A 107,380-nucleotide genomic window follows, 5' to 3' on the forward strand; every position below is an offset into this window, starting at 1 on the left:
TGCAGGAGTGCCAATAAAAAGATGAAGTTTGAGTACACTGAGAAGGAGGAAGTGAATTACATCAAGCAATATCTTTGGAGACCTAGGAACTCAGCTGAAGAGGGGATGGACACATGGACATCTCAGCTTTCCAATGAAAAAAGTGCTGGCAGCACTGGAATCCCTTCAGTAGTGACTCCTGGATTGCAGTCTCAGCACTACCAAATAAGGCACCAAATATGCGGTCAAACAGCCCAACTGATTATTAGGCAGTCTTCAAAGTAGTTTGGGGAAAAGGTGAAGAACAGTGATGGTTTAACACAAATGGCCTAGTATGTACTTCCACAATAATCCAGGACAAGGTAGGCTCAAAATGAAAAAATCGCATGCTCAAACATTTCCATAGATATACACAGAGTATAGATGTTCTATGCAAACAGAGGGAGTGATCTAGAGCTTGCTTCAGACAGGATGAAGGAGGAGGATAAGCTCAGCAAGGGAAGTGGCTGGAGAAAGAAGAAGAAAGAGCTAGAGAAGGTCTTTTCAGTTCCGCTAATTGAAGGAACATCTCTAAATACATCTCTCTGGAAGGGACTCTCTATTTCGGAAAAATACTACTCTCTACTATTTCATAATGTGGAGTCATTAGTCTTCTTGGTGTGTTACAGAGCCTCCTGATCACCAGGCGTGCAGGCAGGTAGCAGATAGATCAACTAGGATATGCTAGGAGAGAGTTATGCTGTAAAAATTTCTTGGGAGGCATAAAGGAGTAATGTAACAGCAGTTTTATGCTAGATATGAGCTCTGCCTAGTTTGTATTACTGGTTGATTTTAATTATGCAAGGAGCCTAGAGTCTGAAATAGATGACAGTAACAGCACGTGCAAAAATTTGAGAGACATAAACCACAAGTCTAGAATGAACAACAGCCCAGGAGAGAAATAATTAGAGAGGTCAACCTCTGAACTGAGAGAAAAAGGGACAAGGAGGGACAGGTTCCCCTAATGCAGGGGTGGGCAAAATATGGCCCACGGGCTGTATCCAACCTGACAGTTGATCCTAATCGGCCTGCCGCTGCCAGAAGCCTGAGGAGGTAGGACTGTGCTCTGGGCTGCTCTGCTCTGCTGCAGCTGGGGCTGGGCCAGGCTGAGCTGACTCCTCCGTCCCCCTTCCCTCCCATACCTGACTTCCTGTTGGCGCTGCAGTTGCAGTCTTGGGACTGTGGCTGCTGGCAGCTGGGCCCACACGGGACGGGGCGTGATGCAGCACAATAAATAGCCATCATGCCTACCTGCCACAATAAGCCATTGCCACTGTGGCATGTGTTAGTCCATGCCAGCCATAGGCTTGACTTGGGGCAGCCGCCCCCAACTTTCCCAGTGCAGCACAATGGTGGCAGTGGCTCGCTGCGGTGAGCAGGACAGCTACTCAGCACAATGTATTGCACCCTGTCCTGTGCAGGCCCAGCTGCCAGGACTGCACAGAGCCAACAGGAAGTCAGGCTGGGGGGAACAGATGCAGTGGAGCAGTGGAGTCTGCATGCTGCCCAGCCTGGCCCCAGCTGCAGCAGAATGGAGTGGTGCAGGATGCAGCCCTTCCTCTTCAGGCTTCTGGCAGTGAGCGGCAGGCCAGATAGGATCAACTGACCTCCCCCCTGGCCCTCAACAGCTCACCAAAACTTTTTAAGTGGTCCTTCAGCCAAAATAATTGCTCACCCCTGCCCTAATGAGAATATTTCTGTTATCAAGAAGACAGCTATAAAATGAGAAGTTTGATGCTGAAGCTCTTTCAGCTAAGATACGAGGAATGAACAGTCACTACGGTAGGTATCTGCTACAGAAGCTCAGGACTGAAAGAAAACTTAAATACTACAGGAGACTTTAGTCATGAGTGATTTTAGCTACTCATATTGTAGTGGAGAAAACACAAAACCACACCAGGAAAAGCTGAACTCCCAAGGTCAAATTAGAGCTGGAACACAGACCAGCTGTTTGATTTCCAGATTGAATAAGCCCTGCTTGCCCATTCTCAGTGCCATGCTAACTAGTGCTGCACTTCTCTTCACTCAGTTTCCCTGTATCAGATTAAAGGAGAACCAAGTCTGGACACCAGCAAATAGATCTCTTTTGCATACAGAAAAATCATTCCAGGTCCTGTCTCAATCTGTGTCATATGAACCAAATACCCAACAGTCTTTAGGCAAAGCAGGTCCTTACATCTTTGAACACATGCTGCTCCCGTTCCTCTTCCTCTTGCTTCACCTGGGGTGAGGCATTCTCAATGGTGTATTTCCACAGCTCTCGCTTCTCACCATCCAGCTCAATCCTGCACAGCCCCAAAATGCAATGAACAAGACTTAGAATAGACAAGGAACAGATCCAGTGCCAACAACAGGTGTGCCAACCCCAACATAGTCCCAGAAGCAGCCGTAACCCTAACATACACCCACCCACCCATGAGGGCCTACCCAGCAGCAGGGGCTCATTAAGAAAACCATCAGGATATATATGTCTGTGCCCTTGTCACCCAAGGATCAAAACTTCCCCTTTTCAAGGGAAAGGGGGAAGCTCTCTCTCAGGACTCCCCAAGAAGCAGCCTTATTCAGTCTGTCTCCTGAGAGACAGCGCTAGTGTGTCTTCACAAAGGGCTTAAAGACCCTGGCTCTTCTCAGCCCCTGGCTTCTGTGATCTGTAGCACTCACGCCTATTGGAGCTCCTTCTTATCAGTCAGCTCCTGGGAAGAAGAGAGAGTGTTTTCTTCTTTTTAAGATGGATATCAGAGTGCCGATTGTCCCATAGCACCACAGACTCTGGTCCAAAACAAATGGTATTTATTGTGCCATTCCAGTTCCCTTTGTCCTCACTTGGACTATTCCTTTACTCTTGGTCCACCCTGGGACCTTATCCCAGTCCACTCTAGACCTTCTTTCCCACCCTGGCTGTCTCACAGCCTGGCTCATTCTCCTCTGGCCCAGTCAGCCACACTTGCAGCAAACCAGTTACAAAACTATAGCCTTAACCTGGGGACAACCTCACTCAATACAACGGATCATGGGAAACCAAACTTAGAGTAGTCTCTGTGGCCTGCTGTCAGGCCTAGACTGCCACATGCCCCTGGAGTGAAAATGACATATGTCCTACTTAAGAAACTATTTACAAGAACTATTTACAGGAGAGGAAGACCAAATAAGCCTGCTTCTTGTGGGAGTCCCAAGGAAGAGCTTTCCCCTTCCCCTTGAAAAGGGACATAATGCCCTATGTGACAGCACTCCATATAAATACATCTTTCTTACCTACCTGGGTAGTGAGCTGCCTATTCAAGAGCCTCAACAAACAGGCACAATGACAAGATGACACCAGGCAGAACCATGATATTATTCTGCAGGCATCTCAGATCATGCTTCCTAGCAAAGTGTTAGGTTGCAGGATCTCCGAACTAGACATCCCCTTTCACAGTATGAAAGGTGACCCATGAAAAGTAATTTCAGTCCCTCGTCATGCAGTTAGTCCTGCCCAGCTCACCTGTAAGCACCTTTGGTGCCTGTGAAATCTGGCTTCACTGTGATCACCCCATTGCTGTCCACCTTGATTGTGCAAAGAACATGTTCATACTCCCTGCGGCCAAGCCTGGGACAGAGACCAAGAAACAGCAATGGAGTCTGAATAGAGCCAGCAGACCTCTGGAATGACAGCTTACATGTGTACATAGGGCAGAGGGGGTTCAGACCCATCTGTATCCCTACTCATCAGAAAGATAGGAGGAGGAGGGAAGGAAAACATGTACAATGCCTCCCACAGAGATAACAAGTAGGAGGAAACAACAGCTGGTATTGCTGAAGCTCTTGGGAGTCCCTCGATCCCCTTCTGCCAACTTGTGTAAGGGGTCGGAGCTTTGATAAAGAGGGGAAGAATAGAGGTTCACATCCAGCAGACCAACTCACTCTGAGCATTTCCTTACTTTCCATACGCTCCCAAGTCTGCCATAATATACATGGTCTGAACAGGGGTGTTGATGACATGGTTATTCTTAATAAATTCTTCCGAGGGCTCCCAGGTGATGATTCGTGACTTCAGAGTGCTCCCCTCCCTGCCAAGGATACCACAAAATGCTATTATGCACACTCGCCAAGCCACTCTATAAAACACATCATGACACCAGTACAAACTAGCTGAGTACAGACAACAGTGTACATGGTGAGATGCACAACCTGGGATCCAGCATGAGAAGGCACAACACCAGGCTCTGGATGGAGAAGCCAGACCCAGATGGGCACCAGTGCTGGAATCCACTCTCAGTTTGTTCTGAGTCATTCTTTGTACTCACATAGGCCTGCGGTCCTGTCTTCTCCTCCTCACATTGGCCATCCTTTCTGCCAGATGTGATGTCACCTCATAGTCTGAGTTGGTCATTTTCTGACAGTGCTAGAAGAGAAGGCAGGAAGTGAAACTGTTATTCCTACACAGGAACAGGTTCTCTTTCCCATGAGAAAGGCAGAACCATTTAATGCCAGAAGATTTGCCCTTCTCCCTTCTGAGCTCCAAAGGCCATAGCAAGAACGCAGGCAATTACATGTAAATACAGACACACATGCATGCTCCTCTCAGCTGCTCTAGGGCACAGAAAGCCTGAAAAGCCTTGGATCTCCCCTGTGAACAGCACAGCACAGAAAATAGCCCAGCTGTCAGCTGTCAGGTGACTGCAGAGTTCATCCTCCATTCTTTTAACTTGGCACATTTGAAGCTCTACCTTGCTAAGTCATCCACCATTTTGACAGCTTCCTCTTGGCTTTCATTGTGCAGCACTCAGAAAGAGGCAGAATTGGGGCAGTAGGTGGGAGTACCTTGCAGAAGCAGTGTGTTCTACTGCCCTAAAAAGCTGTCCTCTCAGAGTCCTTGGGTTCAGTTGATGCAGGACCTGGCCATGTTGAGAGAGATGACTGGCGGCAACAAATTAGGCATGATTAACAACAGGTACCTCCTCCAGGTTGGTGAATCGGTCATGGTCTGTGTAGGTGAAGATGCGGTAGTTTTTCCGGCCTCCTGTCTTCTCCAGCTTCAGGATCTCCTGGTGATACTGCCGATCCAGGGGAGACTGACAGGCTGACTCATTTTGATACAGATCCACCTCAAACTAGGAATGGCACAGTAAAAACAGAGATTTTGGCATAACATGGATAGCAGAGATTAGAACCAGGAAAAGCCTCACGGCTGAGATTTTTTAAAGAAGCCACAGCAAGTTAAGTGCCTTTGTAAAGCCCAGTTTTTAGCCCGGGGTGGACAATTATTTGGGCTGGAGAACCACTGAATGAATTTCAGTGAGCTGTTGAAGGCTGCATGAGCACCTATGTGCACACGCGTGCGCACACACACACGTGAACTCCTCAAAGCCAGGCCAAGTCTGGCACCAGAATAGCAGCAAGAGTGGGAGCATGAGCCCACCTGGGTCTGTAGCATCTTATCTCTGCTCCTCCATGCTCTCTGCCCCTGTGCTGCCCAGCTTGGCTGCCAGCAGGTAGGAAGGGGGCTAAGAGTCAAGCTGTGCGAGGGGCAGGGCTGTGGCATTTGCAGCCCCACAGAGCCCAGCTGCAAGGGGGTGGGGAACACCCCCAACTCTTAGTCTTCCCTCTCCCCCCTCCCCGGCTCGCTGTGCAAACCCCAGCTTGGAGGAAGCCAGGACAGAGACTCAGTTCCCCCCCTCCCCTACCCCCATCACTGCGCGGGCCTCTGGTGTTACAGGAGACACTGAGCAGAAGCAGCCCTGCCCACACAACACCATGGGATTGGACTCCATCTCCTAGCTGCCGTGCAGTGCCAGGCAGGTGGGGCTGCTTCAGCCCAGCATCCCCTGTCACATCAGCAGAAGCCAGAGACCCCCACCCCACCTGTGGGCCTGCCAATTGATTCATTGATTCTATCTGGCCCATGGACAGAGGACAGCTCCGGCTCTGGCCTCTGATGGTGCCACAGGCCAGACAGAATCAATTGGCAGACCAGATACAGGCCATACTGTATTTTTCCCACCCCTGTTTTAGCCCTACCCTTAGTTCTTTAGGTCTCAACTAGGCCATTCCCCAAGGCTTGAGGTACTCCTGCACTGACATCACCCACAGGGTTCCAAGGTGCTTCTAGGTATGGCCCATTTTCTTCTCACAATACCACTGCCTGAAAGTGACTTGAGCCACTTTGTGCCCAAGTTCCCCTACCTGTAAAAGAGGAAGCATGGCTCACCTGAAGTCACACAGAGTTATTGGGACAGATAGAAACAAAACTCTTGGTATCTTTTAACTTGCATTTCTGACCTTTAGCCCAACCACACATTCATTCTTACAAAGCCCATCATGTGATTTCATTTTAAGCAGGTTTCAAGCAACAGGATCTTCACTTCTCTCCTGGGGAGGCAATTCCACAAAATGATAAACCCCTCTGCTGCATGGAAGTGGTGTTCTGTATTCATCTTCCATTTTGTCTGTTGTAGTTTGATCCTGTCATTTCTAATTATTACTGCATTAACTTGTGGCCTGATCCTGGAGACAGATGTCAATACATTTACTCATGCAGGGAGTTCCATTCCTTCTGATGGAATTACTTGGCTGAATAAAGCTGCTCAAATACATGCATGCAGGACTGAGCTAAGGTTGATTTAGTGCTTTAGTGGCTGTAATCAAATGAAGTACACAGATTCTTTGTAGTATTAAATTGGATAGCTCCATCAAAAAAATGGTGAAAATTTAGGTCACAGCCATGTTTCAACTGGAGACAAAAAGCCCCTATCTATAGGAGAACCATATTTGTGAAAAAAAGGCTGATGCATTACCATTTGGTCAACATCTAAGGAAGTTTCATAGAAACTAACTATGCAAAAATTAAGATGGCCAATTCTTGTGAGATTAAGAAGGAAACATTAAGGCTGTGCTTTACACACAGATTCAGACCTCCGCCCTGAAAATATTTCACAGAAATCAAGCTGTACTTTTGTTGTTTACACACACACACTGGGAGAAAATATTATTGAAAAGCCTCCGAGAAGTACATCAGAAACCAGTTCTGCTTGTTCCTGTTCTCTAATTTGGTACTGACCACACAAGAGATCAGAGAGTAGCCACCCCTTCTAAACTGCAGCAGCACAACTGGGAGTCACAGGAACCTCTATTCCTCTTCGCCATTTGAAGAAGATGCCAGAGGCTCCTGCTGGCAAGGTCCTCCCACTCTTCCACTGGCTCACCTGACTGAAGAGTTTCTCCTGCCATCCAATCACTGCCTCTTCTTCCTCATCATCAAGACAGCTACCTAGAAGATAAGAGGTGTCAGACCACTGTTTCATATCTCACTTGACCCTCTGACCCTGCTTCAGAACTGTGAGCAAAGAGAGCCCTTTGAACATTTCTTCTCCATTCTGTTTGGTTTTACGGGCAGCATCTGGAACTCACAAGGTAGCCACACTGCCACATTTTGAATTCCCAAAGCACTTATACCTAGAGAGCAAGAAGCTTACGTTCAGATCCAAGCAAGGCTTCCGGTGCTTCTCTCTATGGTGGCATGGGAAGAGTACTCGCAGCTGAAGCCCCGTCAACCACCAAAGCCTCATGTCCACAGGCTGAATTCAATGGCTCTGCAGGCCCGATTCAGCCTGCAAGTCATAGGTTGCCAACCCCTGATCTAGACAAATTACCAGGCTGGACACTTTTCTGTATATTTTCCAGCTCTAATACCACATTAAAGAAACTACAAATGCATCAAGTCCTTATCATATCATTTTTACATGTAAGCGGTTGTAGCTGCCACTGGCATGTTAGGTGATAGTAAACAGAGTGGACTAAATGCAAGGGAAAGTGTCCAATGGAGGATTAAGACATGGTCCATACTATAGAGGTACTTGGGAACCCTTGACAAATATTCCAAGGAATTTGCTTTTCCCTGTGGACATCATTTGCTTTCTGTGGGTCTCTGAGTTTAGAAATAAAACTAGACGATAGGGAGGAATTGCTTTTCGTTTGCAGGAAAGAAAAAGAGCCCCATGAGTTGAACAGTCCTATGTCTAACAGTAAGTACACGACACCCTCGTTAACACAACTGCTTTTCCTCGTGAAGACAGCCCCAAAGAGACAGCCCCTTAGGCTGGTTGCACTTGCATCACCCTGGCTTGAAAGACTTCAGTTTGAATCTCAAACCCACCTATTGCTCCAGAGGAACCCAAGAGAGGCAAGACCTGCCTTAGTTGGGAGGAAACATTTGATGGCCTGGGGAGGGCGAAACCTTTTCAGGTTGCAAGCCAGACCGACCCAGTTCAGGTCAGAGGTGGGCTTGTGCACCGTGGGCAGGCGTGAGGATCCAGCTGCTGTCACTAGTGCTTTCTGCAGCAGCTAGGCCGGGAAAGCACCCACCACTGCTGCTTTTCTCTGTGGTCTATAGCTGGTGCTCATCCCCATGACAGCACGGGAAAACTTACCTGGCAGCGGAAACGCCATGTATCTGGGTCCAAGAAGGCAGTTTTCCTTAAGCCCTCCCAGGGATAACTGTTCTTCTGGCGCGGTTTAGTACCCACCGAGGTGTTGGGGCTTAATGCCTATTTTATGGAAATGGGAGGCTCCTCCCCAGCTTGCTCCTGTCACCACATGGTTGCAGGCAAGCGAAACTTGGGGGCATCCAAACCCCAAGCCTCCAGGCTGATGCCCGCCAAAAGACATGGGAAGGATCTAAAGCCCCGGCAGGTGGAGGATGTTCGCTGGTTGTAGAGCCACATATGGTTCGGGCCCGACTCATGGATTTGGACGTGATTTGGCTCAGAACACAATTAAAAAAAAAAAAAAGACAGCAGGGGAAAACAGCTGCTGAAGGGCCCACGGCTGCGGGGGAACGTGCTGCGAGCAGAGGGGGAAACAGCAGCGCCAGGTGTTTTCCTTGCGCAGTCACTGGGAAAAGCAGCAGGAGCAGCTGAGTCCTAACATCCCCCCCATACCGGGTCAATCTGGCTGTAGAAACCTGGCTCCTAACATCTGCCCAGCACGGACCCAGTGTGGGGGGGAGAAGTGGGTGCTGCAGCACCACATCCATGGCCAGGACCCGGGTGTCACCGCACTGCTGGACTGCCAGGGGCAAAAGCAGAGGCTAGGACAAGCCGGCAGAGGCCCCGCTCAGCCCGGAGAGGCCCCGGGGGTTGCAGGGCGCCAGGCCCTGAGGCTCCCGGGGAGACGTGGCTGGGGCGGCCGGCTCTGAGGAGGTCTCTGCGGGGGGACGACGCCACCTACTTGCCGCGGTGCTGGGGGTGGCCGGGCCCAGGAGCTGCTTCCCCGGCGGGCCGGCGGAGCGCGGCAGCTGCTGCAGGAGGAGGCCGGTGGACGTGACGCGCTGGAGCCGCACCCTGGCGGGGGCACGAGGGCACGGAGCGGTGAGCCCGCGGCCGGCGGGACGGGGACGGGGACGGGGTCGGGGACGGGGAAGGGGGGCGGGCCCTCACCGGAGGCGCAGGTTGCGCACGGGGTCGCGGGAGCGGTAGACGGCGCCGCCCGTGTCCGTGCTCCAGGCCGGCTCCGCCATGGCCCCGCCGCAACCATGGAGACGGCGGGCGCCGCCCCGTCTGCGGCCCAGCGCCCGCCCCGCCCCGCCCCGCCCCGGGCTCCAGCCTGAGCGCCGCGGGGGAAGGGGCCTCCGCCCCCACAGCGCCGCGGGAGGCGCGCACGGATGTCGCCTGGCTGCACCGGGGTGCCATCCGCACACCCACCAAGGCAAGCGGCAGATTAAAAGCCCAGTCGTGCAGGCGAGCCAACTGCAGCTGGCTACTAGCATCAAGGACGGTAAGTCCTTTTTCAGATCTGCGGGGAGCCGGAGGAACAGCAAGGGCAACACTGGACCCCTGCTGAACCAGATGGGACAACTGACAACCGACGCACGGGAAAAAGCCAGAGACTAGCTGACAGCAGCATCCTGAGGGATCCCCAGCACGGGTTTGCTGCCGGTAGGTCGTGCTTGACCAATCTCATTCCCTTTTACAACCAGGTGACCTATCACCTGGACAAGGGGAAGAGATTGATGTTGTATATCTTGACTTTAAAAAAGCCTTCGATCTGGTATCCCATGATCACCTCTTGGCAAAACTGGCCAACTGTGGCCTTGACCTCACCACGATCCGCTGGCTGGGGAGTTGGCTCCGCGGCAGGACCCAGAGGGTGGTGGTTGACGGAAGTCAATCGTCGTGGTGTGCGGTGATCAGTGAGGTCCCTCAAGGCTCTGTCCTAGGGCCTGTACTTTTTAACATCTTCATCAATGATGTGGACACTGGAGTCAGAAGCAGACTGACCAAGTTCACCGATGGCACCAAACTCTGGGGTAAAGCATCCATACCTGAGGACAGGAGAGTGATCCAGGCAGATCTTGACAGGCTCATGAAACGGGCGGATGAGAACCTGATGGTGTTCAACACCGAAAAATGCAAGGTTCTCCACCTTGGGAGGAAAAACCTGCAGCATCCTTATAGGCTCGGCAGTGCTATGCTGGTTAGCACTACAGATGAAAGGGACTTGGGGATCATGATTGACCACAAGATGAACATGAGCCTTCAATGTGATGCTGCAGCTAGTAAAGCGAGCAAAACGCTGGCTTGCATCCATAGATGCTTCTCAAGCAAATCCCAGGACGTCATTCTCTCGTTGTACTCAGCCTTGGTGAGGCCGCAGCTGGAGTACTGCGTCCAGTTTTGGGCTCCACAATTCAAAAAGGATGTGGAGAAGCTTGAGAGGGTGCAGAGGAGAGCCCCGCGCATGATCAGAGGTTAGGAAAACAGACCTTACGATGAGAGGCTGAGAGCTATGGGACTCTTCAGCCTGGAAAAGCACAGGCTCAGGGGTGATCTGGTGGCCACCTATAAGCTTATCAGGGGTCCTCACCAGGATCTGGGTGAACGTCTGTTCACCAGAGCACCCCAAGGGATGACAAGATCGAATGGTCACAAACTCCTCCATGACCGTTTCAGGCTGAACATAAGGAAGAACTTCTTTACTGTCTGAGCCCCGAAGGTTTGGAATAGACTGCCGCCGGAGGTGGTTCAAGCACCCACTTTGAATGCCTTCAAGACACATTTGGATGTTTATCTTGCTGGGATCCTATGATCCCTGCTGACTTCCTGCCCCTGGGGCAGGGGGCTGGACTCCATGATGCTTCAGGGTCTCTTCCAGCCCTAATGTCTATGACTTGCAGCTGCTGAATGCAGTGCATGACTCCTCGCACTCTTGGCTGGTATCAAATCTTGGCTGGTCAAATCAACATGCAGCATTGATTTGAGTGCATCTTAGTTTCTTCATGGCCAGCCCAATAACAGTTTGCATGTGTATTGTTTTCACAGCCTGTCTGCTTCATAAATGGAGCCCTTAACCCAGCAACCACTAGCGTCCGGACTGGGCTTAATACCTGTAGGTGTAGAAAACAGTTTGCTTTTCTTCTGCATTGGTTCATTATTAGATGAATATATTGATAGTCCTGGGTATGACTGAAAACTGCACCCGATCGGGGTTTGGGGTCACTGCGGTGGGACTGCTCGTGCTGGAGCAGCCCCTAGAAAGTGCTGCCAGGGCCAAGGCCCGAGGAAGGGCAAGTCTGGGGAACTCTAAAACTAGGGCTGCACCGATAAACATTTTTTGGCTGATACTGATAGCTCATTATTAGCCAGCCATATCGGCCGATACCGATCCAATTGCCAATACGCAGCCTGGCAGCTTGGAGAGCAGCGTCCGGCTGGTAAGATTGTGGGGGGGAAGGGACTGAGAGAGAGAAGGAGCGTGGGGGGCAGATCGAGGCCCCCACGGTGAGGGAGGGAGTGGGACTGGGGCAGGAGCAAGGGTAGGCACTGCCCAGCCAAGGCAGGGCGTGGGATGGAGCCAGCAGCACATCCAGGGGGCGCCGAGGGTGGGGAGGGGGAGCAGCTCCTGGCACTGTGTGCACACCGAGAGAGGTATGGGGGGCATGTGTCTCTCCGGATTTGTGCGTGGGGGTGAAGGCAGGCTGCTCACTGTAGGTTTGGGGCTAGGGGCTGCACAAGCGTCTTTATAGCAGGGGCTGGGCAGGTGGCAACAGTAGCACTAGGAGGCGGGTAGCAATGGGGTGGGCTACAGCCACCCCAAAATTCACCATAGCCTCCTCAGTAGCTCTCCCTCCCAGAGCCACAGTCACCCACCCCACCCTCCCCTGCCCCAGGCACAGCCCTGGCTCAGTACCCATTCTGGAAAGAGCCCAGTGCAGCCCCTGGCCCACTTTTGCCCCATGCAAATTGTGGCGGCACATGCCTCCCCCCAGGGGTGCACACAACAGCGGGAGCTCCCCACCCCAGACAAGTTGCCTGTGGCTTCACCCTGTGCCCCACCCCACCCCAGCTGGGCAGCACCTGCCCCAGTCCCACTCCCTCCCTCACTGGTGGCCTCAATTGTCCCCCCGCACACGCACACCCCTACCCACCCCATGCTCCTTCCCCCCCACATACTTACCGGCTGGGTGCTGCTCTCCAAGCTGCCAGGCTGCATTCCTGGCTGCATGCATGCTGTGGCTGTGCACATACACACAGCATTTATTGGTAATATCAGCTGCATCAGCCAAAAAGAGCTGATTGCGGATAATGTCAATTTTCCTTTTATCAGTGCCAATACGGTATGGACCAATGTATCAGTGCACGTCTACCTAAAACCCCAGCCCCCACTGCCTTGTGGGTTACCCCCTGGTGGGTAAAGATTAGAGGAACTGACCCCGAAATAAAAGTAAAGGCAGGGCCAGATTATTAACTAGAGTAGACAGCTATACCTGGCTCCCTCTGGAAAGTCTTTTCTGGTGGATCAGGTGGTCAAGCAGATATGCTCATCTCCCTGTCTGTGAAGGCAGATCTGTCAAGAGCTGTATGGAAAGTGTAGGGCATCAGTTCAGGTGCAATAGGAGCTGATGGCCATCTACTGCATCCAGACTTGTCTCCAGATGTCTTGACTCACCTAATGTCATGCCACTGGATTCAGACAGGCCTGGACAAAAGAGTGTGGGTGACTCTGCACAACTTTCCCTCACTTAAATCCAACTTGCACACAATTCATAACATCATCGTCATCTCCCATAGACACACTCAAGTCCTGTGGCGATGGGCGAGCAGCAAAACAGCAGGTGTGGATACACTGGGAGCTGTAGTTGCAGACCTGTACACAGGCAGTTCAGGGCACATGATCACTTCTCACTGGACCAAAGCAGCAGTGGAATTCAGCAGCCCCCTGGGCGACTGGGCAGCCCTATTTAGGTTCACACTGCTCACCTCTGTAGTATGAAGAAGGGGCTAGAAAAGATGCCCTAAACATTTCATAGACATTAGGGCTGGAAGGGACCTCACAAGATCATCAGGTCCAGCCCCCTGCCCAAGGGGCAGGAAGTCTACTGGGGTCAAATGATCCCAGCAAGACAAGCATGCAAGTGGGTCTTAAAGGTGTCCAGAGTAGGTGCTTTCACCACTTCTGGGGGGGGGTGTCTATTCCAGACTCTGGGGACTTGGATGGTACAGAAGTTTTTTCTTATGTCCAACCTAAAATGGTCTTCCTGGAGTTTGTGACCATTAGACCTTATCTTCTCTTGGGGCACTCTGGTGAACAGATTTTCTCCCAGTTCCTCATGCACACCCCTTATATACTTATAGGCTGCCACCAAGTCCCTCCTGGGCCTTCATTTCTCCAGGCTGAAGAGTCCCGTGCCTCTCAGCCTCTCATCATAAGACTTGTTCTCTTGCCCTCTGATCATGCACATGGCTTTTCTCTGGACACTCTCAAGCTTCTCCACATCCTTCCTAAAGTGAGGAGCCCAGAACTGGATGCAGTATTTCACCTGTGGCCTCACCAAGGCCGAGTATAGCAGGAGGATGACTTCCTGGGTCTTGCTTGAGTTGCATCGATAGATGCAAACCAGGGTTTTGTTTGCCTTGCCAGCTGCGGCATCACATTGGTGGCTTATGTTCATCTTGTGGTCAATCATGACCCCCAAGTCCCTTTTGGTCGTGGTGCTAGTGAGTGTAGCACTGCTGAGCCTATAAGTATGATGTGGATTTTTTTCCCCTGGAATGGAGCACCTTGCACTTCTCAGTGTTGAATGCCATCATGTTTTGATCCGCCCACCTTGCAACCCTGTCCAGGTCAGCCTGAATCGCCAGTCTATCCTCTAGTGTGACCACGCTTCCCCATAGGTTGGTGTCATCAGCGAATTTAGCCAGTCTGCTTCTGATACCTGAACCTAAATCATTTATAAACATGTTAAAGAGTACTGGTCCAAGTACAGAGGCCTGGGGGACACCGTTAGTTACCATGCGCCATGTTGACATGGTTCCATCCACTATCACCCTCTGGGTACAACCACAGAGCCACTTCCCGAGCCATCAGATCATGAGGTTGTCAAGGCTTCAGTTCCCCAGTTTAACCACGAGAACTTCATGGGAGACTGAGTCAAAGACTTTTTTTGAAGTCCAAGTAAATAATATCAAACTCTTCTCTTTTGTCCAGATGATGTGTCACCTGGTCATAGAAGGAAATGAGGTTGGTCAGGCAAGACCTACCTACAGCGAAGCCACGTTGGCTGTCTTTCAGAATGTTGCATTCCATTAGCCTGTTGTTAATGGTTTCTTTGATGATTTTTTTTCCAATATCTTTCCAGGGATTGAGGTCAAACTGATTGGCCTGTCGTTCTCTAGATCTTCCTTCCTCCCTTTCTTGAAGATGGATACCACATTGGCCCTCTTCCAATCCTCAGGAACCTTACCCAAGCGCCACAAATTCTCAGATATCCTTGCCATTGACTGCACTATGATGTCCGCCAGTTCTTTTAGCACTCTTGGGAGCATTCTACCTGGGCCAGTTGATTTGTGGATATCCAGCCTCTCAAGGTGTTCCTTCACAAGATCTTCACCAATGATGGATGTGTGTTCACCCATACCCTGGCAATCCTGCATCTTGTTTGGCAGGGTGATCCACTTGGGCTGGTGGAAAACCAACACACAGTAATCATTAAGGAGATTAGCTTTTTCACGGGTGTCAGATGTCAGCTGCCCCATTTGGTTTAGCGAGGGTCCAGTGTTGCCCTTGTTTTTCTTCTGACTACCCATGTATCTGAAGGAGGTCTTTTTATTGTCCTTGATTCCCATACCCAATCTGAGTTCAGTTTCAGTCTTGGCTTTCCTAGTTTGCTCCCTACAGGTGCGGGCCAGTGCTGAATAATCCTCCTTGGCGATGTTACCTGATTTCCAACCCTTGTAGGCTTCTCTTTTCAGATACAGGAAGTCCATGAGTCCCATATTGAGCCACAGGGGTCACCCAGCCCTTTTGCTACCTTTCCTACGGGCTGGGATGGACTTCCCTTGTGTGTCAAGGATCACATCCTTAAGAAGCGACCACTTATTGTGGACTCCCCTCTGGTTCCTCAGGGCTTCAGCAACCAGCCTCCTGAGCTTATGAAAGTCGGCTTTCCTAAAATCGAGGATTTCTGCACTGCTGACTGATTTTCCAGTTTTGCAATGGATAGAGAAAGTGATCAGCTCACAATCACTGCCTCCCAGCTTCCCTTTGATTCTCAGGTCACTCACTAGCTCATCCCCTTTGCCCAGTACCAGATCCAGGAGTGCCTTACCTCTTGTTGGCCTGTAGACTTCTTGAGACAAGTAGAGTTCATCAATGCAGCTGCTAGCCTTCCGTACTCTTCCCTCATTCTTCAGGCAAAGAGCCTGGTGGTAGGCATCAATCACCTCTTCGCCATCCCTGATGGCACGCAGCCTAGGCACTGCAGCCTGGAGCTCCGCTATCTGGCACTCCAGGGACTCTAATGTGGAGCACACCCCCCAAGGGGAGATGTCATTGCTCCTGATCCATGTGCCAGGCAGCCCCCACAGCCAAGAGCCAGGGGCTCTATCTGGGTGGAGGCTGGAGCCATGGGCTCCGTCTGGGTAGAGGCCTCAGTGGTATGGGGGGGGCTCCAGCTGCAGGGGCAGGGATATTCAGGGTGCAGCATATCACCACCATCGTACAGGTAGCAGCCTGGGCTACTGCTGCACTGACCCTTCTCTTCAGAATCACTGTCTAGAGCCTTGTGCCCCTCCTGCTCACCCTCCTGCACGAACTCTCATGCTAACTTGCGTATCAGGCCCAGAGCATGCCTGTTTGCGTGACTCCCTAGGGACTGGGCTAAGTAGGAGTTGTTGAGCATGGGTGTGACCCTCCTTGGCTCCACTCAGCTGCCTCACTGGCTAGTGCCCATCCACTGTGGGCCTCACTCACTTCCCATCTTGCTCTGGGGTCTGGTTGGGGGTCTACTAGGACCCGAGCTTATGGGGGCATGACAGGCTCTCACTTGTGCATCTCGCTCTGGAGCTGGGTCTTGATTGAGGGTTTTTTTCATTGGCGCGGCCTTTTAAACCCTGCGCATGCGCAATAAGCCTGCTAGCACCATGCTGTTCTCAGGGACAGGGAATGCCTGTCCCGCCAGAGAAGGGGGCAGGTAAGCGCCCCCTCCTCTTCCCCTACTGCTCCCTAGGGGCTGGGCTAAACAGGAGCCCAGGGGTGGGGTGAGTGGTGACCCTCCTCAGCTCCACTCAGCTGCCACATTGTCTGCTTCACCTTAACCTTGGTCAGCATACCGCAATTGATGGGGATCACACTACACTGGTCAAAAAATCACACAAAAAGAAAAAGACAAAGATTACACCACTCACCATCGGTGCTTGGAATGTGCATACACTAATGGACTCTACAACAGCAGATAGACCAGAGAGAACAGCTCTAGTTGGTAGAGAACTGGCCAGATTCAACATTGAGATACCAGCCCTGTGTGAAACTCGCCTAGCTAAAGAAGCTACGTCTTACTGAAAAAAGAACCAGCTACACATTCTTCTGGAGTGGCCATAGTAAAGAAGAGTGATGTCTGATGTGAAGCTGGTGTTGGGTTTTGCCATCAAAACACTACTAGCCAGCAAGCTTACAAATGTCCCAAAGGGAGTGAATGACACACCTATGCGAATGAGACTCCCACTGTCTGGGCAAAGATGTACCACTATCATCAGCACTTCGTACCCACCATGGCCAACCCAGATGTGATTAAGGACAAATTTTATGAGGACCTCATGGGCTGAGGGAAACTGAGATCATCCAGTTTCCTTTCCCTAGTTTTCCTAGACACTCACTGAACACAGAAGCCACCTTATCCCCCACAGGTGTCCTTCCCCCCTCGCCTCCATAGCCCCAAGCATACGCATCTCCTGACCAAGTGAAAAATGCGTGTTGGTGACACACTGTAGTTGAATCATCATAACTTATCACCAGCCTAGATCAAGGACAAAAAGTGCACCCATTGGTTTAAATATAAGGATCCTCTTGGCTTTTCAAACAGACTTTGACTTTCAAGGTTAATTATCACACTACAAAAATGTTATTAGAAAGGGATTCAGTATTAAATAAATGGTACGCATACAACCTTAATTCAGCCTTTTAACCGCTTCTCCCTTCCACCTTGTTAGTTGTAATTAGTACATCAGCTGGTGGCATTTTGGTGAAGGACATCTTGATAAGGGCTTGGAGAATCTCCCAGAGCAAAGCCAGCTTAATGGGGAAGAGGACCAAGTGACAGATAAAACAAAGAAAGCTGAAATAGTCAATACCTACTTTGGTAACGTCGTCACAAAAAAATACCAAATATTTAATGCATTAACCTTAATAAGGAGATACAAGGTCAGACTAGATTAGAAAAATAACAGGTTAAGAATAGAAATTTCAGCAAGGTCTGATGGAATTTATCCTATAGTGCTCGAGAAACTAGATAGAATATTCTCTGAACCATGAACAATTATCTTTGTTTGGCTGAGTCAGTACCCAACTTGGTAAGTCAGGAATGTAACAAATTTAATTCCTCATGCATAAACATATAAACTATAAAACATGGTTCAGATATTGAAAGATACATGATAAATATTTTGATTGATTAGTAAGCATGTGATTAAACAACATACCTATGCAGCTAAATGTATAATAGCTTGTGACTGGATTGTTCAAGAAAGCGTATGCAGAAAAGATGCATGATTTTGAAAGATTTTCTACCTACCTCCTTTGGCAGTTGACTTGATCACCTGGCACAGAATAAAGGCTGTTCTGATTTATGCTTATAGTGCATTTATTCAAACTTGCAGTAGTGGGACTGGAAGCAATGATTCTGGTGCTGTAGTTACTGGCATCTGGACTGGGTATTAGAATCCACAGTGCTGTATAAGCAACCCAGGCAAGGTTCTTTGAGTAGATATATCTTTTATTAGACCGAGTAGTTGGAAAAAAGTTCTTAGCAAGCTTTTGGACAAAATCATCCTTCTTCAAGCATAGGAAGTCTCTGCTGTTCTGAGACTCCAAGGAATGAGAGAAGCTAAAAGTGTGATAGGGATGTCAGTGAAAATGTAAATAGGTAGAAATTAGGAAAGCAAAAAGGGGGAGGTGGGGAAGCAGAGGGGGAAATGCAACCCTGCTTCCTATGCATATTAATGCCTTTTAGCCATATCTGTTTGACTTTGTCGTCTGCACAGAACACCACAGCATGTCATAACCATATTAGTTTATTTTATGCCCTTTTGATAAAATATATGTTAAAGTGATATAAACAGGTCTTTTTGTTGACTCTGCCAGGTTGGTGGTTTGTCCAGCCCTGCAGATTTGAGTTCTGGGCTCTGATCCCTCAATGTCCAGTCCTAGAATTCCCATAATGATGTCTCCCAATCTTGAAGGGCATCACAGACGATTCCACCAGGCTGTCTTCCACTTGCAGTGACAGGGGCTTGAGGGAAGAGCTGGGCATGAGATCTTGTGGAAGATCCTGTGCGAAAAGCCGCTTTGTGATTCTAGTGTTTGGCTGTGCAGAAAACATCAGCAAGTCGCACATGCCCCAAGAGTCGTAAGGGAAGTCCAAGCTTATCAGCCACAACAAATGGGCAGGAGTGGGCTCGCTTTTAGGGAACAGTCATACAGGAGACTCGGTAGAGACATCCCCCTCCAGGGGTACAGAGCAGAATCACTCATGAATAAAATGGGGCAAATGTTTACATCAAATCGTTTTAATCAAAAAACCATGTTCTGATCCCCAACATTTTTGGGAAACAAACTAAAACAAAACCCTTAACAAATTTTTTTCTACAAGAAAGTTGTATGTAAATTGTTGCTCCAAGGGCAACTGCAAAAGATGTAGAGAAATGCCCCGTTTAGCCCATGTCCTAGCGGAGTTGTTTTGTCCTAACTGGTAATGTTATATGGTATAGCTCAAATGGGCTAAACCTGTCCTTTGTGGCAACGAGGTTACCAAATCATGCAGTTAATTTTCTCAAGGGGACTGAATGTGGCTTCTGCATTTTTTGTGAACCAGTCAGGAAAAAACCCTCCTAAGCAGCAGTGAGGAAGTGTCTTCAATACGCAGGGCAAGGCTGAGTATTAACCATCCCCACCCCCCAACTCCCCTCCCCAAAGAACATAACCCAGCTCTGCCTGTTGCTCAGCAAAACACAAGAATGAGAATATGATGTATCCAGTGTTGATTTAAATTGCAAAGCAATGTGGAGATCTAGGACAGACACACCCATCCATCCAAGGGCCATGGCAATGACTGGTGCAGATGCTGCCTTATGCTGTTCTTTCCTCTGCAGTATCCAGCAGGATGAGACTTTCCTAACAAGATACAAGGACTGGACAAAACTAACAGCACCTTCAGTTTCTTGCTGCCAGTATTAGTGCCCTGGGGGCTCCAATGGTGGCATCAGATAATAGATGTGAACAATAGACTCTAACCTGGCTTCCAGGCAAGACTCTTGCCCCGTATCTCCTCTCTTCCAGCCTCCCACAGCTCCCTGGAGAAGAACCCCAGCCCACAGCACTAGTGGAAGTCAACCCCTTGCTAGTCTACTGCATTGAGAAGCTCACATACTGTATTTCAAATAGTTTAATTTTAAAAATATTCTATTCAGTGCTAAAATATCTCTCCACTTCCACGCGCAGCCGATGCCTTCGACTTCAACAGAGACTCAATCACAGACTCAATTTGACATGCAGATCGCAACAAAGAGGAAACAGGTCCATGAAGTTGGAGGAAAGGGACAAGAGCTCCATGGTCAACAAGCCAGGGGCATCTCTCACCAAGAGACGGGGCGGGGAAGATGTGCTGAAAGATCATGGGTGCCAACGCAGAGGGTGCAAGGGTGTGCTAGGAAACGGGTCCCTCAACAGTGCTGAGTGAGGACAAGGAGCCCTGGGGTGAGAGGGGGGGTGAGGAACCCTGTATCCTACCTGTATCCTTCTCTATTCAGGGATCAGAATTGTACCTAGCTTCACTGCAGGAGCTCTCCACCCCCAGGCTAAGGAAGGCAGTTACCTCTGCTCTGTGCCAACCTCTTCCATGGGCATTCACATTAGGCAGAGAGTCCATGCCAGGTGCAGCTAGATGGATAGCAGGGCACAGTCAGCCAGAGACCTGCTTGAATATTCCCTGACTTCGGTGCTAAGTTGGGCTCTGTACCAAGAGCTTGCTCCCTTTCACGGCCCCCCGAGGGGGGTAGCCCACAGCACCTCCATAGTGCCTAGCTGCAAAAGGGCTGTGCCCTGGTGCACTTCTTTGCCTTCCTGACACAGTGGGAGAGCTCCTGTTTCCTCCAATACTAATGGCTTAAACTAACAGCTTATTGCACAGTGTCCCAGCTTGGGATCCCTGCCCTGTGGTATGGAAGGCCTTTGTCAGTATCCCCACAGCTCGAAGGCCCCATGCCTTGACTGTTCCCCGAGCTCCCCATTGCCCTCTGTGAGGCTTGTTTACCACAAGATTCAGGATATGGTCAACAAGAGGGAGCAGAAACCATAGTGCAGGAGGAACAAGACTCTTCCATTCCCAGCAAGTGGAGGGGGAAGGGGGTATATGAGGGATCTGAAAGCAGGCAAACCACATCTGCCAGGTCCTCAAAGGCCACCCAGAGCAGGAAGCCCAGAGGACTCTTCCCCTTACCCATGCAAGCAACACGCCAGAGCCCCTATGCCACTATGGTACAGTTCAGCAGGAAAAGAGGGAGCCAATAAATAGAGTCAAATTTGCAGGTAATGATGGCAGGAGATGCCCTAAAGCCCCTTTTCCCAGGGGAACAGCAGGCTGGCTCTGGGAGGAGGTGGTGGGAGACGCCCAGTTCCCTGGGGAAGGGCAGACTGGCTCTGCAGGGTGCTGACAGGAGGTGCCCCATCCCCAGGGGAAGGGCAGACTGGCTTTGCAGGGGGCTGGCGGGAGGCGCCCCATCTCCAGGGAAGGGCAGGCTAGCTCTCTGAGGCTGTATGGCACACAGAGTTCTGATCGGCACAAAATCTCTTCAGAGGCGGTGCGCCAGAATCTTCTTCCTCTTCAGTTACCTGCAACAGCAAGACAGTACAGATTAATGGTAGCACAAAGAAGGCATCCTGCTCCGTGTACAGCTCAGCATGGTTCCTGGGGTCTGTGCTCACACATGGACACAAAAAACACTGTAGAGAGGGAACTGATCTGACCACGTGGTTCAACGGGTCACCACAGCACCAGCCGTGTAAGCTTCCAGTCATGCCATGCCTGGATGCAAGGTTCTCTGTTAGCTGGACTGGTTATTTCACTGTCTCTACATTTTCTCAATGTGCTACCAATCTTTGCACTGACAGCTCAGAGCCACAGCACAGAAACTGCTGAGGAAGCATGAGATTTTTGGCAGCTCCACAAAGGGCAGTTCAGGATTATGGAACAAACTCATTAGGATTATGGAACAAGCTCATTAGCTGGACGCATCTGTACATGGACAGCAGTGAAAAAATCTGCATTGCTAGATTTCAATGTCAATATGCCACAGGAATGATAGGTGCAGTTCAACTCTATATGCATCTAGTGAAGGCTCTGAGTCCTCCTTCCTTTACCTGAGTCTCAAGAGGTACAGGCTCTTCCTTCGTGAGAGTGGGAGGTTCATCTGCAACTTCTGAAGGAGGCAGAGAAGGCTCTGGAAAGAAACAGGGAAGAGTTATTGATATGGCAGCCTCAAAGTCCTGTGTTAACAGCAAAACACTTTCCTAGCTTACTGAGCGAGCCAGCCAGGTACCACCACCTTGCCTGAAGGCACAACTTGTTCTCAGGAGTCAGAACGGATCCAAAGGAGGAACCATACCTGGAATATATTCCAGTATCTCTGCCCCTGAACTCCAGGGAGTGCCTGAGAAAAGTCAACCCCATCTCAAGCAAATGGAGCTGTTATAAGCGTGTTTTTCCAAGCCCATACATCATAGCATTGATACCTCTGCACAGCCACAAACAGACCTCCACTCAGGCAAGAAGTAGATGCTCTATAGCTCCAATATGAGCAATCCAGAATGGCTGGCTCAACAGTGCTTTCCTAGGTTCTCTCCGGTCTCCACCCTCCCATGATATCCTGTCTCAATACAGCTGGCTACGCCATACCCTCCCCAGCACTCACCTTCCAGGGTCTCCTGCCCCAGTGTAGGTGGCTGCGAATCATCTGTGCGGAAGTCAGACGTTTGCGCAGGACTCATTGATTCACTCTGCTGGGGGCTAGGGCTTGAGTTTGGGCTACTGTCAACCTTGAGCTGATAAACATCTGATAGGGAGCTCTGATTACTGTTCTCATCTGAAAAATTATCAACATGTCACATAGAGGACCTTGCCTTGCTGCTACGGAAGCCTATGCAGCCCAGCATAGATGAGCTCTGAAGGAGAGGACCAATGGAGAAGGGTACCAGGCATGACTTTCTGCTGAGAGAACTCGCATGCAAGCAGAAGAGTTCTGCAGCTACCTAGCACTCTGGGCTTGCAAAATCACGTACACTTGCCCCCTGGATTTCCAGCAAGAATTATAAGTAGGGTTAATCTGCAGGGGAGAGGATATAGGTCCTCAAATAAAAGGAAAGGACAGGACATGAAAACAAAGAAAAGGAAGCAAAATGATCCCTGCAGTTTAGTGAACACACAGCACGTAGCATGGTTGCATGAACAAAGCTCTTCAGTCTACTGGATGCCTGCCTTTCACCAACAGCCAAATCCCTAAGTACACAAATCCACTGCCTATACACAGGGATACCAAAGCCCTTCCTCTTTCCCTGGGGAGGCACGGACCATCCTATGATTTTGGCAACCCACGAGATACCAGGACTCTGGGACTGTACTCACAAGGGCTTGTGTATCAGTTAAGTACTGCACGTGGTAGAAAGGGATGCGGCATCAAAATCAGAACTTCCTAGATCTCTGAACAGTGGAAGCTACAGTGGGAGGAACAGTGTGGAATATGGGGTATGAGGTGGAAACTTCTGAGCATATACTGTTTATTCTCCCCTTCAGCATCCACTGTCTGCCACCAAGCATGACAGTATACTGGGCTGGAGGTGATAATAAGGAGAGTTCCAGAACAGGTTCTGCTGGCAGAACCTCAGTCATTGCAGAAAAATGAAGCACAGATAGGAAAGGGGATGTAGGGAGCTCTCCATCCCTCCAATTATCCAAAACATTCCCTATGATGCCTCTTGCTGGAAAAGAAAGGGAAAACCACAGCTATAATTACTCATTTTATTGCTTTTCCATCAGACGCCAGTAATTAAAAGCTTCACCATAGATAATCCTAGAAGCCTAATGTGTTAAATCAACATGCCTTGTAGAAATTCACACTGCTCCCACAGAGATGTACAATACGCAGAATCTAGCAACCCTTTAGCTCCTGGAAGTCCCTTTCAGTGTGAGTGGTGGAAGTGCCCTTTCCCTGCCTACCAGCACACTAGCAAAGTAATGGGATGAGGCTGAGCAGACTCACCCTGAAACTCCAGGAGGAGGGAGGAGTTGGCAGAGGTGTCAGCTGGGAAGCCATTGGATTCACGTGCCGCGTTGCTACTTGATTTGGATTTCTCTTTCTTGAAGGGAGAAAGAGAGAAAAAAACCCCTGAGGTTAAAGGAGTTTACTGTCAACAGGTACAAGGGAGAGACATGAACCAAAGCTTCAGAGGAAGCTGCCCTCCCTAAGGACACAGCTGCCTTCTCTCTCTCCTCTAGCCCTGGCAGTAGCACTTGCCAGTTCAATTCATTCATCACTTCAATGTACCAACCCAGGCCATAAGCACAGTGATGAAGACTAGCTCATAACAGCCATAAGGAACCCCTGCCAACTACACACTGTTCAGGCATGTTCTTCCCCAGCCACAGTGTGGAAACCTTTAAGCTCTCTCCTTACATAGGCTCAGCACTTACCTCCTTACTGTCTGCTACAGGCACCCACTTGAATATCCGGAGAGAAGTGTCTCCAACTGTCACCCACTTCTTCTCCCTACCACAGGCCAGGAAAAAGATTAAAACTGACGGAACAAGCAACCTCTGGCAGCCACACAGTCAGTGAAGCATTTAAGGGGTTGCTTAGTACACAGCCATGTTCCTCCCCCTCAGAAAGGTAATCCAGTTACCAGGAAGTTCAGGATCATGCCTATACTGCTGCTTTTCCATAAACTTACCAAGGAAGTTTCAGAAAAAGAGTAAAACTGACAGTCCTACCAGTAAAGCAGAGCCTGCCTGCAGTGCCCCCATGGACTTCCATACGGCTATGTAAACACTCGGCTAGGATCAGGGCTATTCAAACCCTGTCTCACTTCTTACATTCTCTGCCCAGTCAGATGAGAGGATACTGGCAGCTTCTCTTTATACTAGCTTTTACATTAATGTATTCCTATCATCAGGGCCCGGGTGGGGGGGGGGGGGATGTAATCAGACCTGCACTCTGTCCCTGGGGCTGGCTAGCAGGGTGAGAAACTAGACCCTCCCCAACACGAGTAGGGGAGTGGTGTCTAACTAGGGAGAAGGGCAGGCAATGGGCAGGGAGGGTTTGCAGGGGTCAGTGAGCCAGCTGCTGCATCTCATGTCCTGCAATCTAAGCTTTTGGTTTTGAAACAAATTCTGCCTCCAGCCCTTAAAGGCAGCACTGACGATCACATGGGCTTTCCCCTCCACAGACTATGCCCGCTAGGGGTCAGACCTCTTCACCTGTCAGAAAGATGCAACTATTCTCTTTTACAGCAGCATGACAGTTAATTGCAATATAATCAGTGCTGCGGGGGCAAGGATGGTTTTTGTCGGAGCACTGTAGGTCCCCCTGAAATACCACAAGAGTCCTCGTTACATAATTGGACGTTAAATTCAATATTCATGCTGCCCTCCCGTGTTCAATGCGGGGCGGGTTCCTGTATCAATCGCTGCGTTATAACAACTACCAGCAGGGAAGAAGCTCGAGGTTTTGGCTGCTGCGGATCGGGACCGTTCACACCGTTTCTCATCCTTGCTGTTTGGGATTGTGGGATAATCTGTAACCAATAACCAGGATGTCCCCAAAATGCTCAGCAAGGCAGCGAGTAGCAGCACGCGTGTGGGCTCTCCATGTGCTAACCGGGTTTCTCACCCAGCTCGGGGAGGCGCCGCGCGCGGTGGCTAGTCCCGAGCTCACGGATTGGCAAGTTCCCTGTACAAGCGCAGCGCGGGGAGCAGCTCGGAGCAGGCGCTCGGGGCCCGTCAGGAAGCGAAGCGGAGCCCAGGGAACCTGCTGCGGCTGCAGCAAGAGAGCCCAGAGGAAGGGGCTGGAGCTCCGCACCAGGGCAGAGGTGACCTGCCACTGGGAGGCGGCTCCAGCCACTGCCTGGGGCCCGAGTGCCTCCCCCGCTCGGGCAGGGGCCGGGGGCCGCCCGGGAGCGCCATCTTGTGCGGCCCCAGGCCGGGGCGGAGGGGGGCGGCGGCGGCTCCACCCCGCAGGAGTTACTCCTGCTGCCCTCGCTTCCGCAGCGCCCCCGAGTCCCGCTGAGCAGCACCAACGACCCGGCGACACCTCCCCCCCTCCACCGACCCCGGAGCCCGGCCCGGCCCCGCCCCCACCGCGGGCAGACGCGGGGTAGAGGTGGGCGGGTTCCTCCTGCCCCATGGTAACAATAGACCCCCCCCTCCCCCGCCCTCAGCTGCGATTGGCCTGGGAAAGTGCCAATCCACAAACGTCTCTAAAGCCACGCCCTCACCGCGTGGGTTGGACGACGATTGGTTCCGGCACCTGCCAATCTGGCCACCCTTCCTGTCCTCACCTTCCGCAAGCCGCAGGTAGCAGCGATTGGGCGCTCCCCATTTAATCCCACCCACCGGCCGGCACAGCTCTCTGATTGGGTGTTCTTCACTGGAGGGCCTCCGCCGAAGCCCGCATGGCACAGTGATTGGTCGCTTGCCTCGAGGCCCCGCCCCCCCGGCCCCGCCTCTCACCATTTGCGGACGCGCTCGATGGCCGCCATCACTTTTTTGATGTCATCCTTGGCGCGGCTGCGGGTCTCGGCTCGCACCGAGCGGCCCGACATGGCGCCCGCAGCCCCGGCAGCCTCGGCTCCGCAGCACCCGCCGCCGCTCCCGGCGCATGCGCGCGACCCGCCCTATCCACGCCCTATGCGTAATACGTCAGCGCGCCCGCTGCGCCCGAGGGGAGGGAAGAGCGGGGTGACGCAGTGCGCCTGCGCGGCGCAGCCGGCGCCTGACTGACGCGCGTGCGGGGAGCGGCGCCAGGGCGGGGGCGCTGCCATGTTGCGCAGCGATCCTCGAGTCCCCGCCCCCAAGCACGCATGCGCGGCACCGCTGCCCCGCCCCGCCCCGCCGGGTCTCAATCCCGGCAGAGCTTCCCTGGGTCGTGAGGAAGCGGCGGCGGCGCTGGCTGCTGCTCGCTGGGGCCACGTGTCCAGACCGTGGCGTGTGGGGCCCGCTCCTGGCCCGAGCCCGGCCTCCAGGTCCTGATCCGACGGGCAGAGCCCCACCGCACTGGTCCGCGGCGCTGGGGGGTCTTGCTGGACTGCAATTGCAGAGGCCGCCCCTCTCCCTTCCTGCTGCGAAGGCCCCACGGGGGCAGTTGGAGAATAATGGTCCACAGCGATTAAGGGCAAAACACGTATTCCACTATCCCAGTCATAAAACCGTCTTAATTTGCTGCCTTCGTCCATATTTAACAATTTTAATGGAGGGTGACAAATCATTAAAATAAGAAGGAAATTGGACATTGGCAGAATCCATGGCATTTTTTATGTAATAAAAAAGTAAGAACTGAGAATCAAAATACAGATATGGATAAATAATCCGAATACAAGATTAAAGTATGCAACTTAAATCAGGGTTTCTTGACTACCCTTTTACAGTAACATTTCACCTTTACGGCTGGGCTGCATCAACAACAATGTTCAGAGCCATGTTTCAGATACTCTCTGAAGTCAGCAAATCGGTCATTAATAGCGCCACCACATTGTGCACAGCAGCACAGAGCACTTGCATCACATGGTATTGGGGGAGATTTGACACACTGCAAAATATTAATAGGAAAGGAAGAGGGGTCAACCCTAAGTTCAGGGGGTGGGGCAGCCTTGTGACAGTCATGCCACAATAGTCCCACCCCCTCCAAGCACCAGTCCAGTCCGCCCCTCTGGACCCTCTGGTGCTCTGCTCTTCATCTACCCTCCCTTCAAGTGCTGCGTGCCCTATAGAGGTTGTCCACATCACTTGTGGCACACAGACCATAGGTTGGCCACCCCTGCATTAGGTCATATCCAGCCTAGGATCCTATTAGTGATATATTTGTCTATGGCAGCAGAACTTTAGTTTTAGTGTCTCCCAAAACACACTCGTGTCAGGTTTCAGGGCTCATTAAAACCTAACCTTAAAACTAGAATTCCATCCCACACAGGATCCCAGCATGAACTGTGCACCACAGGGCTCAGTCACCCTGACATTTAATAGGGGCACACAACCCACAGAAAGTATTTGTTTTCAACACCAAGTGCCTAGGCCCTATTGGCTGATGTATACTACACACCTCTGTACAGAAACACTATTGTACTGCAGAATCCCAGGCTACTTTACTACCTCTGTTTCAAAACCAGGATATTTTAAAATATCCATTAGCTTTTAGCTGCAAGTGCAGATGGCAGGACCTGCCCAGTAGAACTGTTCTGCCATCACTGTAAGTGGGAGTAAAATGTTCTGGTTTGCACATAAGGAACGGAACAGAGATCCCTTATGAGACACTTCCCTGTTCATCCTGCTAGTATTTTAGTAATATACTGTCCTCTCTGTGTCCTGTCACCAAAGTAATCTGCTGCTGCATCTCAAGATGCAGCATGACCAGTAACAAGATACAGAAGACTACACTCAGCCCCAAAGGAATCTCATTTATAGTTCTAGTATTAACATTTAGAAGGAAAAAATAATTCTGTTGCCAAAGATGTTGAATCACTTTCCCAGAGGCGAGTTACACAACCCCAGTAAGCATTAAGAACTGTTTTTTTGTAGTCCAAATTCAGGCAGTCTGCCATCTCAAACTAAATGTTAGGTTTACTGCTCACTGCTGTTTCGCATTTTTAGCATGCCAGCAAGCTTTTGCTACATTCCAGGCCAATAACTTAGATTTTTAGCAACTGTGAGGAGTTCCAAAGTTTGGAGCAAGCCCAGAAAAATCTCTCTCTCTCCCTAGATGCGCTTCACCCCCGCAAAGCCATTTCACAGCTCCTTAAAAGGCATTCATCATCTGTGCTCTAACTACCTCACACAAGAACTACCCTCCCATTTGGTCTGGAACCTCATAACATAGCTCAGGATCAATGAAGTTTTAGGGTAATTACAGGCTTCCTCCCCTTCAATCTTCCCTAGGCAGCTACTTCCCATCATATGGCCTCTTTAAACCATCTCCACCTCTGCCACTCAGCTTTCCAGCTCTCCAACTCTGTTTAGAAATACACAAGGGAACCCCAACGGGTTGAGCAGTCTGTACATTTTTATTAGCACTCAATTCAGTATTAAAATCCCAATAAATGCAAAGTGCAAAGCTCCCCACCTCAGAGAGGTTGCACATACACTGATCCCAGTAGACTGAGGTTAGTCCTTCTTGGCTGAAATACTGTCCAGTGCACTCTGAGCATCTGTGATCTGCTGCTGCAGTCTCTCTCTGGTGGCCATATTAGTAGCTTTTTTCAGCATCCCTTTCATTTCCTCCATCACAGCCCGGTAGCCTGCTGTGTTGTGGAACACCCGAATGGCCCTGTCTCCACACGACACCAAGTAACGACTGTTAATATCAAAGGCCAAGTCCGTGATGTACTCTCCGTGGACGTTGAGAAAGCGCTCCTCCTCCTCTCCCCTTCGGGTGTTGTACATAATGATATTAGTGCCACAAGAGATGGCCATTACCCGGGCATCGGGGGACAAGGCAATATGACAAGGCTCAGACACCTCACATTTCCCTGTCAGCAGCAGATAAGGATCTTGTTGCTTCTTATACTCTATGTCAGTGTCCCACAGCTTCCATGTGCCATCTTTTGAAACTGTTGCCATCCTACAGCAAAAGAGACATGTCCACGTCAGGTGCAAGGAGCAACACAATACCGTTCCCCCTTCTCCAGCCCCTGCAAACTGCAGACCCTACCAGGAAAGAGGAGCCATTCTCCTGGATACTGCATGCCATGATGGCTTGACTGGTGACCTGCTAACTCTGGTACCCAGGGAAATGTTGTATTGAAGGTGGGGGAGAACAACCATGCACCAGCAAGAGGGAAATCTGAACTGGGGAGTAAGAAGGTGGAAACCTTCCTTGGCTTGGCAAGCAGTCTCATCAATGCCAACATGCTGTCACAGATGAGCAGACTAGACAGACATTTGACAGGGATGGTTTAGTAAGGGATGATCCTACCTTCAGCTGGGAGTTGGACTAAATATGACCTCCTGAGGTCTCTTCCAGCCCCTACTTTTCCTAACTTTCTTATCAGTCAGGATGGAGCGATTCAGCACATGGTGCTTAGAGACTTGCAGTGCTGAGGAAGGAATCTCTACTGACTTATTACTCCTTTATGCTGGAAGAGATCACCCAACCAGTCACAGGGAAGATTATACTAGACAGGACATGATCTAGGGCAGCTAAAGGGCATCTTACCGTCTGGAGTCATTAGAGAATGAGAAAGAGTACACGCCAGCACTATGGCCTTTCAACTCAAAAGCCCTGACCACTTCTCGGAAGTCTCCACTCTTGCCAAAGCACACTTCCCAGACCTTCACATCAGGGGTGAAGCCACAGGATGCCACAAACCTGGAAGAAAGCCCAAACAGGACATCAGTCAAATGATGCTAGACCAGGCAGAGTGCTTCACTGGGGACAGGATGCACTGCTGTTGCTCCCTTATTTGTCTGACTGTTCTTTGAACACGCTGGGGAGATTAAAGGTAGTCAGGTGGGGGAACCCAAGCAGATGTGGGTATTGCAAGAGCTCAAGATGCTGGCTGACCCTATCAAGAGATCTGAGTTAACATCCTGGGTTCTCGCTAGGGAAATAAGTACCGTTTGTCACCATTTACACAGTGACAGGTGTATGGCACTCCAGGAAGTCAGTATGGGACAGGAGACTGTAAGAAGACTGCTCCACAAAGGATACCCAGGGCATGGTATGCTTTGAGACCAGCAAGGGACACCCAGACACCTAGAGTTCACATTCCCAAATGCCCTGAGACAGGGTAAGTTCATACAACATCACTGCTGTGACATGTCAGTGAAAGACTGTTACAGACTTATCTTTGCTAAAGGTGCATTACTTGCTAGGAAAAGCTTGTTCTCATCTACTGCAGTTACAATTAACCTGGACTCAAAAGTTCAAAGACATCTGCTTTGCTCTTTTGGTTGCTACATGAGCCTGGATGCAGTGCCAGTGCCCATCATGTGTGCCTTCCAAAGGGCAGTAAACTGGGGCAACAGTATTGCTGAGGCACAAGTCAGTGAACAGGTGCTGATGGTGAAGGTGAGAAGACCCCTAATATGCTAGATACTGCTGCTCTCAAGGTTCCCAAATATCTTTCTAACTAACCAAGCAGAGGAACATAAAACCTTCCATGATTTCTGAAAGGCTTCAGGGCCAGGATCACTGTATAAAAGGTGTATTCATCCAAAAGTTTAATCAAATCAGTGACAAAACTGAAGCTGAGGATGCCCCTTCTAGGGAAAGAGAGAGTCTTCTATCCAACCTTATCCCTTCAACCCTCACCCTGCCATACAGGAGTGGACAGTATCCTAATCCCTGCTACCTCTTGACAGTATCCACACTCTCCTCACCTCCCACAAGGAGATACGGATGCAAAGGCATTGTTCATCTGATTAGTGTTGATGTTGGCCAGGACTTCACCCTTCAGGTCCCAGATAAGTATAGTAGTGTCACTGGAAGCCGTCATGATGAACTTCCCTGAGGAAAAAGGGACTCAAGTTAGAACATCTTCCAGGTCCAGTGTTAATGCTGCCCCACAGGCCCATAAGAGATGTGGGGTGAGAGACAAGCCAACACTTGCACTACATCTTCTTCAAGGCTGTTCCTTCTACTGCCAACAAAGGTAAAATCTTGGCTAGGAAACTCTCTTCACCACACAAGAGGAAGATGATGGAGGAAGCAAAAGGAACCCCTTTATTTTAAAGGGCTAGGAAAAGATACCACTCCCTGAGCACTTTCTTCCTGGCTTGGATGGCACAGACCATTGCAGCACAGCTACTGAGAAGCTGCGCTGTCAGCAGCCTCTGAAATACCACTCTGATGTCTGATTAGGACCCATGCACCTCACTGGGATTCAAGTTCATTTTGGGAGGAGAAACAAGAGATCCTTACATGTTCATTTCCTGACACCTCTCTTTGTGACTTTCTACTGCAGTTACAGTTAACCTGGACTCAAAAGGTGAGGGACATCTGCTTTAATCCTTTGGTTGCCACATGAGTCTGGATGCAGTCCCAGTGCCCATCATGCATGCCCTCTAAAGGGCAGTTAACTGGGGCAGCAGTACTGCTAAGGCACAAGTCGGTCAACAGGTGCTGGAAGTGAAGAGAAGGTGGCTTCTCACCTTCTGCCCAAGGAGGTTTTCCCACAACACAGCACATATTGACCACGTTACTTTTTGAATCTCTAAATCTTGATAGGAAAAATGAGCAAACACTTCCAATGTAATATCAAGCTACTTCGCAGCGTTTGGATTGCCAACATCACAGCTGCATGTTTATTAAAAATAATGCTTGCACAATTAAACATTCATCAAAATACTTGGGCCTGATGAAGCAGCATTTAAACATTTCAAATTTGAGGCTATATTTAGGATTGGCAACACCTTTTTCAATACTATAATCTTTAAGCAAGTACCGCCCACCCCTCTTCTATTCAGAGACCTACATTCTGTATAACTTGCTTTGATCATAAGACACTTAGAACTAAGTGTTTTTTCCATCAGGAACATTTCGAGTGTTAGGGAGTAAGGACCTTCTCTACTGTTCATTAGTCTGTATAGTCCCTTTTTGAACCTAGTTATACTATACTGGTAAGAACTTAAGAAATGCAATACTAGGTCAGATCCAGCTAAGCCAGTATCCTGCCTCTGACAGTGGCAGAAGCAGATGTGTTAGAGCAGTGATGCTCAATCTTCAGTGCCCTGAGGGCTTAATGACTGGTGCAGGGTCAGTCCATAGGCCCAATCCAACTGCATGCTGCCCCAATATGGCATGCAGGGCCACCTTATCCATCCAGTATGGCTCCTCACAGGTCTTGAAATTTGGCAGCAGGGAAAGGGCAATTTAACACTGCTACCACTCGTCCACTGCCAAGTTTCTGGACCCTTGGGGAGACCTACAGGCTTGATGACAGGACTCCACAAGCCAGAACCAGCCACAGACCAGGGGCTGAGTACCCCTACTGTAGGAGAGCACTGAACCAGGTATATCTAAAACAGTGGCTCCCAAACTTTTCAGACTCAAAGCACCCCGATAGACCCCTCAAAAAGTGACAGCTCTTAGTTTTCAGTTATTTTTTAATACAGAAAAACAAGAGAGCAATTCTTCTGCTGCAAATAATTCAAAAGACCACAACAGGTCAGAATATGTTTAACACTGTGGATTCCTATTTGAAATTTCTGAGTTTACCTTGTGAGTCATGTTTGTACACTTAAAAGTGCTAACACTGCCTAGCACCTGGTAGCACCCCTGAAAGGATCTTGAGGCACTCTAGGGTACCATGGCACCCTGGTTAAGAATCAGTGATCTAGAGTAACCTATTCCATGTTCATTATCCTCCCTGGCATGCATCATTATTGGATTAGAGATGCCAAAGGAAACATCTCTGACCATTCTGTTCTTCTATGAGTCCGTGTAGTCAAAAAAATTCTGTCCCAGGGCAAATATGGGCATGAGATGTTACATGGATCACTATCTTCTAAGTCAGTACAAGCTAATCTTTTTGGCAGGCACGCCAGAAATTAGCCCTGCACCTTCCTCAGTGCCATTCTGATGCCTTCCCTGCCCAACCTGCTGCTCTGCATTCTGTCTGACCTGCTGCGGTGCCACCTGTCCCCTCCCCAATCTCCTGCATGCCATACACACAGGCTGCCAGTGCCACAGATTGGCCACCCCTGTTCTGCACATGCATCAGATTCCTGATTCTATGAGTCAACCTATGAGGAGACTGACTGCTTAAGAATAATCTGCATTAGAGACCTGACATTTTTTCAGTATATTCCCTAAAAAAGCAAGATGACATGCATGAGAAAGTGAGTTTAGCTATTTCTCACACTTACAGGAAGAAATTCCTGTGTGACAAAGTATATCCATTCTATCTACGAAGCAGCAGAGGCAGAAACATCAACTGCAAGGTCTTTCAGAAAAGGCCACAGGTGTGTCCAAGGCTGTAACTTTCATACCGGCAGTTACTGTTCTTCAAATAGAGAAAGGCAGATGATTTAAGAGCCCAGGTGAAAGAAGAGAGCTGCCCACCCTGTGTCTGTACCTGTCTCAGCAATTCCAATGTTGATGATGGGGGCTTTGTGTTTCTTTGGAAAGTCCTCAGGGGCAGCAGTGAAAGTGAAACTCCCATCTTCCTTCTTGGTCATTTTATACACACGAATGGTCTCCCCATTAGCCAGCCAGGTGATGAAGGCTCTGAGGGAAAGAGGAGGTTATCTTCTGCAGCAAATATCATGAACCACCCCAAAGTCACATGGCCATGAGCAAAGCCACACCATGGGCAACAGCAAAACAAGTGTCTTGTCTCACCGGGGCCCTGACCTGCAGGGGCCTTCACCCAGACAGGGACAAACAACCCCCTCAACCTTTGGCCTCTCCGATGGAACATCAACAGGGAAAATAAACAGTGCCGACTGCCACGGTGGTCTTGGTCACATAACACACTGAGCTGGTTACTACATCAAGACTCCCACCTCACTCCATGCAAGCCAAGCAGCCAGTAGGTAACGTTTGGTTCCTACCACAGACTGGCTTTAAACCAGGACCTTGAAAGACTACAGCTTTGCATGATAAGGCACAACTGAGGACATGGCTGAGGTAGCCACTGCAGCCAAGGGACTGACCCGCTTCACATGTGAAAGGGCTCCGGGATTGCTCCAAATCTGGACCCTCTAGAGATGCTGTGTGGACACTCAAAGTGCTTCAAAGCGCTGCTACACCTAACCTTCCCACCCCATCCTGCGGCGCTCCCCATGGCTTGCTGCTGCCGGACCCCAGCCCGCGCAAAGCCTAACACGCTGCACCCTAGAGGAGAGAGCGCCTGGACGAATCCGAGTCCAGCCTCAGGGACGGGAGAAGAAACTAGACACCAGTAACAGCAACCACTAAGCGGGGTCCAGGGGAGGGAATCTGCTGCACCCACTGTCCTGCCGGAGCGGGCCGAGCCGCCCCGACGCCGATGGCTGGGCCGCCCCGTGGCGCGGCGCTACCTGCAGTCGGGGCTGAAGCGCACCAGGGCGGCGTGGTCCAGCTCCACGTTGGCGCGCAGGCAGCGGTGCTCCCGCTCCGGGAAGTCACGAGTGCTCCAGACGCGCACGGTGCGGTCGTCCGCGCACGACGCCAGGTACTTGCCGTTGCTGCTGAAGTCGAGGCACGTGACGCTGCCGCTGTGACCCTACGAGAGCAGCAGCGTCGGCGCCAGCCCCGCACGGCCTCGCCCCCCGCCCCGGCCCGCCCCGACCCCCCGGGCGGTACCTTGAGGGCGGCGGCGAGCAGCGGGTGCGCGAAACTGTGCTGCGGCAGCTTCTCCCGGCGGCCGCGCGAGGGCAGCTTGGGCCGCTTCGGCTCCCGCGTCCTGCCCGCGGCGGCACCGTTGGCTACGGCGGCATCTGCAAGGCACAGCGCGGTCAGCGCCGCCCGCCCGGCCCGGCCCCGAGCCCCCTCCCCTGGCCCGGCCCTACCTGGCGGCTGCGCGGCGGGCGCCCCCCGCGCCTTGCCCCGGCCCAGCGCCGCGACCAGCAGCAGCACGAGCGCGCCCAACAGCAGCGACACCCCAATCAGCGCCGCCGCCGCCGCCATCTTCCCAGCCACCTCAGCGCGGGGGTGGGGCCGGCCCTGCCGGAAGTGACGATTGGGGGCGCGGCCAGCCGCCCCGGAAGCGTCCTCCTTGAGCAAGCCCAACGCTAGGCGATGCCATGAGCTGGTGCGCATGCGCCGAGAGGCTAACGCAGCCTCTAGCGGGGGCTCGCGGGCTCCGCCTGGTGGCAGCGGGGCCGGGAGACTGAGCTGGCGCTGGAGCCCCGTGCTGCTGTCGGGGCGCCCAGGGAGCGGGGCTGAGTGAGGGAACAAGTCACCCTCCAGCCCTGCCCTGGGAAGGACCAGGCGGAAGATGCCCGGGTCTCAGCACTGGGACGGCGAAAGGAGCCTGCAGCAAGGGGGAGGTCTCCTGTCAGCTGTTTCTCCCTTGCCCCTAGGCCCAGGTGTCCACCTTGCCGAGACTGCGTGGTTATTGTGTCTGCGCATCAGCTTCTTCCTCGTCGCACGCAGGCTTCCACCGCAGGGATCGGTGCTGTCCTGTGCCGGCCTCCAAAACGGACCAGCGGTGACGGACACAGGCCCAGTGAGTCTGACAGTTTCTGGCCGCAAATCTGCACGTAGGCGGCGGTAGCTTGATGGTCGTCTTGCGCTGGGGTTGAGAAAGGTGCAGTTCAGTAGCTGTTACCATGATTGAGCAGTCTTAGTCAGCAACCCCTGTGCTCACTTGACACGATGAAGGAGTTAGAAAAGGTGCCCCCGATCACCCTCTCTGCATCCAAAACATCATAAAAAGATAATTATTTTTGCAACATGAAATGTTTGCCCCTTAATGGATAACCAAGAGAACGAACAACCAGAAAGAAGAACTGCCATTGTCTCCAGGGAACTAGAGAGATACAACATGGACATCACAGCTCCGAGTGAAACAAGACCACATGAGGGTCAGCTGAGGGAAGAAGGTAGAGGCTACGTCAGCCCAGGACATGCCTCCATGGCATTGGTTTCGCGATCAAGACTCGGCTCGTTAGTCAACTTACAGTTTCCCATGGGCGTCAGTGAACATCTTATGTCCCTCTGTCTTAAGCTCAGCCATAACCAATACACCACTGTCATCAGTGCTTATGCCTCAATGCTCAATACTGACAATGATGTCAAAGAACAATTCTACTCCAACCTTGATTATGTTCTGATTAACATCCCAAGGATAAGGTGACTTCAGTGCCAGAGCCAGGCATGACCTGGAACTCTGGAGTGGCACCGCTGGGAAGGAAGAAGTAAGGAAAGCTAACTCAAAGGCATGCTTCTTCTAAGCAAATATGCAGAGCATGGACTTGTCTTTACAAATACCATCTTCAGACAGAGTGACAAATACGAGACTATCTGGAGACACTCCCAGGGGCATAATAAGATGTCCTCGCACTCATGCCAGGAGCTGATGAGTGGAAGACAGATATCATTTTCTCAGATCCATTCTGAACATCCAGCTTGCCCCAAAACAGTCAAAAGCAATGCAAAAGTTTTTCAACATCAAATCTCTTGAAGAATTATAGAATCATCATACAGAAGCAGGGCTGGAAGGGACCCCCAGAGGTCATTTAGTCCAACCCCCTGCCTGAGGCAGGATCATCCCTATCTAAACCATCCCATACAAACTATAATCTAAACTCTACATAAGACTACCATCAGTTCTGACACAAGACAAACCTAACACCCTAATCTGCCACAGGTAAAGCAGGGAATCACTTCTATAAAAGGTTATCAATATCTGTCCAAGAGATCCTGGGTATAAGACCACACCTGCCACTCCAGAGGAAGGCAAAAACCCCCATGGTCCATACCAATCTGATGATGGGATAAAATTCCTTCCTGACCCCAAATATGGTGATTGGTCTAACCCTGAGCAGAGGGACAAGACCTTCTAGCCAGAAACCTCCAGCTTGGATCCCAGCTGGAGCATTGCCCCACCCCAGTCAAAATCCCTAGCCTTGGCTGTAGCCAATACCCAATACCTGTGAGAAAGGCTTGAACCCCCCCCCCGACTCATGTAGCAGAAAGGGGGTGGGAGGGATACCAGGGGCAACTACCAAGACCAGAAGTATGGGAAATACCCACAGGCATAGCTATGCTTAGATCACCCCTGAGCAGTAGCTGTCCAACCTCTTCTTGAACACCTCCAGGGATAAAGAGTCCACAACTTTCCTAGGCAGTTTGTTCCACTGCCTCACTGTTTTAGCAGTGAAGAAGGTTTTCTGGATATCCAATCTAAACTTATTTTGCTGCAACTTCCAGCCATTGGACTGTGTCCTCTTCTCTGCAGCAAGAGAAAAAAAGTGTTCTCCCTCTTCTTTATGACAGCCCTTCAGGTATTTGAAGATTGCTATGATGTCCCCTCCTAAGCACCTTTTACGGAAGTGGAATATGCCTACCTTTCAGCCTTTCCTCATATGACTTGCTTTCCAAGCCCTTTATCACCTTCTCCATGTCCTTTTTAAAATGTGGAGCCCAGAACTGCACACACAACTCCAGACCCAAAGGGCTGTAAGCATCTCCAATGTCTTCACAAAAAGCTCTGCCCTCCCCATAACTGAAGGCAAAATTAAGGAACCCTGGAAGGGGTTTAAAAACACTGTCCATATGGCCTGTGCTGAATGTATTGTCTATACCATTGATTGCCACCAAGACTGGTTCGAGGAGAGTGACTGAGATCCAAGCCCTCCTCAACCAGAAGAGAAGGGGTCATTCTAACTGGCAAGATAACACCTCATCCCAGTAGAAGGAGACATCACCACTTCAAAGCCCAAGTTCAAAGAGGATCTGGGAAATCAAAAACCAGTAGTGGCAAGATAAAGCCACAGAGATTCAGCTCTTATGCTGAGAAACATGACATACAGGTTTTCTTCCAGACAACAAAAACCATCTATGGTCCAATCTTCTATAGTCCCACTTTCGTGTGATTGCAGAGCAATTGACTTAATCTTTGTTGCCTGTCAGGTCTAAAAAACATGTTGGGAACACCACCAGGACCTGCATGTGTCCTTCATTGATCTGACTAAGACCTTAGACTCCATTGATCACCGAGCCTTGTGAAAAGTACTGGCGGGTTTTGGATGCCCTGTAAAATACACCAAGGTTCTGAGGCTTTTCCATAACCAGATGACTGCAACTGTTCTTTGTAGAGGATCAGAGACAGATCCATTTGTCATCCAAATGGGTCAAGCAAGGATGCATCACTGCCCCAATTCTGTTCTTTTTTTTTACTATCATCCTGGTTCTTGCTAAGGACCACCTGTCTTCCCCAATCAACAACGAATACCCAGTTGATGGAGGACTTTTCAATCTGGGATGTTTTTGCCTGAAGAACAAAGTATTCAAAACAACTATCCTTGACCTTCAATATGCTGACTACACCATCCTTGCGCACACTGAGGAAAACCTCCAAACCATGCTGGATCTCTTTGCAGAAGCCTTCTGAACTTTGGGCTTCTTTCACCATCAAGAAGACTGAAGTGCTCTATCAACCTGCTCCCAGCCATAAATGTGACCCCTGCCTCCACAAGTTACCAGTGAGGGGAAGAACTCAGAGGTAATCAAGCCCTGCCCTTACTTTGATAAACATCTTTTTCAGAGAGAGAACATTGATGAGGAAAACTAGCATAGGGCCCAATGCCTAAGTGCTTCCTTCAGGAAATTGTTTCAGCTTGCTTTTACTGATCATAAGTTCCAGAAAGACACCAAGATTCAGGTCTACAATGCAGTCATCATCTCCACTCTCTACAGATTTGAATCATGGGTGACCTAACATTGTCATCACTAACAATGCCTCCAGAAAATCTTTCACATCAGATGGGAAGATTGCCACACAAATGCCATCATCCTTCAGGATGCCAACATTACCAGCATTGCATTGAGGATCCTCCAGCACCAACTTCACTGGACTGGACATTGTGTGCAGATGACCAACTCTTGGCTCCCCAAACAAGCGCTGTACTGCCAGCTTACCTGCAGCCTGAAATCTCATGGCAGCTACAGGAAATGCTACAAGTACACATTGAAGGCATATCTCAAGAAAATGGATGCTGACATCAAGAGCTGGGAGGAGCTGACTGCTAACTGACTTCAATAGCACTTCAACCTCAACCAAGTGGCAGCCCACTTTGAGGTAAAGTGTCTTGCCCTTGAAGCAGAGAAGAGAAAGGGGAGGAAGGAAGAGGAGAGAATTCCCAGCCTATGGCTTTTCTCCCCTGTGGAATGACCTGCAACTTCTGTGGATGGATCTGCAGTTCAGGGATTGGCTCTTAAGTCACCTCAAAACCCATCAATCAGCCATGGTAGAGATAATTCTTGAACTGAGGGATTGCCACCCCTGGCAAGGTGGCCTCTCTCCATCCAGCATAAAAAGCTCAGGAGGTTAGTGTCTTTATTCCCCATATAGAGACAGGGAAACCAAGGCATGCAATGATGTGACTGGCCATGGAGTCAGGCACAGAGCCCACAGCCTCCATGCCCAGGGCAGGGCTCTTTCCACAAGGCCTCTGTGGTGACCACAGCTCAGCCTGTCACATCCTGTCTTCTGGCTCCACCAGCTCTGGCCAGCTGTCAGTGGTTGTTGCAGAAGCCCCATGCAGACTGGGCCCTAGTCCCTGGGAGGAGGATTTAACACTGTCTATCAATCCTAGGTTCCAGGGCTGGGAAGAACAAGGAGCCCTTAGGGCTCCAGCATGGACTGGGAGAGCACAGAAGTTGTGGAGAGGAGGCTGGAGACAAGTGAAGGGAAAGGCATAGAGGCAGGTACAGGGGTGGCACTATGGGGAGGTGTCACCCCTGTGGTCAGGGATTGCCCTTGTTGTACCCATGTGCATAGGGCTCCTATCTCCTCCCCTCCCAAGGTGGTGATAGTTCTCCATAGTTCTTTATGGCACTTTCTCTGCAACTGTATAACACGAGAGGTTTTTTTCCCCCAGTGAGCAATGCCCCTTACAGTTCCTGCACCTCTGGTGTGGAGTTTGTCTTTTCAAACCATCCATTTACATAATGTGTTCTGCTTATGACATGATTAATACAGAACCCAGTAGGGCAGGGGTTGGCAACCTATGGCCCACAGGCCAGATCTGGCCCCCAGAACCTTTGGATCTAGCCTGCAGATTCAGGGCTTTGGTGGCACTCGGTGGCAGGTGTGTCTTTGCTGGTGTGCTTCTCATGCCACAGTGAGGACGAACACAGGCCCTGGCTGTTTTCCCCATACCACCAAAGGAAGAAGTGCTGCCTGCAGGCACTCTCCCTTCCCTTCTGCCTCCCCCCACCCCTGACGTAAGACACAATCAACAGTGGCAGGTAGCACCCACCTTATTAACTCAGACCTAGGGCATGTCATTCTGGCCCACAGTCAGAAAAGGTTACCTACCCCTGCAGGAGAGGAATGAGTCCTTCAGCACGTTTTAGGTAAAAGGAGACCATTTCACATACTGATCTGAGGGGAATGATTTGTTCCTCGAGTGAGAGATATTAAAAACCACATTGTATAAGGTGAAAAAAAACAGTCTGTTTATCACACAGAAACTCTCCTTGCATACAGAAACAGGCTTAGCATGTAGCATCCTATATTGGCTCATAGGAAAACTTCTGCATTCAAGAACTTCCCAAACTAACAGAGAATGTTTGTTTGAGATACTGTCATGAAGGGGAAGTCCAGCAGCTGGTCCAAAGATGAGGGGCAAGAAAACATATTTCACATAATGTAGGGAATAGAGCAACAAAATACAACAGGAGACATTACTGAGCAGCCTGATCATTCAACTGAACACAGAAACAATATGAAAGGGAGACTGTTTTGAGTCAGTACAGTATTCTTCACTCCAGAAGCCAGCTTCTGAGTTTGAATGAGACTCAAAAAGCATGGGGATTGCACCTGAGATGTGAACAGAACAACTACTGCTTAGGATTTGATATGCAGTAGCCTAAGTAAGCATTCCAGACTATTGCGGACATGAACATTTTTGCTGTAGGAGCCCTTTCTCCATGGCCACAGATGACAATCAAAAATACTCAGAGTCTGGAGAGAGCTGGTTATGCAGAGCCTAGGGCTGAACACAAACTGAAGATAGCTGCATCTGCTGTAGAAGGCTTGGATGCTGAGAACTGACCATCTTTTGAGGTACAATTCTTTCCATAGGAACACAGAGTTTCCAATACCAGACTTGTCATTGGTGACTCCTGTTTCTTGGCAGATAGGGGTTGAAGTTTCACTGACTTGTGCTGGTTCTCCTGCAGCTCTCCTAGTCTCCATTTCGCAGTGCCTGTGGTGCCAGATTTCATGTATTGCTTCAGAAGATGAGGCTGCAAGGAAAGTGAAGGCTCAAATCCTTCCTAGAGAGATCCAGGGCTGCCCAAATGGCTTCCTACCATAGTCATCAGCTGCTGACTCATAGCCAAGTGGGAAGCTGTAGAAGGTGCTCTCCCCTTGAGGGGTTTCCATGCTCCTCTTAGTTGGCAGGACTTCCACCCTCCCTGCTGAAGGCCAGGGGTTGTTCTGCAAGAGTGAATCATCTTGCCAACGCTGTTCTAGGCTGTGAAGTCCCCTGCTGTGTAACTAGGATGAGCTGTTGCTGGGGTTGGCCCCGGTCACTGCCTGGGTAGCCTGCTCTGGTATACATGCAGGGTCTGTCAGGATGGAGGTGGAAATGCTTAGCTCACGTAGAGAGCTCAGGACAGCTGAGGAAAGAAAGCCAAATGGGACAAGTCAGCCTGCTCTGCCTGACACACTACTGAAGGCCAGCCAGTGTGCTTGCCATGGGCATAGGCACTACCAACTGGGGCATCTAGCCCCACATCCTGACAGCACCCAGTGTCCATTGCTGCACAGGACAGTGCCAAAATCCCCCATCAATAGGCTGCTCTGAGATAAGCTGCCTTTGAAGAGGGTGTCTTTCTAACCCTTGGCAAGACAGAAGGATTTGGATCCTAACATGTTCACAGATCTTCCCATGACTAAACCTTTAACAAATCCTGCTACACTTGGCTTTGGTATGATCTTTCTAGCAGTAGTGAAGTCCACAGGCTGATCATGCTGTGTGAAAAGTATTTCCTTCTGTGGTGTGCAATGAGCTGAACAGCCTTTACTTCCAGCTGTGGAGGGAGACAGGGAGAAAGGGCCATTGATGCCTCTGAGCCACAGCAACATCCAAGTAGCAGCCCCGATTCAGTCTTCCACTTTTAACATGGTTGCCAGAACCACAACTCAGTATGACTGCTTTCTTGATCACAGCCTTAAACCCTGGCTACAGAACTAGTCCCAGCCCTCCTCATGGCAGCTAAAGAAAAAAGTGGAGCTACGTACTAGGTCGAAGCGTGGGGAGGGAACAGTACTGGTCCAACCAAGCGAGAGATGTATGGGTAAGGCTGTCCATACTAGCTGTGGAGACCATGCCATTGAAGGACTCAAAGAGAGGCCGAATGATGATGCTGAACTGAATGGGCACAACAGTTAAGGACCAGACCTTCACTTCCACAACCAGGCACGGCAGCCCCCATGTCCTGCCCTTCCCCCACAAAGGCTGGTCTCACCTTTTCCCCCTTGTTCCCCACTGGCTCCTTGGGAAATGACACTGCTGGGGTGTAGAGCTGGTTCCACCCTGTAGGCAGCACACAGCCATTGCTTCAGCTGCCAGAAGCAGGGCCATCCCTAGGGCCTTGTGCTTTGCCTCACATGGACACCCTATCGGTGCTAGACCCTGGCTCATCTGAGATGAACCAAGTAGGATTGCTAGATAGTCTTTAGACCAGTATCAGGGCATGGGGGCTACAGAGGGTGAGGACAGCAGGAGCTGGAGCATTCAGGGAAGATCTGGGGACTGACACAGGGCAGAGAACTTGGGTTTCCCATGTGTGAGGGTATGAATGTGCCTGGCACAGAAGCCATGGACTCAGAGCCATGGACTAAGCTCCAGAACAGGCCTGGGGTCCTGGCATCTCAGCACGAGGCAGCAGCTGGAGCTGTGGAAGTCCCAGCCAGGTGTGTCTTCCCCCTAGGAGCTGACGGAAGAGAGAAGGGGCAGGAGGGAGAGGTCTGCCTCCACGATGCGCTATATCACAGTGGAGACTTCTTTGCCCCCTCCCTAAAGGCTTCCGCACATTTTCTGCAGGGCCCCCGTATTTGGAGAGTGGGTGGCGGGTGGGCAGTGCTTGTGCAAGGGAAGGGGCAGGAGCTTGTCTCTAAAGGATACAATCCAGAACTTCCAGTTCTGCAGGGTGGAGGAGCGGACATACTCATCAAACATGCTGCGCATCTGGTCAAAGCGCTGGCGGGTGATGGGCACCCCTGTGGCAGGCAGCTGCTGCTGGCACAGGCTGCAAGGACACAAGAAGTTGTTGTCTTGGTTGATGGGCACTCACAAGGGGGGTCAGCACTGAGGCTGAGGGTGGCCCTGCCCTGCTCTCCCCAAAGCTGTTGGGGGATGAGCCTCAGGTTTAGCCTGTGTCAGGCATGCAGGGTTCCAGGGCTGGAGAAGGGGAGCCATTGATGTCTGCACCCCTCCTGTTCAACAGCAGCAGAGCAAAACCATTTAGGACAGGAAGCAGTCTTTCAGCTGAGATGGGTCAATCAAAAGGTAGGACCTGCAGCAGCACAGAACTCCCTGGCACCACGCAGGGCCCTAAGGGCAGCACTGGGGCAGAAGGGAAAGTGTCCCTGACTGAGCAATCAGACCCCACAATGCACTTGGCTTTGTAGCTCTCCCATTCAACGTGCTGATCAAGCCTGACTCTAGTAGCTCAGGACATCTGATACTACATCCTCTGCCTTGTCATGGTTACTGCCCTGCCCTCCCCCGCCTGGTTCTCCTACTTGATTGCAGCATTGAGCTCCTCGATCTGCTCTCGTAGCCGCTGTGCCTCGTCCTGCAGGGCAGCCCTCTCTTGCTGCAGTTTGCAGATATACTCCGCCGTCTTCTGCAGTGTAGTGGCCTTGCTGACCTGTGAAGCCAGGCAGGGGACTAAGTGTTGGGGATATTCATAAGCCCTTTCCACTGTCATGTTGTTGGCAGGGTGAGCACCCACAGCCACCTGGGGTTGGTATGGCAGTGACACAGCTGTAGAAGCCAAGGGCCTGAGTGGGGCTGGTTGGCCAGTGCACCCTTTGTGTCCCTGCTGTACATAAAATCATGTGTCCCAGTACCAGGCTGTGGTCCTGCTCTACTGCAGAAAGCCCACAAGCCAGGCAGACTACAAGCCCCCAACCAAACCTATGGCTTTCTCTTCCATGCCAATCCTTGAAGAGCTGCATGTTTGCCAAGGCCACGGCCATACAGCCTGAGGCCTGAGACACAATGCTATTTCAGAGGCCTTTGGCCAGAGCCCAGGAACTGCTGTCTCCTCTTCAGCCCACGCAACAAACAGCTAGGTTACAGACACATGGTGTTTGGGGCCCAGCCCCAGCTCCATACCCCTTTGAATATCCACAGGAGCACCGGGCACAGCACTCCAGACCTGTTCAGCGAGGCCAGAGCCAAGTGACACTGGGGATCCCACCCCAGGGGAAACTCTGGGGAACTGAGGCACAGCTTTCCGTGGATGTTCGCTTCCCTTTGCATGGCAGCTGCTGCTAGAGCTGCCAGTACTTGCCCCGGTACCCGCTCTGGCCCTGCTCACTCACCTTGATGCTGGGCTGGGCACTTAGGGTGCTCACCAGGCTGTGCAGTGTGTCAAAGCCCAGCTTGATGTTGAAGCGTCTCTTCTGCTCAGCAGAGATGTGTGTGATACGACGGCTCTCAGTCTGCAGGACAAGGTCAGGGTCATGCACCATGCAGGGAGGATGAGGTGTCTTCCTGCTTGGAGACAGGTTCAGGACAGGCCCACCACCATCACAGTTGGGGAGGGGTGATGGGACAGGTATGGGAGTGGGAAGACAACAGGGCAGGAGTGTGATTCCTGTTTCCTACTGGGGCCAGCAGCCTGGTGAACACCATACCCATCCATACCTTGCTAGACTCTGGCCTACTCCGGCTGGGCATACTGTGATGTGGTAAGATCCCAGGGCTCAGTCCTGCAGTCAGCACTGGGGAGGCTCGCCCAGGCTTTGGCCAGTCACTGCCTGCAAAATGAAATGAGAAACTCTTGGAAGGCTCCTGGGAGCCAGGGGCTGAGGAGGCAGCAGCATGCGGGACTGGGACTGGGGCAGACTGGGAGGATTATTGCCCACATAGGGCCAGTTATTGCATGCAGGGCCTTTTTGCCCCTTTGCAATCAAGTGAGAATGAGGCAGCAAGCCCAGCTCTGTCACTGAAGCAGAAGGACAGTCACTGATAATGCCAGGACTGCTGAGAAAGGCACCACCTTCTCAGAAAGCAATGCATGGAGCATGGTTGACCTTGGGGTCATGGGCATTCCCTCTAGGCCAGGGAGAAATCTGTTCTCTAGAGCTCAGTTCATGCCAAGTATGTGCCTTGGCAGTGCTAGTCTCATCCAAATAATGGTCTAACTGATGCTGAACCTCACAAAAGGTCAGTGCCTCAGTAATGGCCAGCAGCAGTGAGCCCCACAGGCTGGACAGGACAGCATAGGAATGGAGTCATCTTTTTCCTTCAAAGGCAATACAAGGGCTGGTAGGGGGGAGAGGGAGGGAACCCTATCAGCTGGATCTCAGGTGTGTGACACCAGCATCTAGCTCAACTCAGGATCTGAGGATCCCTTCTCTGTGGAAGATTTCCCATCTGAAAGGCTGTTCACTCTGATCATAGAAGAGGTATAAGAGACTCACCACATGCCATTGTGGGGGACAGTCGCTCTGGCTTGGGGATGAGCGGGGAGCCTGCCTGGGCACCAGCCAGTGTGACAGGGACAGACTGGGAGGGACTGGAGCCTGGAGAAAGACCTGGACTCAGCTGGACCATTCTGGACAGGAAGCTAGTGGGGCCTTCAGAAATGGCAGCTTGCTGCAAAGTGAAGCCAGGGAGAAAGAGCAATTTGAATAATCCATTTGGGGACCTGAGAAGAGTGCACTGCCCAAGAAGGCAGAGAGGGCATGGGGGGCTGCGGCCTTACACCAATGCACAGGTGTTAATTTTTTTTTTTTTTTTTGTAAAAATATATTTCTCTATATAGGGTTATATATATCTATTCTCTAACCTATTACATCCCCAAAAGGTTAAACCGATCCTGTTACAGAAAACTGCACCCACGCACCCGTACAAAGGCCCACTGAATATGCTCTCAAGCGTGGACCGTAGCCCAGCTCTAACAGACAGGTAGACCCAGGCCCTGTCCCTCCAGAAGTCTGCATGCAGTGAAACTACACCAAGCCATAAAGGGCAAATGGAAGAGAAAGAGCCCCAAACTTCCCAGAAGGTATCAGCAACACTGTACAAGTACAGTGGCTGGACATGGAACAGGCCAAGATCTCCTTCTCAGAGAGCTGGCTGCTGTTGCTGAAGCACTCCCCAAGGAAGGCAGCCCATGAAGGACTTCTGCACGGCCAAGGGGACCTGTTTGCTGGCAATGGGCAGGACAGCAGGAACAGGGGGTTTCTTTTACCTCATCAAATGCTCCTCCTTTTAAAATATAGGATGTAAAAAGCACCATGAACTCAACATGCTTTGCTGATGCCAAGCCCGCCCCTGACAGACCCCGCTAGTCCAGGCCAGTGCCCCCACAAGCTCTGCCAATGCCCAGCCCTACCCTGACAGACCCTCTATTCCAGGCCAGTAGTCCCATATCTCCACCCTTTTCCCATGCACTCCACCATATGCCAGCCCCAAGTCCCTTCCCCTCAGCTGTGCTGATTGTGCACAACTGAGATACATGACCTACATCCCTGCACCTGCTGCAAGGTGACTTGGCCCTGAGCTCATACCGGTGATGTGGGGATGAGCCCAGAGCTGGAAGTGCATGACGGGTCCAGAGCTGGCTCTTGTTTAGCTGCAAGAGAGAAAGAAGCAGGAGAGAAGGATGTGGCATGATGGCAGAGCCAGGTTGATACTCAAATGACCTCCCCCTCAACAGCGCAAGGAACAAGTACAGCCCCCAGCACAGGCTGCCTGCTACTCCAGTGCTCCTGGTAACCAGGCTGTTGGCTCAGGTCAGACTCTGACCTCACCCCCTGTGTGGAGGCTCCCCTGTATCTCACACAGAACAGCCCCCAATGGCCCCAACTCCAGTAAGATTCAATCATGTGACTTTAGCCTGTGAGTCTGCAGAGCTGGGTGATATGCCCCCCTGCCCACAGCTGTGCCCTGTGGGCTAGGGCTGGGTTGGAAACAGGGTTTAGTGCTGTTTCCTTGCAAACTAGTAAGGGGCAGGTACTGAATTGTAACCCTCTGGACTGTTATTCGGAAGAGGTGAGGACACCTACTCATAGTACACTATAGGATGGGAACATTTGGAGGAGGGATATGAGGAACCTCTCCTGCCAGCCAAGGGTTAGGCAGTACTAAGGGACTGCTGTGCCTGCCCTGCAGCTCCTGACCATGGCACAGTTCTCTTGGACTATTGACTGGTTCTCCTATTTCTGAACCATAGCTGGTCAGCAGCCACCCTGCCACCTCTGGGCCCCTTGCCTTCACCACCTGCTGAGCCAGGGACAAATGGGAACCTTGCAGAAACAGGACATGGCAAAACAGCCCCTCAGCCCATACCTGCAGTGAGGAGCTGGGCCAGGCAGGGGTTGGGTGCTGTCAGGAGCGGTGGCACCGGGAGCGCTGTGGCTTTCTTTGTCTTGGTTTTCTCTGGCTTCCCCTTTGGCTGGCTGCCCCCACTCTGGGCCTGCCCCTTGTGGGGGGCAAACCTGGGGCCACTCAGCATCACAGGGGGAAGATGCGGGGCACTAGACAGAGTGGAGTATCCTGTGGGCAGGAGATCCATGGTGTAGCCTAGGCCTGGTCCATGCTGAGTGAAGCATGGCATGGAGAGAGATGAGGATGGGTGGGGGATGAGTGAGGAGCCACCAGTGGAGCCAGAGTAATGGAACTTGGACCTTGGTGTTGACGCAGGTGGGTACAGGGGGTCGTGGCCCAGCAGGGGTGCATGGGGTGGGGATGCTGGGGTGGAGTAGGGAGGGCTGAAGGGCTCCATGCTGAGGCACTTGCTGGGGAACCCATACTGGAACAGGGGTTTAGGCTTGAGGTCAGTGCCCAGGCTGCTGTGACTCCCGCTGGAGGAATCCAGGGGCAGAGGTGCTGGATGGAAGCTGGAGCTGAGGAAGGAGCTGTGCAGGCCGAGCTGGGAGGTGCAGTTGCTGCTGGACTGCAAGGGACAGAGAGAGACAGATTACAGAGCGCTCACTCCCCAAGGATGAATCAAACTGGGACCACCACGGTAGGGGAGAAAGACAGTGAGACAGAGATGGAGCCCACTGTATGGCAGCAAGATATCTCATAGCATTGCCATAGAAAGTTGTCATGGAACCCAAGCAGATGTGGGCAGATGTAGTCAGTCCCCCAGTAGAACAACCACAGGGGCAGGGGAAGTAGAGCAGACATACCCTGGAGATTTTTAAAAAAACATCTTGAGGCACACTGTGCTGGGCTCATCTGACCCCATCAGTCTTTCCTGCCCAAGTGCAGGGGGGCTGGGCCTGATGATCTTGTGAGGTCCCTTCCAGCCCCTAACATCTAACATCTATATGCTACCTTCCCCCCGCCCCTCCAAACGCTTGCTCACCTGGAGAAGGCCATTGGGTGAGATGGGGGCATCCACATGGCTGGCAGGCAGAACCCTGGGGGGCATCATCATGTTGGCATTGGTGGTAGCCAGAGCACTGCTGCTGCTGTACAGAGTTTCACCAATTGTTGTAAAGCAAGGCTGCTCCTGGTAGCCCAGCTGCATCTGCGAAAGCAGTGGGCGGTGGCTAGAGAAGAGATCTGCAGAGCAGGACAGAGATAGTAACACAGCTCCAGCAGCAGCCCTTGCCCAGGCCAGCAGGGACACTTGGGCAGACACAGGCTTTGCCTTCAGAGCTCTGGCCAGGCCAGACTAATGGGCACCCAGCATGATAGTCTGCCAAGGTAGCGGCCAATCCCTGGGGCTTCAGAAGTTGTCAGGGAAAACTTGTCACACACCTGGTTTGCTGTGCAGGGACCTGCATGGAGAAGACTCATGCATGTGGCCTCCTGCCATATGCACGAGTCTTTCTGAGCCCACCATGGTGCCCAGGCACCCTGGACCATTCCCTTATTGTCACCCCATTGCCTTGGACAGGGGACTGCCAGCCTGGTTCCTGTCACCCATTCCAGGTATCCTTTTCAAACAGAGAAGCAGCCTTTTCCCTGAGAGGGACCAACCCATCCCATGGTAGAGGGTGGGAGATCCAGTGGCCTCTTTGGGCATGGAGGAGGCTGAAGATGGCTGCAAGTTTGGGGCTAGGATGTGCTGGGGAGACAGTGACTTGCTCACTAACGGTTCTGGAGCTAGCTGGGACTAAGGGGCCTCTGGGTCTCATGCTTGGAGCTAAGCAGCAGGGACCTTCTCTGTCCATCTCGGGCTTCCGAGCGCAGGGCAGTGGAACGAGATGAGAGGCTCCCAGCTCTGCGCTGTGTGGCGGCAGCAATTGTGAAATGCTGGAGTTTCTCATGCAAAAAGGAAAGGGGCAGCTCCCCGCAGCCTGTGGGCTGTGGGCCCAGCCACGCTGCACACAGGGAGAGTGACAGGAAAATCGTCCCTGCCCTTGGAACAGCTACTGCCGAAGGCAGGCCATGACCCTCCTTTCCCCTTTCACCTGCTTTGGGGCGAGGTCAGACTGTGATTCATAGATTCATAGATTGTAGAGTCAGAAGGGACCATGAACGATCATCATGTCTGACCCCCTACCCCAGGCAGGAAAGAGGACCGAGGTCAAATGACCCCAGCCAGGTGACTATCTAGCCTCCTTTTGAAGGCCTCCAAGTCAGGTGATAGCACCACCTCTCTTGGCAGCCCGTTCCAGATTCTGGCCACCCTTACTGTGAAAAATTTCTTCCTAATGTCTAACCTGAATCTACTCTCCACTAGTTTGTACCCATTATTCAAACTAGTGGAATAATGTGGCACCACCTATTCCCCCACTCCAGCCTGCACTGGCCTGGGAGCCCTATGGGTTGGAAAAGACATTTCACCCAGCTCTGCAGCCCCACCAGCTGGTATGGAAGGGCTGTCATGGGGCCAGTATGTACAGGGTGGGGTGTCACAAGCCAAATGGGCCTTGGAGGCCCTGGAGCATTAGTCTCCCCCAGCTCAGCTGTTCAGCTTCCCCATGCTGGGTGGGCTGTTAACTCCTGCAGGGCATTCCCATTGCACCCGTTTCCTTGTAGCCCCCGTGAAGCCCCTAGCATGAGTGCAGTAGGGGCTCAGTTAATGCATTGGCCAGCCCCAGCAGGTGCCTGGATAGGCCCTTATTTTCATTTCAGGCTGCCAGTGCCCCCACAGTCGCCCCCAAGTTCTCCCTTGCGTGTGGCCTGTGGCTAACCACATCCTATGGTCTTCCCGAAGCCAAGCCCCGTGACCCTGCCATGACTCCACTCTCCCTTCCTGTCCCCTTCCCACAACCCTGCTTCTTCCGCAGGCACAGACAGGCCATGGCACAAAATGCTGGCCTGACAATTTTCGGCCAGCCACCTCCCTGGGGGAAGCGAGCTTCAACCCAGCCACTTCAACCCTCCCTTCCGGCCAGTGTGTAGAGCTCCTTGTGACTGTACAGTAAGCCTGTCTGAGAAGCCACCAAGCCTGGCTGATCTTGCCACAGTCACAGCCTTTTGGGAAGGGGCATGCAGCAGGTCTTTGCCCACAACTGCTGTGCCACCTGCCCCTCTGAGAGGCTTCACTGAAGGTAGGGTACAGGAGTGGGAGCTTGGAATGAGTTAGCCTGGATGCACACACTCAGCTGAGGGTGTCACAAGGCCTTCAGTGGTGAATTGTGGTCTAGCGCAGTAGTTCCCAAACTCTGACAGATTGCACATGGCTAATTTAAAACGATGCAACCTTTAGTACCACCAGCAAATTGTTCAATTCAACCTTAAGTACCACCAGCAAATTGTTGTCCTATAAGTGAAATATAATAAATCTGTCAACGTGTATCACAGACAGGTTGTCTGTGTACGATGGGTGGTACCCATATCACAGATTGGAAACCGCTGGTGGTATTTCCTGGAAGGAAGGTGGTCTCAAACCATGTAGGAACCTATGAATATAAGGACAGCAAGCTGCATACAAGGGGTCACTCAGGGCGCATGCACACGTTGCTCTAGCAGTGGTAAGGAGTCTCAATCTGATTAGTCTCCCTGGAAAGGGGTTTGTTGTGCTGAGACAGTAATACAGCCCATGCCTCAGTGCTATAGATGAAGTCACTGCCATCCCAGGAGCTGACTGACAGCTGGTATGGCCCACAGCCAATGCTTCACCAACAAGGTGCTTCCTTCCCCCCTTCCCCATACACTGATAGCCACCACCATGGCATTCAGTCCATAGGAAACAAGTGCATGTGCCCCAGAGCAGAGAGAGTGCAGGGAGCCTACAGGGCCTGTCTGCTAGTCCTCTGCTTTCCTTTCCACTGTTCAGTAAGGGCTGGTGAAAGCAATGGGCTCTTAGAGTGAGCCCTTCACCAGGAGCCTGAACTCTGCTCGTTCCAGCCCCATCATCCTGGGCAAGTGCATGGCCACATGGACCTCCTCTCACCCCAGAGGCCAAATCTGAGAGAAACCCCCCCCCCAGGCACTGTGTTACCAGATGTGCAAGAATGACTGCACTAAGGGACTGAGGATCTGTCTGTCCTGGTTTCAGCCAGCTCCACACAGGAGCAAATCCTACCACTAGCTTGCCCTGCTCAGCCCCACTGTTTGATCCTTGTATGTCCATGGGGAATCCCTCAGAGAAGTAAGTCCAGGTCTCTATGGGCCAGACTAGCCAAAGAGCTCAGGAACTAGCACCTCCCACTGCAAAACAACTGAGTAAATATTCTTGGAGGTTCAGTGGCTGATGTGAGGACCCAGCATCTGAGCCCTGTTGAAAAGCAGCCTGTGGTGCTGAGAGGGCTATAAAAACAATCCCACTCTCGGGTACCTGGTGTCACCGAGCAGAGGCAGCTCCCCTCACCCTGAAATCTCCTCGCAGCGAGCCTGAGGGAATAGGGCCATCTGGGGCAGCAAGCTTGCATGATGCAAAAGAAAATGATTCCCTTATTACAATAACAGGTAACCCCTGGAGGCCCCACAGCTCCACACTCCCCATGTTTAAAGCCACCCGATCCTAGCCTTAGGAGGCCTCCCTTTTGCCCTGCAGTGTGTGACATTAGCTCTAAAAATATTAATTCTTGCTCTGCCCTGGGGCTATTTGCATCTGTGCTAGGTGAGTGCACATCTCCCAGGCTGGCTATTTTAGTTAGTATTTTATACCCAGTGGGCAAAGAGGTGAAAATAACTCCCAAGGGCCAAACTTTTTTTGTTTTATAATATATTTTGAGTTCCAGGTCAAATTAGCCAAATCAGTTCCAAATCATATTGATTAAGCAAACACCGTGTATGGTGCTACAACAAGTGAGCATCCTCCATCCCAGACCTCTCACCCTGGGACTTCAGGCGCTCCCAAATCCATTGGCAGGCATCTTACATGCAGGCCCAAGCCTGGAGGTCTTGGGGTTCAGATGCCCTCAGATACTACAGGCAAGGTAGGGCAGGAACAATCACCCAGCTGTGCCAGCAGCTGCCTTCTAGCCATCTCTGGTACACTCAGCCATGCTTCTCCACACTTTGGGATACATTCGGGGTGGCCTGTTTCGTTAATCAGTTCACTACATCTCAGCCATAAAAAGTGCTAAGCACATTCTTCACCCACAGAGCAAACCTCTCCACCTGCACTGCACTCTGTGAAGGGCCCAGGCTGTTGGCATCGCAGGGTTCTGCGTGTATTTATAGGCATTCCTATGGTGCTCAGCACTGCAGATTCGATTCCTCTTGTGGCCTCTCCCACAGCACTGTAGAGACTGGCAGTGAGCACTGCCCAGTTGCTCCCTTGCGTGTAGGCTGTAAGCTCTAGGGTACCCTGCACCTTCCCTACCTTGACCAGTCCAATGACACCTGTCTGTCTGCACTGCACAGACCTCCTCCCTGAGTCCTGGCACAGGGCTCATGGCACCAGCTCCACAATGGTGATCCCAGCCAGCCCGAGCTGGGGATCGAGCTCAAAGAAGTTCATGCTGGCAGTGCGCACCCAAGCTCTCAAGCATTTTGTCCTTGTGGGAAGGGCTCTGGGCTGTCCTCAGGAGGACGTTGGGGCAGTAACATATTGTGGGGGTGCAGCTCCTCTATCGTCCACCTTGCTCCCAAATTGAAGACACTTCATTGTCACCTCCGGGCATTAGAAAGCCACCCCCCAATCCCTGGGGGATGGTGATGCTGTCCTTTGGGCAGTGACTAGCTTAACCCAGTCCCTGGGGTAAAGGGCAGTGTCCTACCTGACGCAGGGTGCCAGCAGCACTCCGAAACCAGGCCCAGCTGCTCCCTTGTATCTGCCATCAGGACTTCTCCATCTGGCTCAGACTCCTCTCACACACAAACACACAAAGGGCACAAAGTGGTTCCTTATTTGGGATTGGCTTCTGCTCTTTGACTGACAGGGGAAAGACAACATGACACAGCCCATGTCATCATGGACTCAAGCGTCAGGTCTCTGTCTTGGGGTTTTCTGGCAGCAGAGAAGAACCGACTCAGCTGACATTAGTGATGGGGTCAACAAGACCCTTTGGGCCTCAGCACTCATGTCCAAGCCTGCTCACAGCCATTTCTCCAAACACCATGGCAGACAGTATGTTTCTGTCTTCCATCCTGGGAAGGCATCCTCCAGAGCATCCAGAAACCAACAAGCACTATCTTTTTCAGTGGAGCCTAGCTCTTAGTCATCTAAGCCAACCAGACAGACTATCAAGTGTGTTCATACCCAGCAGATGCTGTGGAGAATGGGACTGCTCCAGCCCTCCTGGAAACAATTTTGTTGCACATACATGGGGCTCAGTTGCTTTCAGAGGCTCTGCTCCTACTTCACACAATCTTTGGGGCAAGGCTCAGTATAATAATCAACCTACTTGCATGCACTGAGCAATTTCCTACAATACCACTATATACTCCTCAAGTCCTCCCAGACCCTGGAGCCCTGGTCAAGTAAGAGCTGCCTCTCCAGACCCCCAAAAGCTCATTTATGCTTCTTGACAGAAGAATATTTTTCTCTGTGGCTGTGGTCAGCAGAAATACTTCAGCTTTTGACAGCCTCTGTACAAAAGAGGCAGCAGCACAAGCCCAGGGAGAGACACAAGCAACTGAGATGAACTGCTCCTTCAGGTCCAGACTTGCTGACTGGTCACCCCTTCCATCCAGCACACCCTATTCCCACTGGGAGGCCTGGGAAGCAGGGGTTCCCAGGCATTTCCAGAGTCTGGACTATTGTAATAGAAGAGCATCCCATGGAGCCCTCACTTTCAACCTTCCCCACCGGGGCAGTCTCATAGTACTGATGCAGAAACCACATCAATTACACACATGGAAGAGGGAAGGGAGGTTTTGCTTCACTTAAGGCAATTTAGTGGCTAGAAATAAGAGCTGCCATGTTCCAGCAGGCCATGATGTGCATGTGTGGCACACAGCTGAGCAATGGCTGTGGCAGGAAGAACCAGCTGAGGGGTCACGCTTGTGGAAGAGGAGGTGATTCTTTCACAGAAAACATTGAGTTTTTGCAAAAGGTTTGGGCTGAAAACCAACATATTTTGGTTCAAGCTGGCACCAAGGTGTCTCACGGGGATGGTGGTTTGGGATCCTATGGCTCTATTGGCAGGCCCACAGCTGCGCTGTGCCCATCATTCTCCTCTCAGGGTAAGGACAGGTTGGTGGCAAGAGCCGTGGTCTTCTGTTCCTTGAGAGATGCATTCCAGGCAAAGGGACAACAGAGTCATGAAGCCTCAAGACTGCCACTCCCAAGAAGGACTGGAGCACCATTTTGAACATCATATTAGTATTTGTTGTGCAGAACAGACAGTTTCAGGGAAAATCCTATTTCCTCCAAAACCCACTAAAAATAGTTTCAGCAGGAAATTGTTGAGCAGCCCTAGCTCCCAGCTGATCTGACCATAGGTGCCCCCAGCAGGGATCCCAATAGGAAACAATGCTGAAGTACAGGCTGTGCCTAGCTCCTAACTATCCTGGCATCCCTTGCTCGGGGGCACTGTAAAGAGTGAATTTGGGGGAGTTTTCTTTGATGAGGTCCCCACGAGCCTCCCTCCGGTATCTCCAGCCAGTGGCGGTGCTGTTGGGCATGGTGGAAGAAGGCAGACACTTCAGGGCTTCCTTAGTGTTCTTATCCCCTTGCGGTCCACCTCATCCAGAGAGTGCCCCAAACTGCACCTGCAAGCAAGGGCAAATCTGCTGCCCCCACCTCAGTCTTCTGCCAGCATCTGGTCTTGCATCATCCAGCAGTCGGATGATGACAGATCACTTGTTTCCTCTGAAGGAGGAAAATAGGAAGTGGATACTGGCAGCCGAAATCCAAGAGGCCCAGTCCAACCAGCTCCTACAGCAGCCTTCGCCAGCCATGGTCAGCTCTAAGTTCACACGGAGCACAGAGAGCCTCCTGCAGGCACATGTTCTGGAGGTGTCCCCACCATTCAACTAGGAGGGGACTCCCAGCTGGCGGAGCTCAGTGTGGGGATGCCACATGTTGCTTGGCCCAGGACACAGCAGGCTACAGGGCAGTATAGATGGAACCAGGCTGAGCTATTCCTGCTTTTGCCCTTTTTCCTCCCTCCCTTCCCTCAGCCCCTTCACTCAGTGTTTCCCAGGACATGTCTACACAGATGTGACTAGTCTGAACCTAGATAGCACAGGGATCAGTTGGAGTCTGGCCTCAGCAGCTCCGAGCATGCGTATCTTTGCTCTACACTGCAGCCACTACTGCCATTACAGCCCAGACATACCCACCTTGTCCCTGCCCCTCAGTATGGTCAGTGCCATCCAAGTGCAAACCCTTCCCTCCCGGCCCATTGCTAGTATTGGTATAGCCTTCATCCCAGGTCTTTCTCTCTTTTCCCTCCCACCTTTTTCAGCTCCCCCTTTCACCAGGCTCTCACTCTGAGGCTCTTCCCATCTCCTCATTGCCCCCAGCACTGCAGGTTCTCTCCTTAACCTGACCCACAGCCAGGCCACACTCCTTGTGAAGAGAGGAGGCCTAAGGCACATATTTACATGCCCCCTGGATGGGGCAGCTGATGCTTCCTACCCTTCTTTGCCCCTCTGCTTTCTGGCTGGACTCATAGAAAGGCTGCTTCTACTCCAGAGCACGTAGCATGAGCACTGCGGGGCAGGGGCCAGCACTCATTGTTGCCCTATAGATCAGCCCGGTCAAGCCTTGTATCCTCCCTCCTCCCCCCAATACAGGCTGGGGGTGAGCTGCTTTAGGGATCCAGAATTTTATGGCACCGAGTGGATTCATCCCTTCTCTCTCTCTCTCTCAGCAGAAACAGCCCAGTGAGCTGGAAACTCTGTTGAGGGGTATGTTAAACTGGCAGCACTGGGCAGGAAGGCATTGCCCAGGATGGGGAGGAACAGCGTCTGGGACTGGCAACCCACCTTAAAGCTACTAGGTGGTGCCAAACAGCTCTCCCCACCCATCTATCCAGGACCAGCTCCCACAGGGGCCTTGGGAGCTGTCACCATCATTGCAGCTCTGCTTCCCTTCCTATCAGACTTAATGGAGAAGCCATTACAGAGTTCCCTATCTGCTTGGGCCCTGAGCCATTTGTGGGTAATCAGTGAGATCTCTGTTCCCTAAGGAACCCTCATTCCCCAAGATCAGGCCAAGGAGCGTAGGGGCTGCATACCCTGGAGTACTCTACGGGCCATAAAGGTGAAGATGACTTTCCCCCAGCCGCCTCCTGCCCCCATCCCACTTGCTGAGTCCACCACTACAGTGGAAAGTTGCTCCCTTCCCCTAGAGATTTCCTCTTTCTTGTGGGGAGAGTTTTCCTTCCTCTGTCTGCAGCCAAACCCTCTTGTGGTTTCACATTCCTGTAAAGAAGGCTACATTTGGAGAAGGTTGGTTTTCACAAGCCCTGCCTTGAGCACCCCCCTCCACTCCATCAACTCACCTTCCAGAGGTCTGCCCCACAGACCCTCCACCGCCCTCCCCAGAAGCTTTCCTCCTCTGGGCCTGCTCTGGGCCCTATCCCTTCCCTGCATACCTGGGCTCCTGCCTGTCTGTCTTTGCTCCTGTTGGACCCTCCTCCCAGATTAGCATCTGTACATTTCAGCTGTATACCAGTTCTTCCTCCTTCAGTTCATTACTGTTACAAGCCAGGGGCCCCTGCAGCACCCACAAGCTCTGCACAGCACCATACAGCCCTTCATGTCAGCCAACTCTGCTTCAGGCCACAGGGAAGGACTCAATTCCAGCCCACTTGGAGTTGCATTGGGAGCTGTGCCCATGGGACTGCTTTCCCCATCCATGCTCCACACATCCAGGTTACACACCAGCATTATCAGCTCCAGTGGCTGCAGCCAGGCCTGGTTCCTACCTGAGATTTCCATGAAATCATCCAGGTTGGGCTGCAGTGGGGTCAAGCCAGGCTGGATCATGTCAGCATTGCCAGTGTAGGCTGCAAAAGGGCAGAGCCAAACCATCACTTCTTGAGTTCCCCTGGCCCTGTTCCAGTTCCCAGGGCTCCCCCTTCAACTCCATCTACTTCTAGTGTCCCTGGCTTGCTCCTGCAAGCTCCTTAATCTTGCCAGATCCCTGTGTCCCACACCTGTTATCTGGCTCTCACAGAAGAGTGCTGGCATGAGGCCTTTGATGAGGCCTTGTGCCATTAGACAATGAAAAAGGAGCATCCTAGGCCCTTTCTGGAGAGACCTGTCTGTTCTGTTGCCAGCACTGGGTAGACACCATTCCCATGCCCAGGATCATCTAGGTATAATCCCACCTGTCCCTTTACCCCTACACACTGGAGCTCTCAGAGGCCTGAGGCTTCCATCTGCTCCATTAGGAAATAGGCACTTCTCCACCCTGGGGGACTGATGCCCGCTCCCTGCTGGTTGAGGACGTGGGAGGGCACAGGAGGGGTCAATAGATGCCCTGTCTCCTGGCAGGTGAGGAAGTGGCAGGACCTCCCAGGTAAGGAGGGGTCCAGGAATGGAGAGTGAAGAGCAGATCTGAAGGAGGGTACAGTAATATATTAATAACCAGAACTTCTCATCCACAAATCAGAAAGTGAGTTGGGCCAGCATCAGCTCAGAGCAGAAGCAGCCAAGAAGGGACAAGGTACATAGAAGGGCACAAGCTGATTGAATGCTAGGCAACTGGTCCTCACTGACTCTGGGGGGGGAGCTAAAAAGGGGCTAAGAGCATAACAGCAATTATAACATGGGCTTAGGTTGGCACCCCTGGGGCCCTCAGCCCTCAGTGAGTATCACTGAGGGAACAGTGGTCTGAGGCAAAGTACCGTCCTCTGGGAGCATCTGGTGGGAGCTGGGGGTCTGTGTCATGGTGAAGAGCGTGTCCGAGATGTCCGAGAGAAAGCTGTCCAGGTCAAAGTGCTGCCGCCCTTCAGCCTCCTCCTCTTCATCCCCTAGCAGCATGGGTACCACATTGGAGAATAGCTGGTTGCACCATTTCTCTGTTGGCTTCCAGGCACCCTCATCCTGCACAAGAGACAGTTGGTCAAAGGGCACCTGGATACCTCTCCCCAGATACTCCTCATGCTTCCTGGTGCCCTTATTGTGCTGGGGGGCTGGTGCTGCTGATTTTAAGATAAGGTGTGAATGTGTTTTCCCTGTACCTTCTGGCAAGCAGGGTGTGCCAGGAAACACAATACAGCAGTGGTCACCAACCGGTGGATCTGCTCCATCGGTAAATCTCAGAGCCTCTTGGTGTTGATCTGAGGCTGGGATGGGGGCTGAGTGCCTGCATGCATGCACACGCACACCCCAGCCCAGCAGGTCAGTCCATGAAGAAGAGAAGGGGTGGGAGCTAGATCAAGACCCTTGCAGTGAGGGACAGTGCCGCAGGGGCAGAAGCAGGGGTAAATTGAATAGGGCCCCGGCCAGGTGGGACTTACCTGCTGGGGAGGTATACCCCCAAATAATTTTTTCTCCCTCTGCCTTGATCTGCCCCCCATCCTTTTCCTCCCCACAGACTTACCTGCTGGGCAGAGGGGCAGGGGGTAGTGTGGTGCATGGTAGGTCTTGGGTTGCTTTTAATTATTTTATACGTATATATTAGGGTTGTGCAAAACGGCACCGTTCCGTTTCAACTTACGTTTTGACATTTCTATGGAACAGCATTTCATTTCAAATTTCGTTTCGATTCAAAACTGTTGTTCTGGTTCGTTTTGTCGAAACAGTTTCACTGTTTTGATGCTGTCTCGACGTTTTGTCCATAGGCTATAATAGGGGAGCTCAAAACAGCCTATAACTTTGTCATTTCTGGCCTGACTTGGATGAAACTTGCAGGAATGGTAGCCCCTTCTGAGGGCACGAAGCCTGCCAAGTTTCAAGCAGATAGGTTTAGGGATCTGGGGGAAACAGCACCTCAAGCTGTGGACAAGTAAAACTCTTGACATTGGTGACTGAGTGTGTGTGTTAAGGCGCAGCAGAGTGAAAGCTGCAGGGATGGTGGCCCCTGCTGAGGCCATGAAGCCTGTCAGCTGTCAAGGAGATAGGTGCAGGGCTTCTGGGGCCCTACACCTCTCTGATCACAGGCAAAACTCATGACATGGGTGCTTGTGGGACTGCATCGGTCTTGGGGCACAGGGAGGGTGAAAACTGCTGTTGCAACCACAAAGCCTACCAGCTGTCAAGGAGATAGTTGCAGGGGGAGTCTGGGTTCTGGGGCCCTGCACCTCTAGCTGCTGACAGGCAAAACTCATTACATGGGTGGGGGTGGGTGACACTGTGTGTGTGTTAAGGTGCACCCTCACCCAACTGATGCCAAGGCAGAAAGCAGGGCAGTTCAAACAATGCTGCCTTTTATGCAGCTTTTCCATCCCTCCCCCAGAGCACTGGGATTGGAAGAGGCCTCAGGGAAGGATGAAAGTCACTGGCCAGCTACACAGTCAATAATGAGAGCAGTCCTTCCCCTCCTTCCCCTTCCCTCTCCTTACTTTAGTTTCTGTTTCCCTGCAGGCAAGCCCAGCTTAAGCTTCGAAACTGAAAACATTTGGAAAATTTCGAAACGTTTCGACTTGCCTCGTTTCATTTCAAGGCTGTTTCAAAGCTCTCTGTTTCGTTTTGATTTTGCTGTTTTGAGCTTGAAACAAGTCAAAACGAAACTGCCGGCGAAATTTCACACAGCCCTAATACACACACGCACATATATGTGTATATATGTGCGTGTGTGTGTGTATACACACATCTTCTATCATAAACTTTCCATTGTGCCCTTAAACTGCATTAAGAAACTCGAGCACCTGTTACAATAAATGCACCCACACCCCTGCGCCCCCATGCACCCACCCACTGCCCTTCCCTAACCCAATTGCAGTCCCTTAGTCCAAGCCCCGATTTGGGGCTTATATTCTCAGTTCATTCCCTGTCCTTGTTACAGTCGACGATGCTGTTGCTTTTAAATGCCAAAGGTGATCTCCTACTTTAAAAGGTTGGAGACCACTGCAGCACAGGGTAGGGGCAGAGGGGTTGGACCCTCCGTAAGCAAATCCCTCTGAGGACTTTCAGATGCCATTTTCCCACAGACCGAGTGGAGAGCAAGCAGGGAGACCAAGTGCCTAGTCTGCCCCTGTCCCCAGATCCCCCATGGATCTGTCTAGACTTCAAACCATTCCTAGAGGCAATCCCAGGAAGCTGGAGAAATGCCTCCCCTACCAACACCAATGTGCTGTGTATGGGGCTTAGCCAATCAAGTGGTTTGAACAGCCTGAACTTTAACCCTTTGTAACCCTGACATCGCTCCTTCAAAAAGCAAGGATCCAGCATCACCAATTAAAAGTTCAAAAGTCAAGAGCTAGATCCCCCTAAATCATGAGGCTGGCTGAACAATCATGAGATGATTCTAAATGTAATCGTCGGTAGGGACTGTTTGCCCCTTGTGGAATCGCATTTCCCAGCACTTCTCTGCAACCATAAGGCTACAAACTATTTAAAAAAAATTAAACAAAGCTGAGCCTTGTACAATTCCTTGCTTCTGGGAGGGGGAGTTTTAAGAAGCCACCAGCTATTTCACAAATGATCAGTGATCAAATCATGGGAGTTGGTAATGCGGCAGATCTACAGCAAGGAGCCACTTCACCCACTGCACCCCAGCCACCACTTCATATTCCTCCCTCCTGCACAGGCCAGCGCCACAGGACACTCACCTGCTTAGGACTGAAGAGCTCACCCTCCCGGCTGGACTTTCGGAGCTGGAAGGAAACACTTCTATTAGGTCCTCCTCAGGGCTGGTGTGAACGGTACATGAATCATGCAGGGAGCACCCAGCTGGGCAGTGCATCCTAAGCAGCCTGCAGTGTGGGAATGCACCAGGGCAAGAGAGCCTTTGGGCAGAGCTAAATTCAGGCTCAGGTCTGCTGAGAGCCATCATGCAGCTAGATGGGGACTGAGCCCTCACCCTCATGATAAGCCCTTTGGTCACCCTCATCTCAGTGGTTAACCCCAGGCATTACCAATCATACTGTGATCCCAAGCCCCTCCCACTGTGGAGTTGCACCATGGTGTAATTCTTTATTTGTTCTTATCCTATAAGAGGGATTGATCCTTTCCCCTTGGATGCTAATGGCAAACTCCCATGGGCTCCAATGGGACCACAACTGGTATGCCTAGGGAATGGACGGGGGCCATCACAGATCACTGCCACACTGTGCCCTCCTTTGGCAGCAGTTCTGGCTTACTAGACCAAACACTGCAGCCAGGAAGCAGAAGGAAACAAGACTTGTCCCCCAGCTCCAGCCAGCCATACCACATCCAAGTGAGAGGGTCAGACAAATGGGCACAGTAACCCAACATGAGCACTGGGTGGCACAAGGGCTTCACACAGCACAAGGCAATTTCTGGGGGAGCCATGGGGTGGTGGATTTTCTTCCCAGTGTCATCCGCTCATGGGGTGAGTGGTTGAAGCACAGCTGCAGGCCCCACCACTTTCCCTCTGCATCTGCAGCAATGGGGCTTCTGCTATCTGCTCTGCTCAGTGCCAGTTATGTGCTGTCCCAGCTCCCCGGCAGACTTCACCATGGCAAAGGGCTTGAGGTGGACAAGAGCTCTGTCTGAGGGATCAGCTCTGGCTCCAGACACTTCTGGCACATCCCATGGCTATACAGGCTGTGCCCCAACCTGCAAGGGCCCATCACTGCCTTTACAATCCAAGCAGAGCAAGGGGCACAGCAAAGAAGGGAGCAGCTGACCCGTTTCTTGTAGTAAATCCTCCACTTGTGATACTCCTTCATCACCACCTCAATCCGGCGCTTCCAGTAATTCCCTTCCAGCACAACAGCCTAGTGGGACACAACCGACACACACATCATAACACACTCCTGCCTAGTAGAAAGGCCAGCACAGCAGAGGCTGAGAGCTTCCTCCAGTGCATCCTTTCCTACAGCACCCACTGCTGGGAGAGGCAGGGGCTGGAGTAGCTGGGAGCTCCCCCGCACCCAGGGCTCCTGCTCTGCCCACTACAATGCTCTCAGCTGGGAGAAGCTTGATCCAGACATCCCTGCCTGTCCTGTGCCTGGAGCACAGCATGGCTCCACCTGGTTGCTCAGGATCTAGGGCTGGCTGTCCTGGATCAGAACAGAGACCATTTTCATGTAAGAAATGTATTGGAAACTGGAACGTGGGTGTAGTGGAGGAGCTCCCATCCCATCGACACATGCTGCCCCAGGAGCTGCGGGCTCTCAGCCCACAATCCATTGGCTGCTCCAGGTGTAGGCCCCTCTCCAGGTGGCTAGGAAGAGCCACCAGGCACATACCTCTGGTTTTCGGTGCTCATCAGCCTCAGAGCCCTCCAGGGGAGTCACAAACCCGCACACAGGGTTCTTTCTCCGCTCCACATCTACCACACCAAAGAGCAGAGTCACAGTTTATGTGCCACAGCAATGCCCTCCTTCCCCCCCTCCATCCTGGGAGAGGACCCCTCCACAGCACCCAAACAGTCACCCCTCAGGAGTCCCTCTTGTGGGATGAGAACTTGTCCATCAGCTCTTCAAGAAAGAACCTTTTCGTGTCCCCATGAATCCCACCCCTCAATCTGAAAAGAGACACCTTTGGAGAGGATTCAGTGCCCTCCAAGGGCCTAAACCCTTGTACTCACACTGAATATACCAGGCTCTCCAGATGGCATTATTGAGGCGGATTTTATCTCGGCAAAGCAACCTCAGACCCTTGAAATTCTTCCACTTTGGAGATACCAGCTTGCCACTGAAATAACAAACACAAGACAAGCAGATGGGACAGGACCCGGGAGAAAGCACTTCCTGGCAGGAACTTCCAGCCAAAGATCTTACAGTGCTTTACAATCAGCAACAGGGACACTCTGCCCCCCCCCCCCCCCCCCCAACCCGCACCTGCACCCGATATGAGCTAGGTGAGGGGTATATAGAAATCATATCCCGTCCTGAATTGCAGCCACTTCTGGGGTGGAGCACAGCAACCAATAAACAGCCTCTAGCTATATTAAGGCTGTTTATGAAAGGAAGACACGATGTGTAGCCACCTGGTGAAGGCTACACAGTGAGGGGCATGGGCTCTTGGGAGCTGGCGCAGAATTACCAACACCTGTGCTGCTCTTTGCATGACACTGTGAAAATCATCTGAAGATGAGTCTATTAAATGAGTCCATTACAAGTCCAAAAGAGTCTATTAAATATTTTGCCCTGTTGCACAAGCTTCATATGTGACCTCAGACTTCAGGTGCAGTCTGCATGCCTTAGGCATCAGGGGGGTATAGGACATGGCCAGTGGATGGGCAGTAGACAGGAGTTGTCTGAGAGAGGAAATAGGGCAGGCAGGCTAGGTAGGAGATGGAGGGCATTGGGGTTGTCAAAGGGTGTTTGCTTCAGCTCCAAGAGAGAGGCAGGTATATGCCAGAGCACTGCTCCCCCACCCCTGGGTCCAGACCTGAAGCACTACCTCCCCTCCACCCCCCTACTATCAAGTCCAGTGCTGCATCCTCCCTCTCTGTATCCAGGCTCCCAGAAGCACCCATGTTTGTTTTACAGCTTGTTGTGGTGGCAACGGTGTCCTTAATGGAGCTTGCAGTACGGGCAGCCTCATTACACTAATCCATGCACACAGGCTCCAAACACATCCCCTTCCAGCTGAAAGAGCAGGTAAACACCAGCTGGGAGGACATGGCGCGCTCAGCAGAGTTAGAGGGAAAGCACCCCAGCCTGGAATTACAGGCTGAGGATTTGGACCAGCAAACCCTGTGAGCAAGTTCTGGAGCTGGGGAACAGCTCCAGGGTATGATCCAGCTGGGGCCAGCGCCCATGAAACACATCAGCCTTTGCAGTGACAGCCCCAGACCCTCCAGTGGCTTCCTGCTCCCTCCTGAAGGGCTTTGGAGACCAAGACTGCTGCTCTGCCATTTGACTTCCAGGCTTCCAGGAAAGGTTGAGTGTGGGCAACAGAGTCAGCCAGTACTACTGTCACTCTGCTATGCCTCCCTTCCTAGGGAGCCTATAGTCTGCTGGAGTATGCACCTGGCCTGCTCTGGAATCACTCTACACATCACCGTCATCTGAATTAACCTTCAAGTGAAAGCAAGGCCTGAGAGAGAGCTGGTAGGGGCCAAATGGGCAGCATCTGCTATCCCTGCAGAAGATGGAAATGAATCAGAGTTTGGGGACTACAGCAAGAGAGTGGGCACAGAGCGGAAGGTGGGAAAGGGCTTTTTCTACTCTATTGGTGAGATTGTCCCCATCCTTTGACAAAAGAGTGAATTCATCTTTGCGTTCAGAGTTTTACTTGGCTGCAGTTTCCTTTAGAACAAGTGTGGGCAATTATTTCAGCTGGAGGGCCACTTAATGGCTTTTGGGGACCTGTCAAGGGCCACATCCATCTCTCCTCTCTTCTCTTCTTGGCTTGGCTCGTCTCATCTCTTCTCTGTCTCTCCCTTCCCCCCCCTTCCCTCCAGAACCCAGCTGGAGTTGTAGCTCACCAGGAGCCCTGATGCTCAGCTGTGGTCCCAGACAGGGACTTCCATCATGCAGCCAGCAAGTTCTGGAGCCCCGACATGGAGCCTGCCGGTGGTGCCCACAGCTGCTGCTGCCATCCACCCAGCACAGCAGAAGCTCCTGCTTAGGTCAACAGCTGATGCCGCCAGCAGGCTCTGGGTCAGGACTCCAGGCGGGAGTTTCCAGCGTGCCAGGAGAGTGGCAGCATCAGCTGTGGATACCACTGGTAGGTTCTGCATTGGGGCTCCCAAACCTGCCAGCGGCATCCACAACTGATACCACCTCCCTCCTGGCACAGTGAAAGCTCTGCGCAGGGCCACAGCTGATGCCACCGCATCAAGGGCTGATGCTGCCGGGTGGAAGCAGTCCCACCTGTTCAGCACCACACAGAGGTCAGAGCCGCCAGTCACCCATGGGCCAGATCCAGTGAGTTGGCACTTGGCAGTTGTCCACCCATGGTCCATATCAAGGCTGTTGATAGCCCAGATCCAGCCCACAGACCATATTTGGCCCACCCCAGCTGTAGAACCATCCCAGTGACATTTCGCAAAGGGATCTTGCTTTCTGATGTAGGCTTTATGGCTGTGGTCCCTGTGCTGTCTCCTATTTAGAATTTCCCTCTGAGGATCCAAAGTGGAGGGATCTGCTGGGAGCACATGAAGCAAGGGATCTGAATTGGTTTCCTTTTTATTCTTGTTCATGATTCATGGTGCTGGGCACAAGCACAGAAAGAGCCTCTTGGAAGCAGGGGAGGGAATGTGTTTGACAATGCAGCTGAAATTTTACACCCATTCATATAGCGTACTGGTTGATTTCCCCAAAGAATCCTCCCCTGTACGGGATGCAGACGTGGAAAGAAGACACGTGATTGGAAGGAACCTCTCTGGGTCACTGGGTCCAGTCCTATCACAGCCACCTATGCTATATAACCCCTTTACATGCTAAGTAAGGGCTGGATCCTCTCCCTGTATTGGTAGTAGAAGGCCATGTCAAACAATGCCAACCTCCTTGTTATTGCTAGCACTGTCCCAGTTTTTTACAATAGATGCAGCATCCTTAGATGATGCTATCCTGGTGTATCTCAAAGTAACTGTCACAGGTACAGGCAGTGCCACCAGACACAATGAGATGGCAGGTTGTTCCTGCCACTCACTCCTTTATTTGCTCAGGTCTTCCACTTACAGATATTTCTAACACAGAACCCACCAGACTTTGTATTAACATTTCCTGAAATCTGTTTCCTATGACTAGGAACCTACCAAAATTGTGGCAGAAATGCATTGCATGGCATCTCCTTTAATCTTGAAGTTTCCCTCATGCGCCCCTACCCCCGACTGGTGGAGGGGCCCCACTACTCACCATTCGCCGCTCACTCCTGATCAGTGGGGAGGCAAAAAACACAGTTTTAAACATGGTGTGGTTTTTGCCTCCTGCCACTGATTGGCTGAGGGTCCCCAGCGGCCCTACTGCTTGCTGCTGACTGGCCAGGGGGCCAAAACTGCCCCATATTTAAAACTATGGTTTTCTCTTCCTTATTGATCAGGAGCAAATAGCGAGGCCCCTCCGCCAATCAGCAATGAGAGCAGAGAAGCACACCCAGGAAACTCCAAGATTAAAGGAGCCGCTGCACAGCATACTTGCACCACGATTTCAGTAGGTCCCTACCTATGACCTGGTATAAAGGAGCCAGATTTCAAAATTTCACAGATTTCATAGACATTAGGGCTGGAAGGGACCTTGGAAGATCATCAAGTCCAGCCCCCTGCCCAAAGGGCAGGAAGTCAGCTGGGGTCAATAACTCAGCAGCACCCAGAATACCTCCAGCATGCCATTTTCTGTGGAACACCTTTGGACGTAGTATCCTAGATCAAGTCCATGATCACTTCTACATAATGGGCTCAGTGCTATTGGCTCTGTTATAGGGCACTACCAGATTATTTCCCCAGGGAGACTCCAAGAGTTCAACTGGATTTTTAAAGCAAGCTGAGAAGGAGATCCTTGGAGTGTACTTTCTCTGGAAGGCTGGTTACGGTGATGCTCTTCAGCCTTCCCTGGTTTTATAAGAGTGTAGTTCCCTGTGATGCCATCACACCACCTCATCCTGGTTCAGCCACATGGATCTGTGAGGTGTCTGCTAGCAGGTCCATTATAAATTATTTCAGTCATAGGGAAGACAGCTGCTACAAGGATAATAATCCTCCTCATGAGATGCATCTGTCATTGAACCCCAGGCACAGCCTTCTGTGGCCAGAGGGAAGCAAAGTGCAAACTCAACAGAACTCTCTTCAAAGGGAGTCCTGGACTGATCCACGGAAACAAGGCTGCTCTACAAAAACCTACCAGATGGACAAGACTGCCAGCTTTTCACATACATTTGGGACCCCTGCTCAACACAGCAGAAAAGAAGGGGTGTCGCCTCTATTCTCTGCTGCACCCACCTGTAACAGGGAGCCAGGGGCTTCTGATACTTTAAGGGAGAGTAGAAAGAGCAGCAGAAAGAGCCCCAGGTAGTTGAACAGGAGTTAGGTGCAGGAGAGAAGGCACAGTAAGCTGCCCATTAAGGTGAAGGGACATACGTGCAGCTGGTCAAAAGGACACCTGTCTGGAGGGGAGGAGCCCAGGGGATATAAACCCGGATCCCTGGGGCAGAAGGACAGCGCAGCCTGGAAGCCTGCAGGAGAGGAGCTGCCAGCTCAAGCCGGTGGGGACAGGAAACTGCAGGCCATGGCATGTACTTCCAGGGCAGAAGTGAGAACAGCCTGGCCCTGGGCCAAGGATGCCGGGAGGGCTGAGACCAGGTGCACGGCTGGGCTGAGGGGCCCAGATATCAAATGCCCAGAGACGGCTGCAGCTGAGACAGCTGGGCCCAAATCAGTGGGCCAGGGCCAGGGCTGGAAGCCTACAGCCTACAGTATGGTCATGGATGTAAGGATGAAAGGAGGCCATGCAGTGGTGACTCATAGGGGGTGCATGTGCACCCACTGAGAGCACTGGTGCATGCCCTGACAAGCTGCACTCCCTGTTTAGGTGATGGGGGGGAGGGGAGGGGAGGGGGCAGGCATGAGCATTGGTGCCCTCCCTACGAGCGCTGGTTGGGGAGTGGGAGCACCGCAGTTGCTTCCTGACCAATATGATCGTCCGCTGGGGATCCCCCCCCCAGTTGGTAAAATTGGCCATGGGGGACTCCCTGATTGCTGACTGGTTGCTGGGGGGGGGCACATGCCCCCCCTGACTAAAGTGGCACCAGTCCCCCTTGAGGTCATGACTAAAAGCCCTAAGGCTTAAACAAGGGCCATTTGGGCCATAGGTGGTAGCCACTGGCTCACAGTGCCACCAAGCCAGGGTGCAAGAGACACCTGTGAGGAACTACATAGATTTGACTAGTGGGCAGAGAGCCTAGGTACCATGAGAAATAAATCAGGCTAGCTAAAGCACCGGAGGGGGAACCTGAAAGAACAGCATTACATTCATGGTGCAGCCCCATCTCCTGCTCAGGTGGTTTGACTGCCAAATGCCCTGGCAGAGCTCTTATCTGGGGGTCATCGAGACGATGGGGAGGCTCAAGTGGTGATAAGCCCTCACAGAGTTAAGGATTCAGGCTCACAGAGGATTTTGATTCTACTATCTCTGGGGATTTTGAACTTTCTCCACGGTACAAAGCAAACACTTGGCCGGTGCCAACTGTGAGCCAATGGAGTTGCAGGAGGTTCTGGGCCCCTAGCCAAGGCTTGGCAGCCAAGTTTACCCAGCTTTGCTCTGCATCAGTGCTGCTCTGTGTTGAACTTTGACCCTTGAAAGACAGCGCTGTGCACCCTTCAGCAATAGATTCTTAAAGAACAAGTCCCCCACCCCTTACACACACACACACACCCTGTAGCTGGTGGTAACACTCCCACAGTATAGGACATGGAGACACCCTCAGAAGCATGGAGCAAAGCGGGGTGGGAAATAAATTTAGACCTCTGTGGCAATTATGTTGTTTCCTCCTGTTAATTATTACTTAACAATTTTTAAAGTTCAGCGGGCTGATCTTTGCTCCTGAAATCTACTTAGAATCTGCCCTAACCTCTAGCAGAAACAAATCCTGGAGGAGAGTGGAGCAAATCTTAAGGCTGAGTGGAGAAACAGGACTTCCAAAAGCAGACAAGCCAATGAACCTGCTACCTGGATCTCAAAGCAAAAGCCCCAGCCCCTGATCACTTGCAACCAGCTTCATCTTCATGGCCAAAGAGGCAAGCAGGGGGACTGTTCCAAGTCTTGGATGAAAAGTGGCTAAAATTCTCTTCAAGGAAAAAAATCATAAAATCAGTTTCCTAGACTGACAATACCCATGGCTCAGTGACAGGCAAGGCATTACCCTGCTTTGACACTCTGGTTGTCTTAGGAAACCTGTCTTGGTAGCTGTAAAGTGCCAGGCCTGACAGTGCCAGGCACAAGTTACTCTATTTAATACAAGATAACAAAAAGGAATGAGCCTTTGGAGAAGCATTGTGCACCAAGAGGCTGGGCCCAGGAGCCCTTAGGGCCATCTAATTCTGCTCCTATCTCTGGCTCTGCCATGGGCTCATTCTGTGGATCTTAACTCTGGTGCCTCCATTTGGTAGCTGTGTCTATAGTTAGAAAATGCCAACTAGGAAGACTCTTGTTGAGACTCTTCCAGATAGCAGTGTCCTGGATGGAGTCAGAGTGATATCACTGAGATGTAACCCAGCTGAGCTCAGATTGACGCATGTGCACTCCCCCGAGATTCACAAAGCACATCCCTGTTGCCAAGCCTGGCCACGTTCCAAAGTAGTGCGCAAGTGCACAAAATGTACGGTGGGGTGAGACTTGCCCTGAGAAAAGAGAGTGAGAGTGGCAGCCAACCCAAGGGGGCTTGCAAAGCTGAACACTTAGAGCAGGTAGTACTACAATCCCAGAGCATGGAGGGTAGAGGCCACTCTGTGATTCTGGTGCTACCACGACTAGGATGCTGCTTTAAATCAGACTGCCAAAGTGGAAGACACACAGCCACAGAATAGCAACAAAACAGAAGGCCTGCCAATATAATGACAAATTAGATCTATGGTGTTTGGCTAAATGACTTCACATGGGACTGGGGGATGAGAAATAGCCCCCTGCAAATACTGAAGGGGAGGAATGACAGGGAAAGCGAGTGTGAGATACAGAGTTGAAATAGGGGAAACATAGAAAGGGTAATTTAGGATGAATATCAAGAAAATCTTCCTGCTAGTGAGATCCAGAAGCCTGAGAATAGTTTCCCAAGGGAACTGCAAGCCCCAAGATGTGGAACATCTACTGTAGACTTAACAAAGCGCCCAAAGACACTCTTGCATCCTTGCAGTGTGGGGAATGCTCTGCAAATTGCCCTGGGTAGCATGGAGTGCCAACGGGCCCCTTTCATTCACCCCTGAGACTGCAGGCTTGATAATGACTGAGTACACAGGTTCCGAAACTTTTTTTATTGCATACCCCCTTCCAGATTTACCAGCTGCCTGCATACCCCTACCATACTTTAACCCCTTAAATGCCAATTATTAATATAATGAAAATTAAATCCACCATTACACAATTTCTCCCTCAGGGGTATGCGTACCACAGTTTAGAAACTCCTGACTTAGTGCATTTCTAATACTGAAATCCCCCATTATGATGTCAGTAAAATGTTAATGTTCATCCTCTCTTCCACACTGGTAGTTCTCGCATCCATTTCTGCATGCCTGTCGGGGTCCTTGTCTCCACCTCTAGACAAACATGGCTACAATCATGCTTCGCATTTTTCCTCCTAAACTCCTCTACACTTCTCACATCCTGCATTCCCATTAATAACACCAGCTTCCACGAACCTTAGGCTCACAATGGCTGGATTATCTTCAATTCATCCCTACACATCTTGTTAGCTGCATTTCCCTCCAGAGCAGAATAAAACTCCAGATCTTTACTTCTGTTTAGACAGCTGAAACACTTGCTCAAACCCTAGTTATCTTGTGCCTTGAATATTGTGCACTCTTCCTCTTCAGTTTTCATAAAACTCAAACTTGAGTAGCTCGCAGAGAGAGAAAGCATGGTCCAGGGGTTATACCACAAACCTGGGACTCTAAAGACCAATGTTTAGTTCTCTACTCCATTGCAGACTTTATCCCATGATCAGATTGGCATGGCATGGATTGAGATGACCATGTTCAGATGAGCAGGAGCATGTGCTTGCAGCAGCACAAATAGTAGCAACACAAATTTGTGCCACTACTTTGTGCTGCAGAGCACACCTGTGCACAAGCACTTTGTTGTGTGACACATTGTCCCACTTTGGGCAAACTGCCCTTGCCCAGATCCTCCCAGCTCCCAGTGCTGGAGCAGCTGGGGCACAAATGGAGCAGTAGACACACTCTGGCCAGCAGCTAGAGCATCTCACTGGAGGACCAAGCCCTCCATTTGTTCTGACTCATGCAATTTTTGTGTGCGCCGCACTGTTTTTTTCTGGTGGGGTGGGAGGGGTTTGCTATTGAGAAATCCTGGTAGCAAATTTTGCCCCACGCTGCAAATTTGCAGCACGGGGCATGTTTTAATGTTCCACAGATGTGGTTTGTCATACCACAAAGAGGTTTGAGGCGCCACAAATCGCATGTGCCTGTACATGGGGACACAGTCGTAGGTGCGGGGTTGCCTCCCTCTGTATTAGGGAGGCATGGCCTTGTTCCTTGGATCTCTCGAGAATATTTTATCAACCCTCAGAGCAGCAGGACACTGACCACTGTTGTCCTCCTGTGGCAGGTTAGAGTGCTATGTCTTGTGGTTGTGTGACTGGGCTAACGATATAGCTTCAGTAATCAGACAGGGATTTGTCTTTGTTCTTGGGATGGTTCAGATAGGCAGGGGCTTGAACTAAATGACCTCTGCAGGTCCCTTCCAGTCCTACTTTTCTATGATGCCATGATTCTATGACTTCCTGTGTTCCCTGGGACAAGCTACCAGGGCTCTGCCTCCACCTACAAAGTGAAGATAATAGCACTTCCCTATCTCAGAGCTGGAGATTGTGAGGTTAAATGCAATCAAGACTGTAAAGCACTCAGAAATGACCGCAATAAGCCATATAAGTACTTATACAGGTCAGCGAGATTTCCTCTCTTCCTAGCAGGGGTATAAACATCCTGTGTAAACCTTTCTTTACAGGCTAGTTGAAAAATGACTATTTTTCATAGAAAATTGGGCAGGGGTGGGTAGGGAAATAAGCTGTTAATTGTGCATGGAATATTTTTAGCAACAAATGAAAGAAAAAATGTTTGTCTCTGAAGTCAAAATATGGTTTTTATCCAAAAATGGAAATAGAATGTTAAAAAGATAACCAGTTTTCCCCTGAAAATTCTTGCTCCTGTTTTTAATCAGGGGAAAAAAAAAATCAGGAAGTTTCTACTGCAATGAAGGTCTTCAGGGCAAATATTTATATTGCTTAAAAGAACATTTTTGATCAACATTTTTTTCATCAAAACAGTGAGTCAACCAGCTCTGCACTGTTTACTGTGTCTGTTTCCTGGAAGTCATCAAGCAGCACTCTCTGGCAGACTCTTTAAGTACAAAGGGTGACACACGCATGTATTTGGAGCAATATGTGTTGTTATGGTAATGAATTAAGGGAGTAAGGGTATAAAATCATGCTAGGAAACTCCCCACAGAAATGGTTAGGCATGAAAAGCTCATTTCTCATTACCCTGCCCCCTTTGTAGTCATTTATACCAGTGCAAACAAAGTGTAAAATGCAACTGGGACAGAATGGGAAATGTGCATCTACTTGTACCAGAGACTACACAAGATGGAAGGCAAAAATGACTTGGTCTGGATAATTCTTGCACTTGGTCCCCTATAAGGGCTGGTGACCCCAGTCACTCAAGATGATCACAGAGTTGTGTTAATTAAGGTTTCTAGATGAAGACTAATGAAAGAGTCCTGTCCAGCAGACACTGAGTGTAATAGACCTATTAGCGCTGCGTGAAGCTTCGGGTGGTGGGTGATTTGATTCGGAGGAGATTTGGCCTGATCTCCGAATCTGAATCAAATCAGGGGACCAGTTAAAAGGTCCGAATTGATTCAAAGCTCTCCGAATCTTCAGAAAAGATTCTGAGAGCTTCGATGATTCGGGCAGTCCCCGGTGGCTGCAGCCAACTCCGAGCTGGTAAGTACTAGGGGTGTGGGAGGGGGGCCTGGGGGAGGGGACCATGGGGGGACCCTGCCAGCCCCCCGCCGACCCTCCCCGCTCTGTTCCATGGACACTACCGCTCTCACTGTGTTCCATGAGACATCACCTAAAGGAGAAGGGCATGGTGGACTGGGAAGCATCTGGAAGAGAAACAAAAGTGGGCAAGAGGTCTGGGGAATTTCTTGCATCAGAGAGATTCCCATCCTGAATATCCCCTGGGGGCCTTCCAGCATTGTCCATATCATGGCAAACCTAGGTCAGCGGTTCCCAAACTCTGACAGATTGCACACCACCAATTTAAAACAATACAACTTTAAGTACCACCAGCAAATTTTTTAGTTCAACCTTAAGTATCACCAGCAAATTTTTGTCATATAAAGTAATTACGATAACATTTTTAATGCGTACCACTGACAGGTTGTCTGCGTACCACTCATGGTACCCATACCACAGATTGGAAACTGCTGCCCTAGGTGACAGCTGCCAAGGGGAAGTGAACGGAGCTCAATCAAGAGCCTGCCGCTGCTCCCCCCACTCCTCCCCCCAGCATCCATGCAAATATCCCAAGAGGAACATCTAGCACTTCCTGCCCCAAGGGCTGAGCAAGCTGCCTCCAGGTGAGACAGTAGGAGAACAGAGAATTACAGAGAACTACAGTGTAGCATGAGGTCCTCCACTGCCAAAGCTAAGCACACAGACCCTACCAAACTACTGTCTCCTGGCCCAAGGAGCAAGATCTAAGTGTGAGGGCAGAAAAATGGGAGTGAGGTAGTGAGTAGAAGAGCTACCTTCACACAGGCAGTTAGCATGTCGATACCACTCACATGACAGACTCAGCCTCAACACCCCAGCCCTGTTGCTTAGTACCTTGCCCACCTTCGGAGGTGGGATCCATAATGGTAGCATTCATGTCACTGCGCTGTCAGATTCTTACTCTGCAAATCCTGTTGAACATGATTGACCACTACAATCAAAGAACAGGAACCAGGCACCATGGAAAACGTTGCCAGGGCTCGATCCCATGTTATGTTCCCAATGCTGAAAAATCTGTAATTGTGGTAGTGGCAGGACTTGAAAAGAAGACATTCTTCTGAAGTGTGATGGATTCCCCCACAGGATTAGTTGTTGCTGAGCAGCAAAGCAAGGCTTTTGTGAAGCTGTGCCTCACTGGCGCAGCAATGGGAGGCAAATGTGTACACTTCTGGACGCAGATACACACCGACAGGCCAAATGTACACAGCCAACTTAATTTCAGGGCACCCCCCAGTAAAGTCTGAACACCAAATATAATGATTCCTGGTACCTAGGAGAGGGACATTTTCTTTTTCTTCCTTTTACTTAGGCTGTGTTGTTATGGGACATCACTAGGTCACCAGGTAGCATGTCCTTCCAGTTATCAGGGGGGAAGTTGCTCATTAGACAATTCTGTAGACTATCCAAAGATGTTGATCCTGCACCCATTTCTAACTTCAGGAACCATCCTTTCCCACTGTATGAGGGAGTTTGACATCTGAGGGTCTCCATGGAAGAGTTTCCCAGATGCTATCCAGTGGGACACCCTGGTGGACTGAGGCATTCTCATTGAAGTGCTGAGAGTGACAACTGCTGAAACAACCAAGCCCAAATTCACTGCAGAGAGTTGGAAGGGGGAAACCTGGATGTAGGCAGGGTCTAGGCTGGGAAAATCAGTGTGCAGTGCAGATCACTGACTCAGTTGTCCAAATCAGGAGATGAACTGCAACAAGCTTAGTCCAGCTTGAAGGCCATGGAGACTTCTATCACATGAGCTTCTGAGCAGCCAGCTTGGCCATGGAAAAGACACCTTGGGGGAATTTGGAAAGTGTTTTCTAGGATTAGAATTGAGGACTAGGAGCCAAGACTCCTAGGATCATTTTCTGGCAGCCACAGACTTACCATGACTCTGGCTAAGTCAGTAATCATAGCTATGCAGAGGATAGCACTTCCCTTACAGTGCTGCACAGAGGGAATGGCAGGTTTTGTAAAGTGCTCTGACAGCTTTCTCTGGATGGTACTAAACATGGGCATAGCTGCTCCGTGTCCTGTCGGAAGGCTGAAGAACTCAGACTATATATGGGAGAGGCCCTAATCTTCTCCTGGGCAGACTTCCCCAGCCCATCCTTGCTGCTGTGGGAACTCCTAGCATTGTCCCTCCCAGAGGAGGTAGCACCCTAGTCCAGTAGGGCAAAAAGAAGAGGAAATGTTCCCATTGCAACTTGTGCATGAACTCCTGTGGAAGGAGAACCAGACCTGGGGGAGGAGGGGAGGGGAGGGGAATTCGTTTATTTTACCTCATATGCCAAACTTACATCCTCTAAGATCCAGGTGATGGGGAGGCAAGGATCTAAGCAAAAGGAGTCCTGGGCAAAGTGGTTCTCAGACTCACCTGTATGCCAGGCTCATGCACTCAAAGAGCCGGGTAAGGGTGAGGTCGATGCTCCGGGGATCAGCAGCCTCTGACTCGGCCCGGTGGTGGCGCCGTCGGGGCATTGAGTCACTGTGCGGAGAGGACACCATGAAGTGGCCGCTGTGGATGACCTGAGATGGATTCAGAGAACCAGAGCCTGACCTGCCGCTGCCAGAGCCTGGATCCTCCGAGTCTGAGTCAGAGTCTGAGTCTGGGCCTGGCACAACCTGTGGCTCCAGGAATGGACTGGGCAACCCCACCTGGGCGCCAGCCATCATGCCCAGCGTCTGTTGCAGAAACAGCCACCTGCCTGTAGGCCCCTATCAGCTCGCCTGGATACCTGCGCGGCCTCTTATCAGTATAATATCTGAGTCCACAGATGCTGTGTTACCATAATGTGTACACCACAGTCCCCATCCGCATAATACACAACCACCACGCCCTCTCGTGAACACAGAGCTCGCTCCACCTTCTCCCTCCTCGGCTCTGCCTCTGCTGGGCTCCCTCCTGCTAGACGTGCGACTTGCTGTCTCACGGTGACTCCTATTTATAGGGCTTGCTCCTGTAATCCCACCCCTGCTTGAGCCCTCAGCCAGGCGTCCACGCTCTTTACACAGGAATCGAGCAGCATGCTAGCCGGTGTTGCTGGAGCTGGGTGGATGGGTGGCACTGAGTATGCTGGATTTTATTTCCATGACAATCTGCCTAAAGTTAAAAGAGAAACAGCCTTCACCTGTTCCCACCCCCTTTAGCCCACACAAGTGGGAAGACCAAAGAGAGGACTTGCTGACAGCTAGAGAGCTCAGTCTTCTCTGTTTACCTTGGCTCAGGGGCTGGAGCGGTGTGTGCACATGTGGGAGAAGACTACATGGTATTTACCTAGCACCTCTGCCCTAATGTATCCCTCAGCACTTCCCAGGGAACAAATACAGATTAAGGGACAAAAACAGATGAGATTATAGCAACGGGTGTCCAGCTCAGCACAAAGCAGGGATCAACTCACTGAGCCATACCGTGGGGCCTCAAAACCAGACAAGGCAAGGATGGCCTTTAAAATGACATCTCCAGGGAATTTTCTGGGACCAGGAGAGAGGGCAGACACAGAGATACAGGCAGAACATCCTACAGGCCTCTCTAAGAGCTTTGAGTGCCCATAGCAACATACCCTTGGAGCCATGGGTGAATCCAGGATTTTGAAAACGGGGGTGCAGACGGCGAGGTGCATCATCATCACACATAAACAACACATATTTGTCTCCATAATGAACTAGAAGCTTTATGCTAGGAGCCCAAGACTGTATGATTCAGTTTAAGATTGAAGCAAAAAATGAATACAACTTCATTAGAATGAGTTAAAAACAACCTGCAGGGCTATGAACCTGCAGGAGTTTCATTTCTGGGAGACAGGAGAATTGCAAAACAAAGGATAGTTATTTGGTGGAACATCAAAACCATTAGAAAGAAGAGAGGGTTATTAATACCCATGCAATAAAGTGTTTAGAAGGGATCAGGTAGATTATAATGAGCCATGAAGTCAATTGACTCCCTTAGCACTGCCTGACTAGAAATGCTGCTGCCACTGGCAGGCAGTAGGTTTTAAATTTTGGGTGGACTGGGAATCAAAGTGGGATGTAAGTATACCAGTGCACTGCATACCTCCTGAATCTGCCCCTGCCTGGAGCTCAGAGGGCGCAAGCACATGGGAAAGAATTGGCAGGCCTGGTGCATTTAGGTAGTGGAAAGCTGAAAAACAGAAGGGAGATTTCTAGGGACACAACTGACAATTAAGATTATAATAGCTGTTGGCTTTTCTGGGGAGTTAACAACCCATCTGCCATACATGCCTTTAAACTCTTCCCCTTGGCCCCAAAAGGTGCTGACAGCATGGCTGCTAAGGGCAGCAGTGGACCGGAGTTCCCTGCCTGAATTACTGTATCCTGTATTATCTGTGGGTGATCTGCTGGTCAGGCAGCCATCTGGGCTGCTTGTACACGCCACGGGGGTTTACTTCAGTTTAATTCTCCCTAAATTGAAGCGGTGGGATTTTACAGGACTTTGTACTTGTCCCTGTTGAACCTCACGAGATTCCTTTTGACCCAATCCTCCAATTGGTCTAGGTCACTCTGAATCCCAGCCCTACCTTCCAGCGTATCTACTACTCCCTCCAGCTTGATGTTATCTGCAAACTTGCTGAGGGTGCACTCCATCCCATCTTCCAGGTCGTTGATGGAGATATTGAACAAACCTGGCCACAGAACAGATCCCTGGGGCACTCCACTTCATACCGGCTGCCAACTAGACCTTGATCCATTGATTAATACTCTTTGAATCTGACATTCCAGCCAGTTTTCTATCTACCTTCCTGTAACACCCTTGGGGCAGTGTGTGGTCAAATGTGTTCTGGCTTTATTTTGCTGTGTATCTCATTTGTGCTGTATATTTTGTTACTTCTAGGACTGGAGGGACCCAACTTCCAACAACCTTATTGTGTCCAGATCCCTTGTCTTAAGATTCCTCAGCAGAACCTGTAAAACCAGTCAGGTGACTTGGGCCCAATCCTGGAGTGCTGCCCCTCTTTTGATTTGATTCATCTGCATTTGCAGTGCTGCAATGAGGCTGCTGTTTGGCTGGGGTCCTGGATGAGGTTAGAAAAGTCATTTAAGGTTGAGGCCACCTGGTTTGACTCACTCTTCTTCTTCCTCTTGGGGCTGCTGAAGCCTGAATGCTGATTTGGGAGCCAGAGGGGCCTGCTTCCTATGGGGTGTCATCCCCCACTCTTGACTGATGAGGCAGACTGAAGCTATGTGAAGGGAAAGCCTCCAGTACAGGGAGAGCAAGTCTGTGTCAGGGCTTGAGACCTCTGTTCTCACCTGTTCCTTTTCCCTTTTGTTTTCTGGGTCCTTGAGTAGGATGATGCCATGTGGGGGGCATCAATCCCTGCAGCAAACTGGCCAAGGTTGAAGCCTTGCAGTTTTGCTGGCATGCTCTGGGCCAGGGCTGAGAGCCTGGCATGTTTTAGTTGCTGTTGCAACTTCTTTTGGGTTCAGCATAGCTGTGTCACTGAACCCCAGCTATGTGTCTTGCTGAATGTTTTGGCCACACAGGCCTTGAGTGGGAAGATGCCAGGAGTGTGTCCTCCCCTAGTGCAGGCTGCCCAGGAACAGGGTCCTGGAAGCTACTGGCCGCACAGGCCTTGAGTGGGATGATGCCATGAGAGTATCATTCTCTAACGGAGACTGACCGGGAGATTGCCTCAGCCAAGTAGGCCTGGCACCTTTTTGTTGTATGTTCAGGCCTGGGTGCAGGAGCCCCGCTGTACGTTTGTTTGCTGCAGGTCAAGGTCTAGCACGTTTTGGGCCTGGCACATGTTGCTTTTGTGGCTCTGCTTCCTGACCAATGCAGCGTGGTTAGTGTTGGTTCCTGGTCAGGCCCTTTTTGCTGTTTGGCTGGCTTTTCTCTGAGGTCTCTTGCAGTTTCTTGCCCCAGCAGAGCTGGGACTAGGACTGAAAACTTGGGGGTGCAATATGCTGATGAAAACTGCCGTTCACCCCTCAAATCCACCATGCAGAAGTGAGGATCAGTGCTACAGTTTCACAGGGAGCAACAAGGGGTCCTTTGCAACGCAGAAGGATCTACGCTCTCTAGCAGCTCCCTGCAGCGTAATGGACCCATGGAGCAGATCATTGGACACTCCAACGTGGGCCCCTGCTTTTCCAGCCCATTGCTGAAGGGCTGGTATAGGGGTGCCAGCCCCCAGAATTACCCTTTGGGGAGTCCCAAGTCCCAGATTGCCTGGGCATGGGTGAAGACCCCGCATGGAGGGTGCCACCTATAGACTTTGTTTTTGTAGTTTGTAGTGTTTTAAAATTATAGTTAGTGATTAGTTTTTTCTTTATGCTTTGTAATAAATCTGGATTTTGTGTTTATGCTGCTTTGTAGAGCTATGTGAAGTTTCGGGTGCTGATTCGATCTGGAGGAGTTTCGGCCCGATTCGGCAACCGGATCTTTGAATCCAAATTGAATCAAGGGACAAATTAAAAGGTCCAAATTGATTCGAAGTTCTCTCGAATCTTCAGAAAAGATTCAGAGAGCTTTGATGATTTGGGCAGTCCCCAGTCGCTGCAACAGGGAGCTGCAGCTGGACTCGGAGCTGGTCAGTAGGGGGTCGGGGAGTGGGGGCTGGAGTTGGAGGGCCCCTACCAGGCCCCAACCCCTGCTCCCCTCCTCCCCAAACTGTGCTGCCAGGCACAGTAGTCTTGCCTGTTAAGACTGGTAAAAAAGGCATTGAGTAGTTTAGCTTTTTCTGCATCATCTGTCACTGGGTTACCTCCCCCATTCAGTAAGGGACCCACACTTTCCCTGATCTTCATCTTGTTGCTGATGTATTTGTAGAAATCCTTCTTGTTACCCTTCAAGTCCCTTGCTAGCTGCAACTCCAGATGTGCTTTGGCTGTCCTGATTTCATCTCTGCATGCCCGAGCAATAGTCTTATACATCTCCCTAGTAGTCTGTCCAAGTTTCCACTTCTTGCAAGCTCCCTTATTGTGTTTTAGCTCACTGAAGAGTCCCCTGCTAAGCCAAACTGGTCTTCTGCCATACTTACTAGTCTTTGTGAGCATAGGGATGGTTCATTCCTGCACCCTTAGTAAGATTACTTTAAAGTACAACCAGCACTACTAGACTCCTTTCCCCCTCAGACTGGCCTCCCAGGGGATCCTGCCCATCAGTTCCCTAAGTGAGTCAAAATCTGCTTTTCTGAACTCCTAACTCTGTTGCTCTCCTTCCTTCCTTCCTTTCCTCAGGATCCTGAACTTAGTCATCTCATGGTCACTGCTGCCCAAGTTGTCACCTACTTCTACATTCCTCATGAATTCTTCCCTGTTTGTGACCAGCAGGTCAAAAAGAGCATGGTCCTTAGTTGGTCTCTCCAATATTTGCACCAGGAAGGTATCCCCAACACTCTCCAAGAACTTTGTGGATTGTCTGCGCACTCCTGTATTGCCCTCCCAGCAAATGCCAGGGTGATTGAAGTCCCCCATGAGAACCAGGGCCTGTGATCTGGAAACTTTGGCTAGCTGTCTGAATACAGCCTCATTCTTCTGATCTGGTGATCTGTAGCAGACCCCCACCACAACATCACCCTTGCTGCTCTCCCCTCTGATCCTAACCCAGATACTTTCAACAGGCCTATCTCCAGTTTCATACTCAAGCTCTAATCAATCATATAACTGTTACATAAAGAGCTCTTTTACTTTTTTCTTTTTATTCTATTAGTTTTATTTTATAAAGAGCTTTTTTCAGCTCCATAGTACCTACTAGCAAGTCAACCACAATCTAATGCATCCAGATGAGTTCTGGGCAGGAGCTACAATTCCTTCTCTGGCTGCAAAAGAATTCTTTGGATGACCACACAACCTTGCCTAACTATCCTGATTGCTCTAGATGGCCCCAGCTGTTTGCATGGTTGTGGCTGCCTTCAATGCAGCAGCTGTTTCAATGCTTGGGAGGCTACACGACAGGAGAAATGCCTCTCTGGACAGCTCTGGGCTTCTGATTCCTTGTTCTTGGTTTCCTGGGTCCTGTTTATTTACTTCCAGGTTTCTTTCTTGTTCATGGTTTTTTTGTTGGTTCTTGGTTCCTGCCTGCTGACTTCCTGTTCCAGATTCCAGCCTGAACCTCCTGCTTCCAGACTGCCTTACTGGCTCCAGACTCCAGCCGTATGATAGCTGGCTTCTGGCTCTACTTTGGTGACTGCTCATGTTCTGGTCCTGTGGAGCTATGGCAGCAGCTGCCTTCTCCAGACCCTCTGGCTAGTGATTTTGGTCTGGATCCCTGCTTCCTGTTACTGACCACCCACTACTCCCTGACCCCAGCTGTGGTTCTGTCCAAGGTGGCTGCCTGTGTCCTGGTCCTTTACAGACCTGGTCCATGCAGAGAGACTAGGGGAAATGTATCTCCTGAGTAGGACATGTGCTAGAGACTTCCTGCAGGTTACATGTGAGTCAGCACATCCGGATTTATGGACCCTCTAACCTGAGTCAGCACATCTGGATTTATGGACCCTCTAACCTGAGTCAGCACATCTGGATTTATGGACCCTCTAAACCTGGGGCATTTTTTCTTCCTATTAACCCAGGGTCTGGCTTCTATCCTGCCTTGGCACTCAGGGCCTTGTGTGGGGAAGTGTGTTTTCTAGCAAGGAACGGCCCTGCCAAGTTCTAGGTTTCCCAGGCAAAAGAACTCCTCCAAGAATGTCCTGCTTCTCCCTACAAACCCCTTGGATTCCCCAGATGCTCACAGAGGAGACAACAGAAGACATAATGTGGATAAAACCTTCCCAGTACTAAAAGAGATTCTTCCCCCTTTTCCTCAAGTTTCCCCCTTGTTCCTCTGAGAGTCCTCTGAGATGCCAATGGCCTGCAGCTCCAATCCACATTCCCCCTTCTGTAACCAATTAGGAATTCATGCTACATTAGAGAAGAAAGGGTATTTGGGGTCCAGGACCCCCTGCAGATAGGGAAGAGGAGACCCAGGCATCTGGGGCATGGGAGGTGCCCATGCCCCTCCATGAGCCTGCTCCCAGGCCCTGGTCTCACCTCTGTGACTGTCAGTTACTGCAAAGGACAGAGGTTGGAGCAAGCAGAACTTGACCAGCTGCTTCTGATTAAAGCAGTACCTTTCTCCACAGAACGTACCTGCAGGGATATTTCCAGTCACAGCCTGGTTCCAGCTCCCCAGGGAGGAGAGAAGAATTTGCTTTCCATGCAGCAAGGTGCTGTGGGACAGGTGTAACATGCAGTGGGGAAGGGCCACAGCTACAAGCCAGCTTCTGTGGAGGTTCCTCAGTGGCAGGGCACGTAGCTTGCTTGCGGTCCTGAGTTCAAGTTCTGGTATTTCCACTTCCTTTTCCCTGAGACCTTTCTCACTTCTAGCTCTAGTGGATGAAACCTTGAACTCAAAGCCTACAGGAGTTTATCCTAGAAGGATTTAAATGTCACAGTGAAAGGGAAGAAAACATTGCATCTCTACTCCTAAATCACCTGAGCATTCCCAGCCAGGCAATACTTCCCCTTCCAGGAGACAGATCTGTGGGCTGTGACCCTGCACTAACTGCTGACAGCAAACCATTAGCTGAGTGCATCAGAGAAGAAAGGGGAGGGGGAGCGCAAAATGTGTAGGGGACTTACCCACTTGACTGTGAATCCATCCATAGAGAGAAACTGAGGAAAAGGATGACTGCCCATAATCTTGTGGGGCACAGATCTTCTACTTTTCTATGATTCCACTTACTATTTTCACACTTGTTGTGTCCCCAAATGAATACTGTGCCCCTGGCTGAGATGTCTTTATTTTATGCACACATTCAGCACTTGGATGAGGAAGTGCTGAACCAGTGGGAGGGCTCAACTTTTCCCACGTCTCCTGTTGGAGCTTTGAGCTAGTTTTGTTTTGTAATTTTATAAATGATCCATTGAGACCAAATTCAGCTTTTGCTGAACCCAACAAATTGCAAACTAGAGAATTGCTGATGGATTCTTTTTTTCCCACTGTGAAGGAAGAAGAGGCGTTTGAATGGCCTCGGTGACCAGAGCTTTCCCAAAAATTCTTGCTCTGTTCTACCCAACGGGAGCCACAAAATCTGAGGTCTTTGGAAGAGATAGGTTTGATTTAGGAATGATGTGGTTTTTTGCAAGTGTTTGAAGAATGCTAATAACCGGATCTAACGATGGCAGGATTGGAAAGAGGAGGCAGAGCGCACATGCTTGCATCCATGAGGTGCAGAGAGAAGAAAACATCTGTCATGTCTAATCTGAGACATTTCTGTTTATAACAGGGGTGGGCAATTATTTTGAGTGGAGGGCCGTTTACTGAGTTTTGGCAAGCCACTGGGGGCCGCATGACAGGCAGCCAGGGACAGATAAATATTAATTTTCTACATTTTTTAGGGGCCCCGCAAGCCAGATAGAATGGCCTGGCACACCACATCTGGCCCGCAGGCTGCATTTTGCCCACCCCTGGTTTGTAAGAAACAATTCCTCCCCTCCTCTTTTCCTGGTTCTTGTCCAGTTCCAGTGGCTTAGTAGAGACGGACCTGTTTTTGAGCCAGGGATTATGGGGCTAAATCCAATCTGGTAGCCTGCTACATTTCACCCAGGAAACCTGGAGAAACTTGATGAGAAAGTATCTGGTTTATCAAGAATCCCTCCCTACATAATCAGATTTCTAGGTCCATCAGTAAGAAACTGTATTTGTCTTGCAAGAGGGAAGGGTTTTTTTCCTGTGATGTCAAGGAGAAAATAAAAGAGAAAGAAGGGCAAGTACGCAACCAAATATATTGGTATAGAGAGATACACGTGAATGTAGAGAAAAGACGAGGTAAGAATATCTCTGAGCAGTTTTAACTAGACTGCAACACCAATGTGACCTTAGCACAATGCAGGCACTTTCAGTTCATGCCCTTTAATTACAATTTAATACTGTTAATATTTTTCCTCAGTGATATTGCTATTATCATTAAGGGGACACAGGGTGAATTCCCCCCTTATGGAAGAGCAGTGACACCCACTGGCCAGCTGTGGTAAGAAAGACTGCAACCAATTTGAGCCTCCACTCAAAAGCCTTGTGAATAAAGGCATGAGACCTGTAATTTTCCCCAGTGGCCATGTCTACACAAGGAGCAGACTGTGTTGTTGTTACTGCACAGTCATTTAGTATTTGCTTATTCATAGATGTTAGGGTCGGAAGGGACCTCAACAGATCATCGAGTCCGACCCCCTGCCTAGGCAGGAAAGAGTGCTGGGGTCAGATGACCCCAGCCAGATGCCTATCCAGCCTTCTCTTAAAGACCCCCAAGGTAAGGGAGGCTTCCCTTGGAAGCCCATTCCAAATTTTGGCCACCCTTACCATGAAGAAGTTTTTCCTGATATCTAGCCTAAATCTGCTCTCTGTCAGTTTGTGGCCATTGTTCCTTGTTACCCCAAGAGGAGCCCTGGTGAACACAGCATCGCTGATCCCTTGCTGCATCCCCCTAATGAATTTACTACTTAAGCAAGTACTAAATGACTGTGCGGTAAGCAGTGTTACTACGCAGTCCTGATGCCACATGTGTATTTTTAATTGATACTGTGCAGTAGCATCCGTGTCACAGTTCCTGCCCGGCAACGCTATATTGTTGTAGCAACAAGCTATGTCACAGTAAGTAGCTCATCGCTATGGTGACGTAGCATCTCATATAGACATGCCCAGTGTATTGGCAATTAAAATTCCTCGTTTGGAGGTTTCCCATTTTCCCTGTGGGTTCAAGTGCCTGGCGGCTCCTTCGCTTCTCCTCACCTTGGAGTAAGCTTACCCTCTTGGTATCACAACACTCTGTCACAGCTGTCTGGGGTGTCCCCACAGGAGATGAGGGTGATATAAGATGAGGATTGGTTCAGGGATTGAGACACTCCTGTGCCTGGCACTGCACACACATGCAGCAGCAAGGAGGTTGCAAGGGTGTCAGGGCAGCCCATGACTGGGAGGAGTTCCACTGACCCAGACACAGCCATGCTGCCTTGCTCACCTCCTCCACCAGTGCACCGTTGGAAAACCCAGACTTCTGGGGCAGAAAAGCAAGCTGGGCTGGAGGCTGAGATACAGAATCACAGGCACCTGGTGCCAAGGGCTGGGTCTGGGGCCAGCTCTGATTCCAGTTCTGGCTCCAACTCTGTTCTTGGTGCTCTGCCCAGTCCAGCTCCAGCTCCTGTTCTGCTCCCAAAGTCTACTTAGGCTTTAGCTTCAGGGCCTGCCCAGTTTCCACAGCTCCCAAGCCTGGCTCAGGTCCTATTTTGACACCCCCAACAATAAACCTTCAGAGAAAGTGGCTAAGATATTGTTGCCAAGCTATCAGAGAGAGAAACAGATTTGTTCTTCTACAGTTCATGGTTAAATGATCCCAGAGTCACACAGAGAACCTGCTCTCTGGACTCTGCGCTGGTTCTAACCAGAGCTATCTACTGCCCTATATGTAGGCAACTACTTCTACTGAATCCAAGTCTGAATATACAGACTTGGATACATACTTTCCCTGCTTGAAAGCACAGAGGCGGAAAGGGATCTTGGAGTCATTATTGACTCCAAGATGAACATGAGCCGCCAATGCCAGACCGCAGCCAGCAAGGCCAGCCATACCTTGTCATGCATCCAAAGGTGCATCTCAAGCCAGTCCAGAGAGGTGATACTTCCCCTCTATGTGACTTTGGTCAGGCCGCAGTTGGAGTACTGCGTCCAGTACTGGGCGCCGCACTTCAAAAGGGATGTGGCCAGCCTGGAGAGGGTTCAGAGGAGGGCCACCCGCTTGGTGAGAGGACAGGCCCTACGAGGAGGACAGGCCCTACGAGGAGAGACTGAGGGACCTGAACCTGTTCAGCCTCAGCAAGAGGAGGCTGAGAGGGGACCTGGTGGCTGCCTACAAGCTCATCAGGGGAGATCAACAGCAAATAGGTAGAGCCCTTTTCTCCCCAGCACCACCTGGGGTGAAAAGGAACAATGGTAATAAGCTGATGGAGAATAGGTTTAGGTTAGAGATCAGAAGGCAATATTTTACAGTTAGGGTGGCCAAAATCTGGAACCAACTTCCCTGGGAAGTGGTCCTTGCCCCTACCTTGGGCAAATTCAAAAAGAGGTTAGATGATCACCTGTCTGGGGTCTTGTGAACCCAGCATTCATTCCTGCCTGTGGCAAGGGGTCAGGCTAGATGATCTGTTCAGGTCCCTCCTGGCCCTAGCTACTATGAAACTATGAAACTACATAAAGATCATACATGCCATGCTATTTTAGTATGGGAACCAAAACTCGGGACCATTAATTCTAAAACACAGGCCTTGGCCATTTCAGCTGAAGAAAAATTACTAAATATGGCCAATTTTACCCTCTTCTGGGGCTTGCCATCAGGACAGGGAACATCACAAATGCTTGGACAGACCAGGCTGAGTGAACCATATAAAGCTGGGAGCACATTTCCTTTTTTGGGATACAGTACCTTGTTGGCATGATAATCGTCCTTTATTATGTCACCCCATATCGCAAGCATATATACTGGGGGGGCGTGAAGCTCAGCAGTGCTCAGACTTGTCTTAACGAGACTTAGTTTGACCTCTGATCTTGAGAGGAAAATGCCATTTGGATTGCAGTCCTGGCTGTCTGGCCTCACAAAGATGTAAGTCAATGTTGGCTCATGTAACAGCTCTCTTCCTATGAGATAGGAATTGAGTTGAGGGTGCCACAGGGGTCTGGGCCCAGTAACTGAGAGCTGTTTTCTGTTTCTTTTTCTGACCACCCAAAGGCAAGTCCTTCTACTATTAAAGAACACAAGATATTGGGTGGGATTATTATTATTATAATTATTATTATGGAGTTTCAGAGGGAATTTTGTCTTCTGGTGGTTTAGTAGACTTAGTTCATCACTCCTGAGCTGCCTAAGTGATTTCCCCAATATTTAATGGGACTGTCTCTATTTTAATTCCTTTAGGTTTCGTCAATCCTTGGCACAGAACAGCCAATGCCAAAAAGAGCCACCAGTGGCTTCTTGGTAAGACGTGTGGATGTGCACATATGTATGTGTGTATTTTCTGTTGGGGATGAAAGGGGAAGTCTGTGGCACAAGCTGGTGGGCACGGAGCTACTGACAGCTCATAGATATCCCTGCAGGCAGGTCTGCTTAGTTGTTTAGTGTATTCTTTCTACTTATAGACTTCTTTGCTGCTACGTAGGTGAAAGCTTGGGTTCACTTCCATGTCCATATCTGGAGATTTCTCTAGAACCTCAGGAAGGCCTATTTGATGGGGTTTCTCCTCCAGGCTGGAGTCAGCAGTGCTTTTGCTCGGGTCCTGCTCATAGCCCTCCTTAGTCCACTGTTCATTAATAATTACCAGTAGTGATTTTACTGGTGCAATGTTTAGTTAAGAAATTCACTAGGCATTTGTCTGCCATTTTATGTTTCTAGTGTGCAGAGACAGACATTGGCTCTTTCCAATGCTGACGCTCCATCCTTTCCATTTCTTACAGCGTGAAGGCTCCCGTCCAGAACAACGGGAAGTGCCAAAGCAAATTGGCTGCTTCCTTTTGGCTAATAGCTACCATCTTTCTGCCAAAGGAATCAGCTTACAAAGCTATGGGTCAACACAGGTAATTCAGGGGACCAGCTCATTTTCTGCTCCAAGCTACATATTGGGCTTTGGGTGTAAGTACAGACAAGGATCCACACCTCTCTGAACGTACAGTGGCAATCCTGCCAAAATCTCTCCCCCAAGTAGAGACAGGTGTCCAGCATGGATGCCATCAGTGAATATATAGGCAGGTGGTTTAATACTGATCCTATTGGGAAACAAGGGCATGGGAAATTATTCATGTGGACATTATTAATGTGGAAATTATTAATTCTCTCTTGACACATAAGGAGAGAACTGCACCACTGATACTCTTCCATCCTTTCTAATCCAGATATTTTAGGATCCCATCTCCAACATGGGCCAGTGAGAAGCAAAGAGCCGCCTTCTCTCCCCATGTGCTGTCCTGGGCTGATCTACTCAACTCTGCTACCAAGTTGAGTACAGGGGTTTTAAATTTCTTCTGTGTGTGTGTGTGTGTGTGTGTGTGTGTGTGTGTGTGTGTGTGTGTGTGTGTGTGTGTGTGTGTGTGTGTGTGTGGAAATGCGTGCAGCACAGACATGTACTATTGTTGCCACCTTTGCTTCCCTACCAGCTTAAATTACCCCACCCAGTAGTTCAGTAGTGACAGTAGTTCAGCTGCCAATGTCATTCTTTTATTTCAGAAGAAAGCTTCATCCAGGGCAGGATTGGTCAGGCAAGGCATTGGTACTTTACCAGTTAGCGATTCCCAATCCCTTCTCCTGTTTATTGTTTGTTAAAGGTGTCGTTACTTTTCTTGCATGTCATAATGTGACTGGAACATGGGTGGCCTGAACAAAGGGTTGGAGCGCATGGTGATCACTGGGTTCAGTAAACACAAGCATACAGAAATTAGACCCTTGGTTTCTCTCTTTCTCACTAACTAGCTAGCTGGCTGTTTTATAAATTAAGGCATCATCTTCCAATTCCCAACTCCCTCAGTCTGCTCAACAATAAATCATCAATTAATATAAAAATAAATTCACATTCATCTACAGAGGAGAGGTTACCAGCAATTCACTCTGAAGTAAGCCTTTACCATTCATTTTCTCCCTTTTCTGCAGCTATTTTGACACGTCTCTATGAGTCTTTCAGGAACTTTCTTCTCTCACCAACAAAATATCATATCCAGTTTCTGATCTGGTTTTGGTAGGAAACTTTTCTTCCAAGTCTTGATAGGCTTGAGACCATACCCTGGGATCCAGTTGACTTCCACTTGGCAGCCGTGCTTCTGCATATTGAACAAACTACAGTAGCTCCAGAACACTGAGGCTGGGTGCCTCTTCCTGCATGATTATATTTTCAACTGTGTCCATAAGTACATTTCTTCCCGTAGGGACATTGTTGCTTCTTGTGGTCTGGAACAATTGGTTTCTTCCTAAAAACATCTTCCACATTTGAGCTGTGATGACCAAAAGGCATAAATATTGTGTCGTCTTGTATTGCAAGCACTTGCTTGACTAGATTCAATTTTTCACAAGCTGCCAGACCTAAAATTGATGTCACTTCCCCTAGGTAATACAATGAATGGGTTTGTATGCTCTGTTTTTATACTAGATGCTAACAATGCATCTCCTTTTCACTGGAATATTTGTTCCTGAATAGCCAGTTATTCCAATGTTTGTTGGACTTACTTTTGGTCTCAATTTTAATTTTCTTTATTCATTCTCTGGTAAAATATTAACCTGAGTTCCAATGTCCAGTTTAAATAAACCCATTATTCCTTGCACTTCCACTGGCAAAATCCAGTCCCTCTAATTGATTTTGCTTGATTCAATCATATCAGTAAAAGATTCCTCCTCCACTTTATGCTCAGCTGAATGCACTTCAAGTTTTTGTGCTTGGGCTCTGCAGGACCTGGTGAAATGGTTCCTCTTGCTACAGGTAAAATAGCTTTCCAAATGCAGCACAATGTTTGGGTCCATGTTGTCTCCCACATTTACTGCATGTCTGCCTGTGAGCATTTCTTCTCTTAGAGGACTTCTTACCAATGGAAAATTTCACCCTGTGAGATTGTTTATTCCAGTGATATCCTTTCAGGCTTATTGCACAGATGCAATTTATGATGCATTTAGCTCTGCAACCTGGGCCTCCAGAGTTTCTACTGCTCTGCACATTTGGATAGTCTTTTTCAAGGGACAAGTCTCTCGCTGCAATGCCACAAATAATTTTATCTCTAATCATATATTCTGTCAAGTTCCCAACAGCACAGTTCTTACTTAGTCTCTTTAGCTCATTAACATACTAATCTATACTTTGTTCTGTTGTTTGTTTGCACATAAAAAACTATACCTTGAAAGAGTCGCATTCATTTTTGGCATGCCGTACCCCTCATCTTTGGACTGTATTTTACTTAATTTCATAATCTGACCTTTTAAAAAGGTAAAGATGTTATAAACAGCCAGGGCTTCCTCTCCCACAATATGCAAGACTGAGCATTTGACTTTCTCATTTTTCTCTTCTGTCCCTGTGGCTGCTAGGTACCATTTAAACCTTTGTCTGAACACCTTCTAGTTCTCTGCTATATTGTCTGACAGCAGAAGGGCAAGTACAGGTTGCAGAATCTCCATGACTAGCTGTTCTTAGACTAAACGTGTTCAGGAAGATCACTTACAGTGGCTCTTGTCCTCCCACATGGGTGCATTGCTCCACCTGCTCTCAGTTTCCAAATTCTTTTTCAGTTTGGATCTCAAATTCTTTCAAGCCCTTCCTTATTCTCCACTTGTGACACCACATAGTGATCATTGGGTTCAATAAATACACAGGCATACATAAATGAGAAGAACTACACACTTTACTTTGTGGAGCCGTACACAACATACACACTATACTGACTAGCTAACTACCTAATTGACAGACCACCCCCCAATTCTCAACTGTCTCCGTTTCCAGTTAGGGAGCCTCTCTAAATTGTAACTTCTGTCACTACAGGTGGGAGAGTCAAAAGCATCCCACAGTTGAGGTGGAGGAAGATTGACAAGATCCAGAGAAATGGGATAACCAAGTCAAATCCACGAACCAAAGCCAGGAACCAGAAGCTGAAGTCAGGAGCCTTGGGTCCCAGTGCAAATGCTTGGGACTGAAAACAGACCCCAGGAATCAGGACCTAAAATCTGCAATCAGAAGTCAGGAGGAAAGGGTTCAGTTATGAAGCAGCAGCACACTCTGAGAGTGCAAGTGGAGCAGCCCACAATGGATGTTCATCCATCCAGACAGCTTGCGGCTGAGCTGACCAACCAGACTGCCTGGGGCTGACTGTTAGGCTTCCTGACAGTGCCCCCATCACTCCGGGGGTTTCTTGTAGGCCACCATGCATAATCAATTTGGTCTATCTGATCCTACAATTGTTCCTTTGGCCCAATTTTCAAATACACAAAAATGTATTGCCTAAGGTGTGTTTTTTATCTGATTTCTCTGTGCTCTTCTTGTCCTTGATTAGTTATGAGCAGTGGTTGTGGTGATCTAGGCAAGTTAGGGACTTGTAGGAGGGATTTTTGGAATATGGGCTGTGCATTCAGGGCTCCAGGTACTTGGAGTTTGAAAGCCACTGGGTTTCCTTGTCTGATGATCTTAATAGGCTCCAGGTAGAGACTATACATTTTTGTGGATGTTCTTCTTGTGCTGATCTTCTTGGAGAAGAAACGCACTTGTCCCTCATGGTAGTGGGCACCTGTCAGAGTAGCAGCCTTTGCTAGTGTGATGGCTGCCATAGAGAGAGAATCAGTGATGGAGGTTTTGGAGCTGAGCAACCGGATGCCTGCTGCAGGTCAAGACCATTTTTCTTTTACTGCTAATCTGGAAAGTTTTTACTGACAACCACATTTTTACTGACACATTTTACATAATGTAAATGTAACCCTTCTGCCAGATCCTGGACAAGGCCTGGGTTTAAAATGTTTGAAGATTGTTGGTTAAAAAAAATAATCTTGGGTTGGTAACCCTACTTGACTACAGCAATGGTTTTACACTGTGCTGCCCCCTGCAGTGATTCCTTATTTACTCCCACACCTTGGTACCCCCAACTACACCTCACACCATAATGCCCCACCAGCCCTACTCCCCCCATCTTAGCACAGACCCCTAAAGAAAGACAAGCATCTTTCTACCTGCCACCCAGCAGTGTTATAGGCAGGTGGGAGGCAACACCAGGAGCAGCATCAGCACCACAAAGCCCTGAGAACAGCTACCTTCAAAGTGCTGCACTCCAGCGCTACCTGGTGTCTGATCTATCTGTGCTTTAGTAATGTGAGCGGTTATTGCAGGGCTGATTTTGCTTCCTGATTTGTGGATGGTGTGGATTTTTTTAGAATTTACAGACAGGTGTTTTCACCCTGTTACAGAGAGTCCGAATGGTTGGCAACCCTGCTGCATTTTCCAAAGCAATGTAGAACTTCTTTGGTGGAAATGAAGTGGAAGCCCTTGTTAGGAAGTAATGGGTCTGTCTGGTCAAAGCATGGGTGCTGTCATCGTGGGCACATGCATACCCAGGAAGATGATGGTTTTGGGTTTAGATTTGCAAAAACTGGAGATATTGTCCAGGGATCTGGTTATGGGTTCTATAACATATTTACTAGAGGCAAATGGGCAGGGGAGGAGAGGTCCTATGTCCCAGCCCACCTGAACTCATGCCAGGAATGGGAGACATACTAGGTGCTATAGTGCAAGACAACATGGGTGAGAAACTCATGAAGTAGGACTGCATGCATTGCAAACAGAGGGATAGTTTAACAAGTCATCCGGATGGAGGGAAGGGACAAATGGACCATCTTAATAAGTAGCTCGACTACACCCAGAATATTGGTACAGCCAGTGCATCATCCAAGGACATGTCTGACCATCCTTGGGAGAAGGTGGATAAGTGCTAGAGAAGGCCAAGAGGTTTGGTTTGAGGGATCTTTGCGTAGGATCCCATGGTGCAGGCATGGATGTGTTGTGCATATCTCCCTAATAACCAGCTGGGGTCCAATGAGTATCCCTGCACATCCAGGCAATCCATACATAATGATGAATTGTGCCAGTTTATTTGAGGCTTGCCTGGCTGCAATACTGTAGAATCAGCTGCAGGACTGGGTGCTGGACAGAGCAAGTATAGCATTGTAGCTGGGGGTATAAGCTGAAGTTTGGAAGTTTTGCAAGTCCCAAGGGTGACAAGCAGAACCTGGGATCACTTAGCTGCTGCCTTGTAATATTCCATTACCCCCACAGAGGTGATAAACAGGAAGGTCCTACAGCCAGTCCCAGTCATTCATGATGACTAAAATTCAAGCACGGGTAACTTTGCAGGAGGAAGTTATAGTCCAGTAAGAATGGCCTGTTTTGACATACCAGCCTATCTTTGAGTCTAAATAGAAAGACTTCAGTGGAAAGGGATGTTGAGCACTTAGTACACAGGAAACAGCAAAATCCTGAAGGTGAGAAAGAAATTCAAAAACAAGAAAGCTTATCTTGGTGGGAGCAAACATACAACGTGGCACCCAGCCTTGGATGAGATTCACCATTTAGAAGCTTGCTGAAAACCAAACAGTTTTAGGACAGGACTAGTCCCTGAGGGTGGCCATGGCACACCCCCCAGCCCGGGCAGGGGGTGCCACACTGAACCTACCCCACTCCAGCTTCTCAGTGTACCCCCTTGCCATTTCACCTGCCACAATGCCATGCAACTTATATTACATTGGGAGGCTGCCCCAGATACTTGGAGTGATCCTGGGGGTTCACTAGCCTCACTTAACTGAGTCAGGCAGACTCTCTCTTCTTACTCTCTTCATGCCCAGGTGGCAGCATCTGTGACCTGCTGGCCCTAATTTTACCTTACAGGTAGGGACCTACTGAAATCATGGCCAGAAGTGTGCTGAGTAGCAGCTCCTTTAGTCTTGCTCATTTGTCCATGTGCCACCTTCTCCCCCTGCCCCACCCTGATTGGCAGAGGGGCCCCGGCAGCCCTGCCAATTGCTGTTGTTCGGCCAAGAGGCAAAAACCACACTTTTACCTATGCCACAGTTTTTGCCTCCTGGCTGATCAGCACCATATGATGGGGCTAGCATGGCCCTCCACCAGTCAGGGCGGGGGTGGAGGGTGGGTGGAGGAGCACATGGCAAAATGAGCAAAGTTAAAAGAGCTATTGCACAGTACGCTTCTACCACGATTTTGGTAGGTCCCTATTTATACTCCTCCATGACAGTACTCCTGTCATGCAAGATTCCCACCAACACAGGCGTCGTGTAGGCAGGGCATGGGGGGGGCACGTGTTCCCCTTGACAGGGCCGCTGCTGCCACTGACAGCGGCGCCTGTGGGAGCTCACCAGCTCCAGCCCCACCGCCAACACCGGTAGCAGCACCTGTGGGAGCTCTCCAGCTCCGGCCCTGCTGCCAATGCCTGTAACAGTGTCTTCAGGAGCTCACCAGGTCCGGCCCTGCCACCAACACTGGTGGCAGCACCTGCGGGAGCTCGCCAACTCTGGCCCCGATGCCAGCAACAGCACCTGCAGATGCCCCCCCAGACTCGAGAGGCACCAGTTGCCCACGCCCACCAGTCACAGCATGATTGCATGACTGTGCAAGGACTTCCAGTTCTTCCTGCTTGTTTCCCAAACTTTGTAAATGTGTGTACAGACACCTGAGGTAACTAGCTGATTGCCCTACTTTCTCAGGAAGAATGCAGAACCTCCCCTGTTGCCTCCTCCTGCTTGTGCTTCCTCCAGCTCACCTGCTTCCCCACTTACCTCAGGGCTTATCCTCCCGCAAGCCTTCTTTAGTGCCCTCCACATATCTAGCAAGCCTGTCTGTGAAGATGCTCTTCCCTCTGTTCATCAGTTGGATCCCATCTCTTCCCAGCAATCTTTCTTCTTGGAACAACATCCCATGGTCAAAGAAGTCAAAGCCCTGCTGGAGACACCACCTGTGCAGCCATGCACTGATCTGCAGGTGCACCTTCCCCTTGACCAGAAGGATTGAGGTGAACACCACCTGAGCCCCCGTCCCCTTCACCTTTGCACCCAGAGCCCTGTAGTCACTTTTGATCTGCTCAGGGTCCCCCTAAGCAGGATCATGGGTGCCCACATGGTTGAGCAGCATGGAGCAGTCAGAGGGCAAGCAGCAGACCTCGTGAGACAACAGGTCAGGCCAGTAGATGGATGCCTCTGTCCCCTGAAGAAGGGAGTCACCAACCACCACTGCCTATTGCTTCCTTTTGATGTCAGTGATCTCGATCTTTTCAGCAACCTTAGAGACCTGGCCTGGTCTCTTCCACTGACAGAGGAAGAATGTGCTCCTTCTCCTCTGTTGCTAGGGCTCCATAAATGAGGAAAACTGCTACACTGGAGAATGAAAGTTTCTGCTTGCTGCCAGAGGTCACAGGCTTCCAGCTTCCACCTTCCTGGGAGTCCACGTCCTCTTCCTTCTCCAGTGCCACCTCTGACTGTCCTTCCTCTGCAATCCTAGAGGTCTCCTCCAGAATTGAATCAATGAACTCATGGCTGAGGATGCTTCAGAGCCTTGCCATTTCTTCCTGTAGATCTCTTACCTACTTCTTGAGGGACACTACCAGGAGGCACTGTTCACATCTCAGGCATTCCCCAACCTGGCTCTCACTGGAAGGACCCTGCAAGCCACAGTCCCCACAGCACCAAACCAGGACCTGGGTGGAAGCCTCGACAATGGCCAGTCCTGCCTGGACAGACACCTTACAAGTGCAAGCAGCAGTGGTTCTGGCATTCAGACATCCTCCAGCCATCTCTTTGAGTCTCTTAAATCTGCAGCCTACTTCTTCCTGCTAGGGAAGTTATCTCCACGCAGAGCTTCCCTAGCAAACTCCCCTGCAATCTGACCTGCTTGCTGCTCCTTGGTCCTGAAAGGTTCCCTTTTCCCTACTCATCTTCCTCTCACTAAGCTTACAGTGAAGGAAGGTGAGAAGGAGTTTCTGAGCAAAATCCCAAGCGAGTTCCCCACTTACTCCAGTCTCTAGTTAAACAAGGGACTTAAGAATGGATCTAACTGTTGAGTTTTAGCTACTTACACAAAATATGTAGGTTAGTTACTCTTAATTAAAGAAAGAACTTACCTTAAAAGCACCCCTTCAAAGAGGAGGAGGGGGAGGGTAGCAAACTGACTTGCACACTACCTTGTTTGCTGTCTTTGGTCCCTTGCTCCCTGGTGCTCGCAGAGTCTCCTTTTATATCCTCCTGGCCTTGGACTGACTCTCCATCAGGCAGTCCCCTTCTCCCAACTCAGTGGCACTGCTAGTGCTCCTGTAGAAGGGCCGGGCTTTCAGAAACTTCTTCTGAGATGCTTCTGCAGCTTCTCTTCCTTACACCTGCCCCAACCCAATATACCACCCTGTGGAGCCCCCCCTCTACCTCCACCCACATGGATCCAACTCCATGGTGACCTTGCACGTGCCCTGGTTTTGAGTGGTGAGTGCCTCTGTTTTGCTTTGGAGATTGCTAATGTTTCCTAAAGGAAACCTGAGCTGGATTAAAACAGGACTGTCCTCTGGTGAAGCTCATAGGACCTCCACATTAGCAGCCTGGCTGAGCATAGCCTGTGAAACTTCTCAGGGCAGTCCATGCAGGCTGTCAGAGGAATGGGTCAGGGAGCTTAATGCAAAGGCCTACACAGCCTCCGGCTTTGCTCCCTAAGCAGTGATGTGTCAGTGCCAAGAAGTCACAAACTTATAGGCTCTCAGGGAATCAACTCATGGTAGAGGTGATATTTTTTATTAGACCAACTAGCTTTTTACCAAAAAGCAAATCTTTAATTGCAAGCTTTTGGGCACAAACACCAGGCCTAGGAGAAAAGATTGTAAATGTTCTCATAAGTAAAAATGAAAGTTCATATTTCACAAGAGAGTTAAAGGTGCGGTAAGGCACTTAGACTGGCAAACAGGCCTGGTGCTCTGCTCAGACTCACCAGAGGGAGCCCTTGCTCCATAAATGCCAAGGAGAGACAAAAGCTGGGGTGAGAAACAGAACACCTCTCTCCTATAAACAAACACCATGGGCCAGACTTATTTTTAAACGATGTGACAAGACTCATTAGCACCTCCTTGCAATGTGCCCCAGTCTAAGCCTGCCCCAGATGCTCACAGACATTTGGGCTAGGGACAGGCATTACACATAAACCAGTTTCAGTTATCAGAAACTGGTTTAAACTTGTAACAGAACAGATGTTCAGTGCACATAAACCAGTTTGGATATTGCTGAAACCAGTTTGAGATAAACCTGGTTGAATGTAGTATCAGACTTAACTGATTTGGCTCAAGTCAGTTTATGTAATGTCTGTCCCAGACCCCCTGATGGTTTAAGTTAAACTAGACTCCCCTAGCATTCCTGGCATGCTCTCTGGGCTGGGCGGGGCTCTCTGCTTCACAGCAGGGCTGGCCCCTCCCCTTGGCTTCCTGGCTGCAGCTCCGGCAGAGACTGCAGGCTGCTCCCCGCCTCCCCCTCACCACTCCCTGCTAAGCAGGAATTCCCCCCTCCCCTCTGCCTTGCTGAGAGGAGTCTGTGTATTAGCTAGCAGACCACATGCTGGGTAGGTCATGCTGTGGCAGATAGGGACAAAGGCAGAATCAACAGGTAGCTGGTAATGTCCCTCTGTTGTTTTCTTAATGAGCTGATAAACACTGAGTTAGGGATGATAAACACTGTTATTAGTTCCCTGCTGGTTTAATCAGAGCATCCTGCCAGGGCCTGGCCACGCCTTCTCAGCTCAGTACTGTGAAAGGGAGAGAGGGCTGCTGTAGTGCCCCCCTCTTCCCGTCTTCTCGCCTAAGCCACTGCAGGCACGTGCCTGCATGTCTGGGATGTCTGTGCAGTTACAAACTGATTTAGCCTAGCCAGGTTAGACTAACCTGCAAAAATTGAATCAATTCAGGCTCAGGCTTTTTGAATGGCTGTCTCTAGCCTTGGTGCTACACAAAGCTCTTGGTTCAGAGGCGATATTTTTTATTGGACCAACTAAATAGTAGCAAAAAAATCCCTTTCTTTGCAAGCTTTCAGGCACGCACACCCTTCATCAGGCTGAGGAGAAATCAAAAATTGTAAAAGTCCTCCTAGGTAGAAAATAAACTTTATTTTACACAGGGGAGATAAAGGCTTGAAGTGTATTCCCCTGGGAATCTCAGAGTCCTTTTGTGAGAGTTTTGCTCTGTGATGTGCTGATTAGGCAGTCTTCTTCCCTGGAGGTGTCCAATGTAGGAGGCAGCCAAGGACATTTAGGGCATTTTCACTTGGAGAGTGGAATACCTTAGGGCTTTGCTATCTCCATTTTACCCTGAGTCTGACCCTGGGGCTCCTACCCACAGCAGGTGAAATTTTCTTGCAGAGGCCTAAGTAGCTGAGCTCCATGTCTAGGAAGTGAAATTTACCTTCACAATGCAGTGCTACTGGTCTTGGCTATTTTTAAGGGGCTTAAGTCAAGCTGCAGAAGTGTGGCTAAAGCATAAGTTCCCAAGCCCCATTTCTAAGTGGCTGCAGAGTGAGGCTTTGCAGATGCTGCAACTAGCTTGGTCAGAAAAGTAAAGAAACAGTCACCACATCCAGCTAACCCTGTAATGAGATCAAATTAAACAGAGTAAAATGTCTGAAAGGTGATATTATACAAGGAGGCCTTAAAATAGTCATCTAATATACTACCATGATGAAGGAGGCTAGGTAAGCTGGACTCTTGCTTACAGTTCCAGTGAGAAGCACTTTGGGAGGCTCAGTGTGGGCAGGCTTTACTGTAAATGAGTGGTTTGCAACCTTTTTTCATTTGCAGACCCGTAAAAAATTTTGAATGGAGGTGTGGATCCCTTTGGAAATTTTGAATGGAGGTGCAGACTGTGTTGAATTGTAAGTGGGGGTATTCACATACTTTTGATTGATCTTTGTCATCTTTCACAGATACCTTAGACATAAAGTGTGGACCAAGGGTTGAAAACCATTGCTGTAAATAATGCTTTGAAATAATTCCCTAACTAGGTCATCCAGATCAGTGTTTCCCAACCAGTGTGCCCCGGCATAATGGTGTGCCATCAGAATAAACAGGTGTGCCGCGAAATTTTGCCATGGAAATGAACTACAACTGAGGATGGGGAGTATGAGGATGGGGAATACATAAACAGGTGTGCTGTGGGAAAGTTTTATTAATGTCCCCTGTGTAAAATGTGCCTTGGGCTGGAAAAGGTTGGGATACACTGATCTAGATAAGACTAGCCTTTTCACCCCTGGGGGCAGATTGTAGTCTAGGCATGACAGCAGGCCACAGAGACTGCCCCGTGATGGGTTCCTCATGTTTCATTGCATTGAGTGAGTTATGGTTAAAACTATAGGTTTGTACTTTTGTTGCAAGTATGGTTGACTGAGCCTGAGGAGAATGAGGGTGAGGTAGCGGGGGAGAGAAGGTCCCTGGGCAGACAGAGAAAAGGAATGGCGCCAGCGAGGGCAGAGGAAAGTGCGAGTGAGGACAAAGGGAACTGGAATGGCACGATAAATGACATTTGTTTTGGAGCAGTTGGCACTCTGATAACTCTCTTCTAACTGGAGTGATGGTGCAGTAACATCCCCAAATGGCTTTTTGGTGACGCTGACTGTGTAGTAGCTCGGTGGACATGGCCGCTGGGAGCAGATTTCTCCCACCAGGCTTACTACCAGTGGCGATGTGTAGGGGGTGTGTGAGAGCCCTGGTGCACCCCCGGGCAGGCCGCACTCTCTGCTTAGGCAATGGGCAGGGTGGCAGGCGGGAGTGCCAGTGCCCCTGTGAGAGCACCAGCTGGGGAGTGGGAGCACCAGATGAAGTGCCACTGCCACTTCTGGGAGCACCACAGCATCCCGGTTGGCGCAATCAGCCACGGAGGGACCCCCCCTGACTAAAGTGGCACCAGTTGCCCATGCTTACTGAGCAGTATTCGACTGTTCAGTAAACCTTTATAGCATTAATAGCACGTGTAGACATGCCCACTGAGTGTAAACTGGAGAACAAATTGGGGAACTCAGCAAATTCAGGAAAACCTGCTGCCCGTCTATGTGCCGTCCTCCTCCTCCATCCAGGTCCCCCAGCCACTATGGGTGAGATTCTACATTGCACTGTCAGGAGTAGCCAGATAGGTGCGGGGCTAAGTGTTTATTCTTGTGCTGCAAAGTCGAAGCAGTAAAAGACTGGGCTGTGGACCTGCCTCTTGCCTCTTCTGCCAGCAGCCAACAAACCAAGCACCTGTAACCTAGGAAACATAAGCAGTGCCCTGATCAGCTGATGTGTAGTGGGAGGCTGTTTACATTTTCCTGCCACTTTTTGTGGTAAAGCACAGGTGAAGTCATAGAGTCACAACCCGAGTTTTGGCTTCACTGGGAAAAGTTAGTAACACCCGGCCTGCAAGAGGAAATGAAGATCACCAGGAAGGGAGAATCATTAAGGAAATTGTAACTATCATTTAATTTTGCATCTAAATTTAAACTAAAAGAAATCCTGATCATAGAGGAGCTGTAGGCTTGTCTTTAAAAACCAAATGGCCCTGAGTTTGTGGTAACAGCAGAGCCAGGCCACATGCACACTCTCTTTTCCCACAGTAGATACTACAGGCTGCACTTCCACCTATAGTCCCTGTGCACGAAGCAGAGGGCATAGGACAATGGCAATGTGTAGAGGGTGCACGGGGGTGCCTTTGCACCCCCTGGGAGCATTGGTGCACCCCCTGACCGGCCGCACTTGCTGCTTAGGCAATGGGCAGGGCGGGCAGGCCAAAGTACCCATGTCCCCCCCTGCAAGCACCAGCTGATCTCTGCAATCGGCTGGCGCTTGCTCCCAGAAGTGGCTGCAGCCACTCCCGGCAGCGGCTGCAGTGATTGCAGTGATCGGTCATCGTGGGATCGCCCATCAGCGAGACTGGTCGCAGTGGGGGCACATCCCCCCCCCCAAGGTGGCACCAGCCACCCATGGTATAGGAGCTATTGCTACCTTGTAAGTCCCCTTCTCTGGTCTGTTCTTAGCCCTCCCATGGTCTCAGCTTCCCCTCAGTGCACTTCAGTGAAAGTGCCCAATCCACCAGCAAAGAGAGCAGGTCTGCATTGTGGGGGTGTGCAGATATGTGGGCCTGGCTGTTGTGACCCATGGGGGGCCAGCTGCAATAAGGGACTGAGGTATTGCTCTGGCTCTTGGCACCAGGAGTGAACAGGGGTCAGCTGCAGCCCTGTATTTATACGACTATATTACCAGAACTATCTCCAGCAGGAAGGAAAAACAGCTAGGCTAGGCTGGTTCCCAGGTCTGAGCACCAGTCAGGACTCTCTTTCATGCTGGTGACTGTAGGTGCAGATAGTTGTGACACGGAAACAACAGTCCATGTTTCAACCCATCCCTGGTGGAGCAAGACCCCATAACCCAGGGGCTCCCTGTGGCTGCAGACTTTGCAAAACTCTCTGGAGCAACTTTAGGCATAGCCCTGTGCAACGGGACACTCCTTGAACAGTAGGTTATTCCTGGGCCGCATCCAAACAATCGCAGACATGCAGTTTGTGGTGCCGCAGACCAGTCTGCCACCCCACACACTGCACATGCAGGCATTCCCTGTGCTGCTACCTTGCAGTGTTGTTGACCCTGGGAGATCCTGGGGGGTCAAAAAAACCCACACTGAAAAAAAGCAGTGTGGCACATGCGGTGGCAGTGCACGCCACCCAAAACCGGAGCCTGGCCAGCCAAAGCCACACTCTGGTTGCCAGCCAGGTTCTCAGATGCAGGAGTGCCATGCTGCAGCTCTCCAAGGCTCCCAGGGCCCAGGTAAGGCTGCTGTGGCCAGCACAGTTAGCAGCAAAGCTAAGGGAAGATGTAGTCAGCCAAAAGCAGTGGTGTTAAACTCATCTGGCCTTGCAAGTGAGCAGCATAACATGGATTCTCACCTATACCGTCTAGGGAGACTCAAGAGGTAGGAGGAGGGTGGCGCATAGATTGGCAGCAGGTCTTCTTGAATTTGCTCAGTTCTCCAAATTTCCCTCCAGCCTATGCCCAGTATTTATAGATAGTTGGTTTTAATATTCAAATAAACAATCTCTGATTGGTTTTATTTACATTTCTTTGTTTCACTGAAACTTTTGGAACTGTACTGAACCATATCTCTTGTCGACTTGGAAGGTTTTAATTAATTGGGATTTATATCCTTGGTAAAGAGGGAGGGTTTCTTACCTCCTTTCCTTCCCTATTGTGGAATGCTGTTCCTGTTTCTTCTTTACCTTACTTTATGGTCTTCTCCGACAGGCTGTTTTTGCTTTTACAAATTATCTAAATGTTTTAACAAAAATATATCTTTTATAGCAAAATAACATCTAATAGATTTGGTTACATCTTTCACTACTACTACTACTACTTTAAGATAAAACTATGGTATAGTGTATATGGATTATTTACTGTATGGTCTTCTCTTATCTCCTTTTAGGCCTTGTGCTTTGTTGAATTGTGTTTGATAGTTTCCTTTACTTGCTGACCAAGTTAGTTGACATATGTGCAAAGGTTCACACTGTGGTTACCCAGAAATAGGCTTTGGGCCTTCTGCTCAGCAGCACTTCTGCAGCTTAGCCTAGGTCCCTTGAAAATGGCCAAGGCTGGCAACAATTGGACGAGATGACCTCCTAAGGTCCCTTCCAACCCTAATTTTCTGTGATTCTATGGGCGCATCCAGACAAGTGCACACGTGTGTTTCCTTGCGGAAAAATAGCCGCAGCACATAGCTGTGCCACTGCTACTTATCTTCAGGTAACACTCATTCTTATGCACTCTGGAGTGCAGCAAGTTGCCCCAGGTGGGGTAGGGAGCCTTACCTGGGGTCCTGGGGACTTCCTGGGGCTCCAGCAACAGCGATCCAGCACATAAAGCCTAGCTGGTAGCCAGAGTGTGGCTCTGGACAGCCAGACTCTGGTTTCATGCATTGCAAGCTGCTGCCACGTGCACTGCCCCACTTTTTTCAGGTGCAGGTTTTTTTGACACCAGGATCTCCCACCGGGCTGCAAATTAGCAGCGCAGCAAATGCCTGTATGGGCATTGTGTGCAGTTTACAGCACCACAGCACCACAAACCACATGCGCGTGCTCGTCTGGATGCATCCTATGATTCTGTGATCTGGAATGACAGGTGTAATTGGGGTTTCTGAACTCCACATAGCAAGGGAAAAGTTAAAAGGATTCATAGGGAGATTAGGACCAAGTGGCAACTACAAGACTTTCTGTGTGGACAAAAACGGGTAGCCCTGCTTGTGTGATTCTGGGACTTGATTTAGTACTTTTATCTTACCAGAAAGCAGCCTCAGTCTCCGGAGGGCTATGCAGACCTCACAAGGATTGGCTGCCTCCACATGTTGTTAATTAAAAACCCAAGTGTGGAGGTCACAGTTTTGAATCCTGCCTCGATCAGCAGTGGATAATAGCCTCTCCCAGATAATGAAGGTTGGTCGCCACTTATTAGCATGGTCACATTGGGGCAAAGTAGGTGGTAGAACACTTCCAAATGGTAACCACAAAATGAGCTCTGCCCAGGCGAGTCACTGGAGAGAGACAACACTCAGTGCAGAGGTGTCTGATGTTCAGCATACAGTGGTGCTTGCAGCATGGTGCTAGTGGACTCTGACTTGGCTACTTCCTGACTAGGCAAGATAAGCAGTGATATCTGGCAAAGGCTACCTGCTTAGGGTACAAAATTAGACTCAACTAGCTGTGCAGATCTGTGACTCTCCCATTGTCTTATATAAGAACAACATAGTGAATGATATTCACATTTCCTGCATCATCCATGGCATTTGAGGCAGGACACATCAATTCATGCTTCAGAGCCCTTGTTTCAGGCTCTCTGCAGACTCAGGCAGACAGCGCTGTTGGGCCCAATTCTGTCATTCTGCGAAGGCTTCTTTCACAGTTCTGAGGCTAAAGACTGATGTCATTTGTAAATAAATGCTTCAGACTCCTCTTGCAAAGAGGCCTGTCCATGCTCCCAGAGAAGTGCACTGTGTGTAGTGTGTCTGAAGATCGAACATCTAGGCATGGGGATTTCATGTATAGTAGCACATGTGAAGCTCCATACTGTCTCTATAGCCCTCGCAGTTTTCTGTAGGCTTCTCTCTTCTGGCTCTAATATACAGGTCAGAATCAAAATGCAGGTTGCAGAATAGAGGCCATCTATTTCTTGCTTATGCATGAGAATAAGGCAAGTACCAGCTCTTGCTTCCCTCCCCTACTCTCCCACAAAGGATCCCTCAATTACTTTTATTTTCCTCCAGCTCGTTGCTATGGCAAAGAAGTTAAAAGTAGGACCCCCTCAAATTTCCATAGCAACCCAGCTGTGCGAGGCTCAGGAAAAGTGCCAAGATGGGGAGCTCCGTTTAGTCCAGACCAACCAGTTGTAACCCCAGGATGGAACGGTCTTACTTAAAAATGGCTTCTCAGCACTGCTTTTACTTGATGCCACACTTTGGGTCTGGTCACAACAGGGGATTGAACTAGGGATGAAATTTCTTACAACCAAATCAGGTACAGTGATCCCTTTCTGTTGTGCTCTTGCTGCTGGTTATGATTTAAGGGAGAATTTAATTCTTGGGCCAACTTTTGGGTTGCTTTTGAATATGAACTCAGCTTCCTTTTCTCCATTGTCCTGACTATCCTGTTGTCACTTAGCAAGCTGCAGCTCCAATGAATGAATGCTAAGAGCTAGTGCTACCTTCCTTCCCTCTGCTTGGTCATTACAGCATCTGTGAAAATACTAAAGCAAACAAAGGCAGCTGCCAACAGCCTCTAAGGAAACAAGGAAACCCTGCCAAAGCTGAGTCCCACCTCTGGCCTTGTCTCAAGGTCAGTGATGTTACCTGACACTCTAAAGGCAGGAGAAACATGTAGTCATGTGTATGAAGTATAGGTCATATACATGCTGAAGGTATAACCTGGTACAGCAGGAAGGTGCTATTTCCCTAGCTACAAACTGCAGTTGGCCAGAGGCATTGCATATGGCATAATATTGTTACAGCTGTTTTATTCCTTGGTCTTCACGTCTCTGCGCCCCACTTTGTTCACTGATGCACTGCCTATTATGAACAGAAAATGGGCCTGGTTCTCCCCTTGATGCCTTTGCAAAGTAAGTTGTGGAGGGCATGGTATGCTGCCAAATCAAAGTGGTAGTGTTATGCCTCCGCCCACCGCCACACACACACATTCTGCGCTCACTTTGCACAGAACAGAGCACTCTGCAAGATACCTGGCTGTGGAGGGTTAGCCCACCATGGGGTAAATATCCAGTTGTATTGACAAGATCTTCCAGGAGCAGGAAATCAATAGTCACCAATGTAGGGAGCTGATAAGTGAATTTTTGGTACTGTTACCTACATTCCTTGTACAGGCAGTCCTCGGACTTATGACACAATTGGTTCCTGAAAACCGCATCTTAAGTCAAAACGTCATAACTCAGAACTGATTTTCCCATAGGAACAATGTTATAAATGGGGGATTCGTTCCTGAACCAAGGCCCGATACCCTATTTTCACCAAGAATAACCCAGGATTTTGTACTTAATCAATTACAGAGGAGTAATATAGCTACATTAGTGTATTTATATTGGAAATTGCAATCCTATTGATTTGGAGGGACTTCTTTCAGGTGACTTTGCTGGACTTTTTGAAAGGCTCTTGGTTGGACTTTTTGAAGGGTTCTTGGCTGGAGTCTTCTCAGGAGTCTTGACTGCAAGTTTTTCTGGAGTCTTGTCTTAAAGAAAGTGTCCAACGACATTTGGACAGATGTTCTCCAGGGAGACAGGCGACTCAGCAAACTTGTTCACTGGTGTGGTGTGGCGTCAGATCAAGCATCGTAAAGTTGAACCTGACATCAGAAAGTCGATACAGGATGTCAATTTATAAACATCATAAGTGCCGTTCGTTGTAACTTGAAACGTCTTAAGTCGAGGACTGCCTGTGCAGGGTAAGGCCAGAATTCAGTCTGTGCACAGGAAGCACAGGGAGGTTTGTGCCTTAACAACTATTCTAATGGAGAGAGAGAAACACCTAATATATAAGGGGGCAAATATTCTGTTCTAAGGACTGGAGCTACAAAAGGACTAAGTGGCACATGACTGCCATTAAGCTCAACATGAGGATCTGTAAAGCCTCCACTAAGCTGTAGGAAGTGCCTAAGAGCCTTAGATGTCTGTGCCACTAGTAAAGTTCCCTATGCATCAAAATATGCTGGCATTCTCAGAATACAGGCCTGGGCCTTCACAAAGCACAATCAGAGGAGGAGGCTGAGGGGAGAGCATGCGTGTGTGTAAGGCTACAAACAGACATCACGTTTATCTCAGGCAAAAGAAACCATTTTATGCTAAGACAAAGTGCAGTCATTCACATGTCTGTCCATTGTCCCAGGACAAGCCCTAAAAAGGTGCATGGGATAAGAAGTGCTAACAGTTTGTCCCAGGACATCTCAAAGTGCATTTGAACAGTTGTCTTGGGATTACATCATTGCATAAATGGCAGAAAAGTGGCACTGCATTCAGCCACTCAGTGAACCCTGATTGAAAGGACAGTGCACATACACACCAACCCTGGGACTTTTTTGTTCCAAAAACAGCACAACTCCTCCTGGACAAATGCAATGTCTATTCCTGGCCTAAGAATCTGTAGAGTAAGTAAGGAGGGGAGAAACAACCAGGGCAGCAGTCCCAGAGGCTGCCTTTATTGGGGAAATGCAGAAGTAGCCGCTGCAGCAGTGGTGGCTGACCACAAACTGCAGAGCAGCAGCCAGTGCTGCTCCCTGCCCCGCAGTCTGCTTTGCATCTGCCCTAGGTGCCCAGATGCCCCTGGTAAGAATTACTCAATAGCTGGGGATGGCTGACTGGAATTAAGACCAGCCCAGTTCAACTTGCAGAGAGATTCTCTCAGACCCAATCAACATCTATTGTTCCAGGCAGAGTGGGATGGGTTTGACAAGAGGGGTTGAGAATAGCCATCTGCATACCCTTTAGCCAGGTGGTTAGGACCCTCAGCTAGATAGTAGGCTGTATCAATTCTAGTCCTCTCAGCTTGAGGAGGGTTTAAATCCAAATCCCTCACAACTTGGGTGAGTGCTCTAACCACAAGGCCACTGGGTGAAAGTGGGGGGTCACTTCTTCATCCAGCTATGTCCTGTGCAGAGGGATTGGTTCAGGCACTTGGCTGCAGGAAGAACTCATGAATCCTGACTGAAGACAGGG

At 50.2% G+C, this 107,380-nt stretch overlaps 4 protein-coding genes and 2 long non-coding RNA genes across 15 annotated transcripts in view; 2 read left to right on the forward strand and 4 right to left on the reverse strand.

Moving 5' to 3' along the window:
* The window catches only part of MKS1 (MKS transition zone complex subunit 1), a 20,844-nt gene extending 11,303 nt beyond the window's left edge, over positions 1–9,541 (reverse strand). Inside the window, exons 1-8 of one of the 4 annotated variants that reach the window (XM_059717656.1) lie at positions 9,432–9,541; positions 9,219–9,335; positions 7,200–7,260; positions 4,953–5,108; positions 4,302–4,399; positions 3,936–4,064; positions 3,500–3,604; positions 2,195–2,303 (exon numbers count right to left, since the gene is read on the reverse strand). In XM_059717656.1, the coding sequence (XP_059573639.1) occupies positions 2,195–2,303; positions 3,500–3,604; positions 3,936–4,064; positions 4,302–4,399; positions 4,953–5,108; positions 7,200–7,260; positions 9,219–9,335; positions 9,432–9,511 (855 nt within the window). In that variant the 5' untranslated portion in view covers positions 9,512–9,541. The other 3 variants (XM_019492537.2, XM_019492538.2, XM_019492539.2) reach the window with 3 other exon arrangements.
* Positions 9,542–19,912: 10,371 nt separating this feature from the next.
* On the reverse strand, positions 19,913–26,448 carry BCL7B (BAF chromatin remodeling complex subunit BCL7B). The gene is made up of 6 exons (XM_006258792.4): positions 26,261–26,448; positions 24,227–24,302; positions 23,796–23,892; positions 22,452–22,622; positions 21,901–21,980; positions 19,913–21,372 (listed from the first exon to the last, which is right to left on the reverse strand). Exons 1-6 carry the CDS (start codon positions 26,350–26,352, stop codon positions 21,280–21,282), a joined length of 609 nt encoding a protein of 202 aa, XP_006258854.1. The 5' UTR covers positions 26,353–26,448; the 3' UTR covers positions 19,913–21,279.
* Positions 26,449–27,038: 590 nt separating this feature from the next.
* Positions 27,039–35,367, reverse strand: TBL2 (transducin beta like 2). Of its 3 annotated transcripts, XM_019492573.2 has the most exons (8): positions 35,234–35,367; positions 35,028–35,161; positions 34,763–34,947; positions 33,817–33,968; positions 31,121–31,247; positions 29,955–30,107; positions 28,863–29,360; positions 27,039–27,335 (listed from the first exon to the last, which is right to left on the reverse strand). In XM_019492573.2, the coding sequence occupies exons 1-7, from the start codon at positions 35,349–35,351 to the stop codon at positions 28,904–28,906; spliced, it is 1,326 nt and encodes a 441-aa protein (XP_019348118.2). In that variant the 5' UTR covers positions 35,352–35,367; the 3' UTR covers positions 27,039–27,335; positions 28,863–28,903. The 3 variants fall into 3 exon arrangements, with proteins under 3 accessions (XP_019348118.2, XP_019348117.2, XP_059573307.1); XM_019492572.2 differs by lacking the exon at positions 27,039–27,335 and having other exon boundaries at positions 28,785–29,360; XM_059717324.1 differs by lacking the exons at positions 27,039–27,335; positions 35,028–35,161; positions 35,234–35,367 and having other exon boundaries at positions 28,785–29,360; positions 34,786–34,874.
* Positions 35,368–40,823: 5,456 nt separating this feature from the next.
* On the reverse strand, positions 40,824–83,377 carry MLXIPL (MLX interacting protein like). 5 transcript variants are annotated; one of them, XM_059717322.1, is made up of 19 exons: positions 83,222–83,377; positions 82,730–83,011; positions 76,014–76,124; positions 63,555–63,661; positions 63,214–63,296; positions 62,650–62,739; positions 61,609–61,653; positions 58,741–58,939; positions 57,817–57,897; positions 48,957–49,156; positions 47,933–48,539; positions 47,152–47,216; positions 46,060–46,234; positions 45,281–45,393; positions 44,956–45,075; positions 44,149–44,276; positions 43,529–43,652; positions 42,643–42,772; positions 40,824–42,017 (listed from the first exon to the last, which is right to left on the reverse strand). In XM_059717322.1, exons 3-19 carry the CDS (start codon positions 76,115–76,117, stop codon positions 41,896–41,898), a joined length of 2,493 nt encoding a protein of 830 aa, XP_059573305.1. In that variant the 5' UTR covers positions 76,118–76,124; positions 82,730–83,011; positions 83,222–83,377; the 3' UTR covers positions 40,824–41,895. The 5 variants fall into 5 exon arrangements, with proteins under 5 accessions (XP_059573305.1, XP_059573304.1, XP_019348086.1 ...); XM_059717321.1 differs by having other exon boundaries at positions 76,014–76,165; XM_019492541.2 differs by lacking the exon at positions 83,222–83,377 and having other exon boundaries at positions 76,014–76,165; positions 82,730–83,095.
* Positions 64,458–88,716, forward strand: LOC132244817 (uncharacterized). The gene is made up of 4 exons (XR_009456594.1): positions 64,458–65,121; positions 87,544–87,603; positions 88,080–88,199; positions 88,515–88,716. It is a non-coding gene; the product is annotated as an uncharacterized LOC132244817 (long non-coding RNA).
* Positions 88,717–89,934: 1,218 nt separating this feature from the next.
* LOC132244802 (uncharacterized) lies at positions 89,935–91,592 on the forward strand. The gene is made up of 2 exons (XR_009456575.1): positions 89,935–90,085; positions 91,133–91,592. It is a non-coding gene; the product is annotated as an uncharacterized LOC132244802 (long non-coding RNA).
* The last annotated feature ends 15,788 nt before the right edge of the window (positions 91,593–107,380 follow it).

Source organism: Alligator mississippiensis, chromosome 14, assembly GCF_030867095.1.
Source record: "Alligator mississippiensis isolate rAllMis1 chromosome 14, rAllMis1, whole genome shotgun sequence".
NCBI classification, from domain to species: Eukaryota; Metazoa; Chordata; order Crocodylia; family Alligatoridae; genus Alligator; species Alligator mississippiensis.

Bases quoted from the DNA above. Each gene is read 5' to 3' on its own strand.
- TBL2 (XM_019492573.2), bottom strand. From the start codon at position 35,351: ATGGCGGCGGCGGCGGCGCTGATTGGGGTGTCGCTGCTGTTGGGCGCG. The intron at 30,108-31,120 runs GTGAGGAGAGTG...GCTTTCTTCCAG, and splicing joins TCCGTATCTCCTTGTGGGAG to GTTTGTGGCATCCTGTGGCT. The intron at 29,361-29,954 runs GTAAGATGCCCT...CTTTTGCTGTAG, and splicing joins TTCTCTAATGACTCCAGACG to GATGGCAACAGTTTCAAAAG.
- BCL7B (XM_006258792.4), bottom strand. From the start codon at position 26,352: ATGTCGGGCCGCTCGGTGCGAGCCGAGACCCGCAGCCGCGCCAAGGAT. The intron at 24,303-26,260 runs GTGAGAGGCGGG...GGCCTGTGGTAG, and splicing joins ATCGAGCGCGTCCGCAAATG to GGAGAAGAAGTGGGTGACAG. The intron at 21,373-21,900 runs GTAAAGGAAGGA...TTGCTGTTGCAG, and splicing joins CTGTACCTCTTGAGACTCAG to GTAACTGAAGAGGAAGAAGA.
- MLXIPL (XM_006258802.4), bottom strand. From the start codon at position 76,312: ATGATGGCTGGCGCCCAGGTGGGGTTGCCCAGTCCATTCCTGGAGCCA. The intron at 63,297-63,554 runs GTGAGTACAAGG...TTGGTGTGGTAG, and splicing joins GAGAGCCTGGTATATTCAGT to ATGTGGAGCGGAGAAAGAAC. The intron at 42,018-42,642 runs GTACGTAGCTCC...TTCTTTCCTCAG, and splicing joins CCTCCCCACGCTTCGACCTA to CTGTCCTGAGCTCTCTACGT.